Source organism: Prosopis cineraria, unplaced genomic scaffold, assembly GCF_029017545.1.
Source record: "Prosopis cineraria cultivar Desert tree isolate PC_DT_omini unplaced genomic scaffold, ASM2901754v1 PC1, whole genome shotgun sequence".
NCBI lineage: Eukaryota > Viridiplantae > Streptophyta > Magnoliopsida > Fabales > Fabaceae > Prosopis > Prosopis cineraria.
In genome coordinates this window covers 46,748,681-46,870,576 of record NW_026555332.1, presented here as the reverse complement: position 1 = coordinate 46,870,576, position 121,896 = coordinate 46,748,681, and the positions used below count along the sequence as shown (strand labels likewise).

Below are 121,896 nucleotides of genomic sequence, written 5' to 3'. Positions count from 1 at the left end.
CCTGATGTATATTATGAAATAAGCCGGTTCGCACTACACCCAAGAGACTATCCCATCCCTCTTTCATATCCTTCCTTATCTTCTCCCCCTCCAACTTGTGGGACCTTAACTTTTTGAACCTCCAAATATCGATGAGCAAGTGCTGGTACTACCCTTCAAGAATTACAGAGAAAGACAGAGTTCTTGCTTAGGAGATATATTAATTTATCGATAACGTGTGAAATCATTCCGATGCATGTTCGTACAGTTTCGTATCAAGATGCATTGCCCTAAATGACTAACGAAGGAGGCCCGCAACTATCTGTACTAACAAACACTCTTTAATAGAATATCATTTCAAAATCAAATCCTCTCATTTGTATTAGCATAAATTATTTATCACGCCTGCCAACCACTTAATACTCCCCAGCAGTCCTACATCCCGTGTGCCACAATTATATATACCTTTTCAGTTTCATAGTGTTCACAGCACTTATCTCTCTCCCCCTATCTCCCCCTATCTCTTCTCTCACGGCACACACCCAATAACTATGAAGAGAGAGTTTCTGAGAGTGTGCCTTAACAAGTGGAAGAAAATGAAGAGTCGAGTCATACCTTGTTGTGCCTGTGAGTGTTGCTGTAAATGGGCTTTATGGTCGTCCGTGCATGAAAGAAGATCAATCCCTAGTGATGTCCCAAAGGGGCACCTTGTTGTCTATGTAGGGGAGAATTTCAAGAGATTTGTAATTAAGGTCACGTTACTCAGCCACCCACTCTTCAAAGCATTGCTGGATCAAGCTCGGGAAGAGTACGATTTTGTTTCATATTCAAAACTTTGCATTCCCTGCGACGAGCATCTTTTCCTCAGTGTCCTTCGCTGTGCTAGCTCTCCGAAGAACAAAGAAGCGTGTCTTTGTTTTTGAGAAATCAGACGTCGAGATATTAATTACGGCCATTTTCTTCCTAACAAGTATGCTGATCTGTCATATGTAGCCATAATATGTTGTGAGTAGATGTAGGCACAAGTGTGATTTAGCTCACTTGTGTAAATCAGAATAAGATCTATATATACAGAAGGGTTGCACATTGATGACCAAAGAAACCAGTTCTTTAGAGCCAACAAATAGATACTGAAGTAGCACTAAAAACGTTCGCATTGGCATATTAATGACGAAATATATCATTGGCTTGACGCACTTTGACGTGCTTAAGATCGATATGATAAATATTGCGTTTGTCCAAAAAATTGAACCAGTCAAATATGCAATTAAAATATACTGTTCCCGTGGCAGAGGCCAGGGCAGCAATAGATCTATGAGAGAAGTTTACATGCAAGTCCAGATCGGCGGTGACTGTTGGGGAAGAAAGAATGAAAAAAAATTACCTTTCACGGCCTTTTGGTTAACATCAAGTGTAGAAACACGGAATAATTTGAATAACTTCTGATCTCGCCAGATCAACAGAACACTCCATCCGGAGATGAAATGTTGGGAGTTCCTACAACATCGGAAGGAGCATATGGCAGTTGAGGAGTCTTGAGTGTATTCCAGACGACGACACTACAGAGAGCAAAAAAGCCGATGACAGGGCGTACAATTTTTTGTATCCTTGAATCCATAGGTAGAGGATCGTCACTTGACTTTGAAGGGAGCTAGAAATAATCCGACATCATAGTATTTCAATTACCAAATGATATCTAAAACTACTGAAGTAGATTGGATTAATTTTGTAGCCCAGAAGATAACCTCCAATATTTTTCTCCATTTACAGAGACTTAAATCTAAGAACTAATATTTATGCACTTATAAGTTATCACCCTTCTCACTAGAATTAAAGCTGTTGGTTAGATTTATGTTTAATTTGATTATGCTTTTGAAGGCTATTTAACCGTAGTCAAACTCAAGTACTCAACTAACATTCAGTTTAGATTTGATTGTGATAGATTCATCCGTAAACAGATTATTTGCATCTTGATCAGTGGTCACCGAACTCCTCCAGAAGACCAGAACGCTTTGAGACGACATACAAGCAAAGCGATAAACTTTCCTCAGCCCTAGAAAAAGAATAACGAATTAGAGAGCCAAGCCGCCGTCAAATCAACCATTTTTCCAAAATTAGTAATCTGAAGAAAAGAAATAGATGTCATCTCTGACCAGTGAAGATTAGACTCGGGGAATCAAACGTATTGCTCATCAACAAACATAAAATCGGCCTAAATGTTTTCTTTCAGCCAAAACCTTGCATTACTCACTCCGGACTCCCGCCAATGCAAAATAAGTCTGTCTGGAAGGCAAATCAATCTAGGCAGCAGGGAAGTGATCATGTATAACAAATGTCATTTAGTCTGAACCAGCTCCGCAGTCCATATTTTTGAACGAAAATGCGTAACCCACAACACATGCAGATTAATGTGCTTTTTCCCATTCTAGCGGCTGCAGACTAAATCCACATTTGCCATAACTTGTCCCAATTAACATAGAACATAACACCAAACAGTCCTGTGAGGATGAGGCTACAGTGGCAGTTATAACATAACTCCTTGCCACATTGATATTGAGAATTACATTCTCTCATTTCAAAAAGCATGATTTACAATCATCACCAACAAGAATTGGTTGAACCAATTAAATCATTGCATGAATAATATACACATGATGTATTCTCGTTCAGAATATACACAGCCAGTATGTTGGCCTCCTTGTAAAGTACATAAACTACATTGCTGGTGACAAAATTACATACTGGCAATGATGATCGACAAAGCTGCAAAAGCAAGAAACATTAACCAGCGAAACATCGCAGCAAATTAAGTGCAGTTAAAGCCAGCAAGAAAAATCGTGATCCAGTCACCACCACGTATCATCTATGACCTTCAAGCAAGCCTTCCAACTCTCTCTGCCCAAACCTCCTACCCTGTAGACTGGCATCCTTACACCTGGCCGCAAAGTAAAACATCAGCCAAGCAACCATGAAGTATACCTCCATCGTTGCCTGAAACATCTTGGCAAAAGATCTTCCACAAGCTCGGGCTAAAACCCATCTCACAAATGATCCACAACATATAGCTTCCAAGCATTTAATTTGTATAGCTTGGTTCAACATTGTAGATATCAAATAACAACCTTCCTTCACAATTTCTCTCCCACTCCTCCTAGAGTCCACTATAGAAACCCAGGCATCTACAGAAAATATGAATGCCACAAACGTATCAGTAGAAACCAAGTAAACAAGAACCCGGAAATCTCATTCTCAAACCCTCTAATCCACGGAGACATAACTGAGAATGGCATCAATTTCAATCTAACAAACAGCTTGAAAAAAGAATACTGATCTTCGATTTCACCGAAGTACCAGAGTCCAAGAAGCTGAGTCAAGGCGTCCCTAACGGCCCACCTCATCAGAATGAACCCCGAAAGCCTCTTGAGTCCCAATCTGGTACCATCCCAAATCATACCAGCAATCGAACCAAACCTCCCCAATAGATCGTTAACAACAGCAATGAAAACGATGCCCAAAACCCATGAATATGTAACAAGAAAAACTAAAATCACCCACCCGTAAGCTGCAGACAGAAAACTCACAAGAAAAAACAGCGCCGCAGCATCACGACGACCAATTTCTAATCCCTTTATAAAGAACTGCAAATCGACAGCTCTATCTACTTCCTGACCAGTTCCCAATTCAACCTTTTCATTTTCAGCTTCTTTGTCGTTATCGATATCTTTATCATCAGCAAATGATAAACCTTCTTCTTTGAAGGTGATTCCAGAGCGAACCACTTCCGAAACCCTAATTCCATTATCGATAACAAGATCCGAGAACCCTGATTTCAAGTTAAACGAGCCAAAAACCACAAAACTGCCATTGACAGACGCTTTCTTGTTGGGCCCGAATAAGGAGCGACCATCGTCATCGTCGCTGGAAAAGAAGTCATCGTCTAGAGTTCCGACACGAGTGAGATGAAGAAAAGGGCGACGGCGATGGCGGCGAAAGGCGGCAGACGAAGGATCGTCGGGAGATCGGAAGCGGCGGGAGTCGGTGTTGCCGGCGAGTTCAAGGCGAGAAAGGAGGGCTTTGAGGGAGGGATCGCGGTCAATGAAAGAGGTGACATGGGCAGTGCCGTTCTCAACGACGGTACGGAAGGATAAGATGAGAAGAGAAAGTAAAAGAAAGGTGACGATATTGGAAGAGAAAGAAGAGGCAGCTTCTCTGAGGAGTTGGGCAGTCGATCGCAGGTTCTGCAACCGAGGATGATGGTTCATGGCGGTTCTGCGATTGTCTGCTGCCTTCGAAATCGCGGATGTTGGGTCGAGGTGCTTTTTTCGATTCGCGGTTTTCGTCGGTGGAGAAAGCTATGTGGCTTTGCAGCTGTGAACTTCCAGGTAAGAGAAGGAGGTCTTCACGCGTTGAAGCATATCGTGAAATGGACGCGCGGGGCGATATTGTTGGACGGTTCGGGATAAGATTTGTGATTCATTAAGCGGGTTGAAACTGGAAACTGGAAACTGGAAACCGAATTATTCCACAAATTATCGGGCTATCGCGTCATACCTCCGGAGCTCCCATTTTGTAAAAAAATCTTTGTGGGCCAATCCCCTGAAGATATTTCAGCACCGTACTTTCTCTCGGTTGCCTGGGGGGAAAAAAGGCTATTAACGAGTGTACGTATATGTGACGGAGATCTTTTAAGTAATAGTATTTAATAATATATTTTTATTGTAATTGTGAATTAATTTTTATTTTTATCAGGATGAGGGTGTTATTTTTCATAAAAAAATGATAATAATTTTTTTAAAATATATAAATAATAATTTAATCTTTCAAAATATCATAATTTTTTTAAAATTTTTAATAAATTTATGGTTAAATTTTCCTAAAATGTCATAATTTAGAGATTTCAAGAATGATAAATTCATTAATGAATTTAGATCTCTAAATCTCAAAATACATAATTTATATAAATTTATTAATAATAAAAATAAATTTATATAAATTATTAAATTATCTTTGTTGAAAATAAATTATTCACACCTTTTAAATATTCATAATTTTTTTTATATTCGCAATAATATAATAACAAATAAGAAATTTAACATACGAAGTTACGAATTGCTGTTATATTATTGCAAATATAAAAAAAAATTATGAATATTTAAATAAAATTTATGAATTATTTATTTTCAACAAGAGTAATTTAATAATTTATATGATTTTAGTATCGATAGAAAAATTCTTAGAGATTTTAAAAAAATTATAATATTTTAATTAAATTATTATTTATATCTTTTAAAATAATTTTATTATCTTTTTTTCCTTATTTTCATCTAACTTCTCATTTTTTTGTTTTTATATCAAACAAATTCGTACGAACGAAGACTTAAATCGAGGTCATGTTTCTCCTTTTAATCTTTGATTCTTTTCCCATACTCTTGACATTAAATTTTTCAACAAAAACTGTAATATGAGAGGGAAAGTATATGATTTAATTCAGAATTGCATTATCTTATATGTATCATGCCACTATATATTCCTATCATATTTTTTCTTATAATTCAAGATATCTTATGACTGACAATTATAAGATTAATCTCTTGAGAAATTTCTGTCATATTTCAATGAATAATAATTTAATGCCAAACAATAGATATTTATTTTGGGTCCTACTAGCTCTAATGATATTCTAATAAAGTTAAAATACATTTTTCACAAAAAAGAGTTTATAGACATTTATTTTATTTTGCATAAATTTGCAACTCACCCGTATCGCGCGCCCATGTAATTCTGTATTAAGCCTCTCCTCATTCCATCGAAAAAGACTACAAAATGTTGGCATAGTTTTATTTTCACCAAAAGTAAAGGATGTGCTAACAAAAAAACAGAGAGATGGACTTGGACCTCTAATACTCTACTCTAATAATTTTTTAAATGCTTTGACTTTTAAATTTTTTTATTTCTTTTTATCAATATAATCTAAAACAATTGAGAGCCATTTTGATGTAACACGGGTTGAAATGACGAAATTATGTATTCTTTAGGAATTTTAAAAAATTAAAATTGCAGAGTTTTAATTTTTTTTAAAATAAATCATAAAAAATTTAAAATTTTACCGTTTTATCATCATGAAATATCAAATTGTCTCTCCTTTTATATATAATTTAATAAGTAAAAAAATTAAAATTTAGAGTATTACAATCTGTATTAGAAACCTCAGGAGATAATGCCATGATATATATTTTTTTTATATGAGCATAGAATGTGCTCCCTAACATGGTTAATTCTGCCAGGAAAAAGACTGACATAATTAAAATAATTCTTATATCACCTTAGGATGAGATCTAGATGGTGTCAAGTAATTACACTCTTTGTTGCCCGGGGGGGGGGATTATATAACCTGATTTGCAGTTAAAGTTGATGATTGATAAGAAAAATAAGAAGTTTAGATTTTAGAACAAGCTTTAAAAAAAAAAAAAAAAACAAAAGAAGATCCTGTTAGATAATGTCAAGTCCGAGAAAGGATGACCAAACATCCAACTAAATGCTAGTCAGAAGGGTCCACGCTACCAGCTGGGAGGTCCAAATCTCTCGCTGAAAATTATTGCAGTCATGTGACATTACAATTCTTTCCCTTGTTTGATATCATCTCACCTACTCCAATCTTCTTCCCTGGACTACCTTACATTACATCAGCTACTCTCTGCAACTATATTCCCTGGCCAACGGCTCAAAAATCTCAACCCCAAGAGGCAAGAGCCATGCTAATGATAGCCCTTTAATTCCATGACTACGAATGCAACTATAAATTAAAATACAGCAGTGGCTTCTCAGTGGTCGACAATCAGAGCCTTCGCAGAATGGGGAGTAAGGATTATTCAGTTAAAATCAGGCTTCTCTGGGAATTTACACCCACAACTTTGCATGATAACACTTGCTGCGTAACATCCAGCTCTGATACATTCTTCTATGGCCTTCTCCTGAACAAATTGTGAAAGGAATCCTCCAACAAATGCATCTCCTGCCAACAAAACAACAATGTTATATATTACCTTAATTTTCCCATTTTGGTTGGATGTATGGTCTCCTCGATCCACTCTGAACCATGACAAAAGGAAGATACTTGACAGATAGTCATGCCTTGGCAGGATTGAACTGATATTTCTTTTGCTTTGTTTTTTTTTTTTCCCTCATAATAAACAGTTTATGCACAAAATTGTAGACGCAAACTTTATGCTCCATTGTAACTCCTAAGCAATTGGACAGGTACCTGCTCCGTTTGTATCAACAAGTTTCTCTGTAGGTAATGGTATCACAGGGAACTTTTTCACCATCCCATCCTCAGCAACACACACAGGATCTGCTCCTTGTGTGATCACAGTGATCCTTTTGTGTGTTCCTGATGCCTTCGGCAACTGGGAAATCTTCAGAGCTATCTCCTCCACATTATCAATCTAGTCGATATAAAGAGACCTGACAAGTCAATATCTAAAGCCCGCGAAAGCAGAGATCTGCTAGCAATAGCAAGTCATATTTACCCCCCAGCCATGCACTTTAGAAAATGACCTTGCCTCAGTCTCGTTTCCAAAAACGAAGTCCATATACCTGAATCCAGAAAGGCCATCCCTTATATCAGTATCTAAATTTTATTCACATGAACTCGAATGAGAAAGTTCCTTACGGCAAAACTTTATCCAGTGCATCCTTGAAGAACTCACAAATAAACGAGGCAGAGAGGTTCATCATGAAGACCTGCATACAGAAACAAAATAGAAAAACATCAGAAACAGCTAGTAAGAAGGCATGGCCGATTTCATCTTATCATACCTTGTTATTTGCTGCTGCATGTTCAGCAACTAACTGGATGGAATCTGGGGAGACAGTGAGGAAGAAGCCAGCAATATAGAAATACTTGGCCTTCTCAACTATTAAAGAAAAGATTGCATCATATCAGCTGTTAGTCACCGGGAATTACTTGGAGATGAGAGGAAGGTAAAAAAAAAAAAAAACATGGAGAGACACAGCATGGACAAACAAGGTACCCAAAGCCCAAATTTCCGGTCTCTTCAAATGTTCAGACTTGTAGCAGTTTGCAGCCGCTAAATTGGCAACAAGAGACCTAAATTTAAATCCAAGTGAAGATCACTAAGAAAAGGTAAAAAATATCCGGACTGATCCAATTGTCTTGAAGCCGGAGATATAAGTTCTAGGAAAACAACAATAAGAATAAGTATTTAAGGAGATAAGGGAAAGATCAGATTAATGTCAGACCTTTCACCACCAACTACGCAAACAGCACAAGTTCCAGTGGGCGTGGTTTCATCTATATAATATTGTACCTAATTTTGAATGAATAAGGCAATTTTAAAAAATAGGATTCCAGGGTCCGCGTCAGAGAAACATATTACAAAGAAAGTACGAGACTAGATAAAACCTACATTTACGCCAGCATCTTTTGAGTACTTCGTCATCTCGTGGCCAAATTTATCATTTCCAATGCAACCAATATAAGTTGTTAAACCTGGTGTTTGAAGCATCCACTGCAAGACAAATAGAAAATAACTTTGATCAAGATTCTAGATTCTATTATGAATCATAAAAGTTTAAGTGCATACCTGTGCAACCCTAATTGAATTCTGAGTAGAACCTGCAAATAAGAAATTTTTTGAAAATTCAACAATGTGTACTTAGAATTTTGCTTCGAAGAATGCTTATGACATGACGAGTAAATCAATTTTCTCAATTCCAATGTTAGACCAAATGTATTACCTCCAGCTATGTACTCCACGTTATGTTTTGTGGCCATTTCTTCGTACCTGAGATGATCATGTGCGAAAGATTGGTCCATAGTTCATCTCAGTTAAATTATCTTTTGTCAACACAAATGATTCCAAGGTGATAAAGAAAATGTAGAGCCCAGATTCTGTTGGGAACCAACTGTTCCGAGGATCTATTCCCAGTAGGTCATACACAAGTCCCGCACTATATTCTTCTTTTGCTTGGCAAACGGGTAACATGCTTTAACTTTCACAGAATGACGCAATGAGAAAATTAACCACAAGCTCATTAAGCTAAAACAAATTCACTTTGTTGATTTGCGAACAGACTTGTTAGTAATTTATGTTAATCAATATGCATAACGATAACAAGGCAAACATGTTATTGAAGGGTGACGGTTCCAACAGTAACTAATGCCAAACATAAGCTAGACAATGAACGATATCAGTAAGAACGTGAATTTGTGAACAACCGTAGCGTAGGCATCGAGTGAGATTTCTTACATAGGCTGATGCTTTTCGTCTGCAGGGATTGCGTCGTTCAACTTGAGGTCGTATCTGTCACAAAAAAGCCAGGTCAAATCGTCTAGAAAAGTGAGAAGTGATCCTTGACATTGATTATCAAATACGAATCAATCATGAATTTTTGACAAATCAGATAACCGGAGACCTCGTACACACACGATAGAACAAAGTTTGGAATAGAACTGATCGTCGGATATTAGCCATCCATAAATTTATGAAGCGCAAATCCAGAAATAGTGAAATACCTGACTGTTAGCGCAAGAACCAACAAATTCTGTCAACTTGATATTTTGTGCAAGGCCAAACTAACATTCACCAGAAATCTCTTGTGAGCAAACTAACATAACATGATGAGACTCTGAACTGTTTTTTTATAGACGAAATAACCATGGGAGGCCTTCTCAAATTTAAGGATTCAAGAGCACGAAGTGGGTAAGTGTGAAATGAAGCTCAAAGAGACACGTAGGATTAGATTAACTCAGATTGCAGAACTATTTGATAGTTAAAACAAATAACGTTGCCAGAGAAAATTAAAGGAAGGAAATTACGCAGAGCATGAGAGGCGAAGAAAAGAGAGGGGGGACTAAACGTGCTTACTTTTGCAAGAACTCGGGGTCGACGACGGATGAGATGTCAAGGAGGGGATTGCCCATTCCCAGAAGAATGCCTTGGGACGCCATTGGTGGATGATGGGAGGGTAGAGACAAGCAAAAGCTGCAGGCGCGACTTGGCGGAATTTGGAGCCATCCACTCATTCACAACCTTTTTATTTAATCAATTTCGTATCCATCAGAAGATTCACATGCATCTGCCATTCTCCTTTTGGGAAGTCAAACATCAACACTCCTACCAACTCGCCATTCCCATTAGCGGGTGGATAGAAATCAAATCAAGCATATACACTCCCAAGCGCCCGAGATGGGTAAACTCTGCGGCCTATATATTTTAAAAATCAACAAAAATCTCGTTCCTAAAAAAAAAAAAATTCAACAAAAAGTAACAACGTGAATGAGACATACCTTCAATTTCAACATTTTCATTTTCATGACTAAAATAACGCTTTTAAAAATATTCGTTCATAATATCTTCATATTAACAGTAGAGATTATGGATGAGTGCTAAATTTCTGAAACTTATTGTACTTTTTCTATCTTCACAGTGATACAGAGATTGTTTTAACATTAGCCGCGTAGAGGACCCACCATTTATTCCAGACTGAAGGACGAGTAGAGTTGCTATTCATTCAGAAAGGATAACGCGGGTGAGTGCTTGTATGATAGCATCACTTTCCTCCATACTCTATGTATTCCCTTCGTTAAAAAATATAAAATATTTTTTAAAAAATTAAATATTAAAAAATATAAAATATTTTTAAATTTTTAAGGCATAATTATTACTTTTTTTAAATATCTCTATTGATAATAACTTTATGTTTATTGTAGGGTATTTAATAGGAGTTAATATAAAAAAATAAGGTTAATTTAAAAGTAGATAACTCCTTTATAAAAAGTAAGATTCAATTAAAAATATTTTATATTTTTAAACAGAGGTCGTAAAATATATTGACAGTCACTGTTTGATCTCCTTTTTTTTTTGAAGGTGACAGCAGGGTCCAAATTTTTTTTTCCCCATTTATTATGGTTAAATAACAGAGGGAATGAAAAAAAAGAAATTGATGGACAAAAGTATATTCTTCCATATCAAATTATAACATAATTTTAAAAATATTTTATTGTTCTAAAATATAAGATAATTTGATAAAAGACAAAGTTTCATTAAAAATGCTTTTATAATATTATGTTCAAATGAAAATAGAATTGAAATGATTGTAGTATTGTAACTGTATAGATTTAAAGTTATATTAAATGAAGAGAATTTTTAAAAATTTATATCTTTGTTTTAAAAATTAATTTGTAAAGTGTTATTATTAATTTTTTATATGTATCATCTTGTCCCGATTATCTTATAATTTTGGATAGAGAAAGTAGAAAAGAAGTATAATAGTATAGTGTGCAAATAAATAATATTTTAATAATTATTAAACAATAAAAAAGGTTAATGGGTAACTCTTAATGAAATAACAAAAAGTAAATTTATATGAATAGTAGAAAGATAGATGTTAAGAATTTTAATTACAAAAAATAACAAATTTTATAATTCAATGATTTGTTTTTGCATTTTTAATATGTACAAGGTAATAAATTGTTTTATATTTATATAAAAAATAAATTTTTATATTTTTAACGTGCATACAAGCATACAACATAAAAAAATTATTATTAAAATAATTACTATACATGAGGTATATGAGGTAATAAATTATGAAATGAAATATGGCATTTAACTTATTAATATACACAAGATAAAAATTTAAAATGAACTTACCCCAACAATTTACTGAATGAAATATTTGACTCTCATAAATAATTCATATATTTGTGCCTGATATATTGTTATCTAAATTTTAATCATATTTTAATTTGAGTGGGAAAAAAAATTCTAGAGTAAAATAAATTATTATTTATTTTTTAAGGGATAAAATGACAACTTAACATTGAACTATAGGTTTAAGATCGTTTGAAATTTTAAATTTATTTTTAATATAATGTTTCTTTTAATTTTTTATGAGCAAATTTTTTTTTAAATGGTGCAATTTGACATTTATGATTAATAAAAGTTAATTTTAATTATTAATTGATTAAAAAAATGATAAAATAAACATTAAAAATTGCATAAAAAATCCAAAAGATTACAAAAAATTATTTACCTATTTTAAAATTTTTGAAATCTCTCTCTTTTTTTTGTCATTTTATGATCAATTAACATTTAAAATTAACTTTTATTAATGATAAAATATAAATTACATTGTCTTCAAAATTTAAAAAAAAAATTACACTAAAAATAAGTTTGGAGTTCAAAAAATTTCTTAACTTAAAATTTAAATGTCAATTTATTCTTTTAACCTATATTTAATATGAATAGAATAAAAAATTATAAAATAAAACGAACTATTGGTTAAATTTTAATTTAATGTAGGTGAAAATAATATTTGTGGAATAACAACATATTGTTTATATTTGTAATATGTATGTGGTAACAAAATTTAAAATAATTTATATCAAAATAAAACAAGTTATTTATATTTTTACTGCACATAAAAGTAACAAGATGTATAAAAATAATAATCTGATATTAAAATAACTTATTTTCATAAAAAAATAACTTCAAGAACAAATTTGATTTACATAAATTTGTAAAGAGTGGGTGTATATGATTTTTACCCAATAAAAAATTTTAAAATACAACAATTCACTGTGTTTATTTTAAAGATGTACAAGTTATTAAATTATAAGATGAAATTTATTTACATAGTTAATATGCACAACACTAACAAGAATAAATTGCAAATTACAAATTAGAGAGAATAAATTGAAAATTAATGGACAATGCGCTAACATCCCAGATTACCCTCTAGTGGGAGTATAACCACAAAATTAAGTTTAAAATGACTGTAAAAAACAAATCTTCAGTTTGATGAAATATAACATCATATGGTGCTTTTATTTGGCAACATTATTGACAAAGAATAGCAATTAAGGATAGCCGAGGTTTTCCATCCATGCGATTACATTTTAAGAGTAGAGACCCCATCGCCCTCATTAATGCCATGCAACTGCGTTGGCCCCGAATATTTGAAGCCATGTTTGCCCATCCATTCCTCATCCTTTGAGGCAAGGTAACATAAGCAGGTGAGCTGTTCATTTAAGTTGATGTAATCCTACTCTTCTCAACAGAAAAAACTTGTAAATAAATTAGAACTTGGCTGGGGGAAAAACATTGGGAATGAGTTTCCTTTTTGGTTAACTCACAAATTTAAAGATGATCACAAATTGCTTTTGTAAAGTCAGTTGTTGATGAACTGCCACCAAGGTCAGCAGTTCGGTATTTTCCTTCAGCAATTGTGTTGAGTATGGCATTTTGAATCTGCTCCGCCTTGTCATGGAACTCAAGATGGCGCAACATTGTAACAGCACTCAGCAGCAAAGCAGTTGGATTTGCCAAGTTCTACATAAACCCAAAGAAGATATGAATTAGAAAAATGGCATTATGACCCAGGCTGCATTTGAGGGGAAAATGAATTGACAACTATACGACGACAACAAATCAGAAAATCTAAGCTTCTTCTTGGAAGATCATTAATTTCTGCCTCAATTTCATTATCTAGCCTCAGTCTGCCAGCCAATCTAAGCAACGCACACAAGAAAAGCTATCTTGAAAGAGGAGGACCATATCAATTAACGTAAAACTTCAATAAAAATGTTTTAATAAATCGAGCACATATAGTTTATTACTGCAGCAAAACTTTTCATAGCAGAATACAATACTAGCAGAAAATTGAAGTACACAGATCACAAACGTTTCAAAAGATCTCATTCAAAAAACACCACCACCAAATTTCACTTCATAGTTGTGAAAGTCATGTCCACTACCCCAAGTCTTCAGTAGACCACTAATGCCTCTGATATTGACAGAACTGCAACTCTTCCTTTTCAACTTTCACACACAGGTCGCATTTCACATTTCAGGGACACCAGTTACTTAACATTATTTTTGTAAATATATGCATTCTATGTCAGTTTAAAGGTATTTTATATTACAACTAAACTTGTGAAAAGATTTTAGGCCTCAGATTCCAAAGGGAAATGTTCAGTATCAGCAACCAAAACAATAGTGTTAAAAACAAAACCTATAAGCATAACTTCACCCTTGATCTGGATGATGGCAAAGATCTGTGTCTTAGGCTATTAATTCCTCCAATGCCATCACAAATCAAACACGAGTGGGGGAAAAGCACCCAAAAAATGCAAACTCTACAATAAAAAGGCGAGCAGATTGATTGTTCCAAAAGAAAAAAAAGGTGAAAAGATTGAAGATTGATGAAGATTAGGGAGTGGTTGGAAACAGCTCACCTTTCCAGCAATATCAGGAGCGGAACCATGCACAGCCTCAGCTAGCGCAATACCGCCTTCACCAATGTTGCAGCTGCAGACATTACAAAATTGCATCAAATGGTATTCATAACATTCTACATTTTTTAACAAAAAATGAAAATACCTTGGTGTTAAGCCCAATCCTCCAACCAAACCAGCACAAAGGTCACTGATAATATCACCATAGAGGTTAGGCATCACTAATACATCAAATGAAGCTGGATTCTTCACAAGCTGTAAATGGGCAAGAGCAAGTGTTATTCCTTTTCTGACAAAACAATTCCAAAATGCAATTGTATCACACATCTGATTTGCCAATATTCATATAGGGAGACACCATACCATCATACAACAATTATCAATGACAACTTCCTCATAAGTTATCTCAGGATACTTCTCAGCAACTTCACGGCAACACTGAAAACAATTCAAAATACAAGTTAACGGAAAAAATTGTGGAAGAAAAATTGGAGCCAATTGATTGTACATGCAATTTTATGTATCCGTGAACCTTGAGGAAAAGTCCATCAGTTTTTTGCATAATGTTAGCTTTGTGTATTGCAGACACCCTCTCTCTTCCATGTGTCTTGGCATAATGAAAAGCATACTCAGCCACTCTTAAACTTGCTTGACGTGTAATAATTTTGAGGCTTTCAACTACACCTCTCACAACCTGTCAACAGGAGATGGAGGTTGAAAAGAGTTAATATCAGTCATAAGTTCAATGATAGAATGTGAAATCAATTGCTAGAACTTACCTGATGTTCAAGTCCACTGTACTCCCCTTCTGTATTTTCACGGATAGTGATAAGGTCTACATTATCATAACGAGTTTTGTAGCCAGGAAGACTACAGCAAGGTCGGACGTTGGCATACAAATTAAGTTCTTTCCTAAGAGTAAGGTTTAATGAACGATGACCTTTTCCAATAGGGGTGGCCATTGGTCCTTTCAAACCAACCCTATTTCGCCTTACTGATTCTAAGCTTTCCCATGTTAAAAAACTTTGTGTTCTAGGGTCAATTGCATCCCCAACATAGTGCTCTTCCCATTCTATCGGTACTTCTGCTGCACTAAACACCTGATCATTGCAAATAAAGTTGTTGAAAGAACAATACATTAAATTCACTAAATGAATCAAGTTTTACCAACATACATCAGCAGAAACATACAGAGCAAGAGAGACCAGGCAGACAAAACCACAACTTTTATTAATCAATTTCAGCAACCACAATAACAACAACAATGAGCCTTATCTCACTAAATGGGGTCGGCTATATGGATTGTACAACACCATTATGTTTTATCATTTACCAAGCTTTCAACAACCAAATAAATCAAATTTGCCATTCAATTATAGCAACAACCAAAATCAAATTACCAGAGCACAAAATAGATATCATAATCCATAAACAAGCATTCCCTAGAACTGTTTGGAAGTCTAAAACTTGATCCTGGCCGCAGCAGTTATTCTTATTGCCTCATCCCATATCTTATCTTGGCATCAATAGCTTTATTTCTTACTTCACCATATTGATATTAAAATTCAGATATTCAAAGGATACTCATACTATATAGCTTAAAGATGGTATATGCAGGCCATGCTAAAAACTTGACAAGTCTTGTTCAGAACTTAGCTTTGATATATTTACAAGCATAATATGAAAAGAATCATCCATCTCATATCATATTAACTTGAACCAGATTATAAATATCCCATTTGCAAAACATTGTGGTTGAAAAGGCAATAGTTTCACAATATTTTCAAAGTGCAAACTAGTTACACTCACATGGTGACCTTGAGATTCAGGCGGAACTCAGACAAATGACTTCCTGGAAAAGGTTTCCTATATTTCCTAGTGTTCAGAGCACAAAATAGTTACCCAAAAGAAAAAAATTCATTGTTTAGTGCTGAAAAACATTTTCCAATGCATGGTGTAATAGTCAACTGCAAAATGGTGCCTCGTTTAATTCTTATAAACTTCTCAACAAGGGAGATTCCCTTTCAAGCGAACACAATAAAAAATACATTAAGAGCTTTCCATAAAATTGGATTCATGTTAAGATATTGTCTTCGAGATTTTCTTTTCCTGAAAGTACTTTCTAAGATTTTTTTTCCCCTACGAAAATATTTCCCAGCTCTCCACCTATTTTCCGTAAAAACAGAGGGAGGGTCTGTCAAATAAGCACAAAAACGATGCCCATTTTGAACATAACAGCGTTCTTTGGTGCAGAGAATACTCTTCAAAGAATTGTCCGGACCCCGGATGCAAACAAAACCAGCCAATCGGAAATACAAGATTAAGAAACGTGTGCAACAACAAATCTGAAAGTCCTACATTAAAATAAATTTAAAAGATAAAAACCAGAAACATCGATGGAGAATAGACAGTTTAGCAAATAATCACAAGACTCGACATTGAATTAATGAATTTAAGGCCAAGTTATACCCCGGGCTTCCGTATAATTTGGAGTAAGAGGCATACCGATCAACCAGGGAGCAGCTCCTAATAATTGATTCCGGTACAGTAATCAAAGAGAAAGTGCGAAAAGCTATTATTCAAATCAAAGGTAGAGAACACGGAATTCGAAGTAAGAAATAGTGGCAGGGGAAGAAAAACCTGTTTGACGGAGTCAGCGATTTCGGGACCAATACCGTCGCCAGGGAAAAGAGTGGCTCGGATCGGAGTAGAAACGGAAGAGAAAGCCCTGGGATTTGACGAAGAGAAAACCTGGCTACAGCGCCTCCCAAGAACTCGTCTAAGAAGCTGAGAAGCCATCGTTGACAACGACCACCGATGGAGATGCCAAACTATTTCCGAAAACTCGGAGCTTCCAAGAATCCAAGTGATAAAGCAGGGAACACCAGGCCAAGCCGATCACAATGAGTCACTCCTCCTCAGTACTTTTCTTTCTTCTGTGTTAGGGACCGGGTGCGATGATTACGCCTTCTTGGCGAATTTTTTGGAAGCCCGACCGCAGGCCGCCAGGCCCAATAATAGAGTATACACACAGAACCCACGTACATCGCGTTCGTCTTCCGTGTACTCGTCGGAATAAGAGCGGTGCGACACGGCTTTAGAATTTTTCTTTTCTTAAGCCATACCAACCTTAACTTGATCAATTAGATGCACGAATAGGGAGTAGAGAGTCTGAGTGAATAAACTTTGAGAGCTGCTTTGCTTAAGTTGTTACAAATAAGGGGTGAGGGAATATTTACAGGTCTTCCCCTTTCTCTAGAAAATTCCCACCTCCTTAATGGACGGTTGGGATTGATTCGATCCTACGGTAAACATTCTATCTCTAAAAATATCTACAAGAAATTTCTTGATATTTACAAAGAGAACTCTAGAATGTACAAGAGAAGGATATCCTTAGAATAATGTAGATACCTCAAGTGCTTTTTATACTATTCTAGAGATATTTAGATCTTTTGAGATCATACCAGCATATTTCAAAAAACTCTGATACCTTCTTGATTGTCCTGGATCATTTTCAAAGCTTCTAGAATATTTTAACCTCGTGAGGGTTTTAACTTCATCACAAGTGTCACTCATCTGGATTATCTAAATTTAATTAAGATGATTCAAATTTAAATTATTTTTTAAGACATATCAGTTAGATGATTCTATTTATTTTTATCCTATATTTATAAAAATTATAATTTTTTTAATAAGTTTGCTCATCCCTAATGTACATAGTTTAGATTTAATTTAGATAGTTTAATTTAAATATTCAAAATTTATAATTTTTATAAATTGATTATTCAAATTTACTTTAAGCCGTGTAAATTTAAAAATTACAATTTTTATTTATATAATTACAATATAAAAAATAAAGGTAATCTTCTAACTATTTCAGCTTACTGTTTAAAAAAACTCATTTATTTTTTTAAATTTATTTTATGAGTTTTATTATAGAAAATTACGTTAAAGTCCAACACAATAACATTAATTACTATAAAATTTAATGTAATTAAGCTAAGGAGATTGATAATTGGTTTATCAATTATTAGTTTTGGTTGTAATGAAATATAGTATTTTTTTTTATGTGAGACCTGAATATAATTTCCTTTTTATTATGTTTGTTGAAATTAAAATAAAAAATAAAAAATTAGTTTTTTAAAAGATACCTTAGTAATTTTTTTAAAAAATATTAGTAATTGAAATAATATTTTAAATATATATTTTTGATTAAAATTGTTTTTGCTTTAAGCAAGTAACAGTAATTTGGATTAGTGTTACTTCATGTTAATTGGGTGATTATTGAGAAAATTATGAATTTGTAATATTGTATAATTGTGCAATATTATTATGAATTGTTTAATTATTGTGGGAGGTGTTGGGAGACTTGCTATTGGTTGTTGTATTTATGTGCCACGTGGTACGCCCCTATTGGAGCTCAATAGGTGGTTGTAAGGGCTCGGCTAATCTACCTTTGGCCGGGTAATTTAGTACCGAGTGAGGGCTACGGCTCGAGGTTAATGGAGGGATATAAGGATGGTTGTTGTGTTTATTATAATATTTCTTATATTTGTTGAATTATATTATTTTTAATTCTCACTTAGTAAGCACACACTTAACTGTTTGTATACACTATCATAAATTGGCTTTGGTTACTGGGACTTTTGAGTCTCATTATGTGGTTAACAATTTTCAGGAGAAGAGCCAAGAGTGACACGTGGAGGAGTCCCAGAGGCTTAGTGGTATAGATCCACTGTCTCTTTTGGGTATTTAATTTATGATTTATAATGTGTTATATTGCCAATATTAGGACTTTTTTTGTTTATTGTCAATTATATGAATATATAAATGTAATCATGCCTTTCAAACTATTTCTATTTTTGGTACAATTTGGATGACTGTAATTTTAATATTTGGTTTACTTTGGATTGGTTAAAATGGCATGATTATAAGGCCAAATAACTGGCTTGTGTTGAAAATTGACTAAATTGCTTATTTTACTTGTTGGGAGTATAAGGATGGACAAATGTGATTTAGTTTACTTGTTGGGAGTATAAGGATGGACAAATGTGATTTAGCCTAATGGCATGTGGGAGGTAAAAATTTATCTGAAATGTTATAGTGTGTAAGTTGAAGCCAATTATAAAATATTTATATCGAAATTATTGATATAAAAATGTGTTGGGTGGCTGTAACCCAACTATGGTTGAGTTAAATTATTTAAAAAAAAAAAATTTGGTGTGTTACAATAACTCATTTTGTATCAATCCATTAGTTTGGTTGTAAATGAATTATATAAGTCATAATTTTCTTATGTGAGACCTGAATAACTTCTCCTCTTTATTATGTTTGTTGAACATTTAAAATAAAAAATAAAAAAATTAGTTATTTTAAAAAGATTACCTTGAGTAATTTTTTAAAAAAATATTAAGCAGTAGATGTGAAATAATATTTTAAAATATATTTTTTGATTTTAAATATGATTTTTGCTTTAAGTCAAGTAGATGGCAGTAATTTGGACCAAGCCCGACAGGCCAACCTGAACCCGCCCAAAAATTTAAGCCTGAGCCCAAAAAAAAATAATTTTTTATTATTTTGGCATATTTGAAAAAATTCAGGCCAAGTCCGATCGGGTTCGAGCTTGGCCCAAATATCTGAATAAAAAAATAAAATTTTAAAAGATATATAATATAATAAATATTCATTAGGTTTCAAGTTTTATATCATTTATTTTAAAATACCATATATTTGAGTGTATTATTATAGTTATTTTAAAAAAAAATATTTATATTTTCTATTTTTATTATTTTTAATCAAATAAATATATCAAAATAATAATTAAAATATATTTTAATATTAATTTTATATTTTAAGACTCAATTTTTTATACACCATTTCTCTTGTCCAAAAAATTATATTTTATATTTTTATAGAATAAGATACTTAATTTTAAATTAAAAATAATTTTAAAATAAATTTGGGCATATACGAATTCTTGACTCTACTACTAAACAAATATAATAAATAAAATAATATTTTTAAATAATTATTTAATTATCATCTACGTCAGACTTAGTTAAAAATTAAAAATGAATTAAAGTAATACTCTTTGTATATAGGACTTAAATAATATTAAAAGGTTACAAAAAAATTTTAAAAAATAGTATTTTAACCCATAATTAAATAATTTTATTTTATATAATATAATAATGACTATTTTTTCTTATATTTCTAAAAATAAAAAGTACAGTTTATCTAATAATTATTTAAAATTTTAAACTAATTAAGACAATAAATTTAAATTGGTGATTTAACTGTAGTTGAATTGAGATTAACTTGATCATAATTAAAATAATATGATTCAATTAAAATATATAAATATTTTTATAATCATGATAAGGGCAATATTTAATAAATAAAATATTAATTTATAAGTAAAGAAAACATTATGAATAAATTGGCACATAATACAATAAAACAGTAACAGAGTTACTTAAATACTTAACTATAAAGTTAATAAGTTATTATTTTTTTTATTCCTTTCAAGTTAAAATAATATGTTATGTTTAATAAAATTATTTAAAAATTAAAATTGATTAAAAATAAAAAATATTTTTAAAAAAGTTTCGGGTATTCGAGTCGGCCCGAATAAGCTCGAAACCCGAGGGTGTGTTAGGGTTGGGGTTGGTTATAGGGCTTTTTGAAAGAGTAAGATTTTTTAATTCGACCTAATTGAATCCGACCTAAATAAATTCGATTCGTCTGAATTACCCGCTCTAAAGCCAAGTTATTTGAGCTAAGAGGAGTCATTTTAACTTAAATCCACGGAGGTTTTCTTGCAAAAAAAAAAAAAGGTAGAGAAGGATTTGCTTAAGCACGCCAGGCTTCGGCAAGACGGCAAAAGTGAAAAAAACAAAAAATGAGAAAAACCATAATTAGTGGCCCTAAAAAAATTGAATATGGGGCTATGGGACACTGCCGTTCTACTACACCGTACACACGTTTCTACACAATTACTTTTCTAATTTTTCAGCATTGCCGGTTCCAATCAATTCAAAAGTATCTCAAATGCTTCAATATTTTGTCTAACAAAACTAAAAATGTTTTTCTTCAGCAAATTCGACACAGCACTCTTGGCATGCCACCAATTCATCAAAAAACACTGCAATTTTTCAACAATCAATAGAGTATTAATTTCTAGCAGAACAATATTAAAAGCACACCAGCGTTTTTTTTTTTACCACCTTTTCATCTTATATTTTGTTATAATTTTTTTTTACCATTATAATATCATGTATCCTCTCAGCATGCAAGCCTCACATAGTTATCTATTTTTATTCCTTTATTTCATTTATTTTTAAGTACTTGTATTTAAAAAAACTGTGATAAAGGGCCTCAAGAACGCACCCTTTGTTTACATGTCAGTTAAATTACATCTTTTGATGACACACTCTTCTAACATGTTGGGACAAAACTATCAAATAATATGATACATGAAAATTATAAAAATTTAAAATAATTAAATATTAAATTATTTTTTATAAAAGCAAGAAAGACACCATAAAAATTAAATTAGCTAACTAATAATCAGTAGCAAAGACATCATCAAATTCGAGATCTACGCCTCATCAACCTGCACTTCTTCATCTCGATGTCAATCTATGCTTCTTCGTCCTCCTTCTCTCATCATCAACCTGTCGTTTCTTTTTCCTCCCTCATCATTCAAATCTAATACGGGCTTTTTCTAATTTCACTTGGCTTCCAATTGATCTGTTGTTAATTTGTTGAGAGGAATATTGTCAATTTTGTCTGGAAAAGCTTAAAACATGATGATTATTAATTTGTTCGAGAGAAAATTGTTAATATGGAAAAAAGGGGAGAATTTGAGGAACATGAGTTGAAGTTATTGCCTCTCTCCCCCAATTATGTCTGCAGCTTGATTGGCTTCACTCATATGGGAGAGACGCAGGTAACGATGTTAGGGGCCATGTGTTGCTGAAAAGTCAGAAAAAAGTTAAAGAAAATAAAAAGATTAAAAAATCAAATTGGCTGACCATATACTTTACATGGCAATTTATAACCATTTGACCAAATTAACACTGTTAGCGTTTCAAAAAGTGATGGGTAATATCGGACTTTAAATATTTTAAAATATTATTGTATCTTTTCTAAAATGTTCGGGATGAATTTATATTCTAACCCTTAAAAAATTGACTCCTAATCTCCACCAAAAGAAAAAATCATAAGTATTACAAGATAATTCTCAGAGATGTCTTATTCCCTTTCATTTATTTTATTTTTTATTCAAATTATCCAGAATAATTAGTGTTTTGAAATATGAATACATATCATGTTACTGTGACATCCATGTGGCATGTGATGCACTAACATTTGACAAATTCCAAGGGATTTGACCTGTGTGAGGGAACCGTGGCAGCTTTATTTACTACTTAATTATTTTTTAATAATATAATTAGATGCTTAATTCTTAGACAGCTGTTAAATCAAATGTTCATGGGTGATTACCGATACTGTTTTGAAAGAAAACGACTGCCCCCTAAGTTTTAGCATTATCCGAGTTCATTGAACACAAAATCATATATTGTAGCATTGACTATCATTTAACTTCCTGCAAAAGACGAGAGAATCATGATTTCACAAATGGATTGTTTGAGATAAATAAAAAAATGTATTTATAATTGTGAAGAGCTCTTCCATTGCTAAGTTGTAAAATGTACATGTCATCAAATAGGAAAGAATATATCAATTGATATACCTACAAAACAAAAACATCTCAAGCCACACCTTTTAAATTTCTTATCAGACTTTTCTCTATTTTCACTGTTTATATAAACAGGAACGGCTCCATCAACCTGGCTCTGTGTTTGCTCTTTTTGACAAGCCATCTTTAACTCAATGTTGGCAAAGTTTTTGGTCCAAATATTCTGGTCAAATTACTCCTTCTAACAAAGAAACTTATCTTTCTCTTTCGTTTATCCTTTTCCTTCTTTCCTTTTTTCATTTATTTCTTTCTTTTTAAAAGATAAAATTTTCTCTCAACTAATTTTAATTTAAAACATAAACAATTTAGTATATATTAATTTTTTATTTTATCTTTTATATTTATTAATTTAGATATTTGTGTAAATGTATCTTACTTATTATAGAGAGTGTATTGATAATTGAGACTAAACATAAAATAAAAAATAATATATATTTTTATAAAAATAAAAATTTATTGGTATATGCATTTTAAAAAATTATTTATATTTTGAAAGGAGTATTTCTTTGTTTCATGACCCCTCCCTTTTTTCCTCTCTCCCTCGTATGCCTTCTCAGTGATCTTGACTTTTTATCTCACTCTATCGTGCCCCCTCTCCTCTTCTTTTTCCTTTCTTCTCCGCACTCCCGCACTCTCTTTGTCCTTGTTTTCCCACTTCTTTTATTTTTATACTTCTTTTTCTTCTCTCCTCCCATGTCATCTCTCTCCTTTCCGTATACTCAACCACCATTAAAGAAAAATCGTGCACAATCCGATAAGAGAATGATCAGATCATGCAAACCTCCTCCTCGGACAATCGGCCCTTTTCTTCTCCATCAACAATCGCAACACACACCATGCCAAACCACCCGAAGAGGTATAGTTTCAGATCTGGTCATGGGTTTATCTTGTGTAGTTCGCCAAATCTGTTAGCATTGCACGTCGCTCTTTCTCACCATTCTTCGCATTCTCTGTTTAGACTCAGATAAGGACATTGTGTTCAGCCCTCTATTCTTCCTACGCGTTTAGTTCCGATAGTTCCAAACCTCTCCTTTTAATCTCTCTATTGCATATGCATTTTATAAGATTTATAACTTCCAGACGATTTCCAATGGTGGATCGAATTTCTAGTTATGAGATAGGGAAACTCATTCTTTGGATAAATTTCATGTAGTTGGTAACATTTTGATAACTCTGGAGCATTTGATTTAGGGACTAATTTACAACCTATTAGTAAATTATGGAACCTTCTCATGCATTGCTAAAAATTAATGACTTCTTGTTTACACCTTTTAATTGTGACATGTGCTATGCCAACTTACCTAATGGGGGGTGTGAAGTTCGCTTCATGTCAGTTATGATAGAAATAGGTAACGTATTATCATTCTCTCTCTCCTTTAATATCTATTATTGGTTATCTTTATTTCTCCCATCCTCTTCAATCTTCAGATAATGACACAGAGAAAATTACCTCTATTATTTCTTTTTCATTTTTCTCTTTAAAAAACAAGGGCAGAATATGATAGTTTTTTTTTTTTGTTTCTACGACAAAATCAGGAGCTCCCTGATACTCCAATTCTGTTTTAGATTTAATGGTATGCTTATATGCTAATGCAAACAAAAGTTTTGTTTAAAACGTAAAGGTGGTTGAACTTTTGCCACTCCTTTGTTTTTTTCGGTTTTGGAGATGAGCTGGGTAACATCCTTTTGTAGAGGTCGCCATTAGTGCCTAATTTTTTTACTTCCTTCTTTGGCTATTGGTTTCCATTTTTGGATGATTATTCAACTGTCACATATGTTGACATATGATTGTTTCCATAACAAATATATGGATATGCTTATTTACCTTTTTGAGAAAGATGGTAATTTGTCGATTTTTTGAATTGTTTGTTTCAATTTATCATCACCTTTTGTTTGGGATCAACACCGAACCACGTTGTTTATATTTGTAAATTGTTCATCATGTTGTTTATTTTGTTTGCAAACTGCCTGGAAGAAGAATTATATTGAATACCTGAACCCATAATCTAGAATAGAGAAATTTGAGAATCATCTGACATTATTAACTCATATCATTTATATACTTTGCCATTTTGGGATTTGTTTGGTTTCATCCCTGTCCATCTTCCTGAGTGCTCTGTTTGCGCAATGTGAAGTATAGTCAAAGTCAGACTGAATATTAATTGAATCTCATCTTCAAATCCCCTGTTCTATTATGATTTTGTGCTATCTCTCCTACCTTCTATCCATCTGGAAGTTGGATATGTTTCATCATCAAGGCTTAGATTCGCAGTCCACAAGTTCCTGGTGAGTGATTTTGTGTGTGTGTGTGTGTGTAGGGCCTTAAAAAGGTAAAAGATCCCATCAAAGATTCATAGTACATTTAGGGAGACATAATACTGTTTGCCAAATGCAAAATGCAGTTCATGTTATTAATTGATCCTAGTAGGATGAAGGGGATGAAATATTTTTAAATTAGTATAGCTCAGTGGAGCTTCCTATTTTCTTTGTATTTTCTTCTACCATGTTTTTCACAGCCTTTTCAATACAATGTCATGAGAAGCTCCAAAGCCATTTTTGAAGACGTCCCTCGACATAGGTCATTCTTGTACATCAACATGACGGGATTCTTGAAGCGCACAACACAATAACTTTTATTACGTCCGTTTTTTTGCTTTTGTTTCCCACTATGTTCACACTGATTCATGTTTTATAAATGGGTGCTGCTCTTTTTATGGGGTAAAGCACAAAGAGGGTGTACCAAGCAAATATCTTTTCACATGGCTAGCCTACAACAAAAAAAAAACAATCTTTTTTGTAATTTCTAAGTTTTAAATTTCAAATCTCCTTCTTTTTTCAAGTTTTGAAAAAATGTTGATATGAGCTATGTCAAATATCATTTCCACTTACCTTTTCTCCCTTCTTCTCACGATCTCTCTCTCTTTGCTCTCCATCCATCAAAAGTTTGAAACCATTGATTTTTTTCTTTTAATGGCCTCATTTTCTCTCACAAATCACAGTTCATCGACCCTTTTGTGATCTCAAAGGGGCTAATATGCATGGTGTGTATGAACTTTAAACATAAAAAATTCAAAATTGCTCTTTTTCTCTCAACTGGATTGAAAACCTTTTGTTTGGTCAAAAGGGTAGGACTCGATCTATCTATAACTTTATTTTGAATCAATTTGAATGCACGTGGTTTGTTACCTGCATAATACTACAAGAGTAGTATTTGTTTTGCCATGTAAATGATGGCATAGAAATTTCCTATAAACACAAAAGCAAAAACTTATAATACTTATCGGCCTGTAAGGGCTTGGGTCTTTAAACTTGATTTCTCATTTTTTATCTCTTTTTTAAGGGTTGGTTATTTGAAGGGTTCAAGGCTTTTGAAAAAATTTAAAAAAATTAAGCATTATCAATTAATTAAAATATTTAAAAATTAAAAAAATTAAAATTTTCATAATCTTTTAGAAATTAAATAACACACATTTAAAAGTCTAGTAATAAAATTTAAATCTTAGTTAAAAAATAGTTCATCTTTTATAAATACACAAACATAATAATTATAAAAAAATAAAAAATATTAAAAATTTTATACTATAAACTGATATTTATAAATTATATTAAATTAATTTTAGAATAAATTAAAATTAATAATAATACAATGATCAAGGCTTCAGGCAAGCAGGTTCTTGGCTTCAAACGTGTGTCACAAAAAAAAATTAATAATAATATAACAAGACTTAAAGGACTGTTTAGACCCGACCCCCTTTTGTATAGGGCTTATTAGAGCAAATCCTCAAGCCCGGTACTTTAAAAAATTATTTTTAAAATCCAAACTCATTTAAATAGAACCTCCAAACTCACCACTTATTTTTAGCTTTAGATAGCAGCCACAATAACTTCTTGGAGATGAGAAAAAAATTTATAGTTAAAAGGACAGTAAGAGATAAACATGAGGAGTACAAATTTTCACGATTTGAGGCTAAAGCATCTAGTCTATGATGGTCAACATGTTTAACTTTTGGTCATTCATAGATGTCGAAAAAATCACTGGCGGAACACCATGTTATATGACGTATTCTTTTTATAGTTTCGATTTCTTTCTAAGGCTTTTCATTTCATTTTTCCCTTGATCTATTTGTTTTCTTTCAGACCCCAAATAAATTCCATTTTTCCTCTTTTTAGGCTTGAAGGAAATGCCTAAAAATTCATAGTATGTGTTAAGTGCAAAGGGGTTTGTCAGACCCAAATTCAAGGGTTATATGAAAAGGGGTTTGCCTCAACAATTTTATGGTTCTCTTGATGCTTGCATGGTAAAGTGCAAATACAATTGTTTGTTGGAAGATTTTCTGGAGTTGCTGAAAGTTAGAGTTCTATTTAGTTGCTTTAATTATACTTTCGATTTCCATAGTATGTGTTCTATGCTATATTTTGTCTCAGGGCTTACATTATGCTTTTTGATTCTAAAAGTCCTCATTTTTAATTCCAAAGTAATTCCATTAAAGTGAAATATTTTCAGAGGGAAGTGAATTGTTTTGTGTGTGGTTCAAAATTTTTGCATGGTTACCTTGAGGGATTCTAAAATGTCCCCATTTTAAACTTTTTTTGTGTTACTTCATTATAGTTGGCCTAAAGATTTTTATGACTCTTATCCAAATATTTGAAGGCCTGGCAACCATAGAAGTATTTGAAGGAATGAAGTGGGAAGAAGATATTTAGGTTTGGTTGGGGTATTATCTTCTCCAGTTTGCATTGATTTTAGACCAGGAGCTGGAATTCATTACTAACGACAACAATGTGACCGGACTTTGTTAAAAAAGAAAGGTAAATTGTAAACTCAAAAGCAGGAGAGAGAAATACTAGTAGAAGATAGGTATGAAACACAATGAGTTCTTTTGCGGGTATTGTATTTTATTATTAGTTTCTATATAACTTGTGACTCTGCATTCCGTCCATGGATCAGGTAGGACAATGCTCTCTAACGTTAGCTTGCCAGAAGAACCTTGCTTTAAACCCCATGATCTCTGTAAGTTTGCACAAGTCCCATTGTTTATTTTTGTATTTCTATTTTAATTGTCTTAATTATGAAATATAATGTATGGATGTATATGGATTTTTTTAGTTAAGTTTGCTTCTTTGACTCTCTATTTTAGTTTAGAATATATATTTGTTTTGAGACCTCTGGCTCGTGCTTAGAGTTATAGAAAAAACAAGGTTTTAATGTCACACAAGCAAGTGTAAACCTTAAAGTCCATGCCAAAAGGTGAAAAAGTACATATTAGCCTTAACCAAAGTCTGCTAAAGTTGGAAAGGGTGAGAGGCAATTCTAAACTTGATTCCGACAACTTGAAAATGCAATTTTTGAACTTTAGCTTCTAAGATCATACTTTTGTTACCGCCAATATCTTTAGATCCTAATAGCCTATAAAATATCTGACCAGTAGTATACATGAATATTACAGGTACCTCTCGCACATGTCAAGAGGTGGAGTAAAAATAGGGCTTGGCCATATCACAAACCTTGAAAGATGTGTCCAAATGTGAAAAAGCAAGTACGAAAATTAGCTAAGTGGATACGAGTATAGGCTGCATTGAAAAGTAGAGTTGTTTTGAGAGGTTTTATAAAGCATTGCATTCAAATCTACGTCCTCAAACTATATTGATGTCAAGTACGTAATCAATGAACCCAGTGTGTCCCTGGAATTTAAAAAATAAAGTCTGATTGTATAAACCAAGTTACTTGAAAAATGCTGATGAGTAATGTGCTTGTATGGTGATATAGTATATAGTTTTAAGATGTTGAATTTAAATGAGGATATTTTTTACAACTTAATTTCATTCTATCAAATAAATCTGTATGATTAATTCAATGAAAAAATAGAAAGTGGACATAAGAGGAAATTAATCTGTCTGTATTATGGCAAGTGCTGGATCTTAATTATTTTTCTATGGCTACTAAATCACTACCACTGTGTTATATGTTGAGTGAGAGATATATGATAACTAATAATTAATAGGTGCTCGTAGGAAAAGCCGATGATTAGATGCAAGTGTTTTGTATTATTGTTCGGTGGGTGAGATGTCTACCACAGGGACTTAAAAGGCAAGCCATTGATTTTTTATTTTTTTTTTATTTTGTTTTGTTCTGGTGGGAAAGAGGTGTGGGGTACTGACGCGGCTTTACTGACACAGAGGAGAGTATAAGCAAAGGTATGAAATATTAGTAATGGTTGCCCTATAATACGTGTTGCGGTTGTTTCATTTATATCGTTTACTGTGCATTATATTACATGTAGAGGTATGAGATGCTTACTCTATCCTTGACAGTAGCTGACATGCTCTGATCTAACTTGTATTTAAAAGAAGAATGGATTACATTAATGATTTGTCTTATTGGAAATTGTACTTAATGATTAACACATTATAAACTGACGTGTGTTAATGCTCGTCCTTTCATACTCTTGAGAAAAGGAAAAAATGAGATGTATCAATGTGGAATAATTTTCTGAAGCTAAACTCCGCGGGAGACCTTAAAATCCCTATCAATTGATTATATATTGTTCAGCTAGTAAGATTTTACTTCTCCTTTTGATTGACATGTCTTTCTATGTTAATGTTCCCATGAATGTCTTCTAGATATACTTAACTACAAAAAAATTATGCTTAGATATATATTACTTATTCTCAACAGTTTTTCGATTAATGAAGTATTAGGATCAAAATTAGCTCCTGCATAAAACAGTATTCCATAGTGCAACCACAGCAAAGTTCTTTCATGTCTCAAGTATTGCTCTCTTTACAATGCATAATAATGATCAATAGATTTTTATATATCATTTTCCTACTTACATAATGAAATTGTGCATTGGTTTAAAAAAAGCGTGGGACTCACATTTTTGTAAGGTCATTGTAAAAGGTGTGTAAGGTCTCCCTTACTGGCTACTCTCACATTAATTGCGACAATCAAGGTAATCAAGAGATTCACTCCAAAATAATTAACAAATTTATAAGATTTATAAAAGTGAAATATCAAGTTTTCATGATTTAAATATACCCATATAAACATATTTACGAGAATCAGAGTAAAACAATCTTTACAGAAGCATGGGAATTCATTTGTATATATATATATATATATATATTATTTTTGCAAAAGAAGTTAAAAGTCACCATTTAGCCAAATAGTAAGATGCATCGCAACTCACTGCAGATGGCTGCGGCTCTTTAGCCTCTATGCCATGCACCACAAAGCATTATAACAAAATTTGATAGCTCTTAGAGCAAACTTTCAATACATCCTAAATATTCATCTGACGTCTAATTGAGGTGATCTAGATATCTATATAGAGCTTTCTCCTGACTTTATCTAATGGCACTGATTTCACAATCAAATCATTTTCAATCAAATATTGAACATCCTTTTTACAAAACTCCCTCCTTTTTCATAATATCATACAACTAGGGTGTCTATTTCCCAATACAAGTGCCAAAAGCCTATATTAATCTCTAGACTCTACCTAACAGACTATAGTGTGTACTCATTAACTTACTAGAATAATCAATAATCACTACTACAAAAATCTTTTTATAGCGATTAAAATGACTTTTTATAGCGGTTAAATAGGTGGTGTTGTTACAGGAGATGTAGAAAGTTAGACTTTCTACATGGGTTATACGACCGCTATATAAAAAATACATATTCTATGTCGGCTAACAATAACTGATGTAGAAAATAGTTCAATGATTCAAAAAATTAAAAAATGGAGCACTTTTTACACCGGTTGGGGTTCCAACCGCTGTAGAAGTCCACTTTCTACACCGGCTGGGTTCAAACCGCTATAGAAAGTAGACTTTCTACACCGGCTGGGTTCCAACTGCTATAAAAAATTGCTTTATTTTACACCAGTTTTTATATTAACCGAGGTAGAATATAGTTTTTACACCGATTATAGTAATAACCGCTGTTAAAAAGTATATTTTGTTTTAAAATAAACAACTATATTTTTAATTTACCCTACTCTGTACACAAAAATTACCACAGCCAAATTAGACAGCGCAATTTATTTACAATTTTGAATAGAAAATAAATAAACAACTAGCCAAAACTCAAAGTTATCTATAAACTATCTAAGAACTATATATTGAACTATCCAAAACATTGTGTCAATAAATGTTTTCAAAAGTTATCTATAACTAGCAAACTTCTTAAATTGTACAAAATTTTTACAAAACACACAAATTCTCCCCAAAATAAGTTGCCCAACGTATGCGATCAATTTCAGCTTCGGGGAATGGATCTGAATTGTCAAAACATTTAAAATATAATTTGTAAAAGAAACTTTTATGTACTCTTAAATAACATAATAAAATAAAACTCTTAAAAATATATTAACCTCTTTTGTAAATTCAGTCATACCCATGTGATAATGTTGAGCATATGTCTCATGACATATAGGCCGCACAAATTCATCCTACTAGTGTCTACGGCTCTGTATAAGAATAAATCATAAGAAATCAATAAAAAAATCTTAGTAATTGAACATATTCATAAGCTATAGCATTACCTTTGACTCGATCCATGTAGGATCTTGAGCTCATGTCCGTGCTTTTGCAAAGACCATATTTTGATATGTTTTCATTACTCTATGTTCAAGATCACCAAGTTAGTAACTAAATATTTAGTGTAAATTATATAAAATATTTTTGCACAAATATACTAACGCGTCTAGTTGTCTTCTTCATTTCCTTCCCAAGTTTGTTTGTAATGGAGGGAACATAAAAAGACAATAGTGTTGCTCTTCATTGAAAAAGAACAAACAAACTGCCAATGGTCCCTGTAAAATATGACGAGTTAAAGTAAATCTACATCAAAAAAACTATTAATTACAAATTGATCTTTTTTCTTCCTCTCTTCTTAACTTCACATATTTTCAGCTAGATAACCCTGAACTGGAGATTCTCTTTTCTGTTAGTCATTTTTCAAAAAAAGAATTTATTTAAATGTTGAAAGTGAAGTAACTAACTAATTAATTAATTAGATCATTAGACTGACCCAATTAAGTTAATTAACATTCAAGATCTTCATCAAAATGTATGTGTGGAGTGGAAGCTGACTCTGACAAAAACTCTAGCAAATCTCTTAATTCTCCTATCATTCCTTACCCACAACCTGTATTTCTCCAATCTTGAATTAGAATGAATGGCAATCTCGTTAGCTGTGAGCTACAATTAAAACACAAGATGATAATTAGTAATTTAACAATGATATTTCACTATATGCATAAATTAATTATGTACCTAAATACTTTCCCATATCTGGTCCTTCACATGTTCTGGCACATCAGACTAGTTCTTAAATACAATAGGGGGCTTGGCACGAGATAGGAGGCTAAGAAAACTAATAAACTTGGCCTTATGTTCCCCTATCGGATTCCATCTCCGATTAAATTGAATTGGTAACCTCTGCCCAGCACTCCTACTTAATGTCAAATCTCTCAATTGTGTGCCATGTCTACCTCTCCTCATAGACTGGCTCTCACTAGGGGTACCCTGACTTGAGTCATCACTAAGTAGCTGGCTAATAGTGGGCTGGCTTTAAGTGTCATCACCATGTTCACTCTGATACTCCATGTTCCTATTAATTCATATAGATTAAATTAATTAGAAAAATGAACAAATATAAGATAGTTAGAAACATAATATAAATTTAATTGAATTTAGGAAACATACTTTAATTGAAAAACTAAATTCATATAGGGATATTCTCCCATATCCCTTCATGGTGATCATTTCTTATAGCATGTTCGTCATCTACTTCATCTACTACATTCAAAATTTGTAGCCTTGATGAGAAAGTAGGGGTTTCAGAAATATCGAAGCTTGATTCTTAATTATCATCACTATCAATCACCATTTTTTCCTTTCAGTGCTATTGACCAATTTTTATTTTCTGGATCTGTCACATAAAAAAACTTGTTTAGCTTGGTCTGCCATGATAAATGGCTCATCCCCATAAGTTAGTTTTTTAATATCAACCATTGTAAATCCTAACTTATTATCATAAACACTGTTGATGTCAACCCATTTGCATTTGAAAACAGGAACTCTAAATTTTGTATAATCAACCTCCCAAATCTCTTCAATAACCCCAAAATAAGTCCTTGCTGCTAGTTTAGGTTTCTTATCTTTTGAGCTAGAGAAGTGAACGACTTCAACCACTATCATAACCCCAATATTTTGCACTGTGCTCTTTTCATCCAAGGACTTTGTGTAAAAAGAATACCCATTAATATCATGCGCACTCCAACATATAACATCAAAGTTAGGACCTCCTGCCAACCATTTAATTGTATCAGAAACGCTACTTTCATTCAAAACTTTCTGCTTGAACCAATCTACAAAAGTCTTATTATGCTCTTTTAACAACCTTTATTCAGTCATTCTTATTCGATAATTTTCTGCCTTTAGAAGTTTTTTGTGAAAAGAAATGTATTCTTTAACTTCATTAATATTATTTAAGATATATAAATGTACTTCTTGTAATTCATCATGACTCATGCTCTTTACTGATACTCCACGTGTGCCTTGACCTAATTGCCTCTTCTCACGACGAGATTTAGGAAGTTCAATTGATTCTGTACTTGACAAGTAATTAGAACAAAATTTCATGGTTCCTTCAGTAACATATTTTTCAACTATCGATGCTTCAGGTCAATATGCACCGCTGTAGAAAACTATTTTTCTACAGCTGGTGGAAGCCACCCGCTGTAGAAAATCGTATGTCTACAGCGGGTGTCCATGTACATGCTGTAGAAAGTATTTTTAACAGTGATTGCCTTTTTACCCAGTGTAAAAACTATAATACGCGTTGTCAAAATTACAAAAATGTCACCGCCTTAACTTTCTTCATCGTTTGCCTTTCAACCGATGTAAAAAGTGCCCCTTGAATTTCATATTTTGTACTAGTAAATACATATACCGCTTGCACAGTATAACTTAAATATATCACTTTTGTAACATCCAAAAAATTCTAACCTTGGTTTATTAACCTAATTAGGGTAATTAGTGAATTAATGAGGTGTGTGGTTGGAGGGGCTTAACTTGGCATAATTGTTATGATTTCAACCCTAGAAGTAGGCCCGGATCAATAGCGGGTCACCCGGGCAAGGAAAGAGGAAGGAAAGTTAAGCATTGTTTTCTATGCCACACACCGTGACGTGTGGTTGGTCCGCCGCGACATACAAAGACAAATTTAAATGTAATGAGCTCCTTTGTGCCATGTACCATGGTGAAAGACAACGTGTGCCACAATGCACTACCAAAAATTAGATATATCTGATTCATTCTGCACGTGAAAACAAAAGAGAAAAGGAAGAGGAAAACAAAGAAAATGTTGAGGCTCTGCTAGGGCACGCATATTGGCTTTCATTGTTGACATCTTAAAGCTCTCAAACACTCAAGGTAGGTAATCTAAGTCTCATTCTTCCTTTCTCTCCCTCATTTATGATTATTTATGATAGGGTTTGAGTTGGGAGATGGATTTTTAGTTCATAGGAGCATGAATCTAATTCTATTGGTTAAAATGAGTATAATGAAAGTTGTTTAATGTATTAGAACACCACATTGATGATTTTGAAAGTGATTGGTTTATGGGAGCATTTATTATTTGAAAATTGATATTTATGATGTAGTTCGAAGAGGTTTATGTGCATTAATGATGGTTTGAGGTGTTATTAATGATAATGTGCATTAATAAAATTTAATGAGCCCATTGGGTACAAATGGGTAGTAATTATGAGTTAATAAAAAAAATAAAATGTGTGGAGTTATATGTTGGTAAAGCTTCAAGAGTTAGACAATGATGAATTCTTATGGTATGGATGTAAATAGGTTTGTTTTTAGCACCATTTGAGCTTGTTGAAGCTTTAAGAAATTGATATAGTGAAAGGTAAACCTTTGACCTCTCAAAGGTTTGAGATAACCGGGGAAAACTTGATTTTTATGGTTGAATATTAATTGTATTTTGTGAAATATGATGAATGATTTAAATGTATGATGCATGTTGGCAATGTTTGACTTGTGAAATGATTTTGGGAAAGAACATGTTGATTTATGCTACTTATTTGTGATTTAAAAGTTTACTTATAGCATGTTACAAAAGTGAAGATTTGTGGTATATAATATGTTGAATGCGTGGAGTGATTTAAATGAGTATGTGAGATTGTTTGCCATGAATTTATTATTGACATGTATAATATATGAGAATTGTGCATAGCATGATCATTGACGGGAGTTCGCCTAAGAAGAGGAGTAGATTAGTTAAAATTCACGTGGTATTGGCAGTGATCGTTGGAATCAGGAACTAGCCTTGGCACCAACCGTTGAAATTGAGAGGTAGGCCTTGTTCCATAGTTGATTTGAGACTGTCTCACTTGTTTTATAAGGGACTTAAATCTAACTAACCTCCACCGGTTCATAAGGAGGCTAGATTAGGGGTACGATACTCTATAATTGTTAGTATTGAAGGAAATCAAATTACATAAGTGAGTGAGTTCACCCTAGCCTAGTAGCTCCTCACAAGTAGAAGGCTGGGTTAGTTCATGAAGGACGTAGCCACGTGATAGCCACCGATTTTGTATCGGAGGTAACAGGAGGATATAAGGTTGACATCTGATCATGCATATAAGTCCAGCAACATAGTTATTAGTTTTATGGTTCGACATGTGTTGAGGGTGCATGGTTGTTATTTTTGTGACCCTGTGTTATGTTTTTGTGAAATAACATGATAAAATATTTTATGCCAAGCTCGATCACATGGTTGTTAGTTTTATGAACCGTGGTTGAGTGTTATGTGATATATGTGTTTATTTGCCTAATTGTATCTAATTACAATTGATATGCAACTATATGGGTTAAGTAAAACTTGGTTACTGAATAGTTGCACTCATCTTTTAATTCTTAATATTTTCAGGACTTAGCTCATCGAATCTATGCCTGGGAAAACATACAAAGGCTTAAGATTTGTAGAGTAATTCTCTATATGCCTCTTTTTGTTACTTCCATGTGTATTTATTAATGTAATTGTCAACTAGGACTAATTGACATGATTTATGCACTACTTGCATGATTTTATGTATAACTAGTGTATTTTGTGCCCTGGGTGAGTGCATTTTGGTTGTGAACCCATGGATAAGGCCAAAATACTTGTGCAAGTAGAAATATATGTATTTTGAGAAATTTGGAATGAAACTGATGATTTTGTGTAACATTTCCTCCCCCTTTTATATTTTGTGAAAATCGAGGTTGAGTAGTGATTTTAAGAGATAAGTGTTTTTGATTATGTGTGGTGCATTACATAAGTCCACAAGAGTCCATTGAGTGTGGTCGGATGGTTGGTGTAAGCTATTGGCACGTGTGGTTGAGTTGGGATACCCCATTTTTGAGATTTTGTGAAAAAGTGGTCAAAATGAGTTTTGGTATCTAACTTTTTATAGAAAATGAATTTGAGTATAAAACCAATGCCATTAGCTAGAGCTAGGAGAAAGCTTCATGTAGACACTGAAACCACCTTAATCAGATGTCAAACGGAGATTTGGGACGCATCAGAATTTTGTACCCTGTACTGTCATATGACAACACTGATTTGTCAAATTTCGTGCAATGCACTGCGGTACACGACACCTCACGCCGTGACACATGGCACAGAGGAGACACGCCGCAGTGCACATAAGCCACGACGCATGAGACACTTTTTGCATAAAATCTGTTTTTGAGTTTTAAAACTCATTATTTAGGTTCCAATTGATTTTCAAGCTTCCGCTTTACTTTCAAAACTTTGATTGGGATTTATTAAATTATATTTGAGATTTAAATTGCTAAGATTGGGATTTTATTAAAAGAATTTTGAGAAAATCCTTTTATAAAACTTTAACACTTGGTAATCCTTTAAGGGCTAAATCCTATATTACCATGATTTGGTGTTAATTGTGGTTTAATCTCTGGGAGGGTACAACTTTCCATTCTCAACCCCTTAGTATCAACAAATGAGGGAGATCTAGCATTGCATATAACATCATATCCATGCTCAAATAGAAATTATAATTCATTTCAACACTCACACTAAATTTAGGCCCTATAGAAAGTTTACTTAGGATTACACAATAATTTCAGGGTGCCAAGATACAACAAATTAGTCATGTAAATCATGAAGCCCAAGTAATTATCAAAACATATCACTAGTTGGCAATATCAAACTCAATACACATACTTTAACCTAAGGGAGGAGGATTTACAATAGGAACGACTGATTCCTAAACCTTCGCAATTTTTTCCTTTTTGACAAATATCTCAATTTCACATATAACTCATGTTATTTCATATAAATCATCACAATCTTATCTCTCCATAAGTAAAAATCACAAGGCACTTTGCTTTAATACTAACAACCATGTGATAATGGTCAAATTGATTATACAAGGCTCATTGTCACAATAATAACAACCATGTGATAATGGCCAACTCAAATATCATGACTTATCATAAACTTACTAACCATGTGATATGTTGGATAATATGCATGATCGAACCAATCTTATATCCTCCTTATAACTTCCAATTGAAACCATGAGCTATTAATTAAATAGAACTCTATCCATATGAATGAACTACTTAATCTTGCCAATTGCGAGAAGCAACCTAGTTAAGGTCACTACCTTACTTTTAGACCATGGCTTCCCCCATTTTCAAATTCCTAGGGTGTCATAAACCTTAAGTTAGTCTTCTCAACAAATAAGTGGAGATAGCTAGATCCAAGTCCCTCGACAGATTATGAGACAGTCTCTCGACAAATAGTATAATAGTGGCTACTTCCTGATCCCAACTGTAGGTATTCAAGCTAGCTTTTGATTCAACGATAAGTAGCCAATACAAAGTGGATTTTTATCACTACTCCTCTCCCTGGACAAACTCCCACTAATACGATCATGCATTCACTCATACTCACATATAAGATGTTATTGATTTACCTTAATAAGCTTATTTATAGATTTTCATCAAGCTTTAACATGTGAGCATCATATATGAATACACATCATTCTATCATAGTGATCAACACATACCTTCACATATCATCATACATGCATTTCACCCCCCACAAACACACAGAGAGAGAGATATATATATCATTTCACATTTCCTAATTCTCCTATCACAATCATCATTATTCATTATGTCATTATAAATTTCTCATTATCATGACACAATATATGATTTTTTTCATTTTATCATCACATCATAATTTATAAAATTATTATAGCCTCAATTGTATTTTACAACACATGTTACATAACAATTCAAGTCAATTAACACATAATTACATAAAGTGGATTAATTTCTTTGGTTATCTCAAACCTTAAGTGGTTAAATACTTGCCCCTCAATAAATGCTTTCAGAGCTTGATCTCAAGCTTAATTTTGTGCCAGGGACGATTAATTTACAATTAATCAAGTTCACAATTATCAATATCACTATTTACAATCTCTAAACTTCCTATTTCAACATGTTAACTACTAAATAATGCTAATCTCTAAGAGTTTACTCCCGACTAATGGGTACATTATCTCCCATAAATTATAATTAACTCATGAACTTGAGTAATATTGATTTCAACATCCACCAGTCTAAAATCACTATTTATATAATTTTCAACTTCCTATTTCAACATAAAAGTGTCCAACACTCTCATTTCTAGCATTTAGACTCAGCCATTGGGTTCATTAACTCATTGTAGCTTTCATCAGCTTTATCAAACTCTCAACCATCATTAATGGTGCCTAACAAACTTCAACTTCTCCATTTATTCTAAATTTTTAGGCATTAATGCCCTCCCTACTATCAAAACTTGTAAACTCATAAATCTTAAGTTTAGATACCTCAAAGAACTCCTATTAACTCTATTTAAGACAATGGATTCAAACCCACAGTCTCTATGGATCGAAAATCATTTCCCTAATACAAATACTAACTCAAAAATATGTAAAAATGGAAGAAAAAGGAACAAGGGCTTGAGAAACTTACATCAAGTGATTGGAAGCTCCAAAATGCTTCCAAGTCTTCATGAAGTCAAGCCCTAGTAGAGTTTGAGGTGTTCTCCATCTCCTTCTGTCTATCTCCTTCTTTTCTATCTCTATTTTCACATTTGATCTTTGACTTATTACTGTCAAATTTTGTTTGTGTGCCCCGGCACCTATCCCTATGCGCTGAAACATTTGACACAGAAAGGGTTCCTTCATGTTTCTATGACTTGTGCACTACGGCATATGGCACCGAGCCATTTTTTCTTATTTTTCTCCCATTTTGAGGTCCTAGTAACCCGACCTCACTTCAAACCTACATCTAGGGCTAAAAGCACAGTCTAAAACACTTGTTAGTCCTCTCTATCCACGCACCACACTAATCTCATTGAATTATCCTTAATTAATCTAATTAACAGGAGGTTAGATTTATAGGAACTCTCTTGAAGTTATACAAATAGCTGAAGGCGACTACAATCCTCTTTATCAGCATAATGACCTCGTAAAGAAAGTTCATGGATTGTTGAGAAGACACTACGAAGTCATTGCTCGTCACATCAATAGGAATGGAAACTCTGTGCCTAATTTGCCAAACTCGCACTGAATGGCTAGCCAGGCTGTACTAGAGTCTTTTCTCCTTCTCCTGAAGTTTTTTCTTCATTGTTAGTCAATTGTAATAATGCTCCCCAGCCATAGACTAGCTGCATTTTTTATCAAAAAAAAGAAGAAGAAAAAGAAGAAGAAGAAAGGATGAACTTGTGCATTGATGTTTTTAATTGTAGTGCTTAATTGTAGCATGGAATATAGTATCTGCAGGCATTACATTGCCAACTTAATTCTTAATGGGAGGATCAACTTTTTTGCTTAAATTAAAGTCAAAACCATACATTTGGAATTTTGATCGATTTTCATCTTCGTTTTGAAAGTGTGTAGTGGTGGATAGGTTTTTATTGAAGTTGTATCAAAATGATATTAATGGCTCTTTCAGTTTTGCAGAATATAATTTTATTATTTGTTTCGGTAGCCTGAGGGAGTGTTTTGTCTCTCTGTTTGTTATCTCGGATTGATATTAATAATTGATGTTATCTCAAATTTTACACAACATACTTATATAACTATCAATCATAATGTCAAATATTTTTCATACCATTTTTTTATATTTTTTTCGTAATTCCCTTTTTTTCCACATCTAAAGTTCTGTTTTAAATTTAGTTTCTTCATATCCAAAGGCTTTGTAAATATAATAATATGATTTAGATGTCTATTAGCGATTATTATTGTGATTTTTTATACTATCTATTTATAAAATTATTAAATTGAGTATAATAAAAGTGTATGCTTCCGTGCATCAAACCCGAGGTAAATGCGTAAGGCTGGATGTAATAGAAACAAGTGAACGAAGGCCGAGAGAATGGATTCACCAGCCATAGCGCACTTTCGGTATCTTCACCTCTTTCTCTTTAGCTTTGAGCGAAAACTGGACACTTCATTCAAAAAATAATGTGTACAAAAGGGTATGAAACTACAGATAAACTAAAAAGCAAAAATTCCAAAACCAACCAAATTAAAAATTGGAGGTTGGTCATACAAGTTAAAATCATTTGTAAGACTAAAAGCTAATTTGGCAAGGTAATTAGCCATCATATTTTCTTCTCTATACAAGAAATGGAACTGGACATCCAAATCACTACTCAAGTTTTTTAATTAAATCAATATGCGTTAGAAAGGATGATGATTACGATTATCTGTTGTGATAATAGAAATGCATTTACACAATCACATAAAAGATCTCTGCAATCTTAAAACCTTTCTACTGACTAATTTTAAAACCTTTGAAGAAACCGTAAATTTTTGAAACAGAAAGTGGAATTAAATCAGTATTTTCACTTTGAATAAAGCATTATTCACTTGCACGACAAGCTGGCTTGAGACTTGAGAGCAAGAAGAACAAGTGACTTTGGTGGCCTAATGGAGAGATTAGCAGAAGCGTTGATGAAAAGCCAACCTCCTTTTTCCAGCAAACGGGTGGATAAATGTACTAGCGCTTGAAGCGATGACAAAAACAAATTTAATTTCAACGCAAAATTACAATATTCTCTTGACATTAAGCAAACTAGAACAACCAACTTTAATGTCCAGGTTGATTTGCTTGAGGCCATCATCACCAAACTAACAAACCAACCGTTTATAACTGCACATATACGAGGATATGAAAGGAAACCATCTCCACAAGGCAGAAGCTGAAGAATTAACAGATAGGAAGAGGAGCACCATTCCACTCGCCAAGGCATTCCAGAAGAGGGTCAATGACCTTGCCCTGACATAATGCAGTGAACACCTTGTCACACTCCTCGCCCGGTGAGATCACCCTCTCTCCTGTTAGCAACTGAGTTCCAAGCTCCTCTCTCACAAACTTGTACAGAGGGTATGATCTGCATTCCTTGATCCTGTTTGGAATTGCAGAATTGCCGGTCTCATATGCGACTCTTGCACTTTCCACTTCCTTCGGCAAGACGCTCTTCAACTCCTCCTCGAAAGTTCCGATCTTTTGGAAGATTGATGTGCTTGGATTCTTCTCATCTTCGGCATTTGCCAGTGCATGGTCCACGAGAACTTGCCTGAGTTTCTGCATCAACGGGTAAATAGCGCTGCAGGGATCGTCAGCGTAAGCAAACACGTGCTCCCTGTCTACAACCTTCAGTAAATCCTTCTCACAGAATCTTGAAGGATGGAGTTCTCCGTTCACACCCGTGGTCAGAGTTCTCTTGGCAACTTGGCTGACGGTGTTCTTCACTGTGTTCTTTAAGTTCTCCTCCAGGTGCCTCAAGTCAATTGCTTGGCAGAGTGCAACCAAAAACGTGGAAGACATGAGCTTTAAGATCTCAATGGCTTCGTTTGTTTTCCTAGACGAGATCAAACCCAGAGAGTTCACATCCTGGTTGTGTTGCTCTGCACTCTGGACGTGGCTTGTTACAGGATTGGCGAGATATTGAAGTTCAGAGCAGTAAGAAGCCATGGCGATTTCAGCCCCCTTGAAACCATAATCCAAGCTGGGGTTTCTGCTGGCGGTGAGGTTGGAAGGCAGACCGTTGTTGTAGAAGTCATTGACGAGCTCAGAGAATTGAGCAAACATGAGTTTACCGATGGAAGCAATAGCCAGACGTGTGTTGTCCATGGAGACTCCGATTGGGGTGCCCTGGAAGTTTCCACCATGCAGAGCCTTGTTCCTAGAAACGTCAATCAAGGGGTTGTCGTTCACAGAGTTGATCTCTCTCTCGATTGACTTGGTGGAGAATCTGATAACTTCAACGAGAGGGCCGAGCCACTGGGGTGAAGTTCGAAGGGCATAGCGATCTTGTTTAGGCTTCTGCAGGGGATCCATCTCGTGCAACTTCTTGGCTGCTTTAACGTAGGAGCTTCCGTCCAAAATGTGCTCCATGATAGCAGCAGCCTCAATCTGGCCAGGGTGGTGCTTCAATTTATGGGTCAAATGGTCTGTAAATTCAGGCTTCCCTTGCATGACCTCGGCGAAAATAGCCGAAAGAACTTCAGCGAGCACGGCCAGAACGTTAGCCTCAAAGAGAACCATGGAAGCCAAGCCAGAACCAACGGCGGTACCGTTTACAAGAGCAAGCCCTTCCTTAGGCTGCAATTCGAAGAACTCGGACTCGATGCCTGCCAATTGAAACGCTTCCTTGGGATTAAGGGCTTCTCCGTTGGGTCCGACAGCTTTGGAGTTAGGTCTGCCGGTGAGTAAACCGGCGATGTAAGAAAGAGGGACGAGATCGCCGGACGCTGTGATGGTACCGCGAAGTGGCAAGCATGGGGTGATGTTGTGGTTGAGGAACTTGGTGATGGCTTCTAGGATTTCGAATCGGATGCCAGAGTATCCTTGGAGAAGAGTGTTAATTCTGACTAGCATGGCTGCTCTCGTGGCCGAGTGTGGCAGAGTCTGGCAAGATTCTGTGCCATTGCCGAATATTCCGGCATTCAAAAACCTGAAATACGAAGCACGCAAGGATCAGAAATCATATTCATATGGTATTACCCTTCATTTCGAATTGATTAGGAGATTAACTGCCAGACAAGTAAAAATCTTCCCCAAGAGAAGTCAACGGCCACAGACAAAATCACAAAAAAGAATGTCTATGATCACATCAATAATTTGGTTAAGAATTAAGATGCGACATCGAGTGACCAACCAACCCAGTCATGTTCGGAGACCGACCTGGCGTGCAAACCGGGGATGCATGTTCTAATATGCTTGCCTAATTCATAACGCTTCCCAGCTTCCCGCTAAAAGTTACTTGTGTCCGTATTACCGTCTTCTATTTATAGCTACCTACCTCCGTTTTATTTTACTTCTTTTTATTGTTATTATTTTGTCATATTTTTTACTTCTTTTTAATATCAAAATATATATATATATATATATACTGGTCGTTAGTTTTCGAAAATTATAATTTAGAAGCACAACTTAAAATGATTTGACAGTTTAAATTTTAAGTTTGAACCACATAAAAGCTTAAACTATTTGCTCAAAAACAAATTGCACATCATATTACAAAATTCATCTATTGTTTTTTTTACTATACTCTATTTTTTCTTAATATTTGTTCATAATTTTTTAAGAAATGATATATTGAAGTTATATTTATTTCCTCAGAATATTTAATTGAAAAACCTTTTTGATAATTTTTCCTTAAAATATTTTTTTAACGAAATTGGTATAGAGCTTCTTTTGTTTAAAATAAATATATCAATTACAATTAGATTGTTAAATAGAAATTTACATTTTAAATTTCTTTACACTCTTTGTTTGACATAAATCATTCATAAACGATCATTCCTTATTTTTCAAAATTAATTTATTACCCAAAAACCCAACCTCACTGCTATATATATATATATAAGGAGAATCTATATTAAATACTAATAAGAAGTAATTAAGTTATCTACCCTTGTATGGATTAGGTAGGTTTTAACTATTTTTGTCTCTGTTTTGGAAGTATGCCGTCCCCCAGAATTTTAACACGTCACCATGAAAAGAAATACGATGACAAAACTGAACGCGGATCTGATGGTGAATTCATGATCAGGCAGGAGTAGAGAGAAACCGTACCTGATGAGCTCTTTCTGGAGAGCAGCGCCTTGCTTTGTTCTCCTGTGAGAGGTGGCCCCGAATCCGGTGGTTACACCATAGCTATCGGTTCCCTTGTTCATGCTGTCCATGACCCAATCGCTGCTGGCCTTAACGCCGGCCCTGGCCGACTCCGACAGCTCCACCTTCACGCCCTGGTCATGCGCGGCAATGGCAGCCACCTGAGAGATGGTGAGAGTCTCGCCGCCAAGCCTGACCACCGGCTTCCGGTACTCGGCCACCATACGCTTCACCTCGTCCAAGTGGCTTCCCTTGAGGGACTCGGCGGCGACGCCCCAGTTGAGCGGATCAGCGGTGCCATTAGCCAAGCAGAAGGAGCCATTCTGATGGTGAACGTTAGCCTTGGCGATGGACTCCATGAGTATAACGATGTAGCGGGTAACGTGAGGAGAATGAGGTGGGATCAGATTGAGCGACAGAGAGGTTAGCTGAAGATGATGATCAGGGAAAAAGGGAGAGAAGGAGGAAATCTTGCGGGAGAAGGTTGGGATTTCCTGAGAGGAAGAGTGGAGAGAAAGTTGAGTTATATAAGAGAAGCTGATAAGGTGAGAGCGTGCTCTGGGTAGGTGGGCATAAGAGTGGCAGAAAGCCACAAGGAAGGGGGTTGGTGGTTGGGAATCTTTCTCTGCTGTCCGATCCTCAACAAGTGATCGCACGGCCACTGTGTTGCAACGTGGAACCACAGTGTCGCATAATAAAATTGTCATTGGTGGGTAGCTGGGTGCTTTGTCAGTGCAATTGGACGACGCAAGAGTAGGTGAGTAACTAACAAGGACAATATTTCGCATTTGGAGACGGGAACGACGCACCAAATTGAACCGGTAAACTCTTGGTGCTCGTCTCAGGTTCATGGGCACTTGAGACCTCATCACTCGGAGATTTCATCCCAAATTTTACTTTGACATAAAATAATCCTGTTGTTTATTTTAAATTTATGTTTAAATATTGTTAGTATTTTGTATATTTAAATAAAAATTTTAATATTAAATTTGAAATATCTTCAAAACACATCAAGAGAATAAAACATCATGATGCTCATCAACTTACAAGAATTTGTATGTGCAAAAAAAGAAGAAATTATAGAAATTATAAATTTAAATAAATATATTTATCATCAATTAGGATAGTACAGATTTAGTTTGGACAATCTAATTTAATATCAATTTTTTTATAATTTTTATAAATTAATTATTTAAATATACTTTAAACAATGCAGCTTTACTTTGGATGGCCACATTTAATATTAAAAATTTCTCAATCTTTACTCTAAACAATTCATATTTAATATTAAATTTTTTATTTTTTAAATATACATAATATTAAAAATACCTAAAAATCAATTTAAAGTGAACAATATGAATTATTTCATGTCAGAATATAGGGTTGGGATGAGCTCTCGATACTCATTAGCCTAGTGAGCACTGGGTTAGGATCCTCTTCTGTCGGCACTGTTAAAAAAAAAAGAAAGAAAGAAAGCTATACATGGTGCCTCTAATGTAACGATTATTAAAAAACCCACTGTATAATTAAAAGCAGGATTCATAAAGAGAAACTATGTAATGATTATTCACCGTCATATAATTGTGAGACTATATAATGATTATTTCAAAGGACATTATGCAGTCTCTTTTTTTTAAAAAAAAAAACATATTCTTAAAGGTTGTATAGCAACTATTCAAAAAGAATTACTATATAGTTTTTTGACTTCAAAAAATTTTAAAAAACACAGTTTGTACAACACATGAATTGGTACATCCTTGTCTTTGAACCATTAATTTTTTTTTTAATCAAGTCATATAAATATTCTTTCCCTCTCTCATGGTCATTTTTCACATTCAAATTCACCCTTCACATTTCACCCTCCCTCCCTCACACACACAATCTCACTCCCCCACTCCACACTCAATCTTTTCTCTCATTCAAGCATTTCTCTCATTTTAAATTTTAGATCTTCATCAATCTTCAATACTCACATAATCAACTTTAGCCATGGTCTTCAATATCATGCATCCCCAATCTGTGTGGTGCCCGGTCTCGCTAACATCACACTCCCTCAACTCTATCTTATTGCATTCCCTAGTTATATTGATAATGGAAGGCTAGTGTTTTAAATTTATGGCCACAATTTATAATTTTTGATTTTAGATATGTGGTTTTTCATATGTGTATGGTATTAGTTTGAGTTTGTCTCCTTTGTAAGGATGTTTACTTGATTTTTCATATCTTTAGTTTTTGTTTTTTATTTTACATTTAATTTGAAATGGAAGATCTTGACATCAATTATTGTTAATTTTATTTCATCTACTCATCTAATCTTTTTTTTCTTTTGGTTTCTCACTCTCCTTTGCTAAAAAATTTAAGAGAAAAAAACAAAAAAACAAAACATAATGCAGGGGGCTATGGTCAACTGGAAATGCAGCTCCTTTTTTAAAAAATGCTCATATCTATAGTAATTATTTTTAATAACTGTCATACAATTGTTAACTATATAACGGTTATTTGTATATTGGTTTAGAGAATATATAACGATTTTAAAAATATTTATATATAGCAAAAAATGATTGTTATGTATACTTTTTTTTTTTGTAGCAGCAGCCTGCTGCCTAATATATAAAGCCAAAAAACGTCATACTCATATCTTTATTTATCTTATCTGCAATATTTCACAGCATGACGCACAAACTAACTCGCACTCTTCTCTCATTAGAGTTGGTCTAAACTTTTCTCCTTTTATTTTAAAATCTATTTTATTTTTAAAGATATGCCATCATTATAAATTTTTCTTATACTGGCTAATATATACTATTAAAAAATTACATATAATTTGAACATTTTGTTAAAAATTAATTTGACTTTTGGTGAAAATTTTCTAGGACGTGTTACACAACATGCACGCCAGCTACCAAATAAGAAGTCGCCTGCCTTTCTGCTTTTGTCCTTTTTTTTGTGGTTGCCCTTTTTCTTAATATTTTTAGCCACCTAGTCCTCAAATAGTAATTAATTATAAGATAATTTTAAAAATATTTTATTGTCATAGAATATAAGACAATTTCAGCTTTATTTATTAATTGAATATACGAAATAAACAGAGTAAATCGGGAAAAATAGCGGGGAAGGAAGCAGGCAAAAGAGACGGAATAGTGCAGGGAGCATCCCGTATACTTTGGCTGCGGAAGTGCAGAGTCAAGTGACTCGTTGGTCTATTTTTGAGCCTCGGGAAAAATAAAAAATTTGAAAGTCAATCATGAGACTTCGAATATAATTAAACATAAGCCACCCCCTTTGAACTCTGACCCGGACGCCCCTTACAACCTTTTCTTTTTTTAAAAAAAAAATTGGATAAAATGATTGTATGAATTTTAAATTATAAGTTCAATAGTGATTTTAATTAACCCTGAGCATATATTTAGTACATTTTAAACTCTGATAAATTAATAAATTCAATTTGAAACAATCTAATCCTTACTGTTAATTTTATTTAAACGTCCGTTTATGTTTAGAAATTCTCTCTCCCCTCTCGCCATGCTCCCTTTTCTTTTGAGATGCTGGAACGGAAACTATCCACACCAAATTTTCCACACAGGTAACAAAAAGCAAGATAGAGAAAATTAGAAGAGAGATATCTTAATTGTTTGAGATTTAACTGTTTAGAGTTCTAACTATATCAGATATAAGTTCAATATTTAAATCGTCCCTAAACATATCATTCACGATCTGTATTGTTATTTAACCCTTCTTATTTTTAAAGTATGAACCCTAGACTGACATTTTATTTATTACATAAAATACGCAGAATTCCCACAAACTTAATTATCACCCTTTTAATTCCACATGGACAAAACTTAATTACTAGGTCTTATAAAACAAACAATATTTTATAAATAAATCATACATCTTTAATGAAATTAGTAAAAAATAATATTTTTAGAAAATCAGTTTCTTTGCTGTTTGTACCAATAAAATCTTGATAAAATGAGATAAAAACATATTAAAACCCGGAAGCAGTGATTAATTGGAGTGAGTAAAATTACAAGTGAAATTACGACAAGGTACGATTTAGCAAGCTAGGCGCTTTGCTTTGTTGACCGGAACCAAAATTGCCGGCTAAGATCGTTGGTTACGCGGGATTTAAAATTAGTTCAGAAGAGTCGGGTGAGTAGAAAATTTCAAAGCAATAAATATGGCGGCAGCATGAAAAGGAAAGAAAAAGGGGATACATGGTCCGCTCCATGGATGGTTGTTCGTATTCGGTCCGATTGAAGAGAGGCATAAAGAAAAGGGTGCTCTCGTAATGTTTAGTATGCTACCTCTACTAATGATTAAGGTTACAGTTTTGTTTTTGGATCCAAAAAATGGCAATAAAATATATTTAAATTATATAAATAATAATAATAATTTAACATTTTAAAATGTCATAATTTCAATAAAATTTTTAGAGATTTATGTGTCAATAAATTTTAAAATGAAAAGATCATTTTACTCTTATTGAAAATAACAAGGCTCACTCACAACTTTTATTCAAAGAATCATAATAATTGAATAAGAAATTATAATTTGTTAACAAGAATAAAATAATATTTTTAATTTAAAATTTATTGATAAAGATATTTTTAAATAATTTATTTAAAATTATGACATTTTGATAGATTAAGTTATTATTTATAAAATTTAAAAAAATTATTATTAATTTTTTTTAATTTAAATCGAAGAGAAATTGTTCACATGATCATGGGTGTTTGTGCTCCAAAGCTCAAGTGCCAATAGCTAGCGAGTTGTCACAATCTCTATTCAGAAGGAGAAGAAACCATAAGGTTACGATACTTTTGGAGACATCCAGGATGATGTAGAGATTTTGAGGAGAATCGAAGACGTTTAAGAAGAATAATGTTCTAGAAGCATCTAGAACAATCTAGAATAATTTGAAAAAATATAGAAGTTTTAAAAGGTTCTAGAAACTTAGAGAGGGATATGAAAATGTCTAGGATATTCTAAAATGTTCTCGAACATTTCACACATATCTTAAAAATTAGTCTAGAAATATCTTGTAAATATCTAAATATTTATTGTAAATATTTTTATGAAACACTCTAGAGTATAAATGTAAATTGTAGGATTAGATTAATCTCCACCGTCTATTAAGGAGTTGAAAATTTTCTCGAGAAAGGGAGATGCCTATAAATACCCCCACAACTCTCATTTGTAAACAACAAGCAAAAAGCAAAGCAAGCATATCAATAAAGCTTTCAAGTTCTCTCATCCAAGCTCTATTCTCTCTTATATTCAAGTTTCCTAATTTCTTTGTTTATATACTGAGGGTTCGGCTGACTTAGTCAGGAGAGGTTGATCAAGCTAAGGTTCTAACAATGTGATATCAGAGCTAAGGTTTGAGGGAGCCGTGGTTTAGGTAGATATTCATAAGCAAGGATGTCGAGTGTAACTGAGAAAACTCTTGCTTATGTCAAAGAGAGGGGAAGGGAATCTCAACCTTTACATCATAATGGTAAGAAAGCACGAAGGACTAGTAAGGTATGTTTTGAGGACCTTACTATTTTGTCAGTTAAAATTGATATCTTAGAAAGAACCATAAAAGATATTGTTGGTAAGGTTGAGAAGGTTAAAAGTGACATGAGTACATTGGAGGATCACATTCTTAAAGAACTTGAAGGGGTAAAGAGTAGTATGGATGCTTTGCAAAACAATGAGGATTAATGCAAAAAGGCGATGAGATTCTTAGAGGTAAAGGTGATAGAGGCTATCACCATAATGCAACAACAACTCACTTTCAAGTCTTCCTTAGAGGTAAAAGGAAAGAATCTACTATTGGATGGAAATAGTAGAATAAGGGAAGTGAAAATGGATACTTCCAAACCAAAGGAATTTAAAAGTATGTGGGATGCTCAAGAAGTAGAGAACTTCTTATGGCAGATGGAACACTATATCAACACCTTGGGAATAACAAACGATCAAACTAAAGTACGCACTACTGCTTACTTCCTTACAGATAATGCCGTGCTATGGTGGCGAAGGAAGCATGCAAATATGGACAAGGGGCTTTTTACAATCAATACCTAGGAAGATTTTAAGAAAGAATTGAAGAGACAATTCTATCTGGAGAACGTGATCTATATAGCTTGCAAGAAGTTAAGAGAGCTTAAATATAAGACTACTATCTCGGAGTATGTGCAGGAATTCACCTCTTTAACTCTTCAAATTTCAAATCTAAGTAGTGAAGAGGGTCTCTTCTACTTTATTGATGGTCTTTAAAATTAGGCTAAACATGAGTTGCAGCGACAATATGTCAAGATCATCGATGAAGTCATAGTGGTCACTGAGAGTCTCTCAGAGCTTCAAAGGGAAAGAGGTGAGTCTCCTAAGAATAGATTTCCTAACCCTAATCTTGAGAATGGTGGGGAAGAAAACAATAAAGAAACAAACCTTGAAGGAAAAGTGATGAATAAGGGAGATACTGGGAAGGGATCCCAGACAAAGCAAAAGGAAAAGAGGGAACTTCACTGCTTTGTATGTCAAGACCCTCATTGGATGAAGAATTGCCCGAAGTTGGGGTCATTATCTGCTCTGGTGCAAAGACAAGAAGCACAAAAGGAGGTGGAAAGTTATAGGATAGGATCAATTCAACTCCTCAACACTTCTAAAACCTAACCTTCACAAGGCATTAGGTTGATGCATGTGAAGGCTAAGTTAAATGGGAAGACAGTTAGTATCATGATGGATACTAGAGCAGACCACAACTTTATTTCTCTGGAAGAGACCAAAAGGGTAGGTATTAAAGTTGAAAAGGGGGAAAGTTTATTGAAAGTTTCCAATTCTCCTCCTCAACCCTTAGTTGGCATTGCTCGAGGGGTCGAGCTATGTCTTGGAAATTGGCATGGAAAAGTAGATTTCTCAATTGCTCATATGGACGACAATAAGATGGTGCTTGGTTGGAGTTCATGCAAAAGGTAAAAGCCTTTATCATGTCATATCTTAATATATTCTGCATCCTCAAGGGAGGAATTGCTTGCATGATACCCGCTTCAAGGGGTGGATTTGCACGGTTATCAACCATACAAGTGTTAAAGGAAGATAGCATACTAAGGAGGCTAGGAATGATCTTATCTCGTGGAGAGATGAATCATAAGAGAACCAAGAAGAGGAAGAATCCCTACAAGAGGAATCTCCGATATATGAATCAAGTTAGTGATGAGGGCGTCACTGGATTAGGTAGGGGAGAATGTCACAATCTTTGTTCAGAAAGAGAAGAAACCATAAGGTTATGATACTTTTGGAGATGTTTAGTGTAACAGCCCTCACCCCACCTCACCGAAGGTCTTTTGAACTGGAGCCTTAACCACTCGCACAACAGGCTCGGCTTTTTTCAATGGTACCAGACTTAGCCTCAACTTCATTAAGATAGTAAAGGTTGGGGAATCAAGTCTGGGAAGGCTCTAAAAGACCTCTTTGGTGGGGTGAGAAATAACCTGAGTACCACATTGAGGAAAGCTGGGCTCGCTGCGTGAGTGGTTAAGGCTCCAGTCCAAAAGACTCCCGGTGGGGTGGGGTAAGGGCTATTACATGTAGGACGATGCAAAAAATTTGAGAAGAATCCAAGACGTTCAAGAAGAATTTAATATGTTCTAGAATGTTCTAAAAACATCTAGAACAATCTAGAATAAATTGAAAAAATCTAGAAGGTTCTAAAAACTTAGAGAGAGATGTGAAGATGTCTAAGATGTTCTAGAACATTTCACACATATTTTAAAAATTAGTCTAGAAATATCCTTACAAATATTTAGATATTTGTTGTAGATATTTTTATGAAATACTCTAGAGGATGAATGTAAATTATAGGATTAGATTGATCTTCACCGCCCATTAAAAAGATGAGAATTTTTTCAAGAAAGTGGGTGCCTATAAATATTTCCACAACTCTCATTTGTAAGCAAAAAGCAAAGCAAGTATATTAATAAAGTTTTTAAATTTTTTCATCCAAGCTTTCTTTTATCTTGTATTTGAGTTTTTAAATTTCTTTACTGACATTAAGAGAGTTTGATTAATTTAATTAGGATGAAAATGTTAATCAAGTTAAAACTGACACGGTTTAAAAAAAAAAAATTTCAAGGCCATGACAAAGTGGATCCTTGGCGACGGCGCGGAGCCAAATGTCCCAATTATTGGGTCTGTCAAAGTGAAGCGCAATATCTTTCAGACGTCAAAAAAAGGAAAAGAAAAAAAAAGTGAAGTGTAATAAATGCGTCACGTCAGTGTGAATTATGAGCCTGACAGGCTGACACCACGTGTTGAAGATGCCTTGTGTAATTGATATTGCCCGCTGATTTTTCCCTACGGACATTTTTTTTTTTTACCAACTTTTCTCTACGGACAGTTTAAGGAGCTTGTTGCTTATACTTTGTCATTCGAGATCATCCTATTTAAAATATTTACTTTATTTAAAAATATAAAATATTTTTAATTAAATTTTATTTTTAATAAAATAATTATTTATTTTTAAATTAATTTTTTTATATTTATTTTTATTAAATAATCTATAATAAATATTAAGTTATTCATTAATTAAGACATTTTAAAAAAAGTAATTATTATACCTCAAAAAATTAAAAATATTTTACATTTTTAAATATCTAACTCCTCAAAAAATACCTTATATTTTTTAATGGAGGGAGTATATATGAGCATTTTTTAATAAAAATTTAAATCATAATTTATCATGTTATGAAAAATTAATTTTTTTATTAGACTCAATCCTTAACAATCATCAAAATATATATAAATATTCAAACATGTTTTTTTATTTTATTATTATTTTTAAAAATTTAATTTCAATTTCAATTTGAATTTTCTCTTATATTCTAAATTAAATAATTTTATTTTATCCATGTGTAATTGTCTCGTCAAAATTTTAACTCTTAAAGTATGTTTGGTCTAATAAGGGAATAAGAAGCGTTGATTTAAAAAAGAAAAAAAATAATGTGAACGAAAGAGGGGAAATTTTTTTTAGAAAAATTACGTACAAATTTTATATAAAAAATTAATTATTATAAAATTTATTAATAATTAAACTGAAGCTATTGACACATTGGCCTTCGTTTGGTTGTTGATAATAATAATTAATTTTTTTATGTGAGATTTTAATATAATTCACCTAAAATTTTTTCTATCTATATTTTTTTGGAGTCAGCATATTCCTCGTACTTCAATTTTTACGGAAGCGAATTTCCCCTTCAATCAAGTAGGGAGATGCTTGGAATGTGAAAAAGATAAATTTTTCCTTACAATTCATAAAAAATGAAATCCTTAATATTCATCTTATATCTATTAATGTTGTTATTTTATAACAACGGTTTTTTATTACTGTATTTTCATTTAGAGATATAAATAAAATTTTTAAACAGTAAAATTATTTTTTAAAAAAAATTATCATCTTCTATTCTGCAATCTGCGCGCCTGCATTCAGGGAATTACATGTTTTCTAAATTTTTAATTTAGTAGTTAAATTTAATTTTTGAATTAATTAGTTATCCTTGGTATGTAAATAACTCGTTGAGATATCCAAGTAACAACAAATTAGAGCGGCAGAAATCTGAATAAAAAATTTATAAATATAATGAAACTATGAAAGTCGCAATGTTCATTTAAATATTCCGAAAACGAACTAATGGAATCGAAGCTGTCAGCAATAAACGAAAGCAAAACCATAACATCTTTATTTTCTTGCGTAGCTTTTTTTCCCGAATATATTGTTTCTGTCTTTCCCTTTTTCTTTTGTTCTAACATGCATGCCCCCCCAAAAAAAAAAAAATCTGCAAATGTCCACTATATAATCAAAATCAAGCTCTATTGCATCTTTAAAACAAACATTATAGAGTTTAAATTTTAAAATCAGTCTCACCTAGTTCACTCTTAGTCCTCTAGACCTTTAATTTGCGAGAGGCTTATGGTTTAACTAAAATTTGCCAGAGGCATTCCACATTTCGAGATGTGATATAAACAGTGTCATGACAGGTTGAAAGTAGACATTCAGACATATTGCCCATTACATTTAGTCATTTAATCATTTACAATACCGGTTTTGCAAATAATATTAAAGCCGTCATGTTGGACACAGACCAAGCATTGTGGAAGCAGTCTTTTTAGATAAGTTTGAAAGAAAACAAGCGTTGAATATTTTTTTAAAAGTAATAACAAAACGAGTTAATTGTAAGTCATATGATGAAGTCAAATACAGATAGTTAAAGCGGTCAAAGCGAATAGTAGCACACGCTATTACTAATATACATACCCCGTGGAAATGAGCCAATTATTAATTAGCAAAAGACTTTTTCAAGCAGCAATTAAGATGAGTATCATCACCTAACTCTCACGTATATGAACGATGGGTGTGGTAGCTGTGTTGTGTGTGTCTTTGTGTTTGGGCTAGGAAGCCATGCGGTAGTTGTACTTGTAACTTGCGATCAGCAATTTATGAAAGGATATTATTAAGGTCTACTTAATTAAACACGTCAATTTCAATCAAGAAATTAGCACTTAATTTGCAGTTTATGTTCGTTGTTGTATGCTCATGATTTATTCATTTTTTATCAACCTTTGATCAGTGACAGTTTAATTATTATTATTTATTAGCCCTCATCTCTTAAGAAGTAAATGAACAATGAGGCGAGGAAGCATTAATGAATGCACTCCCTTTGTTCTTTGTTATGAAAGCCCATTAACAACTTTTTTATTAATTAAAAAAAACATATAGTTAAAATTATTAGTTTCCGTTTCCAGGAAAAAAATGAATATTTTTATTTTTTTATCGAAAACAATTCTATTTAAAGTATAGTGGGGTACTGAGATACTTTTCTTAATTTTTTTTATTTATATACTCCCTCTAATCTTATTTATAAGTTATTTCTATCATATTTTACCGAAATAAAGAAAAAATTTAAACTTTATTAACTTTGTCTTAAAATTTAATAACTTTATACTTTTACCCCTACTTAATATTTTTAAATTTTATTATTGATATTTTTATTCAAAGTATTTAATAAGGAAAAAAATGTAAAGGGAACTTTAAAATATAAATAAAATTAAATCTTTTTTTCTTTCTATCCTATAAATAAGACCAGAGTATTAATTTTGAACCATCTTAAATTCAGTTCATAAAATAAAAGTATGCTAGGATGAAGATAATAGCAAGAGCTAGAATATGATTATCTAAACAAGGTATCAATTTTGAATTTTAATATCCAGCAAATTATATCTTTTTTAATATTAATCAGGCAACTATTAATCAAGATTTCATTTAAAGTGATATAAAAATATAATGAACACGAGTTTTCCAATCAATAATTTTTCAGGAATGGATTAATTATCCGAAATTAATAGTATGTGAATTTGACGAAGTTTTTTTTTAAAAGAAAAGAGAGAATATTTTATTTTATAAAAATAATAAAACGAACAAAAATAACAAATAATCAACACACATTTATCAACACCATAGAGAATTTAATTCATATTATATCAATTTAAATAAGTCTTGCACATCACCTTTTAAAAAAAAAGGAAATTCAATTTAAAATAAATGGAGAGAGGGGCCAAAGAATGAATGGTTAAAAATATGGGTTTGGTGATGAAATAAATAAGGTAAGATATATAAAGCCGTGAAAATGGAAAAAAGAGAAATATATGTGTGGGTGGGTGTGGGTCCCAGTTGGCCATTTCACCAACCTGCTCATCTTTTCACGCCGGACTCGCAACAGGGGGTGGCCTTAATTTCGTGGCTTTAATTTTTTATGTTTTTTTTTTTAAGTGTAAGCATGAAATATAAAACGGCTTATTGAGGGTTTACACCCCGTCTGATCTTATTCATAGGATAAATTTTTTTTTAATCTCATGTATAAATTATATTATTAAATTTTTATTATAAATTTTTTTTATTCTTCATTAAATATTGAAGAGAGAAAATATATCATTAACAATATGAGAATGAACAAGTCATCTTATTATGAAACCAATACAGAATGAAATCAAGTGAAATTAGATTTATAAACAAGTGAAATAAGAAAACAAATAACATTCCGTAAGTAAATAAATAATATACAATATAAAAACAAATAAATTATTTATACTGTTTATTTAAATGAAAGCAATTTTATTATTTTCATTATAAATTCAGGAAAAATTCAGTACAAGTGCTTTAGTGAAGTTTCAAAAATTTTGGAGTCCTCTTTTTTATTAAGTTTGGTCGAAGGTTCCTAATTAAAATGTTTCTTTAATTTTGTCTAATCTATATTCCCACACAAAATACGATGACTTATTAATCATGCATGAGTATATCATAAATTATTAATTTCTTCATTCATTCTATCTTCCACGTGCTAATTTCAAATGCAAGTTTATACCTAATCACAGTTATAATTCTAGGCAAGACATTTTCAAACTCGTTTTTATATTTTTATAATATAAAACATATATATATTATAGTATATGATTAATATAAATAAATTAATTTATGCATTGAAATAAAATAATTTTATACTGATTTCAAACTATATGTTTAGTTAAAATTTATGATCTCGGGTCTCGGCATAATAATTAGAATGAGACCACCGGGCGAAAAGTTTAACTAATTTTTTTAACAAACGATGAGTGACTGGCGTGGTGGCTTGCCGTCATTCCGCTTGTCCAGGGCCACCCGTATTTGATATTCCTAAAGAAGGAAAAGAAAAATCACAATTTGAAAAGGAAAAAAAAAAAAAAAAGGAAAGAAAGAGACGTCCGACGTGTTTTGTATCATACCTACCACCCAGCAAGAATATGGCAATTATCAAAATTTCGAATGTATTCTTAAAGTCTCACATTATTTATAATTTCTGAACGTAACTTTCCTTCAAGCCATTATGTTATAAGAGTGATTCCATCTATGCAATTTCACGCCACGCAAACCATTTTTTTGTTTGGGGGACAAATCACGAATTGCAAAATTCTAATGGAGCTCAATTGTCAATTGGATTATAAATAACAAGTTAAATATAAACAAAATTTAAAAAAAAAAAAGAAAAAAAGAAAACGATGTTCACGCCTTAACCCCTGATATTGAAATCAAAACATTTACTTTTTAGAATACTATTCACACCTCACGCATATGCTTTTTCGTAATTTGCAGCGTTCTCCCCAAATCTCATTCCCAAACACTAGAACTTCTCCGTGGTTATTTTTGGGCATCTTCTCTAACCTTCTTGTGAGGTTCGTTCCGAGGACGTATTGATCATAATCTCCATGAGATTTCCGATAGTATTTTGTTTTCAATTTATCCTGTCAACATAGATCTATATCTACCAAATTTTTAATTTGGAGGACTTTGATTTGGTCCCTATATAAAATCCCAATATCTTTTGTTTCTCGTATTTATTTTTTTTAAACCACCTTTAATAATTACACACGTTAACGTGTGCAATCAATAATAATAGTTCTCAATATAAAAGTTGCAAATACCATAAGTTTTTTTCCCCCAACAAATACCTAATCTAACTAATATTTTAATATGCATGAATTGATTATCTAGCCATTGAATTCACTCATCTTGTGAAAGGTCCCAGGTTCAATCCCGTTTGCTTTCAAATACCTCTGTGTTAAAAAATAATAATAATAAAGTAACGTTGACCCTTAAAAGAAACTGCAACAATCATTTATCAATGAATAATGGTGAAATGTAAGTAGAATTAATTTAAGGAGGGTAAATAAATTAAAGCGAGGACACTTAAATGTTGGTTTTCATAGAAAGGTAAGAGGAGTTTGTGGGGGTTGGATTGAAGAGGGAAGCAAACGTAGGCAACAGGAGCATTCCAGCTACTGCAGAATGACCAGAAGGTGGGCTTACCAATTTCCGATCACGTGGACGTGTCGGGTTAGTTATATCATTAAGATAAATTGAGTTCAATTAGAAAGTCATCTTGAAAAGTATGGATATTTTTTTTAACCATTTTGACAATACAAACTAATTTAACTATTTTTCTTAATCATTATAAAATAGTTAAAAGTATATTTTAGACATTAGGGAGTATTTCGATATTGGGACACAGTTGCATTTAATTACAGTATGAAAATTCTGGTCAACTCGCCTGGTTGAATTGGTAAACTATTAAATTGGTATTTTGAATGATTTAATAAAATGCTTTGTTCATAACTGGATTGATTATAATCCAATTACAATTTTAACCATCAATCTTTAAATCAGTATCTTAACTGTTTTAATGATTGATTTGGTTTTCAATATTTTGAATTAAATGTATCACATGTCACACGAACGTGGGTTACCTTATTGGACTGCTATAATTGACTGTTGGATTTGGTTAAGAATTACTGATTTACAGCCTTGAGTCTTGACAATCAGTTATCAGTTACTATTACTATGTTGGGGGGGTGGGGGGCGGCTTCAGTGGATTGGCACCAAAATATAGTTAATTTTAAGAGAGCAGTTGATTAAATTCCACATGCCTATAAATTAATTCTTGACCCTGAGAGATACATAAATATTCCGAAAGACTAGCAAACAAACCAAGCATCTCATACGAATTGACGCTGGGCTAAAACAGGCTGAAGTTTCACAATATATTCTAAGGGAGAACTATTATTCTCAAATATAATCAAATATTGCATTCACCATAAAATGACTAGACAATATGAAGACAAACTTTTAAACTATTCAGGATTTAGAAACTAATGAAACGCATAATCACAAAATTACTGTATAAAGTTTTTCAACTTGTCTGCTCAATCTATCTTACGCCTCCCACTCACTAAATTCCTTCGGCCTAAGTTTCCTGGCTTCCAGAGGAGTGCTTCCGGCAATTATATGAAGTGAAGAGGTGAGGTTGAACAATGTCACTGCCTTATGCTCAGTATTGGGGGCAGTATCACCATGCTTAACCTAAGGATAGGTTTCAACCTGCTCTGGTTTTTGCGAATAGTTTTTTATTAATTAATGAAGATACCAGTTTCTATTCCAAACCCGAAAAAAGGGTTATGAAGTGTTGCGCGTAACCATAACTTCCCGAATTCCCAATTCACTTTAACGCGTCGTAGGGTCCTTGAGCCACGAGATGCAACCTCCTTGGGCCGTAGCAGAGATTACGACGTGATGAATCATGAATGAGTTGTAGCAGTCATCTCATATGGAGCCGAAGGGTAGAGACAAGTGTGGAGTTATCATAATAAGCTAATAACCTGGTTTAGTCATGTATTTGTCAAATTTATGGAGTCTGGTGTGCTTGATGTGTCAATTTTATTCATCGTCCGCTAGCGGACCCAACATCTCAATTCATTTCCTCTAACTCGCTTGCATGCACAGAAAGACGAAAGCGAAGATAAGCAACAAAACAGAAGAAGTTTTACATCTAACCATTTCCCCCCCTTTCATTTGTTGCGATTACGTAAAGCAATCGTTATCCGATGCATAAAACATACAAGGAAATAGAATCTAAAGCAAGAATCTGGTTTAGCAACACAAAGCAGCAAGGGCAAAATGCTACGAGTTCTTATAGGGAGCTGAAGAGAGAATCCTGCGTGAATCAGAGGCCAAATGATTTGTTGGATAATCTGCGCTTGTAGCGTTTAAGAACAGAGGCCAAATTTTGCTTTCCCCTTGGGAAAGCTACATCGCCTGCAGCAGTTCCTGTGCGTCCTTTACGAGAAGAGATTGCAGTTTCCACATCCTTTATGAGGTCAAGCATCATTGATGCAGTGGTCAATTTCCCCTTGCCACCTTTCGCAGCAGGGGGAGGGGGTAACACTCCGTTCGAGAAAGTAGGGCTCGACTTTAGCTGGTAATCTGCTGGAATTTGTAGGCAAGAGCATGGGAGCATCACATCACGACGCTTTGAGAAGGCTGGATCAATTATACCCTGCACATGAAAGCAAAATCAATTAAGAGGCCAGGGGAATGCAGGAACCAACAAGGATGAAATGAGAAAAACGAGCTATGCCAGCAGATTAAGGTAAGCAACAAATACCCATTTTTGGGTATTAGTCAACACTCTACAGCTAGCATCCACAATTGAGTGCATGTGCAAGCAAAAAGAAACTGAAACTCAACTGATTCCATATCAAAAATATGGAAAATTCGTTGGGCTTACCTGGAGGAGGTTGAGTACATATGTGTATTTCCCCCACAGCTCAGGGCGGCTCTCCATGAGTGAAAGTTCAAGGATACGGTGAATACACCACACCCCAAAGCTTATGATCAAGTCAGATCTCCATATACAACCCTTCCCACAGCGAGTAAATGATGTCACCGAAAAATTAGAGGAGTTTGTCTCCCTAGTTTCAACTTCATAGAGGACCCTTGCAGCTACACGATCAATTAGGTCCTCATCAACCCCACCATTCTGTCTAAACAACCAATCAGACCCCTCCAATTTTAAGAGCCTGATAATGCAATGTCTGAAGGACTGAAGTTTCACCTCTTCCATATCAACAATTGAAGCAGTCTCTTGTGAAATTGAACTAGGCCGAGTTCCAGCACCTTCCATTCCAACATTATGGCTTTTATCTGCAACACCAAACCGCTCGAAAGGCTGTTTTGACCAGAGAGATCCAGAATCAGAATCAGAACCCAACTGTGATGGGAGGGCGCTGTAAACTTTTGAAGAAGAAAGTTCATCAAAGGGCAAAGGTGCTCCTCTTCTGGATCTCAAATTTGAATACAACGGTTCATAACTAGTTCCAGCAAATCCATATATAGAACCCCCAAACGGGGAATTCTTATTAGAAGCATAAACATCCCTGTGGGGTATACCACGTCCTGAAATATCTGGCAAGCTGTGGTATCTTTTTGTATTGACTGAATTGCCTACATTATCTGCAGGTCCAGGAAAGCGAAAATCATAGCGCGATGTCTCAGATGGCAATGTGGAGTTTCTAGAGATTGTGATGTTTTCAAATCCTGGGGGTCGAGCTGCAGCTGCACCATTTTGCAAGTTTTCCCCATAAGAAAATGTAAGTGGATCCCTATAGCTTGTATTAGCGGCTGTTAAAGGAGATTTTAATGATGACAGTTCACCTTGACCATTTAAATTATCTGGAATTCTGTCTCTTCCACCTCGACTAAGATAGGATGCAATTTGATAACCATGTACCGTTGCTGGCTGACTATCCCAAACCTCAGATGAATGCAGGTTGCGCACACTGGAATAGCGCCTCTCCCCAGAGTCAAGAACCTTGCGACTCAAGTTCTGCACATATGTATCTAAAAACTCTCGGCGGTTTGCCTGAAAAGATGAGGAACTCCTCTGAGGGCTATGTAAAGGTTCAAAAGTACTTTGTATCCTGGGACACTTGGGAGAATCATAAAGACTCGAGTTCATCAAAGTATCTGATGCTCTACTTCCAACTGATGCTCCATACTCAGAACAGTCATTTCCAGATGCATTTACTTTCTGCAAGGAACTGGAAAATCTCAAATCTACACCAGACAAGACATCCAATTTCTTTGCCCTTGCATCCTGGGTTGCTTGTCCATGGTAATCATACAGTTGGCCCCAGAATTCATGAAGAGTATCAGCTAGTTGGCGCCTTGCAGCACGTCCTAAGCCAGCTAATCTTGACAGACTTCCAATGCTATTCCCCCCTTCATCACTTTTCCCACTAAGACTCCTGAATGACGCAGGACCATCTGATGTTGAAGATGAAGCCTCTGTGCTAGCCACTTTGGATGATTCTTCAGCTTCCCAAGAGTCCCCGTCATCATCATCCCTCTCAGCATTTGTATCTGCCTCAACTTCCACAGTCTTCTCAACGGGGCACTTGCTTCCAGTTCTTCAGTTTTGGTGGCCACCAATCCAGCATCAGAAATCTCATTTGCAACAGTTGATAATGCCTCTGAATTTGAAGTGGAAACTAACTCCTTGGCAAGATGCTTTGGGGGACTAGGCAATTGTGTAATTGAATGACTCTCTTCTTCTGTAGTCACATGAAGCTCTGAAATCTCCAAGTCTCTTGCTACAGTTGAAGATGGTTCCTTCACCACAAGAGGTGCATCTCTGTGACATCTAGCTTCAGTTAAGTCCGACTCCTGACTCCCAATTGGTGAAACTTGTATGGCCTCTGCCTCATCACAGTTCCAAGCCTGAGCATCTAAATGGGCACTCGCAGATTTTAAAGGTGTGATAGCTAGCCAAAGCATCAAGCCAAATGATACACAGGCAGTTATAACAAGAACTGAATAAGAGGCAGACATGCCACCAGCCACATTCCATCTCAAAGATTCTGCCCAATTGCTACTGCCAAATATCATTTCTACGACAAAGATAATATTTAACCCAAGTATTCCAATAAATAATATCAATGCCAAAAACTCCACAAATTGAGAGACCTTGTGAACACCCATTATTGATTTAGATGTAGCAATTCGGAAAAGGGGGATCACAGAAGATGGAAGTTGCAAAGCTACCACGACCTGACTGAATACAAGCAGTTGATACATCCCTTCAGCACCTTCACTCCAAACACAATAAAGGGCAGGAAGAACAGCAATCACCCTGATTGTAGCATAATGAAGCCAGCCTGGAATGTCTAGTTTCAAAAAACTATGTACAACTACTTCCCCCCTAAACTCCATGCCAATGCTGTGGTCTGATTTGAAATAAACAAAAAGAGAAGAAAAGCAGATAGTGCCATTGGACCTTGCCACACCTGTAATAAGAATCTTAAGTTAGACTTGTTTAGCAAAGTAAAAGACAGATGTGATAGCATAAGTAAAAATTCTAATGTATATTAAGCATGGAGGGAAACTCAACCTGTTCCATCGATGATAGTGCATCTTGAAAAGGAAGCAAACCAAGACCAGTACCATTGAACTCATTTGCAGCAGCACTCATAATCATATTGTTTACCAAATAAATGCCACTGAAGACACAAAAGATTGCTACAAAATGGTTATGACACATAGCATCCTTAGAGAAGTTTATTGATCCCCGATGCCACTGCAAAACAAGTGGATGAAGTTTCAGACTGACAAACCTAAATATCCAAGATCAACAACTGCATCAATATGAAGCAGCACACAAGTACACTCTTTCCCCTTCCAGGTCTGCATATAATGAGAAGTTTGAGAAGGAAATCAAACTTAAACTCATCATACAAACTCCAATGAAAATGCGCTCTATTTTGATATTTTATTTGAATATTGCATGTTAAGGAAAAAAACCTTCAAAGAAACTCTTAACTAAAATTCTGTATTTGTAGCAATATTATAAAAGTGTGGTCCACTGCTTTGACTGTTTTCCAGTCAATGCCAGAAAATTTACTGATTCAGGATGCGTGTCAATTAAAGGGGCTGCCTACATGAAATTAACCATTAACTTAATATTAAGTAATAAAGGTCTGTCAAAGCCATGCTCAAAACCATTTCAAAATCTTACAACATATGTATATAATACAGTTATATACAATAAGCATGAGTTCCTATGTTGTCCATAGTTTGAAAATTAAGCCACACTAATTATGACTCATGATTAATATGGCTTATTAAGTTTTACATTATATATATATATATATATATATAGAAACAAAGACAGGTGTAACTATGAAAAATAGAAACGGTCCAAAATACATCCCATCTTTATTATAGCTGCAGATAATCCCACAAAAGAACTGTTATTGTTTTGTAACCTGCAAACTACCATTTTCTTCCCTTCTATAGGGGAAAAATCTAAAACTTGAGCATGGCAACTTAATTGCAATAACCAGATATGTAGAAATGAAGCCACATCAATGACACTCTCATATGAAAACTCTAATGTCAGATGGAAACAAGACTATAACAGCAGCTTGAAATGATTGAAAGTAAAGATCTCAAAATATACCAGGTTTTCTGAATGAACCAAACTACTCATTGTCATAATTCTTAATCATTGATATTTTTCATCAAGCAAGCATTCGTTTTAGAAGTATAGAGCATTAAAGATGAATCAGAAACATGCTTAAAAGGTAAGTACACTAAGTATGCAAGATGTAGTAGTATGAATAACATCAGGCAGAAGTATATGATTCAATGGAGACAGGCAAAACATGCCAAGAAAGGGGCAGCGAATCAGACAAAGGAGGGTATGCTTCCGCAACGCATCCTCTACATATTAATTGCATATATAGAATCACAATATGATAATTCAATTTGGCTCCTTTTGAGACAACTTTCATTTAAACCAAACTCAAAACGCCATAAAACTTTAGGTTCAAAGTTGTTACATGCCAAAAAGTTAGACCAACACACCCTTAGTTACCAATAAAAATATTCCATGTCTTTTCTCATTATTTCTTTCTTTCTTGTGTTCCTGTTGTCCACGATACTAGAGAGTATGAACATAGCAGTGACAACCAATAATCATACTTTGAAGAATATTATAGTACAAGCTAGGTAGTTTAATTGGAGAAAGACTAAAGGAGTTATCTACGATCGAAAGGTACAAAATAAACTTAAAGGAAAGTTTTATCGAACTGCTACAAAACCAACAATATTATATGATAGTGAATTTTGGACTTTAATGGGACAGTAAAAGCATAAAATTGAAGTAGCAAAGATAAAAATGTTGAAATAGGTGTATGGACATATACGTAAAGACAAAACCCAAAATGAGTGTATATGAGAAAAAGTGGGTGTCACACCTATTGAAGAAAAAATGACAGAAAATCATTTGAGATGGTTTGAACATGAACAAAAAAAAAAACCACAGGAGGCACCTATGAGAATAGTAGAACAGATAACTTTAAATCCTATCAAGAAGGATAGAGGAAGGCCAAAAAAAAAAAACTTTTGAAAGTTATTGATCAAGACCTCTTACTTAATATTTCTAAAAGTTTAATAAATGATAGAACACAATTACGTCATATAATCCACGTAACTGACCCCACCTAGTGGGATAAGGCTTGCCGCTACTGTTGTTGTACAGTATAAAATTCAGACCAAACACTCTCAGTAAATGTAAAGACTCCCATTACAATTATAGATTTTAGTTTAGGCATTTAATAGTGCAACTGCATCACAGAAGCAGCAGTTTTCATTACTATGCCTGCCGGTAGCACTCAGCTGGTTTGACTAGGACTAGATCATCATGACCATTATAATGAATGGCACACTGTATCCCAACAAAATTATGTAGTCACCAAGATAGTGCCTTCCATTAGAATATATACCTGTGCCATACTGGACAATTAGTCAACTTCTTCCAACGATGTAGCATCACTTTCAGAACAAAGCAATATCACAATGACCTTCATTTCCATAATAAGGGAACTCGAGATAACTAAGCTTAACTCTCAGGTGCTTAAGAAGGTATATGAAACCAGTAAATGGATCCATACACGAGCACTAGCCAGTACTGGCAGATACAATAATATACTAATACACATAGCCTGAGTCGCAGTCTAAGCATCGATTCATTTTGACCATTCAAATTAGCAAGGGTTCTGGAGTTAACAACATAAAACTCAATTGAATTTATCAGATAACTGAAACCATTAAACATTGCTACAATTTCAATTAATTCAGACTACATATTTGTATATATTTAACTCCCTGTGAAAAATAGCTTACTCCAAATTTGATGTAATAGTGGCAAGACTAATCACCAATCAGTAACCATTAATAAAGTGATCTTGGCCAAAGTCTAGAAAATAAGATTATTAATAGCAGGCTGAAAAGGACAGCCTTTAGTTAGTCTGTGGAAAAAGATGAAATTTATAAGTACAAAATGATCAGCATGCCCGATGAACTTAGACATACAATAACAGCAACAAAAAACCTTATCCCACTAGGTAGACTCAGCAATGAACTTAGACATGTGATCAAAGAAAAATACTGCTTACACAGCATGAGAAGCACGCATGCACACAATTTCAAAAATAGGACATGATTGGAAGAATGGATATGCATGTTTCAGTACGTATGTATATAAGAACTATGAGAATTGGAAAGAATCAGTACCTGTACAACAGAGGAATAAAGATAAAAGTTGTGGGGTACAAGAGTTGCTCCCAAAAGACTCATAAGCACAAATGCATTCTCCCCAGTCAACTTTGTTAGTACTCCACTTGTGGATACTAGAATCTCAGGTCGATTTATTATTACCCCGAAAGCAACAAAAAGCAGAACAAAACCAGCAATAAACAGGCCCAGGACTTTTGCCTTCCCATTCTCCTAGAAAGATGGAAATTTAGTAAGTCACTGTTGATCAAACAAGTGATGAATAAGCAATTAATAAGACTTACAAGAAGGATGGCAAGAAGCAGGTGAAAAGCAGCACTAGTGGCAGCCAACAAGACACAGGTGAACAAGTCCCACCCAAAAATTAGATTTAATAAGTGAGCCATGCCCAGGATCTTGCAAAGCAAGTAAAACCATTGTCAAAGCCAAACCAAAAAGAAAAAAAGAAAAAGAATATTTCAGGTTACAGAAGCCAAATCTCCGATTATTAGAAATATTGAAATTATTACCACATTAAGGTCTAGCATAATCACTGAAAGTTCCGTTTGGATTCCAAGGAACATGCATGTCCATGCACCATACTCATCTCTGCAAATCTTTGACACAGAGAATGGAAAATTAGTCTATAAGCATTAAGCACCAACCAATTTTGTGGATGTTCTAGATTTGCTAATGCAAGCATCAATTTGGTTTGAGTCTATGTCAATTTGTATTTCAAGGTGGAGTTAGAGAGAATTGAGCAGTCAAGCTTACCACCACCCCCTCCAAAAAAAAAACAAAAAACAAAACAAAAAAACAAAAGAAAAGAAAAGAAAAATCTACATTCAAGGTTACATCAGATGGAATGTTCCAGAAGGACTCAATTCGGAAAAACAAAAATTGAGAGATTAAAAATACTATTACTTCTGTGCAAAAAAAAGGGGGGGAATTTATGATACCATCTCCGTTTTCCCCTTGTTTTCTTCATAAAGGTAACATAACATATAAACAAGAGAGGAGAAAAGAAATGAGGAAACAAAGACAGCTGGAAAGGATTACCTTATTCTCTATAATTCATTTTAATATGAATGAAACAACTAATAAGAGTACTTTCTATGCTTCCAAATTATGCCTACATGGGTGGAATACAACACAAAAAGGGCCCATAATGAATTTCCATAAAGTTATGACTTAACCTGTTAAACATTAAAATATGTACTAGTAAAGATAAAGATGAAATCATGTAACCAACAGACATTGGTCATAATGAAAGAGGTGATGTTCACTTAAACATATGATGTCTTAGGTTTAAGTCCGTGTGAATATAAAAGATGCCTGGAGAGGGCTAACCCCCCTTTGGATCTGACAATACTCAAATTTGACGTGCACATATGAGGTACTATATTTGGGAGGGGGGAGGAAATGATGAAATCATCTAGTTTCTTTTAACCTTCTGTCTACCAACCTCTGGCCACCCATATTTCAAATAATAAGAGTACTTTAGTTCATTTTTTCCCACTAATATGCACTAGAATTGGAAAGGCAAATTGACGATATGGTACCTCTGCAAGATCTTTTCCAGTAATTACACCAATCCTAGCTGATATGTACTGACATAAGATAGCAGCAAAATTGAAGACAAGCATGAATGCCATCAAATCAAATCCAAACCGCACACCACCTTCAACTGTAGCAGCCCACTTTCCTGGGTCAATGTATCCCACTGAGATCATAAGCGTAGGTGCAATAACATGAAGGGATCGAAGAAGAGATGAAGGCAGGTGGTTAGCATTCATTGTCTCTGCCTCCATTTTGTTGTTCATCGCTTCCAACATTAAGGGTTCACAAAATTATTAGACCTTGAAGTTGCAACATTCGTTACTAAGTCATATATTAATTGCATTGCTGTCCGCCACCAGTTTTTTGGTATCAAAAGTGAACAACTCATCCATCACCAGCCATTCATAGAAAAGTCAACTGCTTCAATAATCAACTTTCACTTGTTAGAACTCTGCTGGTTAAAAAACTGAGCCTGTGGATTGCAATCTCAACAATTGAACAATAGCTTCTCCTTGTATGCTAGCCCTTTATCTCACATTAACCATCAGACACCAATCTGGTTTTATTTTGAATTAAACCAACAGCCTTTGCATTTTCATTCTATCCCCACTACCAATTTTACTCATGACTTTAAGTCCTAAACATGACTGAAAGTCAACCCAATATATGACAAACTTCTTGAAGACCTGTGGACAAAAGGGCCTAATGATCCGTGATTGATCCAATCGCTGCCTCCTCAGACTTCGCCAATCCTGTAATTGATTGATAAATGTAACAATATTATTACCAGAAAGATAGTGAAAGTACGACTGCTCCTTTTGGAGAATTCAAATAGGATAGGATTAAAAGAAACGCTCAAAAAAGACAATTGCAGAGGGAAGTTGTATGCAGTTTGAACTCTGCTTTGACTCCTACACTAAAAAGGACAAAGCAACCAAGTACTACAAAAAAGTAAAAGAAAAATTATATCCAAATATCTGATAAGGCTTCCTTACAGAATTCTTATATAAAAAGCGTTAGATTTAACAATCCTCATAACTACAGAAGTAAATACGAGATCATCCCAGCAAAGTAAAAGGAAATAAGGAATGATCAAATTCTTACAAGGCTTCACAGAGAGGACAAAACATAAAAACCAGTAAAATATAATCAAGTTCCCGAAGAGAGAAAATAACGTTCAGAAACGAAAAAAATGCAGCTCCCAGTTAAAGGGCAAAGGCAACTTAAAACCCTATATTTAAAGCATGATTAACTAAAAAAGAGGAAATGAACACGCTACCCTGGATCTGATGAATGCCGATGAAGATATTGAAGATGAATTTATCAAATAAAGACCGTACAAAGTAGCTAGGGTTCTGAAATTTTGACGCTTTCCTGCTCACCTGCAGTCTTCGTTCACTGCTGCGAGTAGATCTCAGAGAACCCGAATAACCCACTTGATCATGAGATAAATAATGAAATTGGATATGATATGATAATATTATATAAAGAGAGAGAAGAGGATAGATCCATTTTCCGGGAAAGCAGAAAGAGACACAAAATATTATGTGTGGAGTTTCGAAACCACAGTGAGGAAAGACACAGGCCGGGTGTAGCCAGGAATTGTATTATTAAAATACAAAATATAGTCTCCTAAGTATTTTTGTAAGAATTAAAAAGACATAGTTAAAAATCAATTGTATTATTAAAATGATAAAATTTTATTACTATTTTTAATATTATTTTCTAATTAAAATCAACTTATTTTAATTATTTTAAATTTATTTTTATATAATCTTTATCTGACATTAATAAAAGTGTTTGTGAAAAATATTCGATATTATCAGTTTTTGTAAAGTATTTTATATTTAATACCATAAAAATATTGTGCAAAATGTCTTGTAATAATGATGGGCAAGAATATAGTATACATTTATTTATGAATTAAATTGAATTGAAAATTAATATGCAACACATTAAGAGCAAAATAACAATTTCTTAACAGTACCACTTGATTGGCTTTCACTTTTGTTTGATAATTTTGTAGCTTCTGTGTAAGATTAATGCACAGCTTATTCTGGTTTTTTGCTCCATACAAAAAATAGATAACGTTCTCTTTATTTTTCTTTTTTCTTCACAAAAAATTTCCGTTGCGTAGTAGCTATCTAACCGGATGTTTTCATACTGTCCTTTATCCAAAAAAGGAAGAAAGAAAAAGAAAATAAATATCTTGTCCTTTTTTTCTGAGTTTTGCTACATTAGCTATTCTTTCCTCCATAAAAATATTTAGATAAATTAAGTACATCATATCATTAATAGTTTATTTAATAAAAATATAATATTTAGATAATATTAAATATAAATTGACTATAATAGTAATGATAATTGAAAGAAAAAAGTTAAAAAAATTAAATGTATAGTTTATTATTAAAAAATATCACACTAAATTTTATTTAGATATTTCTCTACACTTTAAAGAAATATAATTTCCTTTATTAAAAAAACAAGAAAATAAATATATTATTATTTTTGTGTTCATGGACAAAACCTTACTACGACCACTTTCAAAAAATGTAAGAATGATTCGATGGATGGTGGTTAATAATCAATAGACTCTTCCATTCCATCAATATATATGAATTTTTTACAAGTAATTTATTCTTTTGTCAACTTTTTTAGGTATTTTTTAACCCCACATTTGTTTTTATTCCCAAGTTAATTCCATGTTTGAAACTTGTTTATTATATTCTCCCTTTGATCCTCTCTATAAATCATTTTTACCAACTTCATCAATAATAATACAATAAAAATATAAAGAATAAGAATAAATAAAATTTCAAATATGATTCTCAAATAAAAAGAAAAAAATAAGCTAATCATATAATATTATTTCTCTCTCTCACACTTTTTAAGGATAATTTAAAAATTTTAATTTAAAATAAAATAATTTCATCAACTAATGACTTATAAAGTAGACTAAATTATACTTTTAAAATGTACCTGATATATAGGATTGGAGGAGTACTATTCTTAAGTTTCAAGTACATGTTATCTTTTATTTGTATTTTAAATGCATGAACGCATCTAAGCAAACAAAAGAAAGAAAAGCTATTTCAAAACTGTATAATATCAATATTAGGGCGTAAATAGAAATCGCATTATAAAATTTAAAGTTGATAATAAGTTGTGTTATTTACAAGTGATAAATGCAATTTGTATTCTTGAAACTCATGTAACTATAACATTTATGGGATAATATGTCCAATCATAACATAACTTTTTTGTCCAAAACATGACAATGTAACATAACTTTTAAAAGCAATTATCATATCATTTGCTATTTCTCTTTACCAGAGAAAAAATATTTGTTACGTCTCATTAAGTGTGAAAAAAATTTTGGTGAAAAAACTGAATTATCTTATTACTACAAAACACACGAAACCTTTTCTCAGTTTCATCTAAAACATCTTACTTTATCATTAGAATCTGAAGTCAAATGACAGATGCAAAACAACGCAGGTGGGCAACAGGGCAAGTAAACACAGAAGCATGCACGGCGCTCCATTGTAGCCACGGGCTAAATGTACCCTTTAAGTTTGGAAAAAATTATAAAAAATGTTCATATATTTTAATATTTTACACCTTTTAATTCAATTTGAAAGACTTTGGATTCAAAATTTTTTAATTATTTTTAAATTATTGATTTTAAAAATGTTACCCTTTATTACCTAAGATCTTAGCACCATCATTGCACATAAGTAAAATGCACATCATATCTTTGATCTGAAATAAAAATCAAAATATTTCATTGATTTTGAGTTTTTTTTATTGCAAAAGTGACTAAAAAAATTGATTAGATGCACGGCAGTCAAGATTAAGGCTAAATTTTGACAATCTTATATTAGAGAGGCATTTAATGCTTATAAATGAACATTCTATGTAAAATATATTTTTTATCAAAATTTTATATAACATGAAAAATGCAGAACAATACAGATACGCAAGTATGCGTATAAGTAAAATATATATCGCATCGTTGGTATAAAACCAAGATGAATGGATTTCAAAGATTTTGAGTTTTTTTTTTTTTTGCCATAGACGTAATTAACCAAAATAATTTGATTTTGGCTGCATGACAATTAAGATTGAGCCTGAATTTTGATTATCTTTTGTTAAAGAGGGCAGTTAATGCTTACAAACAAACATTCTAATATATGCACACAAACATCATAGTCATGGATGTAACTTGTACCCTCGCAGTCAAAATTGATGCAACTAAAACATACATGAGGCAATATGGTCAATCATAACACAAAACCAGTTATATGCATATATCCACAACACTTGCAAAAAATATCCGTTATCTTACTTTACTAGAAAAAAAAATATTTTTTACTCTTCATAAGTGCAAAAAAATAGTCAAAATTTTTAAAAAATAATTATCATACCACTACAAAAAAAAAAACACACAAAACCCTTTTCCATTTCATCTAAAAACCGTTAAAAAATTGCTATCAAAATTTGAAGTAGCGTGACAAATGCATTACAATACAAATAGGTAGGTATACTTATAAGTAAAATATATATCATATCGTTGATGCAAAACTAAGAGGAATATGCATTTCAAAGATTTTGAGACTTTATTACAAATGTAGCAAAAATGGCAGTTTGATTGCATACATGACAATTAAGATTGAGGCTAGATTTTAATGATCTTTTACTAGAGGGGCAGTTAATGCTTATAAATGAAAATTCATTGGGTATAAATAGCATGCGCTGAATAATTAACAAGAAGTCAATATTAGCAATTTATAAAAAGTATGATTTATTATAAGACTCTGCGATACACAAGCTTAATTATCTAGTTAAAACATACTTTCTCTGTTACTATATATAAAGTAAAAAAATTATATTACATAATTTAAAAAAATTGATCATCCATAATAATTATGTCTAAAAATAAAGAAATTAGACTAAAATAGTAAAATGCTCTATGTTAATTAACATAAATATGTATTAACTATTTTTTATTAATATAAATTATGAGGATGATTTAAAAAATATGTAATAAATGCTTATTAAAATATATAATTTTATTTATATAAAAAATAAATAAAAATAATTTTTTTTTATAAATAAAAATAGAAATGCAGGGAGTACAACGTTATGGGCTCAAGAAATATGTAATTCAATACAGCATTTTTGTCAAAATAAAACAAATGAAAGGATTCTGACGCAAATTGACAACTCCTAGGATCGAGCTTGGATAAAGGGGACAGCACTTTTCATTCCTAAAAATCCGAAAAAGGTTGATGGGATTATCCAAAGACCAAAATCACAGGATAAATACGAGAAATGCTTAAGCACTAGAAGAAGGGACGAAAGATATTAGGAGAATTACAAAAGATTCCAAAACAGAAAATTCATTATAGTTATAATTTTTTTAATAAAAATAAGTTATAAATAATAATCTAAATAAGTTATAAATAATAATCTAAATGGTTGCAAGCTGAAATTTCAATTGTAAATTAAGAATTATATTTAAAATTCAAATATCTTACTTGCAGTTAGAGCTCCAACATTTATAATTATTTAAATTAATATTTATAATTGATTTTAAAAAAAATATGGAAGAAGTAACTCCATAAATTTATTATTTTGGGATTTTAATAACCTTCTTCTAGATATATCCAACACATTTATCTATTTATTTAAATATTTTATTTGCAATTACAATTTCAAGATTTATAACTATTTAAATCAATATTTATAATTAATTTTTAAAAAAATTTATAAGAGATTTAACTGTCAAAAATTTTATGTTCATATTTCTGTGTATTAGTGGACCCACTTTGTAAGAAGATGTGAATAATGAGTGACAAAACGATTAAAGCGAAATGTCTGGGACTCAATTGCCTCAACATACGGTGGGATGTTCCTAGCCTCAAATAAAACATATAAATTATTCTTGGCTTTCATGTCATAAAATATAATCATGTGATTGTGAAGTATTTTATAAGGAATTTCAATTGACTACAAAAATAAGGTTCCACGCTTATAAATTATCCCGAAAAATAATCAACGAAATCAGTTAACTCTCCTATGGCAGGACTAGTTTTTTTTTTTTTTTAAGGTATGGAACCAGTTCTTAAACAAATGATTCGATGAGGTTTTTTCTTTGAATAGGAACTGAAACTACATTAACAACTAACAAAAACAGCAAGGTCAATAAATTACATTACACAACAACTTCTAAGAAGTATAAAAATCACTATGAATATCATGGGAGAGCTTAGCAAGGCAATAAGCGCATTTGATAGCTTCCCGATATGAATATTGAAAAGAAATATGACAATCCCTTTTGAAGAAGAGCCTTACTAATTCAATAATGTCACTGAATGGGTGGTTGGGATGACTTCTCCTATATTAAGTCGAATGGCTTCAACACAGTTGGAGTGAACTTCAACTTTATGCAGCCCTATTTGCCAACATACATTAAGACCATCACTAACTACAAATACTTTTGATATAGCCAATGGAAAATCATTGGTTTTACAAGAAAATCCTCTTACCCATTCAGCCTCATAATCCCTTATAACCCCTTCCACATCTCATTCTACCACTTGCAAGAACATACCCATGAACATCTAAATGAAAGTGCCCCTTATGAGGGGGTTTCCACTTTATTCTAGCAGGGAGGGGGATTTTTCATGTTGGTAATCAGTACAAGCTTTATAAAAACTATTAAAGGCAGTCTCAATCCCTTCTTCATAAAAAAAAAATTGCATGCACTACACTAAATGTCCCAATACATATACTTAAAGAGAGAACCCCAATGTACCTTTTGATGAAAACTTGTCGTACTTGGTGTTTTAGATTCCAAAGCAACCAATCTTGATTCGAGAGACTCATGAATTTGTTTCACATATCAGGTTTGACAAACATTCTCCACCTCTCCATTGCATTTTTGCACTCACAAAGCAAGTGCATCACAATTTCTACTGATTGGCATCCTAGTGGGTAAAGAGAAAAAATCAATGATCCTTCTTTTATTCCTTAGTTCCATTGTATGCAATCAATCTCAAGCCAATAACCACCACATAAAGGACTTGATCTTCTCTGAAACCTTGCATTTCCCCATTGGCTTCAAAAGGCTATAGTTCTGACTTATAGTACTTGAATTAAGATAGAAGTAGGCAGATTTAATAGAAAAATGGATGGCTCCTACATAAATTCATCCTCCCTACTATCCTCACAAGGTGGTCGAATGTGAGTAATCATGTTAATAGTAGATTAGTTAAACCAAATCCTCATCTTCTTCTCATCCCACTCCCCCATAGCATCCATATAATTAACAACTTTCTCATAGTTAACAATAAAACCCTTATCCTTCAAAACTATATGTATAAGAGGGAGATTGGTGCCCGACCAGTTTTCATACTAAAATGAAGTAAATCTACCATTACCAAATATCTTTTCTAGACCATCGTTAAATTTCTCCTAGACAGAGAAAATTCCTCTCTATATAGTAGACACCCTTTGGCATTTTGAGACTAATGGAAAAGGATTCGCCTCCTTTTTGTACTTGGCCTTTAAGATTTTGATCCAAAGGGTTCCAGAATTATTGATCAACCCCCAGCATAATTTCATCAAAAAAATAGCATTTTGTTTCCTCAAATCTTTAATTCCTAAGCCCCCAAGAGTCTTATCATTAACAACATCACTTTGAGACATAAGATGTACTTTCTTTTTATCCTCTAAATCACCCCACAAAAAAAAATTCTACTTAGTTTTTCAATACCATCTAATAGTTTTTTGGGAGAAGTAAAGTTTGCACATGATAACTAGGAATGGTAGTGAGAGTTGACTTAAGAAGAGTGGTTCTCACAGTGAGAGATAAAAGGCTACCTTTCTAACTCATAATACGCTTCTAAGTTTTCTCAACAATGAGTGCGAACATCACATATGAGGCCCTCTTATGAAAGAGATGTATCCCTAAATATTTGCCCAGATCCCTAGTAAGGCTAGCTTCAAATCTTTGTTTCAAAGATGACATTCTCGAATAGTGCACATTTACGGAGAAATAGATTTTTGTTTTTCCTTTATTTATTTACAAATATGAGTTGCAAATTATGTGAGTTAACATGTCAATAATCATATAAGACTTAACATCATTTTTTTCAATTATAAGCAGCAACATCAGTTGTTAAATTGTAAATTTTACTTGTCAATTTACTAATATCAGTTGTAAATTTTTGATACATCTTGTGATTTACAAACATCAATTATAAATTAATAACAGATCTTGCAATTTTCAATCGATGTTAGCAAATTAACAAGTAAAGTGAATAAATTAATAACTAATGTTACTGATTGTCTAGTAAACGGATGTTATTTATAAGTGATATTGGTAAACTAACAAGTGCAATAAGAAAATTAATAAGTATTGATTTTGCATAACAAGTGAAGGGTATTTTAATCTTTTCATCGATAAAATTCTTTTGACTTTTCTCCCTTAAACTGAACTGAGATTTCAAAGTTTTTTTAGACCTACATAAAATTAATTCTCTATAGAGGTATTTAACTAAAATTCTCCCTATATTATTTGGTTATTAAGATATTATTCTCACATCTGTTGTTACAGTTTTACAGGTAAAGGCTCCCCTAAGGGTAAAGGGGAAGGCAAGCAGGACAGGGAGTAAACATCCTATTGTAAAAGCTTTTACTATTTTAATTTAATGTGTAATATGAATATGTGCACGCATGTGCACATGCATGCATTCATTGCAAACCGATACCACATTATTACTTTGGAATGTACTTGCATGAATATGGTTGTAATATTTTGTTGTATTTTAGATTAGAATGATATGTTTGATATGGAATTATTGAAAGAAGTCAAAATACTAGTGTAAGTATATGTTTGATATTGATAGACTTATTTGAGAGGCTAAATGGCCATTTGAAATTTATGTTTGTGGAATTGTGAATTATGCCCCTTTTTTGTTTATACATGAGGCTCTGAATGGCCAATATGTGTTTTGTATGTGTGGATGCCTATATATTTACTCAATTAGGTGTGTGTTGGTTCTTTAGGTCTGGTTCAAACTTTGTTTGGGTTCTTGGCACCTGTTTAAGGTAAATGGACACTTTAGAGTTGTTTTTGTTTGGAAAAAAGTAGTTATTTTGTAACAGGTATCTATATTTCAAATGAGATATTATTTTGGTGTAAAACTAATACCATTAGCTAGTTAGTTTAATTAGCTACATATAAATGTTTGAATCACCCCACTCAAACGTCAAATAAAAAATGGCGCATGCTAAAAGTTTGGTTTGAATGTTATCATGACAACAAAGGGTGCTGTCACAACAGCATAATGCGTCACTACACACGACACAAAAAGCATATTGTAACATTCTAATTTAATTTTTAGAGTTAATTAAAATTAATAGAAAATAGAAAGAATGTTTGAAGATAAATAAATTATTTAGGAGATTTTTTAGTTTAACTTATAATATAATTTTATGTTAATATGTGTTTTTAGAAAATGAAATTAAAAAAAGGGTTAAGGCTTGTTAACTTAAATGTTAAGTTATAATATAACAATAATGATGATGAATAAGAAGGGGAGGCGATGGAGGGAGTATATAAAAGTGATAATTTTGCTTTTTTTTTCCCCATACTTACTCATACACAAGAGAGAAAGAGAGAGATAGAGAAAAGGAGTAAGGACACGAGTTGGAGAAAGTTTTGAGGTAAGATCACATATTCAAAACTATTCATATTTTCAAAATTCCTTTTATAAACATTTTCCTACTTGTCTAGGGCTTTTTAATGATAGTAAAATTTTGATGAGTAGAGCAAATTTTAAAGTTTGAACTTAAAATAAGTATTGACTTTTAACAACACGAAATATTACTTAGTAGAGGTAAATTAATACTTAAATTTTATCAATTTAGATTTGTTCTATTAACTGATTTGAGAGTTTAAAATTAAAGTTTTGGTTATAGAATTTGTGATTTCTAATGTATAGGATATTTATATTGATTAAATTGTGTTTTTGAGATTTAGATAAATTAACTTAATTTAATTTTGGGTTTTTATTGGTGGGATTTAGATTTGAGGGATATGGTTGTAAATTTAAAAATTTAGTTGAATTTTATATTTAATTGATAAAATACTATGTATGTATGTACCTAATGGTATTTATATCATTCGATATCGTAGATTAATCTTTTATTGTAGCTAAGAAGTTCCTTACATGTTTGAGTTAGTTATAGCTTGAAAAAGAGGTAATATTAAAATATCCTTTCATATATTGAGATACTAGTTATTATTATTATTATATATATAAATATATATTAATACTCGTGTGATCTCATTGTGGAATGTAACGTTTATTTTATGTAATGCAAAAGAGGTAATAAGGACGGCTAGTGATATAATTATTTATTTGGAATTAATGATTGAATATTTATGCTACATGATTTGCCTCCACTACACACATTGTCGTTAGCCTTTTTTTTTTGTAGTTTCCAATATTTTTGACATTTTGGCATGATGGGCACCTTCTTTTTAAAGAGAGGAGTCCTATTTTGATGGCAATGTACCTTTGGTTGAGTATAATCTCAATTCAGTTCTAACTAGCAATAAGATAATTGAAAGCCATAAGGGTGAGGCTAGGAAATGTATCATTGTTGTTTTGATTTGACATTGATTTAAAAATTGTTATATAACTGTGGATATTGCATTTTCTGTTTTATGTATTAATTATGAAATACATATGCATATCTATATATATGTTTGCGAACTGATTTCAAAAAATATATTTGTATATGTTAGAATAACTCACTGTTATTGAGATTTTGATTTCATATATTACGTCTTATCATTTTTAGGTGAGCAGTCAAGTGAAACTACAGGGAGGGCACTGAAGAAATAAGTTTGGGCTCCTTTCTCTCAGCTTGGCATGTGGTTTTTTATTTATTTTGTAATTATAGTTGCCATAACCTAAGAATCCTTTATAAATTTTATTTTGGATAAGTGTTATAGGTCATTTGATTAGAACAACTTAATCTTTTTGTTTGAACTGGATAACTTTTAAACATGTCGATCTAGACCATGACTTTCTATTGGGCCAAGCCCTATTTATTTTAGATTGTACATATTAACAGTATAAAAAAATGAGTGTTTAGCATAATTGATTATAACTATAAACTATCATTGAATTCTGAACTTGCTGTAAAATATTTATTAGGCTTCATTTGCTCTAAGCCTAGTGGTAATTGTTAATTTTAATGTCATTTTATTTGGACAAATATTTTTTTAAAAAAATATTTATTTATAAATAAAAAAGGAGGAAAGGTTTTCTTTTATAAAAAAATTATGATAAAAATTCCGTCCGTTACATATATGGCCATGGCACATTGCATGTTGGTTGCAACGTGCCTTCTCTATATCATTTGTTACGGGGAATGGACAAAAATGGGAAAGAATTACATTTTTACCCCTATTTCAATGTTTTAACTTTTCTTCATTGTTCGCGATACTTTCAAATGATTTTTACTTTAATGTAATTATGTTTGAACTCAAATAATTTAAAAGGAATTTTCAAATGGGGATCCCAACTTTGAAATGCTTTATTCCTTAACCATGATTTAATCATTTCTATTATGATAAGCCAAGGCAGTTTAGTAAACTCCTAGTTACCATAATAGGGTGCCTGGGTGTTTATTTTTTTTTTTAATAATGTTAGTTGGCCATTACAAAGCTAATTCCATATTAGTGCAAGCAAGAGGTTCATGGACATGAATTCACTCACTAAAATAAAAAGAAAAACCTTTTGACGTCTTCGATGTTTTGTTATAAAAAATATAAAATAAAAGAAAAAACTTGTTTAAAAATATTTTTCAGTTATATGTTCTAAAAAATTTTAAAAGTTAAAATTTATTTCGAATATAAAAAATAACAACTTTTTATATTTTATTCTACCAAATTAAAAAAGAAGTGGGGAGAAGATCATGTTTTTTTATTAATGATAATTATGTAAATAAAACAAATCATTAATTCATAATTTTAGCATTTTTTTATATTTTTGTTTTCAAAACTTATTCTAAGAAATTATTAAGCATGACAAATTCTTTTTAAGCCATTTATCTTTTTCCCCCTTCTTGTTTTTGGCAGTCACAGATCTTTTTGGCTATCAATTTCGGTAAGAGCGCTGCATTTGGCAACTTTAACGAAACTCTCGAGCTATCAAAGTGTCTTTAAAAAGCATTGCAATCAACGTGGCTACCGTTCAGTGGATCGCATCATCGTACCATATGACATTCATTGAAACTGGCTAACTGCCAGACTTTAATTAATTCACAATCTTCACTCCATTATTTGAACACTCGTATTTATTTATTTGTTTATTTTAATGGATGCCACGAAACCATGATCCGTCTGCATTTGTTCTTTTGCTCATTTTTTTTTGACCAAATTGTTCTTTTGCTTATTGGATTGATACTTTTGTGCTCCGTGAGCCTCTTATGAATGCCGTAAACACTATTTTACCTTTCAATCTGTCACGAGAAGTGAATCTATCTGTTCATTGTATCTTATCCAAAAGCTGAGTTTATTTTATTTTTTTATTTAATAAGAATTAAAAATTGTTATAATTTCATGGGGTGGATCATAGATCGACAACCAATAGTTTACGTTCCACGCATAACTCTGGGTTTTGGGCTATCAATTCACTATTGGTTAAAGAATTATGGTATTGCTCTTAGCTTACTGCTTTCTTTGATGCTACCTAAACCCCCCCATGAAATTCAACGGCTTAGTTTTGTTTTCCCCTACGAGTTTTCTGTGGCCTTCAATTAATTTATTTTCTGCTATTCATTTTATACCAATCTTTCACGTCTGTTCTATGGATTGATTGAGTCTTAATTGGAGATGCCAAACACAAAAACGTAGAGGCATGCTGGCAGGGAAACGGATCTGGATCGCGCCATGATTTTACCGGTGGATCTCAAACCACAACTGGTAAAAAGCAGAGCACTAGATGAGATCCAACCATGAGCAATTCATTTCTTTTTTATTGCTCACAGCTCATAGGTATATAGTAAATTTACTAAAAACTAATTAATTAGTAAAATTATGCATTTCTGAATATAAAAACAATTAAGATACAAGTTTTAGTTAGATGGAACATCACAAAAGTGAGTTAAAGTTTTCATTTAAATCTGGCACACACAAAAATTCATTTAAATCTCGTTTTAAGGTCAAAAGTTATTTTAGATTTTAATTATTGAATAAATGCCATCAATTGATCGATTGTACCACCCGTGATGGGTTCATAACAGTATTTAACTTTTTTTACAAAAATAAAATCTAGATTTATTGAAAACAAACTTTACAACCTGAAATAAAATTGCACAAATTAAAGACCCTTTGCACTTGCATACTATCTTTCTTTGAGCCAAACTTACATATGATCTACTATCTACTACGAAGAATCAAATGAAATACAGAACACACAGAAAACATTAAAGAGGAAATCTCATACCTGCTCCTGAAATAAATAGCAATAACAAAATTATAATATGAACTATCACAATTTTTTTTGCAGTAAAAATAGATTTCTTCTACAAAGATGTGACCCACTGAGAGTTGATTAACTAATTGGCATAAAAATAGAAAGAAATAAAAAAACCATAAAGAAAATAATAAATGATTAACACTAAAACAAGAGAACCTTACTTAAACATTTCAAGTAGATCCCAAACCTAGACAAATTATGACAAGGGCTACATGGGCAGGGTTGGCCCTGCTTGATGCTTGGCCTGAAGGTTGAACGAATTGCAAAATGTAGCTCGCTACCCAACTCTACTTGTTAAAAGCCTGAACATTTTTAGTTGGGCAAAACGGAATGGGCACATTCGAGCTTGCCTTACCTAAGTGATAGCATCTTACCCAACATTTGTAAAGATAAATTCACTAAATCAAACCTAATAGATACCATTTTAAAAAGGAAAATATATTTAATAATTCAATCTAAAATAACATCCATATTCTATGAGTCCATGTCATAAAAGATAAAAACCTTTTATCAAATAACAACAATAATGACAATCTTTGGTTGAAAATAGAAGAATCAACAAGAAGTTGACAAACAAAAGGAAACAGTTAGGGATTTAGTCATGGCACTGAATATGAATATTTATGAATGAAAAAAACTATAGATGCAACTTAATTTAAAAAGTGAATATACATAAAGTAGTTAGTTGGAAAATAAACTTGAATGAGATGGTATTAACATCCTATATCTACTTAATAAATACACAAATCTCTAACTTAAAATATGAATTGGGAATATATATTATTAGGAAAAAAAACACAACACCAAATGCATATTTTAAGACTTAAACTAAAAATATAAATTATATTATATGACATATATAAATCTCGAGCATGGCCAAATAGGTAGAGCAACATACCCTGCTTCCTGCCCTGCCCTGCCCAAATCATAGTCAAGCTCTCTTTTTTTCAAGCAAATTAGGACAAAAATTCATGAAGCTAGGCCAGGCATTTTAAGCAACTGGGCACTATGAACAGCCCTAACTTATAACGTAGACTACAACCAAGGCACCATGAATAGCCCTAATTATAATGCAAACCACAAGCATACTGAAATGATAATTTATATCATAAAGATTGAAGACTGTTTGGTTGCATAGGATCGTGGCCCTCCTATTGATCTCCCAGACTCCAACTCCCTACTTACAAGTTTGAGAATTAGTTGTCACCTATATCACCACTTGATTTGTTACTAACGTTATATTTGTTACGTATTTTTCCTCTACTATCTCTGGTGTGCACAAGATAGACTTGGGAAAATAAGCAGCGAAACTAAAGAAGTTAGTAAAATTCTAACCATTTTTCCCTTTTCATTTATTGCACAATGTTATTATGTATGTAACAAACAGATAAGAAAATTAAATATGCAGTAAGGAATCTAACTAGGGGAGACAGTCATAGGGATAAATTGCAATGAGTTATAGGGTGCTGAAGAGGGAATCCTACAGGAAGCACCACAGCCTTCATTCATGGTCCATGATTTGTTAGACAATCTGTGCTTATAGCATTTAAGAGCAAAGGCCAAATTTTCGCCTCCCTTGGATAAAGCTATATCACCGGTGGCAATTAACTTGCGTCTTTTATGGCTAGATATTTCAATTTCCACGTCTTTGATGAGGTCCGGCATTATTATTGCAGTAGCAGAGGAGGCAACATTCCATTCAAAAGAGAACATCTTGACCTTTGCTGGAGCATTGCCAGAACTTGAAGGTAACAACATGCGTGAGGGCATCACACTGTGAGGCTTTGAAAAAACTGGATTAATTACACCCTTCTCATAAATAGCAAAATCAATAATAATTTCAAAATTAGAACTCTCTGAATAGCATAAACTATTGAGCACATACAAGAAAATAGAAACTGACAATTGCTTAGGAAAAAAGAATAGCAAACTCTTTAGACATTTTGTAACATCTTGATCTCTAGATACTAAATAAATGGTGAAATTTGGGTTTTTTTTAGGATTCAAAATTAAGAATTCATATTGTTTTGAGTTTTAGAATAAATAAATTTGTATATGAGCTTATTTGAAATTAATAAAATATTTAGGCATTTAAATATAAATTAATTTTAAGCTAAGAAATATATAAAAAATATTTATTAGCTTAATTTATGATATAATTAAATATATATATATATATATGTATATGCAAATGGAAAAAAAGTCAAAATCACTTTTGGTTGTTATGACTTTTTCTCCATTAAAAATATATATAATAAATAAATAAATAATGAAATAAATGACAGTGGAACTCACGTCTTATTATAAATAGTACCTCCTTCCTCTTCCTCTTCTTCTTTTCATCTCAACTTCTGCGTAGCGTTGTTCATTGTATTAGGTAAGGTTCTAAATTTTCATACCATTTAGGTGTTCAAAATGACTTTTATATTTTAATATCTCTTCATAAATATTTTTCACTCATCAAGAACTGTCTAACAGTAATATTATTTTAATGAATAGAGAAAATTTTTTTATTAGAATTTTCCTATGAGATAATTAATTTGAAGTTATGATGATTTAAAAATAAATAGTGAGGTTACTAGAAGTGTAATAAATGCTAAAGAACTTTTCCTTAAGTTTGAAACTCAAATTTGTAGAATTTTTGAGTTAAACTCTAGACCTATATAATTGAGTTTATGTTGGAAATGAGATATTGTGATGGATTTTTGATTATTAGATATTCATTTAAGTATGAATAAATATTTTTAAGGCTATGAAATAGTGATTCAAGGCTTAAGTATAATTTTTATATTTTTGATTTATTTTTTAAAACTACATTGATGAAATTTTGATATTATAATTTAAGACTTATGTATAGTCTATCGAGATGTGAGAATTTCAAAAAGAAATTTAAAAATTAAATAAGGCACTAATTGAAAATTAGGCCTATATTTTCTAACTCTTTAAATTAAATTTTTTTATTAATTTCAACATAAATTTTATATTTAGTATTATGAAATTAATATTATTAAATAGTTGTGTAAATTGTATTGTCTAAAGGAATGGTAAAATAAGTGTTGTACAAGAGATCGTGTTGTCCAAGACATGAGATAACCATAATTAATGTATGTGTATGTGTGATTAATTGTGTGTTTGTTTTTGTAGTTTGGAAAATCTTACTTTTGTTGAGAAATAATATATATGCATATTTTTGTTCAAAAATAATTGCCAAGTGAGTTACATTTATGTTTATGAATATTTTGTGAATATTGACATTGTTGAAAATATCACACAAGTTGTCTAGTTGATATAAGAATGTGCCAAATAATTTTTGTTCGATTGTTATAAATACATGACTGGTCTGAGTATATTAAAAAAATTTTGGTAGAGTTTTTTGTTTGGTTGAGTTAACATGTGGCAAGCTCTCATTAAAACTAATGTGTGGCTTGTAGCTTGGTCCAACTAGCCTTTGGCCAAGTGACTTGATATCCAAGCATGGCATAAAGAGGGATATAAGGTGCATTCATACTAATTAAATAATTGTTTAGATTGTTGTTGGATAATTGTTTTATTTGATGACTTAACAATCACATGATTAACTGCCTTATATGCATCATTATTATTAATATTTGGTTACTAGTTCCCTATGGTTATTTTTTTAAGGGAGCAAGTTCTACCAAAAAAGTACCTGAGACATAATTCGATGTATGAGACACCATTTTCTAATTCAGTCTCTTTATATTTATTAACGATGTATATTATGCAAACTTAGGACGAATACACACACACACACACAATATATATATATATATATAGTGAGAATGTAGATTTTATTTATGAATTATTGTATTTTATATGCCAGAAGAATTTTGTATGTCCTTCATGGCCTTTGGCATCTGTGAAGTAAAATTTCAATCAAGTATGCCCTAACATGGTAGTTCTATTTAGTGGTAACTAATGTTTAAAAAAGTATAATTGAGCCCAAGTTAAGTATTTATAATAAAAGCATGATTTGTGAAGTGTTGCTCACCTGGTCATAATTTTGAAATTGTAACAAGAATGTATACTTGAAGTATTTAATAACTATGTTTTTAATTAACATGATAGAGCAAATTTATTGTTTTTAAGTCTTTTTATTGTGATAGATCCCTTTTTATCATAGTAGACTATTTGTAAATGTATCATAGGAAAAACTCTTTTTCTACCATGGTTTTTCTACCATGGTAAGAGTTCTAAATTACTAACATAATTTATTAAACTATTAATTTGTGAAAAATAAGTGTGAAAATTTAGGGTGTTGCACATTTACCTGGAGGAGTTGAGTGCATGTGTGTTTCCCCTGAAGCTTAGGTTGAGAACACAATGAAGACACCACACCCAAAAACATATGATCAAGTAAGATCTCCATAAATAACCATCCCCATAGTGAGGAAATGAAGATATTGAAAAATTAGAGGAGTTTGTATCCCTAGTTTCAACTTCATAGAGAAATTGGTCTTTGAGGCATTGTAAAAAAAGAGATAGAGAAGAATCAAGAGGTATGAGATCAACAATGACCCTAGAATTTATGACATTCCAAATTGAAGGCAAAATGATCAGTCACACCTTTATTGTTAAGAGTCGTCATCACTATCACTGATGGTAGATCATCACCATTGTTGTTGGTAAAGGAATACCATCGATGGTGGCAGTTCAGTGAGCAGTCAACGGCAATATGCAAGAGAGAAGTTGAAGGATGAAGGAAGGATAGAGAAGAGAGTCCACTAGGGAGCCTACTTCTACAAGTAAAGCAAGAAACCACGGAGAATTCTCTTCTATTATACCAAGCATACAAAAACACTGCCACTTTCACTTCTCTCCTTATAATTTCATGCTACCAAACAAGGCATAACTTTTGCAATAAATCAAATATCCCAATTAATCATAATTAGATGTTAAATCTATTATTTGAAATAAGCGAAAATCTTCTAAATTCCATCATTAAGACCAATAGCGTGTCAGATAATGTCAGATAATGAATTCTTCACAAACTTGATGTGTTATAAGTGGGAAATTTTTTGTTACAATAGGAAAAAGACCAAACAAACAAGTTGCAAAGTCATGCTATAGAGTCTACTCTGCTCTTTTCCCATAACATCATCCTATATAAATCTACATATATCATCCATAGGTTCTTCTAGCACATAAAGACCACAGCCCAACGTTAGTGTTTAAAAAGCCTAGAAATCAGTGCACTCGGTGCCTTTATGATAAATATGTGAAAGTTCCACATGCCAATCCCTTGCTAAAAGTTGATTAACTTGGTAAACAAGCCTGCTTTGTGTATTTACAACCGTGGTATCTTGAGAAAGAATATTCATTGTCATCAAGCAATCTACGTCAAGCTTGACATTCATAAATCCTTGATTCCATGCCAAATTTAATCCATCTAATATTGCTATGGTTTTGCATGTAACGTATTACTCAAGCCAATATTACAACAGCTTCCTCCAAGATAATCCCTATATGATTTTTGTATCAATCATGTAACTCCCAGCATGGCTACTTGAGGCTTTCACAGCTCTATCACAGTTGAGAGAGATCCAACCCTTAGGTGGATCGAGCCAATAAATATTATGTGCAGAATTCATTCTCCCAGTCTTATAAGCTCTACGCAGTGCTGCACTTATTGTCATAGCAAAATCAAAGAAAGTTCGAACTTCTTTAACCAGTTGGAATCCTCACGCAGTCACTTAGTGGAAAATGAACTTATTCTAAGCTTTTTAAAGTTTCCAAAATATGAGGCTAAATTTAAAAGCTGTACCTCCCATAGTTGAAATAGATTACTGGTAATCCCTTGTACATCACCTTATAGAATTTTGCCATCTACTTTGATCTAAGGCATAAGTGGTTGAGCCAAGTCAATGAGTGTTGCAATTGTAGCATATTTTGTACGACCCTTTGCTTTTATTGCATAGTCAATTTTAATCACTTGTTCCAATAGCTTGCCAATAGCTCTCAAAACACTCTTGTGATAATACTTGAAGGAGAGCCTAGAAGTTCGGATCCAGGCCATTACGTTGGAGACAGTTATTGTAGCAAGATCGAAGGAGAGTGACTAGGGTTGTATGAATAAATAGATCCCAAAAATCATCCATGGCCCCTCAGTAAGTACCTTATCATAATCTTCTTACATTGTAAAAGTGGCTAAAAAGAAATTCATTTTGAGCAAATGATTATATATGTTTTATATTACTGATCTGCGATGCTACATCATTGATATACTGCTGTATATCACTGATATACTATCGCAGATCAATATAACTAAACAAATCAAACATAAAACTTGTTTATTATTGATATACATACGTATATTAATAATGTAGTATTGTAAATTAGCAACACAAAAAATACATAATCATTCGTCCAAAATGAATCGAATACAAACCGTAAAAAAATTGATGTTACTGAAAGATGTGAAGATGATGAAAAAATGATGACAAATAATAGATTCCAGCCTAGTCTTCTACTTCCAGAATGAAGATTCCTCTTCAATGTCTAATGTCTTTTTCATAGTATTCTTGAGAAAAATAGACATGGAGAGAGAAGAAATGCTTTATGATGAAGAAAGGTATTGACAATTTTATATTCAAAGAAAAAAAAACGATTTAAAAAAAAAGAAAAGATTTAGTCAGTTAAGGATTAATTACAATAGATATATTGTGTTTAACAATAAATTTAATCTGAAGATAAAAAAAGTAAAAATCCATCTAATTGATTTTGTAAAAGGGCTATATTTTAAAATATTTAAAAATCTCATCCATAATTTATGGGAGCTATATTTTTTGATGCTATTGAGCTAATTTTCTCTTAATTAAATATATTTTTGATTAATTAAGAAGGCTAACACAATTATATTTATTTATTATTCAACTCCTAGATCACGTGAGAAGATAGGCAATCCTTTGCAACTCATTAACCTCGTCATTAACCCCACATTTATAACGGTGTCAAATAATATTTCAAATATAAAATATCACAAACCCTAATTTCACATCCAGCACCTTCCTTGCGAACAAGTCTCGCCGTCAAGGCTCAAGAGTCTCAAGAGTCTCACTCCCTCACATTATTTGTTATTCACGAGCATCATGACACGAGAAGGCCAGCTCTCAATATCCCATCTCCATATAATTTGGAATTTGGATCTAGCAAATAATTTAAGTTTACTCACTTAACAAATATCTCACATAATATAATAACAATCATTCAATTTAATCAAATAATTGTTAGAAATTTTACCATATAACATTCAGAAAATATCAAATTTTACATTTTTGAAGGAAACAACGTACGTAAAGAGTTGTCTAATCATGAAGATTTGTTTTAAATTTTTTTTGAAGAAAATGTATATTGATAATCTTTAAGTATTAATAAAATTCAATAATTGATTGAGACATTTCTTTAAATGAATGGATTTAGACTACTTAGCAATCCAAATTCATATAATTCAATGTTTAATGGTATGTCATCATGCTAGAATTGTACTAGAGTTTGTTTCAATCTTAAATGTAAAATTTTAATCAATTATTAAAGGATACATTTCCAGAAAATCAACGTATATATATATTTTTATAAACAACTAATTTAATTAATTTTCTCAATATTTGTAAATTATGTTGTCTAACTTCTATATCTGGTATAGCATTAACTAATAATTATAGAGACAAAGTAAAAAGTTTGCTGGCTCGTCTTCCATACAAAATTTAAAACCCATATATCTATATATTCCATACAATTAAAAATTGTATTATACATAAATCAGGATATGATCACATCTTGAAATCCGTACAAAGATCATGTTTTAATTTTACTAATAGCAAAAGAAAAATCCATTGATTTTCCTGTCCAACCCACCAGCCAATCAAACTTATTTCTCCAATCTTAGTTATGGAGCAAAGAGAAAAGATTAATTCTAATTCTATTTATAATGCACTTCATTATTTCTTATGTTCATACTCTTCTAGTCTTATTTAGAAAGTAGAGAGAAAGATTAATTTTGCTCATATTTATAAAGTACTTTACTATTTTGTATGTTTATTTCTACCTTTATGTCCTTATTAAAACTATGAAAAATTATTAAACTTAATTCTTTTTGTCATTATTAGGAGTAGAGATAAAAACTTATAAATTTTAAGATAATGTTAATAAAATTTAAAGTTTTTCTTGATTTTGGTAAAATATACTCATAGTAATTTATAAATAAGACTAGAGAATGCATTTACCTTTCTACCCTTATTGAATGTTAAAAAAATTATTAAAAATATTTCTTTTTGCCCTTATCAAGCGTAGAGGTGAAAACTTATTAAATTTTAATACATAATTAATGATATTTACAATTTTTTTTATTTTGATAAAATATATTGAAAATGAATTATAAATAGGATCAAGATGTATTAAGTTAGTTAATTCATACATAGCTTTTCCACAAACACTTCTCATACTGTTTTTTTTTTCCCTACCTTTTATGTTGTTATTTATTGTTACATTCCAGCTATAATATAAGCCACTGTTGATTAATTTACATTTTTGAAAACATTATTTAAAATTATATTTTTTTAAAAATATTTACATCTTTTCAATCATACTTTTAAATAAAATAAATATAATATTTAACTTATTTAAAACATGATCATCAATTACTTGAGTTAATAAAGTAAAGGAATAATTGACTGCCAAAAAAGTAAAGGAATAATTATATATATGCACCTTATATTTTAGACAATGTAATTTTTAAAAAATGTCATATACTACTATATTGTAATTGAAATGAATAATATTTAGTGGCAACCAGCTAATTAATTTTGACTGGATCATAACTGTTTCCGCTGGTCCATGTTTCTTGTTTTTGGGGAAAAGAGATTTTGTCTTGATGAGCTTCTCCATGGAATACATCGACAAGTGTTCCGAAAATTAAGATTCCAATGGATCCTCAAACTCAGTTCTCGATCTCTCCAGTTCATCATGTGGCTGTCCATCCAGTGCATCACATTATAGCACATGACATTCATTGAACGATCTGGCTAATTTAATAATCATTTGATCGTCCACGTCACGTAATTTTGACTTGTCTTTTGCTATTTCTAATTTTATTTATAAATTATTTTTAAAATATTTATTAAAATTTAAAAATTTTAACTTTTATTAATTTTATCTTAAATTTTAATAAGTTTTTATTTTTGTTCCTAATAAATACTCTTAAATGTCATTATTAATTTTTTATTTAAAATATTTAATAAAGATAAAGATGTAAATATGAATATTGAAAATTGACAAGTGCTTTATAAATAAAATTAAATTTTCTCTTTCTACCCTGAATCAAAAGAGTATAAGATAATACTCTTTGTCTAGTCTTAAAAGCTCCTAAAATTTTAAATTTTCATTGTATACGTGAAGGATTGAAATACGATTGAAAAGTTAACTAAAATAATTTTATTGTCCTTTGTGAAACTAAACACATCAATAATTTGTGTAAAAAAAACAAGTGACATAACAAGTGACACGGATGAAATTTACAACTTTCATTAATAGTATAACACCGCTATGAATATAAACAAGTAAGGTTATGCTCATAAACAATTAGTATAGAAAAAATGAACAATTGATATATAAAAAATAAATAATTGATATAGGTGAAATAAGAGTTGCAAATTCATAGTAATGTTATGTTGTTAATGAAAGTTATAAATTTTACATACATCAATTATTTATTTTTTATATATCAGTTATTATTAATTTTTTTACATGAATTGTTCATATATTTAGTTTTATTTCAGTCACTCACGTTTACAGTGAAATTTCATAATTTTAAAAGTTTTCATTAAAATTAAATTGGTCAAGGGGCCTTTATTAAAATTTTTCTTTCATAAAATTAATAACAAGAATTTATAATAAAATAAATAATTTATAAAAGATATATATATATATATATATTAATAATTTAATTAAAAATAAATACATTAAATATAGGGGGTAAATATATAAATTTTTTACAATCTATATTCCATTGGTTTAACGATGAAACAAATACCACGCGTTGAGAATAACAGAGACCCCCAAACTGCTAAAATACTGTCAATGAATTGGAGGAGATTAATCTTGCGAGAAGCAGCTCCCCATTCTTGAAATTAAATCCCATTTGCATAAGCTGCAGCAGAGACTTGTTCACTATGTCATCGCACTGAGTTCCACTATGTTGTGCTCTGGCTATTGCACGTGAAAAGCAGAGCATTACAATAACTCTTGGTTCATACATTTATGGTTGGCCGACCGGCCGTGCCCAGTTGCCTAATGAATGTGATGCAACGCAAAGCATCGAAACGTAAGACGTTTAATCTGTTTAATCGCCATTTGTTTCGTCTCACTTTTCGTATACCATCCTCACGCTCATTCTGCTGCCATTTTTACTCTGCCTTTGATGAATGATGATGCTCATGACAATTCACAATTCTGCTTGAACCAATATTTCCCACGTCCTTGTCGTCACTTAACATTCCTGTTTCGTCCTTCCTGTTTTCCTCCCCGGTTGTCTTCCCTCTGTTCTCAAGTCAAGTGATAAGTCGAAGGCAAATCTAAGACGGACCTTAAGCTATCTATATGCCTCACCAAGTACGAAACACGATCCACCTGTGTGGTTGGAAATAGAGCATGCAAAGCGCGGAGAAGAAGACTAGAATGGAGGAGAGAGAGGGAATGGAGAGGGAGAACGTGAGAAGGAGAGAGCCGAGGATGAGGAAGAAGATTGGGCCGTACATGTAATATTTTATTACAAAAAAGTATTTAAAAATGCAAAGTACTTGCAGATCGTTAAGAAAATTTTTGAGGAAAAAATAACCCTCAATTCTTATAAAAAATATTAAAAAAATGTAAATGATGGAAACAAGATGACAAGCGGGTGAATTTCAAACATTTAGATATAAAAAATGATACAATGGAGTTGAAGATATTTATAGACTCTGGGTGGAAAACATTTAGAACATACAATGAGTTCAAGAGTACTCATGGACTCTAGGTGATAAGTTCAAAAGCAAAAATGACTATTTATGTCAAAATTTATCACTTATCAAGCCAGACTCTTGTTGATTGGATTTAAAGTTGGGCTCAAGTTACATTATAATTTTACATATTCATTCTAAAATATGAATTTAATGTTTAAACTTAAAAATCAGTAATTTAAATGTTAATTTCAAAGTATAAACATGTATTTTAAAATATAAATTTAATATAAAATTTAAAATATCTTAATTTTAAGGATAAAAATAATATGGACTTAAGCAGATATTCCAAATCCTGGCCAGTTTTTGAAGATTTAAAAGAATTAGGTTTAGAAGCCTTTTTAAATATAAATATCTTAATTTTCAAAGCCTGAGTCTTAAAAAGTGAGTTTAAACGGGTAACTCAACAAGCTCAACTCATGTTTTTAATTCTAGTGGAAAATGTGATATCATGTTCCTACAATTCCGTATAGTCCTATTTATCAAATGTTTAAGACATTATTCATGTGTATTTAAAAAATACTATGTTATTTTATTTGTTATTAAAAACATCACAACTTTCCAATTATATCTTTACTAATTAAATGAAAATGATGTGTTACTATCTTATTTGTGCAAATGCTTTCTTAATAAGTTTTTTTTTAAAAAAAAGAGGGGAAGGTTATTTCGATAGTTAGATCACTTTTTATCTTTATAAAATAGGTTTAATTTTTTTTTTAAATTGAGATTGATAATTTATGTGAAGTTTTCACCTTTTTTTAAAAAATATTTTATATCTAATAAGAAAGGAAAAATAGTCCCCAAAAAAAAAAACTTCACGGAAATTCTGGAATATCGATCTAAATGATTTAAATCCAAAACAAAATACTTTACAAACAAGACCACCGTAGGATCTGAATAGTGCTGTTGCAACGTGATCACTACCTCCAATTTTACGTACGCGTACTATGTCTACTCCACCAATGATTTACTATGATATTTATTCCAAGTTTTGGTCACTGGCAGTAGGCAATCTTCCAATTTCGTTTACTCACATATATTTCAACAATTTATCAAAAACTATTCTTTCTCTCTGTCTTTTTTCTCTCCTCTTTAATCCCGAAATTTGGAATGATACCAGGGAGGCGGAATAGGTTGGTAAGAACCAATAATATACTATTAGAGGGAGAAAAACATGGCACAGATTCGACGCCTAAGAGACTTAACTTCGTCGTTGATTCCAAATGCTAAATTCAAGGAAGTTGCACCACATTCGGTCAATTCCTTTTTCAGTTCGTCTTCCTCTTCCTATCTCTCTTATTCCCGTTGTAGTTGTCTGATCTATGCTATTTCTCAGTGACCGTCTTGCATGGGTATATAAAGCAGAGCAAGTGGTTAAAGCATTTTTCATAGGTCTATATCAAAGTCACGTTTTCTCCCATAAATATCTTTAACTATTATCACACAAGAAAGTGATATTAACAACCACATATGTCTGAGAATCAGAGTCTGGGGAACGATCCTATCGGATTCGAATCTGACACATGAAGTCCACGCAGCGACGACGTCGACCTTTCCATAAACTTTTAGCTTGCTCACAGGTATCAACTGCACTTTTAATGCCAAAAAAACGACTGAAGGGTTAATTTATTGTAAGTGCCCGTGGCTTCATTATTAAGTCCTCCCACCTTTATTATTCACATGAATTTTATGAAAATTAATATGGAAAGTTTTGCTCCAACTATAATTTGATCGAGCTCTTGAGCCAAACCTTTTGTTTGTTAATATATAGAGTGCTCTGACATACCTTCTAGTAGGAGAAATTCACAGGTTTCAATGGAGCGCTATGGCTTCTGGTAGATCGAAATCTGTAAGGTCTGCTTATACCTTTGATATGGTACTGCTAGTTTACATATATTTAGACTCACGCCACTGCCTTCTATTACCTTTCCCCCCTCATTTGTAAGTTAAATTTAAATGATTTGTAGTATTCGCTATTAGTACGTCTCGAGTTTTGGTGGTGAAATTCTTAGCTGCATATGTGAATTCAGGTTTCAGGATAATATTGATAAAGATATATTGATGGCTAGCATAGAAAGTGCCATGTCGATGTCAGATCATAAGATGAATGCGAGAAACAGGTTGATGCAGAGAAAAGAACTTTCAAGGGTGTTTTCTGAGGATTATGATGCGTCGACAAGAAAGATATTCGATCCCAGGGGACCGAGCGTAAACAGATGGAACAAGATGTTCCTTGTAGCATGTTTGATTTCATTATTTGTGGATCCCTTCTTCTTTTACTTGCCAGAGGCTAAGAAAGACAAGTGCATTGCTATATCTGCTGCACTCGAAGTTTCCCTCACCACAATTCGGTCCATGGTTGATGCATTTTACATCATTCATATATTTATTCGATTTCAAACTGCTTATGTTGCTCCTTCCTCTCGTGTTTTTGGTAGAGGAGAGCTAGTTATAGACCCTTCAACGATTGCATCAAGGTACCTCCAAAAACACTTCTGGCTTGATCTTCTGGCAGCCCTCCCTCTTCCCCAGGTATGTTAATTATGTCTATATATTTCTAGTCTTAATTTTTACTTTTTCAAATATGAGTATTCACCATTTTTATACATAATTTAGGTGTTGATTATAGCTGTAATTCCAAATCTAAGGGGGTCGCAAATGATTGCTTCAAGGCAGATTCTGCGTCTTGTGATCATTTTCCAGTACTTGTTGAGGTTGTGTCACATCTTTCCCCTTTCATCTGAAATAGTTAAAGCAAATGGACTCATGATGGAAAAAGCCTGGGCTGGGGCAGCTTATAACCTTATGCTCTATATGCTAGCAAGTCATGTAAGTCCCTTGTGATAATTTGGTTGGGTCGGGTTGCTTTCTAATCAAACTGTTCGATACTAATTGGTCCTGTCTTCCTCAAAGGTCTTAGGATCCTCCTGGTACCTCTTGGCAATCGAAAGGCAGGATGAGTGTTGGAAAAAAGCTTGTAATCTTGAGTTCCCATATTGTCACTACCGTTATCTTGATTGTCAAACAAGAAGTGATCCAGTCAGAGCAGCTTGGTTTAGATCAAGCAACCTTTCAACTTTATGTGATAAGAACAGTGATTTCTTTCAGTTTGGTATCTTCGCCGATGCTCTCACTTTGGAAATGGAGGACACAAAATTCTTAAGCCGATATTATTATTGCCTTTGGTGGGGCCTGCGGAATCTCAGGTAATATTTCATTTTGACCTTCGACCTTTTGCTGTCAAGTTTGTGACCATCTAACCAATTCTGTCCAACTTGCAGCTCTCTGGGACAGAATCTCCTGACCAGCACTCAAGTTGGAGAGATAAATTTTGCTGTGATTATTGCCATTCTTGGCTTGGTGCTTTTTGCACTTCTAATAGGAAACATGCAAGTAAGTAAACTTTCATTTTCAATGTATCAACTTTAGAACGGAACGATCTAATATTATTCCGGGACATTTTCTCATGTTCTCATGCATGTTGCTATGAATAGACGTACCTGCAATCAACTACTTTGCGACTGGAAGAGTGGAGAATAAGAAGGACAGATACAGAACGATGGATGCATCACAGGCAGTTACCTCGTCACCTGAAGCAAAGTGTGAGACGCCATGAACAATTCAGATGGGTTGCTACGCGAGGAGTTGACGAGGAATCCATTCTTCGAGACCTCCCTGTCGATATCAGACGCGACATCAAACGCCACCTGTGTCTTAACCTCGTTCGACAAGTGGGTCTTCCTTATCCTTCCCAAATCTCCCTTCATCACAAGCAATGTTCAGATGTTAATAACAGAATATCCACAGGTACCCCTGTTTGATCAGATGGACGAGAGGGTGCTAGACGCGATATGTGAAAGACTGAAGCCTTCTCTATGTACTCAAGGAACGCTCCTAGTTCGCGAAGGAGATCCTGTGACTGAAATGCGCTTTATCATTCGAGGACGCTTAGATTCGTGTACTACCAATGGTGGCAGAAGCGGGTTCTTCAATTGTTGTAGAATCGGACCAGGTGATTTCTGTGGCGAGGAGCTGTTGCCATGGGCTCTGGACCCGCGTCCAAGCGTCGTACTTCCTTCATCAACTCGCACAGTGAAAGCCCTGACTGAAGTGGAAGCTTTCGCTCTCATAGCCGAAGACTTGAAATTTGTGGCAGCTCAGTTCAGGAGGCTACACAGCAAGCAGCTGAGGCACACGTTCAGGTTTCACTCGCATCAATGGAGGGCATGGGCAGCTTGCTTCATCCAGGCGGCTTGGTTTAGATATAAGAGAAGGAAAGAGGCGAGTGAGCTAAATCGTAGGGAGCGTGCAAGGAAGGTGGATGCTAATGAAACTACAACGGACATTTCTCTGCACCTTTGCACTTGCAAACTCTAATAAGTTCCAGTGTTGCGATGCATAAAGCGGCCAAGTTGGGAGGCAGCTCGAGGAAAGGTGGAAGCTTGCGATATGGTTCTGAACTTGATATTCTTGGTTCACTGAGGAAGCCTCTTGAACCTGATTTCAGTACTGTTGAAGACTGGTGAAGTATGGCTGGGATTATGTATGCATATTCTCTGTTCACGCATGTCGTTCGAATTACCAGTGTGAAATAATTAGCTAGGAGATTCGGGCTACTTCACTCCAGTGTCATTCAGCATGCTCCAATCTTATTCAAATATAGCTTCTCGTTGGGTTTGGACTTTGGATGGCAATAATTTTTTTTTTTAATCTTTGAATAAACAAAATTGAATGTTGTAGTTCTCACTGTCAAAACTGAAAACATACTCCAATCTCAAACAGCATCATTTATTTTCTAGGACTGTAGTTTTTTCCATGACAAAACATTCCCAAGTGAATTTTTAAAAAAAACGAAAGCATTAAAACCTCTGTTGTACGCCGGGCCGAGAACATGCATGACCTGGCCCAAATTTAACTAATGAATCTGGCCCATGATTGTAAAGCAATTGGCTCTGCCCCAAAATAAAAATCCTTAACAAATAACAACCTTTTGCTTTTGGTAGAAAAACCTCAGCCATTTTTGATAATAAATAGTTTGATGAGCAGTGCCATGCAGCAGAGGGGATGGTGTGAAGCAGGGACGAATTTAGCCCCCCCCCCCCAAAAAAAAAAAAAACAATTTGATTAGCCCTTAAAAAAATGTTAGAAATTTTTTTATTTTACTTGTAAAAAAGTGAAAATTAATATTAGTGCCCCATATTTTAAGCATTTTTCATTTGTGCCACCCATTTGTTCTTTTCTGGATTTGTGCCTGGTGTGAAGATGTCTTTTGGACTTATAATGCAAAAAGTCTAGCCCTAGATTCTTCAGCCGAAGAGGCGCAACCGCGTAAGATCCATATTCCAAAAATCCAAATCCACTTGCAAGACTACATGATAAAACCGTAAAAGAAAAGGCTTTTTGCTTTCTGATACGAATATGATTTCTTTTTTCCGGTCAAAATTTTTACCTTGAATGTCCTACTTCCCAGTCACTACTAGTTCCCCACTTTCTCTTTTTCTTTTTTAAACTTTCCGAGAAATGAATTCGATGAAAGCAAATTGTTACAATTTGTATAATGTATATACATAGGGTGCGTTGCCAATTTCAAGTTCCAATAACTAAATAATGCAAAATTATGCAGAGGCAAGAAGGTAAGTCAGTTTCGAATATCAGAGGCTCAGAGCAAGGATTCATGATTAGAGAGTCAATTACATTCCTACTACATGGTATCTACTCCTTCACAGTTCACAGCATCATATATATTTCCTTCGAAAATATGTCTTGCGAGCTAACCAACCCAGATCCTAGTAATATCAATGCCTTTTCTCCCCTCTAATCGATGCATTAAATTATTAAGCTATCCCATTGACTATCATGGTGCTGGCATGCCTAAAACAATAATAATATGATTTTTATCCTCCACTCCCTCAAAGTACATAGGTGATCTCTCACCAACCCATCAATCATATTTTCAAACATTGCGCATTTTATATTATTACAGTGATGAAACCAACACATCTGATATATCTGCTGATGACATGAAAATCCCAGACCCACCGAGTTCGTTCGTGTGAATGTTTCAGAAAGCAACGTCGGAGGTGCTGAGAAATGCATGTTGAAGCATTCACGTTGTCTCGAGAATAGAAGACAAATGGTCTCTGAGGGAGCCATATCACTTAGTGCCTTTCATGTTCCAATGCCGATTTTATATATGTTTGTCTTTTCTTCCGAAATAATCGCTCTTGAAATATTTGGAGGATCTCTGTGCGTGAACTCCATCAAGTTAACGGACTCTATTGTCACGGATGATATCTTCGTGACCGTGTAAAGATCAAGATAATGAACGATCCGCTGGTTAGCCTCGCACAATATGGGTAAAGGGGGTGACATTAGCATTGGGGGTGTTCTGCCTCAGTCTTCGGACTGAGTGCACAACTGGTTGGGGGCTGGTGCCGCCTCCCTGATGAGCCCATGACAGGGCGAAACTAGTGTGATCCGTATGTGGTAAGGCTTGTCCTGAGGATTATGGGGTCCTCCAGGACGCCGCACGGGCGCCATGTGCTGCGCCAGACTCTCAGCCCGTGATAGAGTGGTATCAGAGCCGGACGTACTTTACTGTCGTGTGCGCGTGGGGTCCCACGTTGGGACTGGTCGACCTCGGCACCGCTCCAGAAAGGCCTCCGAGCAGGTGGGTCCAAAAGTGGGGACTCGGGCGGGAAGGTTGGCCGTTGTCGACTCCACTCCTGTTGGCTCGCGGGTGCGAGTGGGTCCGAAAAGTGCAGGACTCGGGTGGCCACTCAACAGTAAGCTGATGTGTTTGTGGCAGTACTGTACGTATGATCCTTGGGCGGAGTCTTTCTCCCCTAGCACGAGGGCGTGCTAGATTGGGTGTGGGAGAATGTCACGGATGATATCTTCGTGACCATGTAAAAACCAAGATAATGAACGATCAGCTGTTTAGCCTCGCACAATATGGGTAAAGGGGGTGACATTAACATTGGGGGTGTTTTGCCTCAGTCTTCAGACTGAGTGCACAACTAGTCAGGGGCTGGTACCGCCTCCCTGATGAGCCCATGGCAGGGCGAAACCAGTGTGATCCGTATGTGGTAAGGCTTGTCCTGAGAATTATGGGGTCCTCCAGGACGCCGCACGGGCGCCGTGTGCTGCGCCAGACTCTCAGCCCGTGACACTATGCACCTCAATTTTTGGTTCTTATTTCGGGTCATTATCCTCACCTATCTTGCAGATTACTTCTCTCATTGTTAATTACAAGTTTAAATGTTACACTTTGTTTTTTTTTTTTTTAATGAGCTATCAATATCTGGTTGCTCGCCTTTTAAAATGAAACAACCATTTCATGTATTCTAGTGGCGCGCTGAAACAAAAGTCGATATGACTAGAATTGAATATTCAGGGAAATAAATTAATTGGACCCAAACTTGGATTGTCGTATAATGTTCTCTTGTCGAGTATAATGGGTTGGCGTGATATGCATGGTAATAATCCAAATGTAATTTTGAACCGCATTACTTAAACTGTGAGGTGTTTTAAACATTGATCTATACATATTTGTGGGGTGGGTCATCGATCCAAAAATGTTAGCATAGTTTTTTCCCGCATTTTCAAATGTTGTCTTCACAAAGCAATCAAAAGCACATGTCACACACTTGATTGCGTATCATTGCCCCTTTGTTTGAAGAGTACTTTGTTTGACCAGACCTGCTTGAAGTTTCGCGCCGGGATCATTAATTTTTAAACGCAGAAAAAGAATGACAGCAAGATCAAAATTCATCTGTGAATGGCGTGGGAGTCCATTTTAATATTTTTCTGCTTGTTCAAAAGTAGTCCATAATTTGTTGATAAAAAAATAAAAAATAAAAAAGAAGGACTTGTTCAAAACAATCCATGATTAAAAGCAGCTTTATGGCTTCATTGAGTTGTGTGATATCAGCAGGGTAAGTTACTAGTATGACAGAAGAAATGCAGTCAAAAAGGTGTTGTTACTCAATCGTTCAAAAGGGAAACTACTGATTACGTCTTCTTAATCATTTTCCAAACAAGGTTACATGTTAAAAATGCGGGAGCCCGATTGCCATTACAGACGATGCAGATGTCTTAAAAGAGAAGAAAAAATTAAACAAACAAAAGACACTGTTTTGAATGAAAGCATTCATGTCCGAGTACTGTCTGGGCAAATCGCTATAACTTTTTCATTTCTTCTAAAGTAAGGCTTTTCTGTCGACACGAAAGTCAGCTAACAGTAAAAGCCTATTATTTCTCGTTATATATGCAAGGCCATGAAAAAATCGGCAAGTAGACAAAATTGACCAACGGCACCAAATTCCAAAACCAGGTCGGTTATATAATATATACTCACTTCACGTCTTCGCCCACAATGGTCAAAGTCCATGAAATTAGGCTTTGGCTTCTAAACCATTTCACTGAGGCATTATACGCACGCGAGCATGACCACATAAAGTTTCTTTTATGACTCAGCTGGCAGGGAAATGTAATACACACACCTACGTACGTCGTGTATGGCTCAAAAAATAACAGAGCATAATTAGTGGCAGTATATAGCAACCCTATCTGGATAGTACCATGAGTGAAATCATGCCCTGCATTTCCATGCAGAGCGATGAGAATAAATAATGATGATTGCAGCAGTAATCGATGAGGGGATAGTGTGACAGTGACAGTGACAGAGAAGTGATTGACACGTGTAATGACCCCATTGAAGGGTGAATGATGAGGGTGGGGCTGGGGTTTAATGGTCACCCTCCCCAATCCCTGGCTTATAGCGAGCATAAAGTTATGGGCCGAAGCGCTGTGTTGTGGACCTCCGAGTCAAACCACTCAGTGCTCATGACTCATGTAGCAGCCTTTTTCGTCTCTGTTTTATCCTTTCCTTTCCTTTGATCCTCCAATATGCATTGCCGACCACACCCTGCATCATCCCTTTCGCCCATTTCTTGCCCCTCTATTTTCTGGGAAACTCTCGGGACTCGTGCTGTTAGACCTTCTGAATTTAATTGTCCACGTCATTGTATCCATATACATCGTCCTGCTAATTCATACTTAACCTTAAATGCTTTCAATTGGATCATTAGAAGGGAAGCATCATGGGTGAAATTTGGATAAAGAAAACAGAGCGTCGACAATGGTGCCGGCCAAGCGTGACAAAAGGGGGCAAAAGGGAAAGAAAGGAAATCAAGGGGTACACACTATTAATGAATGAATATAAAATTGCAAAACAACGGGAGGAGGCAGAAAATGACCACACGAATACATGAGAATCAGGGCGAGAAAAGATAGAATTCAAACGGAAGCGGTTGTTTAAGGACAAAAGCAAGCGTAATTAAAAAAAATTTAAAGAAAGAACCGTTGGCATGAGAAAGCTAATGTTTTGTTTCTTAGGACACGGTCACATGGGCAGGACAACAATGGGAGGGCAAGAAGATGGCATGGTGGGGATGAAGTAGTGGGAATATAGTTGAATGTATTGCTGGGAAGGGACTGGAAAAGGAGATTTATTACCGTGCAAGAAAGAGGTGATGTGCGATGGTGTGTGAAAATGGATGTTGAGGCTCCTCAATTATGGGTCACATCCAAACAAACAAGGCGGTGTCCGGAGGGCGAGGAATGGTTGAATGAGTACAGGGGGACATGTGAGTGTCTTTACCCAAACAAGACGCACACATCGCTGTCGAATTTTCTGGGCGATGCTTTTTTCTTCAAAGGTTCCGTTTTCTCGGGATGCAAACCTTTTGCTTCGAATCTTTCGGAAATATTCTCCATACCGTAACTATATACCAATATTGCATTGGAATGGTATTATTGTTATGACCAAAACTAAAGCCGGCAGGCAGAGCGAGACCAGAAAATAATGATGAGGAAGGAGAGTGAGGTGGGGAAGAGTAATGATGGGGGTGCTGAGAGTGCAAACATGAAGCTTCTCACTCAAAACATCTTAATATAATCTTGCTGAGAACAAGGCCTCAATTTGCAGGTGGAAACTTCATTGAGCATACGAAGGGCGTGAAAAATGAAAGGACAGAGATCTATGAACAGAGTAACTAAAAGTTTTTTTTTTTAAAAAAAAAAAAAGCAAAAGAAAAAATGAGGCCTCAAGGAATTCGCAACAATCAAAAGCTGGAATTCATACCCTGCCCACTCCTTTTTGTTTCTGCCTCCCTCCGACACACAATTTCTTGCCCCTTCCGCATTCTCGAACATGCAATCTTCATTCAATAAAATTTTGTTCATTTTAGCCAAGTTTTATTTTCATTTATCCTGGTAATGTCCCTCTGCCAATATTTTATTGGATTTTCTTAAAATTCCTTTTCATTTTTTTTTAAATCTCACAAAATATGTAGTTTCATATATTGAAGGAACATGTGAAAAAAACAATGACAGCATGCTTTCCTTGACCTATTGTAAATTTGAAATCTTAAATTTGACAACTGACACGCTACCACATTATCTCTTGCTAATTATGCCTATAAACCAAATTTCTTACTTCTCATCCAGTTTGACCGTGCAAATTTCCTTTTAACCCAGTTCACAGGGGTTGGGGGTTATGTTTTCAAAAAATTGGCCATATCCAAATGATTTATCATTCACTTGCTATGAGTTAACAAAGCAACAATATAATTACATTATCCTAATGTTTCAAGCATAAAAGCATTCCAGAATTGATCTAGAGATCAAAGCTTTAAGATTAATCATGTCTACCGGGAAACTGTTAAGTGTGCCAATTAGACTGTCAGAGAAGCGCGTATATTGGATAATCCCTTCATTTCGTTTGATGCCCCCTTTTGCTCTGTGCTCGGAATCTCTATATACTCTGTTCTTACCTGTAATTTTCTGGATAACCATGACCGTCTCATTTTATTGCAAGAGGGAAAAAAGAAAAAGGGAAAACTCCATGGGAAATTATTAAAACAAGGTTAATTAAGAAAATGAAACGGAGTCAAACAAGGAGATACCAAGTATGATTGACAATTTTTTTTTGGTAAAAAAAAAAAAGAGGGATATATCAATTAAAGATTGACGGAGGAAATTTAAATCTTCAATGATTATTTATTATCAAAATTTAAATGATCTATTTAAGTTACAAGTAATTTTTATCAATAAGTATTTAAGTCTTAACAATAACTTATTTTAAATTAATGGTAATTCATTAAAAATTTTTTATTTAAATTTTGACAATATTTAATGCTTGATTCATATAAATTTCCTTCACTGATCTTTTATTCCTATTTTCCCTTGAAAAAAATGGGGATTGACTTCATGAGATATAGGCCAGAAAGTTACGGAAGTGAAGACGGGGACATGAAGATAACAAGTGAAGTGACAAATGGTGAGAATGCATCGGAAACGAAGAATGAATTTTTAGCCAACAAAAAATTAAAAAAAAAAAAAAGGGTCGGCCGTTGGTATGACTGTAGACTGCTGCATCACACGCTTCCATGTCTTTCCTCTTCCGTCTTTCTCTCTCTCTCCCCCCTTCCCCATATTTCCCACTCACTCTGTATTTCCACGAAATTGTCCCGCACGCCAACTTATAGGCAATGCCAACAAATTATGTCCTTTGCCATGAGAATATTTCATATATATAGTGATATTTGTTCTCAGCTTCATCGATAGCGTCCTTAGAATTAAAAAACCCGAATTCGTCTCGCGACTGACATCATCAAATTAATTCAGTTTTCAAGGTGTAAACTCGATTACACACGAAAACATGCCTTAAAAGCGCATGCAAGTACACAGGGGGTTGGCGTTAATATTTAAACATAAGTTCAATCCCTAATTAAGGAAGAGTACTGATTTTGGAGTTTAAAAATCTCTAAGCGAGAGAATAGAGAAGCAAGTGCATGCCAGAATTAGACAGACAAGGGGTGTTAATAAAGCTAAACAAGAACAGCCAGAAAGCGCAATTAGGGATTGGAGCCCTCAAACTAATATATAATAACAGCAGCTCAGAGGCAGGGTTCACAACTTCATCAGTTCCAGCAATCCTGGCAGCACTGGTACACACACAATGGTTATGTCAGTAGTTTATTAATCCACAAAATAGCCAAAACCAACCAGACGAGAGAGAGAGAGAGAGAGAGAGAGAGAGAGGAGGAACAACTGGGAAATGGGGACGTTTAAAAATGAAGAAGGTGAGGGTGGATATGGGAAATGGGGACAAGATGCTGGAAGAAATGTGGGAAAGAGGATATGGGGGAATGGGAAGGAGCGTGTGGGGAAAAATCAAATGTTGGCGAAGCGTACAGCAAGAGAGTGGACGAAGGTACAATGTGATGGGTTAGTGCCCACACATGTTGTCTTAAACCAATCATCGTCCCACATTGTTCAAAAGAGCCAGGCCCCTGTTACTACCCATCACTTGCTCAGGAACGCCCATTCACAATCAATTACTTAATTCGATTGCTTGTACTCTTTTGTTACTCAACCATATCATTATCACCCACTCTGCTTCTAATTATTTTATGACTTCCTTTCTATTGGAGCACTTTCATTTAGTAGAGTATGGATTTAGATCTGGGAACTTATGGATGGTTGGTTGTCTCAGGGGCTTTCTTCTTCTTTTTTGGCAAACAATAATATGCTTTGTGTGTTTTTTTTTTAAATAAGAATATGCTTTATGCTTTGTTGCAACACTTGCTAGTCAGCCAAGGTTAAGGTTTTAGAAGTTAGATCAATCATTGGGCAAGGCAATGATTAAAGTATTACTAATTAAATCATAGTCAAATCATGACAATATTCATTTAACATGATTAAAGTGTAAAAATATTAAAGATATCTTTAAATTAATAATAATATATGGACGGAACTATATACATGTGAGGGGACAAATGCAGCCATTCTCATGGAGAAAATTACATACGGGGTATGTGAGAACAATTTTGCACCTTTATATTTACAATTTTGAACCATTTAGCCTTAATAACAAATATTTGGTTTTAATTTTTTTTAAAATATATGATATTTCAATTCATATTCCATAAATTCAAACTAAAAGATTTAAACTCATTAGACATATTATTGAAAAAAATAGATCAATCAAGAGTTGTTTTTTATAATAAAATCCAACCAACACAAATTAATTCATTCTTTTGGATAATAGATTTCTTTTTTTTTTTCAAACATAAACTCTATATCAACCTTCTCGATACATTTGTACTCAAATAAATCCTAAATATATTTCTTTTCATATAAAAATATGTATAATTTTACTTATGTCATTATATTTTTTGCCAAATCTAATTGTTTTTTAAAATTATCATTTTTAAATTATTAATTTTAATATTGAGTTGTCTCACAATTACTAAACTTAAATTCGGACTCCACCACTGCATACAAAGAATACTTTTTAACTTTATAAAAAGGGTCAATGCCTGCCTCCGTCAATCTGTTAACTTGACATTGATCATTTGAAATAGAATTTAACATATTATGAAAGGTTGGTTTTTTTTATATAAAATTAATATATACTTATACATCATTATTGGCTTAACAATACCAGAAACTCTTAAAAAACAAGTTTTTGAATATTTTTGCACATTAACTTATTAATATGTTTCTAAACCTTTACGTCAAATATAATATATTAGACACAGCATTTAATGGAATGTGATTTCGCAAAATGAATTTATAGTATAAATTTAAATAATTTTTAAAATTTTTTATTGAATACCATCTACTAGCATATAATTATTCAAGACGAGAAGGTGAGATGTTGACTGTTTTTTAACTTTAGTATTAAATATCATTTTAAATTATAAAATATATTATTAATTCTCTTGATTCAAGAAAATTATTTAATTTTTTTAAATTTATAGTTTTACAGTACATATATATGTTTCGTGCTCATCTTTCTTTTCAGTGCTTACAATACATCGACATGGATAAATTGTAGCATAGAAACATGACTTAAATTCTTTTTAAAAATTTCTGGCAAGTTCAAATCGATTCTCAATTCACTGGTCTTTAGTGATTTGACCGGTTCCGACCTAGTCGCAATTTCTGCAATTAGATTGGTTTTGGATACAGTGGTCAAATAAAGTGGGGCCTTTTTGTTTTTCAAACCATACCGAGTAAAACCATAACACAGTGTTGTAAGCAAAATTTATAATTGATACGCGTTGATGCGTATCCAATATATCAATATTTTTATTTTTAAAAATATAAAATATGACACGTTTTTAATATGTGCATATATATATATATATATAATTTAAAAATATTTAAAATACAATTTTAATAAAAAAAAAGTCAAACTATCACATATATATAGTCCCACATAATAATAAACAAAAAAAATCATTACTTATATTTTATTTTATTTATATTTAATCATCTATTGTCTAATATCTGCTAATAGTTTTCTACTTGGGATTATATGCTAAAAAATTATATGTATACATTTTTATAATTAAAAAAATATAATTTTTATCTTTTTTATATCTAAATTTTATTCTTTGAGGAAAATCTAATCTTTGTTTTTAATAGCAAATCACAAAAATTTATTAAGAATAAAAAATATTAATATTATAATATTTAACAAAATTTAATTTCTTAAAATGAGCTTGAAATTCAACTTATAATTTAAAATTATCAGATATGCATTGAAAATTATTTTTTAAATTTTTTTTGATATTATATAATTATATGTAGAAAAAGTATCTGTCAGTATGTGTATTAGATACGATACTAACATAAATACGGGAGTTATTTGAAGTGTCATATTTTATAGATTGTCACTATTACGCCTGTGACGTCGGAGAGGCGGGCAGTTTTCATCCAGATTGCAAAATTTCCAGTCGCAGAATTCTACAAACTACGCCCTCTTTGACGTTTTGAGATTTCCTATTGCACAACGGTTCTCTGCTATTTCTGTTCAATCCTTTTCTTTTTTTAAAAAAAGGCAAACTGGTTGTTTGTACTTTGTAAGGGGAAGGTAGGGCTATGTAAAGATGAGACAAGATTAAACTTTAATCTAACCTAAAGTTTAATCTCTCTCGTAAAAAAATTAGATTAACCAACACGTAATTTGATCTAATTCAATTATAATCCAAAGAATAGAGGGTAGAATTTGATTTATAAGATTACAAAATTAATCTCAATAGTTTAGTACTTATTTAGCTCTTTTTCTCATTTTTCTTGTAAGAAAGGTAACAATTTATTTCACTTTGATAAACTCAATTAAAATAATAAAAATACTTATAATTATAAAAAATTTATAACAATCTATAACAATAATGACAACAACAACTATTATAGTTACAATTTAAATAATTCAAATTCATAACTTATACAACAACATCAATAAACTTTAACAGCATGTCTAATATATATTAAATAACAATTTCGTAATAAAAAATTAAAATTATATTAAATAGAAGGGCCAAATGTGAATGAAGGAAATATTAAGTTTAAACTTTAAAGTTTAAACTATTCAACTGTATTAAAAATAATTAAAATTATATTAAAATAATTTTATAAAACCAAACTGAATCAAATGGTTTGAGAGTTTGGTCTCTCTTTGGTCCAATCCAAGAAGTTAATTTGATTTTTTTTTGTCCCCTCAATCTTTTAAACTAATTTTTTTACTAGATCGGATTGATCCATGCTTATTTAGGTTAAACTGAGTCGGATAGGACAATTAGATTTTTACACGGCTTTGGAGGAAGGTAAGGTAGGCTCCTTTTAGGGCTAAAACGGAAAACGCACAGAAAAGTTTGGGAATTTTGACTCTTAAATGATCAAAACATAGTAAATTATCAAGGCAAATTGGCAAACAAACGAGCAGTGACAAGGCGTCCAATTGAATATTCCGTTTTGCTTTTTCAATAAAGATTAATTACATCGACTCTTCTTTTTACAGATCGCCTAAATGACACTTGTATTCCTGTGACTAACAAAATTACACTTGTACCCCACTTGTTTTTTTTAATGAAAAAAATAAATTAATTATGGTCATCTAGGCAATTACCACCAGGTCATATTGTTATATACACATATAATCAAAATTCTCTTTGCATTCACAGGATGGTAACCGAGTTCAAAATAAAAGTACAATTATACTGTAAAAGGTTGAGTTCTTTGATGCAAAGGAAATTGAGGATGGAGCGCAATGAAATGTACCGATCATATTTAGAAAGAAAACCAGGCTAATTTAACCCAACTTTGGCAAAGAACAAGGAGCGAAGAGAGAGCAGTTTTGTGCGCGCGTGGCAAGGTTGTGTTGTGGGCCGGTGTGGTTTTGGAATGCAAGCGTGCCAAGCCACATATCACGTGCGATGGGGTTTATATATAGCGATGAAGAAGGGGACACACTTCACTCAACGCCCGAGCAATAGAGTGGCTGTAGTTGATACTTGTAATCTCCATGACACACGTATGAGTTGATGAGCATAGAAGCAGGAGGAGAATCTAGGAGGGAGATTCTTTTTTTAACAAGTGTTTCTATATCATTCACAACATAAGCAGAGTTAGACAGGGTGTGGGTGTCAGTACAATTAGTTTACAGCAATGGAGATACAGAGTGAGATGAGGAAGTCAAGGTTTAAGAGGATTTGTGTGTTCTGTGGAAGCAGCCAGGGCAAGAAGAGTAGCTATCAAGATGCTGCTATTGAACTTGGCAAGGAATTGGTATTCATGCTTTTCTTCGTTATTGTTTTTTTTACATATTTGTCCTGTTTTGTTCACTGCCCACCATTCCCTGTATCTGGTTTTTATGAACACAATCAGAAGGCCTTTCGGGATATTTTTTTCCGGCATGCATTTCGTACACGTTAGAGTTGTATTCGTTCTAATCCGATGGAAGTCGTTAAACTATGTTACCTAATGTACCGCAGATTCTGCTTCCGCTGTGAATTTCTTTTGGTTAAACTGGCTGTGTTTATGACATGTTTGATGCTTGTTCAAGGTCCTCTGAAAATCAAATCTGACATTGATTCAAGGTTTTCTCCTTTTTGAGTTCATAAGTAGAATGTATATGATGAAGTGATTTCAAAATTTCCTGTTTTTCGAGGATATTCTTGGGCATGTGCTGCTCCTTCATCTATGAAGTAAGGACAATTGATTTTTGTTGATTTTTGCTGTTACCTGGGTAGCTCAGTACCTTTAAAATGAAGAGTTTCAAGTCTTGCGAGTGCCCCCTTGCTGACTGAGAGTTAAAGAATGATTTCTCCATGCCTTTTCTTTTCATTTCGTCTCGGGGTTTGAAACTGTTAGAATGAAGTGCCATCAAATTATATTTCCAGATGGGTCATCATGAAAGCATTTTTTTGACATCATAGTATGATAGCCAGTCTTGTCTGCTTTTGGTATTTCGTATTTCTAGGCTGATTAGATTAATGGTTGTCTGCAGGTGTCAAGGAACATCGATCTGGTCTACGGTGGGGGAAGCATCGGTCTCATGGGTTTGGTTTCACAAGCAGTTCATGATGGTGGTCGGCATGTCATTGGGTATGATTATTTTCTTACTTTTCCTTAGCCCTTTTTTAATTTTTTTCCTTTTCTCCCCAAACATGTTGGGGAAAGGAAGATCAAGTAAACAGAATCGATGAGTAATCACAGTGCTAATGTGGGATTCTTTTTCATTTGACACTGATTTTTGTCACGTTATTGTCTCTCGCAGAGTAATTCCCAAGACGCTCATGCCTCGAGAGGTATGTCTGCTTCTTATAGGAGAGAAACTCAGTATTTTTTTTTTTTAAAGTATAGCAAATTGCATTGTTTATTGTTTCTCTCCATCAAGGCATTAAACTCTCTCTCTCTGTTTTTTTTTTTTTTTTTCAAATTTCATTTATATCAGTACTCTATTTGATGAATATCATTATCAGCTTCAACAATTAGATAACTAAAAGCATTAATGATGTCGCATACGTGAAAATTTTCGTTTAGTCCATTTTCTATTCAGAAAGTTCATCTAGGTACATCTTCCTTTCCCCTGGTCCTTCGATTAAGCTTCTCTGCAAAGCTCAATATATCTTACTCTTTTTGTTTTTCTATTTTGGTCAATGCTTGGCAGTCCTATCCGCCTTATCACTAGAATAAATAGATGGTTTTATGCCAACCAATCTGCATCTCTCCTTTCTCTGCTTTTCTATTTGGCAAACAGTTCCATCCTTATGGCGTAACGTTTAGCTGGCAAACCCTGTTCAGTTTCTTCTGCTTTAATTCATTGGCTCTTATTGGGAAAGAACTGTTTCTTTCCCCTTCTAATCAATTTTCTGTTATATGAATCACTGTTGCTATCTTGGAAATAGTAGGGTACATGTGTATAAAGAATTAGTCTCCCTTTGCGGCAACCCTTATAACCTGCATAATAGTCCAAATCACGTGCCTTCTTTCTTACCGAAAATTGACCTTTCTTTTACTTCTCTCATTCTTGGTTCTCCGTGTCACAGCTAACTGGCGAAACGGTGGGAGAAGTGAAGGCAGTGGCAGACATGCATCAAAGGAAGGCTGAGATGGCTAAGCATTCTGATGCCTTTATTGCCTTGCCAGGTTAGCCTTCAAACACAGTGCAGAGGCACAATCAAAAAAGCTGAATCATAAAGCGTATTTTTTACCTATTTTTCTTTTTAGTACATAGCATTCACATATTGACCTTATCTTGAAATTTCAAATCCTTTACAAAACAGAAAGTGGTATTTTTATTCATCAACCTGTTCGACTTGCTATATACATATGGTAGGAGTAACATACAATTCCCAAAAATGTTTACCCGCTGCATCATATTCGTATAAACACAAACTGCAGTTATTTTATTTAACTAACTTTTTGGGCCTAACATCATTACAAATATCACCACGCCTAATCATGGATGTTGCTCGGCAAGGTTTTTTTTAAGTACTGGTGTATGATTTGGAAGTGGTTCCGAATGGATAGGGTCGACTAGTCCTCCACTTAAGTGAACATTTTTTGGCCAATGCTAAACATTGAAGAATTGAGGAAACACAAGTGGGGTAGGATTTTCTTTATTTTAAATGTGGCCTTCACAGACATCTTTGTGTACCACTATTATTCAATTGAAAATTAAACATGTTATTGAATCGGGACGCTTCTGTAAAATCAGTAGTGCGTCCTGCAGAGTCCAAAACAGCTTTTCTTGACGTTTTCACATAACCCAAGGCTATGATTAGAGAGCGACCCTTCGAACATACCTTGCTCATAGACCTGACCTTCTAAAATTTTACACTGAAAGTTAGATCGGCCAACTGTGCTTCTGGTTTCATGCCATTTTTTCATCTCCACCTCAATCCCTCAAACCGTGACATTATTGTCCCAGATATTTTGCCAAAGATAAGTTGGTAAAGCAAGGGAGAACTTTCACATTGATAGCTTTTTTCCAAATAGCACCTGTACCTGACAGGGAATCGTGCCTTACCCTTCAAAAAGCTATCTTTCAGTTATTATTGCCCGCAGTAATTGAGTGCTGAGAAACTAGTAAGACTGAAGAGGCATGTTATGGCAAAGTTGTTATTTGCTCTTTATTGGTGGGACCCCCTTTGTGAAAATGGAGTCCTCAGGTCAGGCGGGCCAAGAGTGGAAGAGCATATGAGTTAGAGGGTTTAGAAACCAAGTCAAAAAGATGACCAATTACTTGACGCTATGATTATGAGATCCATTGTGGAGTTCGAATCCAGTGCATTTGGTTATACAAAGGCAAGACTAAGCACCACAGTTACCAAACAAACACAGTGACAAATTGATATAGATATTTTTTTCTTAGACTTATTCTGTGTACTTTTTTTTGTATCATTCGGATAGCCTCTTTTTTTTAATGTAACTTTTAAGAAACTCATACCAGTTACGTGCAGGCGGCTATGGGACTCTAGAAGAGCTTCTTGAAGTCATTACCTGGGCTCAACTCGGAATTCATGACAAACCGGTAATTAACTAATTTTATATTCATGTACTAGGAGGAATCTTTTGGTCATACTCATTTTTATCCCAATTTGGTCTGGCATTACACAACTTGTAGGTAGGATTATTAAATGTCGATGGATACTACAATTCCTTGCTATCATTCGTTGACAAAGCCGTGGAAGAGGGATTTATTAATCCTAATGCCCGCCACATCATTGTATCCGCACCATCACCTAAAGAGTTGGTCAAAAAATTAGAGGTAATTCAATTCAATGGATGTCCTTATTTAGAACAATTTTTGTTCAAAATTTCCCTTTTTCTCTGCCTTTTGTCCTTTGATTTTTTTTTTCTTAACCGTAGATTACAAAGGCTTGTGCTCTTCTCTATTCATTTTGATTTTCGTGATCTGAAGTAACTTTTCCTGTGAGAAATCAACTGCTTTGATCTCTTTATGGAAACATATAGATGCAAACATAAAATTAAATTTTGAGATAATGATATGAATCAATAGCTGTTTTTTAACCTGACAATAAGTAAGCACATCTCTGGCAACTAGTCCATTTGCCTGCTGTTCTGCTGATTAGTACAGATGAATAATGTTAACAGAAAAGGAAAAATGTTTGACTTACAGGATTATGTGCCCCGTCATGAAAGTGTTGCTCCCAAGTTGAACTGGCAGATGGAACAGCTGGGTTACCCTGAAGAGTATAATATTTCAAGGTAGCTAGGTTTACCTCAAGGGCACGGAAGATGAAACCTGACAGAAGTAACTTCGAAAGTGGAAGAGCTAATTTTAGAATTACTCTCTCTCTCTTTTTTTTCCCTTTTGTCATTTAAAATTGCTTCTGTAAATTATTGGGATTGACCTGAATATGTGAAACTCGTTAGTTTCCTACTCGTGAAAGTCTGATTTCTTTTAAAGTTGTAAGTAGTAGCCGTAGGGGCTTCTGGACCTGTCCTTCAACGTCAATTAGTTTTTAACTCGCTTCAAATGTGTTGTCACTAGCTATTTTCTTTGCCACCTGTGCGCAAAGATTCAGAGGAAGAAAGTTACAAACTAAAGTGAATATTTAAAGTGACAGAAATATTTTCTGCGGTGAGCTTTCACTTCAGCGACTCCTCACAATTATCGTGATGTAAGTACAATAATGGTGTGTAAAAATTTATTTTATCCATTTTATCAAACACAATACTGCAGTTTCGTCCTTGTGGATAAGGGGCAAAGGAATGTGCGAAGAGTCTGGGAGGGTACTTGTGTTGCCAACAGAGAATCACTAAAAAGACAAGAGGAGAAGACAAAAAAAAGGACTAAATGGGTTAGCAAACAGAATACACGGTCCAACTTGAATGGGCGCAAGTGTCAATAATTAAGAATAGGAACAATTACGTGATGGGCATGTTCAAGGACCAGTGTTTGTAGTAAGTGTTATGATGAGTTCAAAACTCAAAAGGTGCTTGAGACAAGACTATCCCAACCAACGACCGTTAACGGACGACCAGGGCCAATATTTGAGTGGAACCGCGATGGCAGGCACTGCATTCCTCAGGAACTACTCAGCTAAGTTGGATAAAGAGACTACAATATGTAGGGCCATCTCTGGACAGTGCCCTGAGTTGCGAAAGCCACTGGGGCTTCAAACCCATACTTAAGGATCAAGTGCATCACTGTGCTGAGGACAATATGATACCATTGGTGGCCCCAGTAAAACCTATCGATTGCCAGTGGTTGAAAACACTGCCTTTTAGAATCGGGACCGTTGGCTAGGAGGTGATTCCAGAAGCTTTAAATGGTTCTTCACTCATTTACGATGTGTTACTTTGTTCAGAGGTGCAAACGTGGCAAACAGGAATTGAAGGAGCCTGCGCCTCCAAGGGTCCCGGAAATCAAAACCCTCAAATAAAAGGCGCTTTCATTGTGGGAAAGAGTTAAAAAGGGAAGCGTTATGCGGAGACAGGGTGCCCTCTATTCAGCTTTATTTTATGAAATCCTTCCCCATCGTGGTGAATGTTTTTAAGAAAGGAAAATTTGAGGTAATAACAAATGAAAGCAACCTAGAGGCTGAGGGCTTTAAGAAGATCCTGCTCTTGATTTTCAAGCGAAGTGGAAAAGGACAAACGGAGAAGGAGGAGGAAGACTTACCCAGCGTGAGAAGGTAGCTCCTTTTAAGATATTAGTCAACCTGTGCTGTAAATCTAGGATTTAATCTTGGCAATTGACTAAAAATAAGAGGTTAATGCTAGTTTTGGGCGAACATGCTACATCCAGTAGTAGGACCACTCTCCAGCAAAGCTCCTTTCGAAGACTTTTTTATTGGAGGGTCCAGGGTAACATGATTTGTATGTCACAGCTAAACATCTGCTCACCCAACGTTAAAAGACAGCCATAACATGGCTTAATTGCCACTGTATAAAAATGACTGACGACAGTTCCTTATACTGTTTCCACCGTGTCCCCGATAAGGAAGATATCAACATCAGTTGGTGGTCTTCTCTACGTGCTTCATCATCTAAATAAATTAAGCTCTGCAAGTGCAATGGCCCTTGCACTCATTTGCCTGGGGGTACTTTTGTCCTCATAGCCGAGTCTGGATGATTCGTGATCGTGATGGAAGCTCATGTTCCTAGCTGATGACGGCAGGGACTATATTCTTTTCACTATATGGGCTCGTTGGGCTGCAACTAAACGGATTTATTTTCATTGCTCATCATAAATTTAAATAATTAATTTAATATTTTTATTTTATATTTTCTAAAATAAAAATTTACAAAAACTATAAAAAAAATTTAATAAATTTTTTCATAACTAATCTGATCTATATTTAATCTGAATGGCCTAATTTAATATTAAAATTTTTATATTTTTATGCATTAATTATCTAAATATATTTTGTATAATTTAAATTTAAAATTTTTTACTTATAATTTTTTAAAAAAATATTTTTAAAAAGTTATAGTTAAAAGATTATATATTTTATTTTTAAATATTGTATTTAACAAAATTAAAAATTTTAATATTAAATTTGAACCGTGTAAAATACATTTAAATAATTAATATATAAAAATTTTAAAATTAAATTGGATCATTTATATTAAATCTGTACAGTCATAATTGATAATAAACTATTTATTTAAAAATTAATATATTTTTATCTTAATAACTATAAAAAATAAATAAAATTATAAATTAAAAGATGTTAAATCTGGACCGTCCAACTTAAAATCCGAGCAGTCGAAATCCCGTCATGATGACCCCAACTAAACAGTCACTGACCATCTGAGAAACGATAAGAATAAAATTGGGGTGTCTCCGTCTCAGTAGAGCTGTACGAATAAGAAATTGGGGTTCTTTTAATAAAAAAAAAAGAGAGAGAAAGAGAGAAAGAAATTGGGCTCTTGGTCTCCCAATCAATGCCATCTTCACAAATTGGATATTCCATTACTGCGTAGTGCGTACACTCAATTTCTCACCCATAAGCCTCGTAGCTTGATTAGATAAACCGGACAGCGGGAGCAGATATATGCATTTAAATATCTTGAGTGTCAACCGTCCAAAAATATTCCAAGACGCACTCCTCTACCCCGGAAAGTTGCACTCGAAGCCTTCGCTGACTTCACGTGTCAGTCATTACATTCAAGATACAGCAACTGTTGGATTCAATTTAACTCCAGCCAAGCCTGCATTTGAGGGCTATCAACTTGACTGGATACTGACCGTTATAACTTCTCCGTTCCACCCCACTCCTCATATTTACTTTGATTCTCGACGTCTTAAATTTACTATAAATATCCTTTGCGCGTTTCGCGGGTTATAGAAGCAGTTAGAATACATCAATCTGCAGCCACAATAAAACGGAACAATTAACTTGGTTAAGTCAAGTACAGATTTCATTTCGTCAGACTACAGCATGAAATGTGACATATATTTAGCGCCGGTTTGAAAGAAGTCACTAACATGTAATCTACCAGCAAATTCGATTGTCAACTCAATACTGCATTGACAGAAACAAAATTAGAAGTAGCGAATGAAAACAGAAGTATTTCCACTTACTTTAGCTATGAAATTGAGTGAACTCCCTTAATTATTTTCATCATTTATTTTTCCATTCGTAGATGATTCTGGACCCGTGGCATCACATCCGTTCGACTCTTTTGGATTGCAACACTCAGATTTTCTTCTAAAGACTAATCTTTTTGGGAAAAGGCTCCAACTTTTTTTCGTCTTTGCTAGCTTTTGAAGCTCATTTTTTATGCTCGAGCACTCCTTCTCGAGCTCTGAAACACGTTCTCTCATGTTTTCAGCATCCAGTGCAGGGCCCAGCTGACGAGTGCCATTACTCTTGGGGAGGCCAAGGCCTCCATTGGTGGTTTGTGAGTTCTCAAGATTATCAGAAACAAAGAACCAGCCAGAAATTGATGTGCGGAGACGAAGCTGTTCAAAAAATAGAACTTGCACAACTACTCTTAGTGGAAGTCTTTCATTTTGCGCCGCATGGGTGCTTGCTTCCAATGAGAGTTTCTGGCAGTTCATGAGCCTGCAAATTTGCTCCCTTTCAGAATCTGTCAGCCAAGGATGTGCCTGGAGTTACCATATGGTTGTGTTAAACTTATGATATTTAACCAGATAAAGACTTTTTTAATATATATATATATATATATTGGATGCACTTGACATAAATACCTTGAATGGTCTTGGTACTGCATAAAGCGAAACCACACCAAAAAAAAAAAAAAACGAAATGGATCCAAACTTCACATTCATTGTTCTGAGTTGAGTACACTAAGAAGGCAATTGTCTAAGTAGCAGAATGTGACAGGTGTCCTTCATATAGCAACGGACTAACCAACAATTATTAACAACCTGAATGACTCTTAACAAATCCTAGTCAGTTAATGCTACACAGGAAATAAAAAGAAAGAAAAATGAAACTTTGCATCATTCTTTCCTTGTTCATTCTTTCTCTATCACTTGATGTCTGTTAGGCAATCTCCTCACCCTTATTTTTCCAGTTCCAAAGTTCTTGCAAGCAACAATAATACTAACCCAGAGGGATCAAGATCTTCACAATTGTAATTAGCTACGGCGTTGGACATTTTGAAAAGTTTTTATTATAATGCCAAATCGTCCAGTCAATCGGAAACAAGGAAGATGAACAGAAACACAGTTCTAGTAGTAACTATACAATCCAACATGGCCTTACCTTAAGGTATACGTCAATTGCATGATATAAACCATCCCCAAGTGGCCTGGCATAATCTGGAATTGCAGCAGCAAGTGCCTGAAACTTGGGCAACTTCAAATTAACATCTGGGGCCACCTCAGCAAGATATCCGTCCACCAAATTTGCCACCATTGTCATCGTTGTCAATGTATCAGTCTCACCAATCAATGGCCCCTCTTCAATTATGCAAGGAGAAGCTGATACAGATGCAGGCTGGTATATTGACAAAAAATGATCAAGAACCCTCTGAATGCAGTCTACATCATAGAGAGTCTCAACTGAGTATCCCATATTTGGAATGAGAAGATCCACAAGCATAGCCTGATCTAGTTGAGCTCCTACCCTTTTCTCCAAATGTTCTCTGCATGATGAACTTGCATGTAATATCATGGCTGTGCGAAGCAGCCTAAGCAGATTCTTGGAGGATGTGACCCCCCGCTTATTAGGAAGGAGGCTCACAATTTCTTCCAGTAGAGCCCTTTGATCTGCTTCGGAAGTGGTAGAAATGGTTGTCCCTGGGTTGAGATGATTTGCATCGTTGAAGCTTGATTGCCTGTTCATCAGGGGAAGAAACCTCCTAACATAATATACCAGAGATCCAGCAATACTCTCAGGTTTCATACCTTTTGATTCAATGGCTAAAATTAGTCTTTTATATAGAGGTAGGCTTAAGAAGGACACATCCTCATACCACCAATTTTCACCTAAAGACGGGGGTTTAATCTCAGAAGAAATACCATTCCACAACATAGCTGCTTCCGGACTCTGTGTGCTATTACGTGCTGCCATGGGCCAATTGAATAAGCTTGGATCTGAACAAGCCTTCATAGCCAAGGAATCAATGCATCTTGAAACAATATGGAGATCTTCTGCATATGACTGGACTTCTTCACATGTTTCAAGAGCTTTTATGGAGTCTGGCCAATTACTGAAAACTTCATCAAGTAAAGCCTCTGTCTGTGATATAAGATTCCCTTCACCATAATTTTCAGTCATGTGGAGGTATTCTGCTGCACATCTGAGGCTGGCTACATTTAATGCTGTGATTTCTATTTTAACACCATAGCAAAACTTGGTTACAAGCTCGAATGTTTTAGCTCCACCAGGCACATCATGAAGTTGCAAAAGGCAAGTTGATCCATCCTCATTTGGGAACTCGGCAATGAGTTTTTTTAGTAGCCCACTTCTAGAAAGCAATGGGAACTGCATAAAGATCACAAATGGGAAAGAATCTAAGCTCCAGCATGAAAGTGTAGTTGCGTCCAGTTGACTGAGAGCCAAAAAATTTAAATAGAAAAATCAATGAAGAAAGTGCACGCATAGAAGAATCCTTTTCAATAATCAAAGTTCAATTAAAATATGCACCTTGTGGAGATAAAAGGACATCTCGCCTACTTCAATGATAACATCACTTGGAAGTCCTGATGTGCAGATCCTGCATGTAAATGTAAAATAAAATAAAGACGGATATGTCGAGCACAAAATGACATTGTAAAGGCATTTCCCAGATAACAGTATCCACTCATGAAAGCAATAAAGAATCCAACAAGTTCAGTATGCTATAGACCTATGAAGATGAGTTGTTAGGTGACTGCCCACTACTCTACAACAAAGTCTATAGTTGTAAAATGAGTTACAGAGTGCCAGTAAACACACTAGGGCATTGGATGTGATATCTCTCCCTGATTATAACGAACAACACTTCATGAGAAAAGTTTATCCATGTGAGACCTCGTAATGATTTTACAAGTTGTTATGTCCATAACAGGTTTATAAATTCTTGCTTTGCACGTTTAGTATAAAATCATTGTCACTTAATGTGATCGACCATGTTATAAAAAAAAAAAACGAACGAAAAAACCATTCGGGTATTTCCTGTGTTCTGCTGTGGGTAGTATTAATGTATTATAATGTATGGCAGGAAACAATCAGCAACTGGCATTTCCCTCTCTGGCTGCTCAGGAGATGGCATGGCATGCACCACTTCCATTTTTCTCTTTGCAGGGCAAGAAATTAGGCAGCAAATTGACAAGCATTTTAAAACACTCAGGAGAAAATTTCTGCGTTTTGATCACGAAGTCAGTAATGTATGATATGACTAGAGAGAATTTGGGAACGATACTTAAGAACCTTATGCATTTTGATCAACTACTAAAATGCCTGGTGAATTTAGAAAAAAAAAAAAAAGAGGCTGAAGAATTACAGAATGTATATTGATCAAAGAACAGCATGACAGCACCAAATAAGGAAAGACTCACCAAGATTGGCCTTCTAGGCGGAAAGATTCGGACTTGGATCCCAGCTTCAAGAACGCCATGTGTTGGAGGTCGTTGAATGGGAGAAAGGTTGGAAGTTAATTTAAGGGAAAGAGAATGATGAGGAGAGAAGAGGAAATGGGGAATGGGGGTGGAGGAGGAGGAGGAAGATGAAGTAGGTGGGGAGTGAGAAATGAGGGCAGAAGAGTGGAGTAGTTTCATAGCGAACGTACCGGAGGAGAGGTAGCGAGTCTCAAGCTAGTAACTGAAGCAGCGAAAGAAACGGTTGCCTTGGCTCTGTGGAAAGCTTGATTCCACTCCTTTCTCGCTCCCGCTCCCAACAACTACTTGAGAAGCACTTTCTAGCTCATGTCAGCTTCAAATGTTGCCCACATGAAATGCCACGTCACCCTCCCAGATTTGTTTCTATTTAAGGTTTTTTTTTTTTGGACAAGTTCCTATTTAAGTTTAACCAATCTCATGTGAATCTTTGCTATCGTATCCTTGTTTCCCCAAAAAAAAAAAATCAAATGGACTTTGGCTCTCTCAAATTTAATAGAAATTTTATTTTCATTTTTTGATCAAATTTGTTAAGTTTATTTCATTTTAAAATGACCTTAACTAAAAAAAAAATCACTTCAATATATTTTCTTCTTTTCGTGCCGCCAAATTGAAAAATATTTTGCGGCGATTTTCAAATTAAGAGATTAAATTAAATCGTACAATAAAGGCTCAAATGAAGATAGCCTCTAAGACAGTAAGGGAGAATATTAAAAATATAATTACAAATAAAAGTAAATTTTTATATCAATTGTTAATGTCTATATATATACCTATTAAACTATATGTGGAGCAAAATGTGAGGAATGATTTTTAGTAGCCTATAAATAATAAGAAGAATTACATACAAATCTCATTCAACATAGTTAATTTATTTCAGGTCATTAACAACTAAACTTGAAAGAATGACAATACATTTACCTAAAAGTAGTTAATTATATAAAGTGAGACCTTAAAATAATTCTTTTGTAATAATATTTCTTGTCATAATATTAATCTCATGCAAGCCCTGTTATGTATGAGTCATTAATAGCATTACATCTCTCAATTATTTACTCAGAACAAACTGCGTGAATATTATGTGCTTGTATTTGGAGTTATGTTTTCTTTATTTTATGTAAAAATAATAATAAAATTCTTTTAAATTATATAAATAATAATTTAATCCTTCAAAATATTATAATATTAATGAAGTTTATAAAGACCTTTTTGTTAATAACTTTTTTAAAAAAATTATTATTTTATCCTTATCAATAAATTATGATTTCTTATTTAATTATTACGATTCCTTAAAAAAAAGTTGTGCTTTTTTAAATAAAAGTTGTAAATAGTATTTATTATTTTAAAAATTTATTTTTTAATAATAAAATTTACATTTGATAATTTATAATTTTTTTAAATCTTATAATTTATAGAATAAAACTTGTTAATCCTTAAATAAAAGTTGTGATTAGAGCTTTTTTTCAATAATAAAAATTACACTTGATAAGTTATAATTTCTTATTCATTTTTTGTGATTTACAGAATAAAAGTTATAATTCTTTAAATAAAAATTGTGATTGGTTCTTGTTATTTTTAATAAGGATAAAATGATATTTTTTTTCTTAAAAAGTTATTGACAAAGAAGTCTTTAGAGACTTCGTTAATATTATGATATTTTAAGAGATTAAATTTTTATTTATATAATTCAAAAGGATTTTGTTGTCTTTTTTTCTTATTCTATTGCTATCAATTTTATTATTGTTGTTGTAGTTGTTGTTGTTATTTCTTCTCCCCTATTTTTCTGCTGTCTAATTTTAATCTTAAACTTCTCATTCAATTTTTTGTTCAAATTAAATCAAAATATATTCCGGTCAAGTACAGTTTGTCTCGTTATTATTTTTTCCGCGCTGCAAGGGAGGGAGAATATATTAAACGGAATGAAGTTAATGATGAAAATAGACGCTTGAACGGCATAGTAAGTTTAGCCTAATCACTTTTATATAATACAATCAGCACATCATCAAAAGCGTCTGGACTTTGAAGTAGTCATACCCATAAACTCATTACAAATGGAATCGGATAAAAAATCCGAAAAAATCATGGTATCGAGGGTGGCAAACAGAAAAAGAATATTCAAAGGAAAAGAAAATGTACAAGTTCTAATATATTCACAGCATCATTTAAATTTTTTAGA

General features: G+C 33.4%; 9 protein-coding genes and 1 long non-coding RNA gene across 17 annotated transcripts; 4 read left to right on the top strand and 6 right to left on the bottom strand.

The window, feature by feature from the left end:
• Positions 1-481: 481 nt before the first annotated feature.
• On the top strand, positions 482-1,081 carry LOC129321777 (indole-3-acetic acid-induced protein ARG7). The gene has a single exon (XM_054967675.1). The coding sequence runs from the start codon at positions 531-533 to the stop codon at positions 900-902; it is 372 nt and encodes a 123-aa protein (XP_054823650.1). The 5' UTR covers positions 482-530; the 3' UTR covers positions 903-1,081.
• Positions 1,082-2,567: 1,486 nt separating this feature from the next.
• On the bottom strand, positions 2,568-4,437 carry LOC129321769 (uncharacterized). The gene is given in 2 exon segments (XM_054967664.1): positions 2,568-3,191; positions 3,194-4,437. Coding segments are annotated over 2 exon segments (1,401 nt in total). The 5' UTR covers positions 4,242-4,437; the 3' UTR covers positions 2,568-2,838.
• Positions 4,438-6,446: 2,009 nt separating this feature from the next.
• Positions 6,447-10,178, bottom strand: LOC129316126 (adenosine kinase 2-like). Of its 6 annotated transcripts, none has more exons than XM_054960409.1 (13): positions 9,870-10,177; positions 9,518-9,577; positions 9,252-9,305; positions 8,740-8,994; positions 8,586-8,617; positions 8,409-8,510; positions 8,242-8,309; positions 8,013-8,089; positions 7,798-7,895; positions 7,652-7,722; positions 7,509-7,575; positions 7,241-7,424; positions 6,447-6,991 (listed from the first exon to the last, which is right to left on the bottom strand). In XM_054960409.1, the coding sequence occupies exons 4-13, from the start codon at positions 8,816-8,818 to the stop codon at positions 6,849-6,851; spliced, it is 921 nt and encodes a 306-aa protein (XP_054816384.1). In that variant the 5' UTR covers positions 8,819-8,994; positions 9,252-9,305; positions 9,518-9,577; positions 9,870-10,177; the 3' UTR covers positions 6,447-6,848. The 6 variants fall into 6 exon arrangements, with proteins under 6 accessions (XP_054816384.1, XP_054816410.1, XP_054816375.1 ...); XM_054960435.1 differs by having other exon boundaries at positions 8,740-8,786; positions 9,870-10,176; XM_054960400.1 differs by lacking the exon at positions 9,518-9,577 and having other exon boundaries at positions 8,740-8,786; positions 9,870-10,178.
• Positions 10,179-12,724: 2,546 nt separating this feature from the next.
• On the bottom strand, positions 12,725-17,228 carry LOC129289066 (isocitrate dehydrogenase [NAD] catalytic subunit 5, mitochondrial). Of its 3 annotated transcripts, none has more exons than XM_054925896.1 (8): positions 16,883-17,228; positions 15,022-15,342; positions 14,775-14,936; positions 14,606-14,680; positions 14,388-14,497; positions 14,243-14,315; positions 13,142-13,337; positions 12,725-13,055 (listed from the first exon to the last, which is right to left on the bottom strand). In XM_054925896.1, exons 1-7 carry the CDS (start codon positions 17,039-17,041, stop codon positions 13,146-13,148), a joined length of 1,092 nt encoding a protein of 363 aa, XP_054781871.1. In that variant the 5' UTR covers positions 17,042-17,228; the 3' UTR covers positions 12,725-13,055; positions 13,142-13,145. The 3 variants fall into 3 exon arrangements, with proteins under 3 accessions (XP_054781871.1, XP_054781877.1, XP_054781865.1); XM_054925902.1 differs by having other exon boundaries at positions 12,725-12,996; XM_054925890.1 differs by having other exon boundaries at positions 12,725-13,337; positions 16,883-17,227.
• An 8,536-nt stretch (positions 17,229-25,764) lies between these two features.
• LOC129295855 (uncharacterized) lies at positions 25,765-29,364 on the top strand. Its single transcript, XR_008589654.1, has 3 exons — positions 25,765-27,864; positions 27,955-28,017; positions 29,149-29,364. It is a non-coding gene; the product is annotated as an uncharacterized LOC129295855 (long non-coding RNA).
• An 11,742-nt stretch (positions 29,365-41,106) lies between these two features.
• Positions 41,107-44,721, bottom strand: LOC129304348 (phenylalanine ammonia-lyase 1). The gene is made up of 2 exons (XM_054943975.1): positions 44,184-44,721; positions 41,107-43,059 (listed from the first exon to the last, which is right to left on the bottom strand). Exons 1-2 carry the CDS (start codon positions 44,579-44,581, stop codon positions 41,310-41,312), a joined length of 2,148 nt encoding a protein of 715 aa, XP_054799950.1. The 5' UTR covers positions 44,582-44,721; the 3' UTR covers positions 41,107-41,309.
• Positions 44,722-59,609: 14,888 nt separating this feature from the next.
• Positions 59,610-69,279, bottom strand: LOC129309050 (ethylene-insensitive protein 2). Its single transcript, XM_054950395.1, is given in 11 exon segments — positions 59,610-59,797; positions 59,799-60,124; positions 60,356-62,016; positions 62,019-62,834; positions 62,837-62,912; positions 63,017-63,202; positions 66,202-66,414; positions 66,486-66,596; positions 66,711-66,797; positions 67,743-68,492; positions 69,020-69,279. Coding segments are annotated over 10 exon segments (3,798 nt in total). The 5' UTR covers positions 68,016-68,492; positions 69,020-69,279; the 3' UTR covers positions 59,610-59,748.
• Positions 69,280-94,109: 24,830 nt separating this feature from the next.
• On the top strand, positions 94,110-97,002 carry LOC129288095 (protein CNGC15a-like). Its single transcript, XM_054924462.1, is given in 8 exon segments — positions 94,110-94,168; positions 94,345-94,846; positions 94,931-95,143; positions 95,228-95,520; positions 95,596-95,707; positions 95,809-96,045; positions 96,122-96,655; positions 96,658-97,002. Coding segments are annotated over 8 exon segments (2,103 nt in total). The 5' UTR covers positions 94,110-94,139; the 3' UTR covers positions 96,841-97,002.
• An 11,636-nt stretch (positions 97,003-108,638) lies between these two features.
• On the top strand, positions 108,639-113,178 carry LOC129310320 (cytokinin riboside 5'-monophosphate phosphoribohydrolase LOG3-like). The gene is made up of 7 exons (XM_054952144.1): positions 108,639-108,958; positions 109,680-109,777; positions 109,950-109,980; positions 110,722-110,821; positions 112,138-112,208; positions 112,302-112,445; positions 112,818-113,178. The coding sequence occupies exons 1-7, from the start codon at positions 108,839-108,841 to the stop codon at positions 112,908-112,910; spliced, it is 657 nt and encodes a 218-aa protein (XP_054808119.1). The 5' UTR covers positions 108,639-108,838; the 3' UTR covers positions 112,911-113,178.
• A 2,305-nt stretch (positions 113,179-115,483) lies between these two features.
• On the bottom strand, positions 115,484-119,801 carry LOC129304757 (BTB/POZ domain-containing protein At5g03250). Its single transcript, XM_054944565.1, has 5 exons — positions 119,664-119,801; positions 118,771-118,840; positions 117,385-118,608; positions 116,235-116,762; positions 115,484-116,019 (listed from the first exon to the last, which is right to left on the bottom strand). The coding sequence occupies exons 1-4, from the start codon at positions 119,720-119,722 to the stop codon at positions 116,262-116,264; spliced, it is 1,854 nt and encodes a 617-aa protein (XP_054800540.1). The 5' UTR covers positions 119,723-119,801; the 3' UTR covers positions 115,484-116,019; positions 116,235-116,261.
• Positions 119,802-121,896: the final 2,095 nt, after the last annotated feature.

Coding starts and splice junctions, on each gene's coding strand:
- LOC129321777 (XM_054967675.1), top strand. CDS start 531: ATGAAGAGAGAGTTTCTGAGAGTGTGCCTTAACAAGTGGAAGAAAATG.
- LOC129316126 (XM_054960400.1), bottom strand. CDS start 10,027: ATGAGTGGATGGCTCCAAATTCCGCCAAGTCGCGCCTGCAGCTTTTGC. Junction 8,618..8,739: donor CGTGGAGTACATAGCTGGAG/GTAATACATTTG, acceptor TCTTATTTGCAG/GTTCTACTCAGAATTCAATT. Junction 7,896..8,012: donor ACCGGAAATTTGGGCTTTGG/GTACCTTGTTTG, acceptor TTTCTTTAATAG/TTGAGAAGGCCAAGTATTTC.
- LOC129289066 (XM_054925896.1), bottom strand. CDS start 17,041: ATGGCTTCTCAGCTTCTTAGACGAGTTCTTGGGAGGCGCTGTAGCCAG. Junction 14,681..14,774: donor CTGATGGACTTTTCCTCAAG/GTTCACGGATAC, acceptor AATTGTTTTCAG/TGTTGCCGTGAAGTTGCTGA. Junction 13,338..14,242: donor CTCCTGATATTGCTGGAAAG/GTGAGCTGTTTC, acceptor GGGTTTATGTAG/AACTTGGCAAATCCAACTGC.
- LOC129304348 (XM_054943975.1), bottom strand. CDS start 44,581: ATGGAGTCCATCGCCAAGGCTAACGTTCACCATCAGAATGGCTCCTTC. Junction 43,060..44,183: donor CTCCAGAAAGAGCTCATCAG/GTACGGTTTCTC, acceptor TTCGTATTTCAG/GTTTTTGAATGCCGGAATAT.
- LOC129310320 (XM_054952144.1), top strand. CDS start 108,839: ATGGAGATACAGAGTGAGATGAGGAAGTCAAGGTTTAAGAGGATTTGT. Junction 108,959..109,679: donor TTGAACTTGGCAAGGAATTG/GTATTCATGCTT, acceptor GGTTGTCTGCAG/GTGTCAAGGAACATCGATCT. Junction 112,209..112,301: donor TCGGAATTCATGACAAACCG/GTAATTAACTAA, acceptor CACAACTTGTAG/GTAGGATTATTAAATGTCGA.
- LOC129304757 (XM_054944565.1), bottom strand. CDS start 119,722: ATGGCGTTCTTGAAGCTGGGATCCAAGTCCGAATCTTTCCGCCTAGAA. Junction 118,609..118,770: donor TGTCCTTTTATCTCCACAAG/GTGCATATTTTA, acceptor ATCTTTATGCAG/TTCCCATTGCTTTCTAGAAG. Junction 116,763..117,384: donor CAATTGACGTATACCTTAAG/GTAAGGCCATGT, acceptor TGGTAACTCCAG/GCACATCCTTGGCTGACAGA.